The following is a 128328-nucleotide window of genomic DNA, read 5'->3' as shown; positions in this document are numbered from 1 at the left end:
ACTTCCCTAACTTGGTGAAGGAAACAGACATACAAGTTCAGGAAGCACAGAGAGTTCCAAACAAGATGAACCCAAAGAGGACCACACCAGGACGCATCATCATCAAAATGCCAAAGGTTAAATACAAAGAGAGAATCTTAAAAGTAGCAAGAGAAAAGCAGTTAGTTACCTACAAAGGAGTTCCCATAAGACTGTCAGCTGATTTCTCAAAAGAAACTTTGCAGACCAGAAAGGAGTGGCAAGAGATATTCAAGGTGATGTAAAGCAATGACTTAACAACCAAGATTACTCTATCCTGCAAAGCTATCATTTAGAATCGATGGACATATCAAGATTTTTCCCAGACAAGAAAAAGCTAAAGGAGTTCATTGCCACCAACCCAGTATTATATGAAACATTGAAGGGTCTTCTTGAAGGTGAAGAACAAAAATATGAACAATAAAATGGCAATTAATATATATCTATCAACAATTGAATCTACAAACAAAATGAGCAAGCAGAACAGAAACAGACTCATAGATACTGAGAACATTTTGTTGCTTGCCAGATGGGCAGGGGCTGTGGGGATGGGTGAAAAAGATGAAAGAATTAAGCCCTGGCCAGTTTGGCTCAGCGGTTAGAGCGTCAGTCTGCGGTCCGGAGGGACCCGGGTTCGGTTCCTGCTAGGGGCGCGTACTTCGGTTGCAGTTTGTCCCTGGCCCTGGTTGGTTGTGCAGATGGCAGCCACTCGATGTGTCCCTTCACGTCGATGTTTCTCTCTCTCTCTCCCTTCCTCTCTCTCCCTCCCACTCTATCTGTACAAAAAATGGAAAAATGTCCTCGGTTGAGGATAAAAAAAAAAAGAAAGATGAAAGAATTAAGAAGTAGAAATTGTTTGTTAGACTGGTGAACCTCAAAAGGAAGGGGGGAGGGAGGGCGGGATAAGATAAAACAAAGAACTTCTATGCATATATGCATAACCAATGGACACCGAGAATAGTGTGGGGAAGGCTGGAGGGGCGTGGGATTTGGGAGGAGGGGGTCAATGGGGAAAAAAGAAGGGACATTTGTAATACATTCACCAATATAGACGAGTTTTAAAATATTTTAAATTAATTTTTTTGTTAACCCTCACCCGAGGATACTTTTCATTGATTTTTGATAAAGTAGAAGGGAGGGAGGGGGAGAGAGAGATAGAGAAAAGCATCCATATGAAAGAGACAAATTGATTGTTTGCCTCTCACACAACCCTGACTAGGACGGGGGATTGAATTTGCAACCCAGGTACATGCCCCTGACCAGGAATCGAACCTGAGACCCTCTGGTCCACGGGCTGACACTCCAACCACTGAGTCAAACTGGCCAGGGTGATTAAGGTTTCTTTATTCCATTGTTTTTTTTTCTCATAGTTTGGAGGTTACCTATTCTCTTTCTATTTACCCATAGAATTTTACATGCATACTTTAATTAACAAAAAATAAAGTTTAGTGTCCCTCTGTCTTCCCAAACAGTACAGACTGGGGAGTGCTGTGGCGTGGACGGCTCTTCACCTGAGTGGTCGTACTCGCAGCTCTGGCTCTGAGTTGCTCTGTTCCCCGTGTTTTGCTGTCGCAGCAATGCTGCTGGGAGTGTCTCTCATCCCAGGTACATGAGCAGTTTCTTCAGGGTGCACCTGGGTGTGATCCTGTGGGTTTCAGGGTGGTGCGTTCTCAGCTGACCAGGGAGTGCTAAACTGTTTTTGAAAGTGGTTGTCCCAGTGCCCATCCCAGCGGTGGGGTGTGAACTCTCCTTGCACGTCTCCTTTGCTGAAGTAGGACGTGTGAACGGCAGCCGTCTGGGTGACGGGGACAGAATCTCACTGTGATTATAAACCTGCATTTCTCTGGCTGCTGTGGAGGGCTTGGCCATGTTTATATAGGGTGACTTTGGGTTTCCTCTCTTGTGCCTGCCTGCGCATTCTTGTTCATTTTTCTCTCAGGCAGTCTTTTACATGTGGATCTGTAGTTTTCTGTATGCTCTGGATTCTGCTCTTTTAAGAGTTAAAGCTATTGCCAGTATCTTTCCCCAGTTGGTGACTTCTCTTTTCACTCTTTGGTGTCTTGACAATGAGACCTTCTCAGCTTGAATACTGGAGAATGTAGCAACCCATTCCTTTGTGGTGAGTGCTCTTTTTCTTAATCCGTCCTTGCCCATGGTCACTGAAATATTCTCCCATATTATCATCTGAAAGATTTACGCTTTTTTCTTTAGATTTTGATGTTTTACTTGTTAACAGTCTTGTGTACACCTTGTTTTAATATGCCTCCAATTGGTCACTATTATTGTTTTCTGTAGCATTAATACTATTTGCTTCCCTGGTTACCAGTTTCTTTGCTTATTGCTGCTTCTGCCTCCTCCTCCCTCTGGGCTTCACTGCCTCTGCCTGAGCTCTTAGCACAGGTTGGTGGTCTCACTTTCTCACTTCACCCTCACTCTGGTGCTGTGGTTTAGCTGAGAGTGAAATGTAGTTTGACAGTAGTTGTTTCAGAAGTTTGAAGGAACCTTTGGTGGACTCTATCGTAGCTGTGAGAAGTCTGCTCCATAGGAGGTGATGTCTCTCCTCCCTGCTTTTCAGATGTCTCTCTTTGTTTTATTCAGTTTCTGTGTCTGGGGATAGATTTGTCATTACTTATGCTGTTCGGGACTTGTTTTTTTTGAATCTATGCATGGTACCCCTTTTCTAGTCTGGAAAATTAACAGCGTGTCTCTTAAAATATTGCTTCTCCCAGTTTTCTCTTTTCCTCCTAGAATTTATATAAGTCAAATTTGGGCGCTTTACATTCCATTCTCTACATCCCCTACATTTTCTCCTTAAACCCCTGCTGCATCGCTGGTCCACGTCCTCCGGGGTCCTCAAGCTTGTCTGCATTGACTGTGTGACCGAGCCTGTGAGACCGCATTTCATTCCCACGTTTCCATGTCTGCAAGTTCTGCTTTGTTCTTTGACCCAGATGTTCATGTTTCTTTCTTTCATTTTAATTATTTAATCTTTTATTTATTTATTTTAACTGATTTCTGATTTTTATTATAGCACAAAATACTTGTCTGACTCAATTTACAAGGCTTTTCCTCTACACTCTCTCACTGGACCATTTTCAGCCTCAGTAGATTTTTTTAAACTTATATTTATTGTTGAATGTATTACAGCTGTCCCTCCTTTTCCCCCTATTAATCCCCTCCTCCCCACTCCCACCTCCTCCTGCCTTCCCCCACACTATTGTCTGTGTCCATTGGTTATGCTTATACACATATAAGTTCTTTGGTTTATCTCTTCCTGCCCCCTCTTTCCCCTTCCCTTTGAGGTCTGTCAGTCTAACAACCAAGGCCGACTCTCTCAGCCTGCCCGGGGTCCTCTCAACACAATGAACTACAAGCAGACACAGCTTGGAGTGGGGGGGAGCATGGCAAGGGAGCAAATGCTCCAGATCTCTGGATGCAGCCCAATTTATCTGCAAAGTGGTTCCTTAGGTTTCGTGGTGTTTTAGGTAATTAAGTCCTTGAGATTGAGTCTCTGCTGACCTTACAGGTAAGCCCAGCATACTTTTCTGTTTCAGCTGTCTCTGGCTGTTTTTAGCAGAGGTACATAACAAATACATTCACACTTGGACGATAAGCCCGTTGGTGCTCTCAGGGCGGCTTTCCAAACCCAACGTGCGTCCTTATCTATTCTCACGCATGCTATACATTCAGGGTGGTGTTCCAGCCCTTCTCGTGCACACTTTGGTCCTTGGCTGGCCAGGCCACGAGAATGCATACCTCAAGGTTACATTTTGTTCATCCACCAAACCCCAGCCCTACAGACCAATTTGTACCTCTTAATCCCTTCATTTTTTTCACCTGTCCTCCCAGCCCCCTCCCATCTGGCAAGCAACAAAAAGTTCTCTGTATCTATGAGTCTATTCTGTTCTGCTTGTTCATTTTGGTTGTAGCAATTGTTGATAGATACGTATTTATTGCCATTTTATTATTCATATTTTTTATCTTCTTCTTCAAGAAGACCCTTCAATGTTTCATATAAACTTGTTTGCTGGTGATGAACTCCTTTAGCTTTTTCTTGTCTGGAAAACTCTTGATATGTCCATTGATTCTAAATGATAGCTTTGCAGGATAGAGTAATCTTGGTTGTAGGTCATTGCTTTTCATTACTTTGAATATTTCTTGCCACTCCCCTCTGGCCTGCAAAGTTTCTTTTGAGAAATCAGCTGACAGTCTTATGGGAACTCCCTTGTAGGTAGCTAACTGCTTTTCTCTTGCTGCTTTTATGATTCTCTTTTTGTCTTTAACCTTTTGTGTTTTGATGATGATGTGTTGGTGTGGACCTCTTTGGGTTCATCTTGTTTGGAACTCTTTGTGCTTCCTGGACTTGAGTGTGTTTCCTTGATTAAGTTAGGGAAGTTTTCTGTCATTATTTTTTCAAATAAATTTCCAATTTTTTTCTCTCTCTTCTCCTCTGGCACCCCCATGATGCAAATGTTGGCATGCTTGAACTTGTCCCAGAGGCTCCTTACACTATCTTCATTTTTTGGATTCTTTTTTCTTTTTACCATTCTGATTGAGTGTATTTTGCTTCCTTTATTTCAAGTCAATGGTTTGCTTCTTGGCTTTACCTACTCTGCTATTGCTTTCCTGTATATTATTCTTTATTTCAGTTCATGCATTCTTTATTTCTGACTGGTCCTTTTTTTTTTATGCTCTTGAAGCCCTCACTTAGTTCATAGAGCATCCTTATAAGCAGTGTTTTAAACTCTGCATCTGATTGATTGCTTATCCCCATTTTGTTTAATTATTTTTCTGGAGTTTTGTTCTGTTCTTTCATTTGGGTCATGTTTCTTTGTCTTCTCATTTTGGCTGCCTCCTAAATGAGAATTCATATACACTGGTTTGGTGGTGTATATGAACTCATTTGGCTGTTTGTACATATTAGGTAGCGCTCCTACATCTCCTAGGCTTGGTAAGGTGGTCTATTGTAGTAAGTGTCCTGTGGGGTCCAGTGGCACAGCCTCCCTGATCACCCCAGCTGGGCCCTTAAGGTGCACCCCTTATGTGGAATGTACACCCTTCTTTGTAATTGAGTCTTTCTTTTTTTTTTTTAATCCTCACCTGAGGATATTTTCTTTTCCATTTATCTTCAGACAGAGTGGGAGGGACAGAGAGTGAGAAAAAACCGATGTGAGAGAGACACATTGAATGGTTGCCTCCCTCATGACCCCGACCAGGGCTGGGGACCAAACTGCAACTGAAGTCGGTCCCTTTGGAATCGAACCTGCGACTTTTTGTTCCACAACTGATGCTCTAACCACTTAGGGAAACTGGCCAGGGCTATAATTGAGTCTTTATTGCTGTTGGCACATCAATGGGAGGGATTTACTCAGGCTGATTAGTTGCATGGACTGGCTGTGCGCACTGACCTCTGACTACCTTGGAGGATCAGCTGTGCAAGGCTCACTACGCAGAGCAAGACTTACTTCAGCAGGGCCCTGGTACTCACTGAGTTCACTCATTGAGTGTGTCACCCGTGGAGGTGGTTGGGTGGTGGTGTTTCAATGTGATGTGAAGCTGTCCACTGGGTGTGCTGGCTCTGGGGCAAGGTCAGCCACTGCCTGTGTTCTACCCAGGGCCACCAGGCATAAGCTACAGGGTGATCTACCTATGGCTGCTTCTTGTGCTTGGAGGAGCCCAGGAAAAGCCAAGTTGTGAACCAAGGCTGGCTGCTTCTAGTGCCAGGCCTGGGGCCACTTAACGAGAGGTACAGGGCTCACTGAAGTCAGATGCTGCTTTTTTGAGAGAATTTAGGAAAATCTGAAACAGGAGCCAAGACAGGCCATTCCTCTGGTAAAGCCACTGGAAACAGCTTGGGTGGGCCTGCAATTTGGGTGGCACAGGACCTCAGGGAATCACCAGGGCAGGACAATTGTTAACTGTTAATTATCCTGAGTAAAAGATGTGTGTCTTTCATGGTACTTTCCATCCAGCCCCAGAGGGTTACCCGCTCTGCTTTCTCCCACCTTCCTGATCCGTCACCAGTGGGTTTCATGTCACCCCCTAAGTCCCCTCCTTTGGTTGTAATGTATAAAATAGGCACAAAACTGCTATCTCTGGGGCGGTTTCTCCATCTGCTGAGATATGTTTCCCAGCAATAGTGTCACTTTGGCTCAAATAAACTCATAACAATCCCTACAGGTTTGAACATTGTTGTTGTTGTTAATCCTCTCTCAAGGATATTTTCCAAAGATTTTGAGGTAGAGTGACAGAGAGGGAGGGAGGGAGAGAGAGAAACATCAGTGTGAGAGAGACACATGGATTGGTTGCTTTTTGGGTGACTCAGGATCATCAACCATATATTTGATTCAAGACAAACAGTTCGAAACCACAACAAATCGCAATGCCTGCTCTAGCATGAGAGACTGATGCTTTTGAGGAACACAGAGCACTGATAACTCGACCTTCTTAGAAAAAGAGAGATCCGCCCCCTCGCCCCAGGTCTCACTTATTGGAGCACAAAGATATGAGGCCACTGCTTCCCAGGAGATCTGGAAAAAAGCATATGAAATTGGCCCCCAGTCCTCTGAGGAAGTGACACTCGACAGGAGCAGCGCGCCCTGCACGTCCTTAGACGGACAGCACCGGGAAGGCAGGAGTCGGCCCCAAGGTCTCGCAGTGAGAAGGGGTCCTGGATGCTCCTGGGCCCTGGGCACAGGGGACGGTTTTCCTAAGGTCAAAGTCTGGCTGAGAAAGGTCAGAATAGGAGGCCTCCACACTCCCAGGGCTGGGCGTCTTGATTGTTTACATCCACTGTCACCGACGCTGGTTCTCCGGGCGCAGCCTCCGGACTCCTGGGCACAGGCTGCCCGGGGGGGGGGGGGGGGCGCCGGCAGAGGCTGTGCTGCCGCCGCCAGGGTATTAGCTCTTGTGTGTTCTTTCTAAGGGGGGAGAGGGAAAGAATTTACAAAGAGAATATTCATTGGTTAGAGCTTCTAGTCATAAGTTAAAGTGAATCTACACAGCAGTTTTATTAGTTTAAATTTTTTTTTTTTTTTATCCTCACCCGAGGACATTTTTCCATTTTTTTTTGTTCAGGTAGAGTGGGAGGGAGAGAGAGGAACAAAGAGAGACAGAGAAACGTCGATGCGAAAGGAACACATCGAGTGGCTGCCACCCGCACCACCAACCAGGGCCGGGGACAAACTGCAACCGAGGCACATGCCCTTAGCGGGAACCGAACCCGGGTCTCTCAGGACCGCAGGCCGACGCTCTAACCGCTGAGCCAAACCGGCCAGGGCTAGTTTAATTTTTTAAAATACATTTTAAAAATATTTGTTACTCTGCTTCCCAAGCAATGAAGCTGCTCTTCTCTGAGTTCAGGGGACCCCCTGCCTCGAGATACTGGACAGCTGGCCGTGAGCAGAGGCCGAGGCTCTGCTTCCCACGGTGCTTCTGGTGTCCGCTCCGGGGCCTCGGGTCTTTGGCTGAGAGGGCTGGACTGTCAGTGTCAGAAAGGCTCAAACCTGTAAGAATTTTTATGAGTTTATTTGAGCCAAACTGATGACAATTGCTGGGAAGCAAAAATCTCAAGAAATTGAGAAAATGCTCTGGAAAATGGCAGTTTTTCACCTTATTTTATCTATTACAATCGAAGTAAGAGGTTTAAGGGGGTGACATGAAATCCACTGGTGACGGATTAGGGAGAAAACAAAGCAGGGAAACCTCTGGGTTTGGATTAAAAATGAAAGGAATAGACACACGCATCTTATACCTGGGTGAGCACAGAACAGTTAACAGTCGGCAAGGACCACAGTAATAATAACAATGAGGGTCCTGTACTGTCTGCTCTGGTGCAGTGCGGTAGGTACTGTAGATGCACAAAGACAACGGCCAGCCCTGGCCAGTGCAGCTCGGTGGGAACGCCGCCTGTGTACCAAAGGGTCGAGGGTTCGATTCCCCTCTGGGGCACATTGGAGAGGCAACTGATACACGTTTCTTTCTCATATTGATGTTTCTCTCTCTTTCCCTCTCCCTTTCTGTCATTATAAACCCAATTAGGAAACATACCTTTGGCTGAGACTTAATTTTTTTTAAAGACAATACACAGGCTCAGTTAAGGTAAAGTTTGACCCCTGTCAAGGAAGATACCAGCCTAGTTTTAATGTCAGACCATTTTATGTAGTTACTTTTGGTGTCTGAGTTTGTAAGTACCCCAGAGAGGCCTCCCCTGAGTGTGCCAGGTTTGGTATGTGTCCCCCTTTTTATCCACAGGACTTACCCTAAGTTTTCAACTTTGACCACAGACTTCTTTTTTTTAAAAATCCTCACCCAAGGATATTTTTCCATTTTTTTTTCAGATAGTGCAGGGAAGAGAGATAGAGAAAGAGAGAGAGAGAGAGAGACATCAATGTGAGAAAGACACATCAACTGATGCCTCCCGCATGACCTCAACTGGGGCTGGGGATGAACCTCAGCTGAGGTATGTGCCCTTGGCTAAAATTGGACCTGTGACTCTGGTCCTCAGGCTGACGCTCTAACCGCTGAGCCCAACCAGCCAGGGCAACCACAGACTTCTTGAGAAATGAGAAATACATGAGAGAAAGAATGGATAAGTGAGGATTTCCCCACTTCTAAATGGGTTCTGTTGATGCATATATAAGATTTATACCAGTTTCTTTTAAAAAAATTTTTCTTTATTGATTTGAGAGAGAGAGAGGAAGGGAGGGGAAGAGAGAGAGAGAGAAACATCAATGAGAGAGAACATTGATTGGCTGCCTCCTGCATGCCCCCACTGGGGATTTGACCCACAACCTGGGCATGTGCCCTGACCAGGAATTGAACCAGCAACCTCTTGGTGCATGGGTCAATGCTGAACCGCTGAGCCATACTGGCCAGGACCCAGTTTCTTTAAAAACTTTTTATTATTTATTGACTTTTAGAGATAGGAAAAGAAAGAGAGAGAGAGAGATCAATTTGCTGTTCCACTTATTTATGCATTGATTGATTGATTTCTGTAGGCGCCCTAACCAGAGATGGAACCTGCAATCAGGGTGATGCTCTAACCAGCTGAGCTGCTCGGTCAGGGCCTGTTCCAGTTTAACTCTGACTCTGCAGACTGGTTGTCTGAGACCTCAGTTATGGAGCCTGCTGCCAGGCCCTCATTCTAATTTTTAAAAATTAATTGAATGCATTGGGGTGACATTTGTTAGTAAAATTATACAGGTTTCAGGGAATTTCTCCCAATTCCATTACATTGTTACTGGTCCAAAGTCTGCGTGCCAGACGCTTCAAAAGGCCCAAACCGGAAACTTCAGAGTTTGGAGTAAAGAAAGTTTTCCTGATGGAGAAGACGCCAGCGGAGAGGACGGACACCCCAGCGGTTTCTCAGATCCGTGTTCTCCGAGTACAGACTTCTATTTTTGTAAAACTCAGGTCACAAGAGGAATTCCTCTCATGATTAGCATGTCTATATGCAAGGCTGAGCAGGAGCCTGAGCCTGAGGCCATGGCAGTGCTGCAGCTTGGACCAGAGGGGGAAGAGGCCGAGCACCCCACTCAACACCACGGCAGACAGCAACATCAACATTCACTAAGTGCCCAGCACTGTGCCAATCCAATATTGTGATTGACCAGCAATCTACATTAGGCCACTCAGATGACTGCATATATATTTCTCATGTATTTGGTTGGCACCCACAGTTTCTGGCTCGCAGGTCCCCAAATCCTTGGAATTGCCTGAGAGGTAAGAGTGGTGGGAGGATCTTTCGTTATATTTGGTCTCTAGTCCTCAGCTCCTGAAAATGCATCAGTGCCAAAAGGTGAGATGGGTGTCTGGTTAGTGAGGTCCCTTCTGGGAAGCACACAGGTTGGGGGCTGGTTGCCGGGAAAACCAACCATGAATATCCAGTGGACCTCCTAGTCCCACGCCCTGACTTCCAGGGAAGGAAGAGGGGCTAAAGGTTGCATCGATTGCCAGTGGCCAATGAGTTAATCAAACAACTGCACCTGTGTAAGGAAGCCTCCATGAAACCCAAAGGGGGAATTCTTCACTTCCAGGTTGGACTAGAAAACTCCCACCTACCACAGAGTCCGGCCCCAAACTCCATGAAGACAGAGCTCTTGTGTTCAAGCCCTCACCCTATGGATCTCTTCACCTGCTATTGATTTGTATCCTTTAATATCCTCGCTAATAAATCAGTAATCTAGTGAGTAAACGGGTTTCTTGAGTTCTGGGAGCCGCTGCAGGTAATTAGTCTACCTCAGGGAGAAGGCTGTAGCCAGTCAGTCAGAAGCGCAGGTGGCGACCTGGACCCTATCGGCCTCTGGAGAGAAGGGCAGCCGTCGAGGGCTGGGTCCTTAACCTGTGGCCTCTGCGGCGATCTCCAGGTAGACAGTGTCAGAACCGAGCTGAATTGTAGGACGCCCAGCTGGTGTCCAAAGAATTATCAGTGGTGGGGAAACAACATGCCCCGGCCCCACGTTGGAACTGGGTTCCAGAACTATATTACATGTATCAATCCATTTAAACATCACAACAACCCTGTAGAACAGGTTTTTTATCTCTTTTTCACATGAGACTAATTAAACATTAAGAATTCAATTATGACTGTTAGTCCAACATACAGTTTGACTTTCATCCTCCTGCCCCTTTTATTAGCCAATTAACAATTTGCTGAGTTTTCTAGGGCAGGTGTATCCTCATGATTTGTGGTTCTTGAATCATTTTGCCAGGCTGCTTCTCCGGTGTTCGGTCCTTTTTGCCACGTTTCTCATATTCACATGGACGGGTCGGGGGGACGCCGTGATTGCGTGAGACACACTCCTTCCTTCCAGACTTCTAAGTCTGCTTCCACTTTCTCTCCATATATTCAAACAGATAAACACTTTTTTCTGCTCCAGTATTGTTTGATTTTTGCTGAATTTGACTTTTGTATTCTCAGAAAATACTTTGGTATTCTAAACAGGTCATAGCTTGTGCAAAACAAACCAAACAAAATCTTCAAGTTCCAGACAGCTTGTTTAACAAAATAACATTGTACTTAATGAATGGTGTTCATTTGAATACTCTAAACTTGTCTAGGTTGAGAATTTGTACACACAGTAAGATTAAAATAGAAATCTGACATGCTTGTTCAGGTAGTTCAGCAGTAAGTATACAACAGAAAGAGAACAGCAAAGGTCGATGGCATTTCTTTAATCACAAGTTGCATATCCTGGGGTCAGTTTTAAAAAATTACATGTATCCTATTTTGATTGGGCAACCTATGCTTTAATGTTCAAGATTTTTAAGTAATGATACCCAGAAGTCTCCAGTATGAACAGCACCTACTGGTCTAGAAACGAAAGCTAATATAACTTGGTGCAGAGGTGGCAGGTGACTTGCCACTGGTGGGGCTGAGCTTGAGCCCTTACCAACCAAGGGGCGGGTGTGAGCTGTGCCAGGGGCTGTGCCACAGTGGTTGGCCCTGAAGCAGACATCTTATCAAGGGTCACCCCCCCACACACTGGCTGTGACTTGTAGGCTGGTACAGGTATCAGGACCCAGCCACCCAAAGCTTTCTTCGGAGTTTGGGGTTCGCGGGTGTCCTGGAGGAGCTAAGAGGTGGGAGTTCCGCCACGGAGCCTCCTCAGGTGCGCCCCAGCCGGGGCACTGGCTTCACCTGAGAGCTGTTTAGAAAAGCAAGACCTCGGGCTCCTCCCAGGCCTTCAGGGTCTGCCTCTGCATTTCATCCAGACTCTAGATGACTTGTCAACAATGGCGTTTGAGAAGCACTAAGGTGGATGGCGGCAGCCCAGCAAGGAAGGTCCCAGGTAAGTTAGAGCTGAATAAAACCATGCCGCGCTCCAACAGCAGATTATTAATAAACGACACAGCGTTACCGTCTGGTTTATCTCAGGCAATGACGGTTTAACATCAGAATATCCAACAGGAGTGACCACATCCATGGACAAACAGAAAAGATCACCATGACTATCTTGAGATAAGAAAAGAGTATATGATAAAGGTATTATTTGAAAAACTAAGAAAATTAGGAATTGAAAAGCAGTCTTCAACTTGATAAAGGCTTTCTACCAAAAAATCCACTACAATCATCATACTTAACCAAGAGACCACAGTGAACTCAAGTTTACATGAGAACAGACTGATGTGCTTCTGCCAGACTGTTTGGCACAGACCGAGGTCTTGCCCACACACAGTGGAGAAAAAGCAGTAAGAACAATAGGATCATAGAATAGAGTCAAAACCGTTACTTGCAGGTGATAAAATAATAAAAATTTTCTACACAGGTAACCCTACAAATCAGCAAACTATTAGAATTAATAAGTGTGGAAAAATTGCTGAATACAAGTTTATCTTATCAAAATCAACATTGTTTTTCTATACCAGCAATAACCAACTATAAATTATTTTTAAAAAATTTTTAAAAATTATTTAAAAAATAACTTTTCATAAAAGCAATACAAACCTTAGAAATATTATAGGTTCCTCAAAATGTACAAAGGTTATGAAGAGCAAGTTTTGCTTTGTCTTATAAAATATTTCAGATCTACAGACAAGTGCTCTAAGTTACTTAATGAATAATTGTATATTCACCACTCAACTCCATCAAACCCTTATTTTTGAATGAATATGACTTAGTTTTTCCTCTGGAAAATAAAACATCACAAGTACAGCTGCAAACCTCTGTGGCTCCCTTCCAATCCATTTCCCTCCCCTCTTCCTGGCCAGACGTCATCACTAGGGCTGAACTGGGTGTCTGACAGCCCATTGCTTTGTTTTATGAAATTACCACATATAGAAGTTTCCATAAACAACATAGAGGATCAATTGGCATTTTTCCAAACTTTAAAAAAATAGAGCTGTACAAATTTTTAACTTGCTTTTTTGGTTGTTCAACTGTGTGTTTTGAAATTTATCTATACTGACACGTGTGGCTATTGATGCATTCTTTCGAACTGCTGCATAGTCGTTTAGTATGTGAGCACACTACAAATGGCTCTTCACTCTGTAACTTAAACCATGCTGCACTGAACTATTTTGAGTATGTTTCATTGTTCCCATGTATGAACATTTCTCTAGAAGGAGAACTACTGGGTTGAAGGACCGACAGGCGTGTTACTAGACATTGCTAATTGTTTCCTGGAGAAGATGTTGCAATCTTACTAAAGGACATGAATATAAACAACCAGAGAAAGATAATATGTTTATGGATAGGAGGACAATGTCAATTTTCTTTAAACGAAATCCTCCGAACCCTCCCCAAATTCAACAAAATTTCAATCATTGCCAATTTAATTTCACTTAAAAGAGCATCAGTTTTTTAAAAGACTGACAAATTGATTCTAATTTATATGGAGGCATAAATTTCTCCAAACAGCTAAGATAAATTGAGAAAAGAAGCAAAGAGGGGAGAGTAGCTCTGTTAGATATTAAGGTGCACTACAAGGTCATAGAGATAAAAATCAGGTGTATCGGTTCAGGAAAAGACAAACAGATCAAGACAACAAGATAGAAAGCTCAGAAACGACTCTGGTGTTCATGGGAAAAGGGTGTGTCCGGGGGGCACCACCAGTTGGTGGCGATGAAATGGGTTATTTGAGTCGATAAAGTCTGGGAAACTGGCTCTCTTATGGAGAAGAGTAAAGTGGTTGTGTTCTTCACGCCAGAAATGGAAGATACTAATGTGAAAAGTATATTTATAAAACTAGTGGAAATAAAAAAATATATCAACATGTCATATATATGTTCTTGTGCTGGTAAAAAAATCTTAAAAACAGAAACCACAAAGGAAAAATTTATTAAATTTAGTACTAAAATTCAAGGTTTCTATCTAATGAATAACACCATTATCAAAGTTAATAAATGAGTGATATTTTAGTGTCTAAAATGAGCAAGATATTAAGATCTAGAATATGTAAGAAATTCCTGAAAGTCAATGAAAGAAATGCAGGAAATGGAAAAAATGGGCAAAAGAGCTAGAAAATTCCAGAAGAGATACACAACCTCATGGATCATCAGAAAAAGATAAAAATAAAACAATAGCAAGATATCCCTTTACAGTCATCAACTTTTCAGGAATTAAGAAACAATTATTGATTGATATTAGAGAGAGAAGATGGGAGAGAGGAAGAGAGAAACATCGATTTGCTGTTCCACTTATTGATGCATTCATTGGTTAATTCTTACATGTGCCCTGACCGGAGCTAGAACTTGCAACCGTGGGAATGATGCTCTAACCAACTGAGCCGCCCAGCCAGGGCAGAAATTGTTTGGTGTACCCATTATTGGTAGGGAGGTAGGGGAGCAGGGATCTCCATGCTCCTCCAGTGGAAATGAATAGCTGTTCTGGGGAGCAATTTGGGGACACTTAAGGAAATTTAATGGATGGCAAATTATAGCCTTGCAGTCCTGGGGTGTCTTAGGCTCTTACACAGGTTCCTAAGGACGAGCACCAGCTTGTTTGTCACAGCCTTGTGGTCACAGGCAGATGGCAATGCGGAGAGAAGCATTAATCAAGTGCAGTGGATGCGTGCTGCAGAGTCCAGCTCCGTGCTGCAGAATCCAGCTCCGTGCTGCAGAGTCCAGCTCCGGGGCTACAAGCCATAAACTAGATGCATATACAGCTACAAGACTAGATCTTTTTTTTAAAAAAAAAAATATATTTTTTATTGATTTTTTTAGAGAGAGAGAGGAAGGAAGAGAGAGATAGAAACATCCATGTGAGAGAGAAATCTACTGGCTGCCTCCTGCATGCCCCCCACTGGGGATGGAGCCAAAACCCGGGCCTGTGTCCTGACCGGGAATCGGACCAGGACCCCTGAGTCCATGGGAGGACACTCAATCCACCGAGCCACACTGGCCAGGCTACATGACTAGATCTTAAAACCATAGTGCTGGGTCTTAGAAAGTGAGAAACAGAACTGGCACTGTACTATTTGAATATTCAAGGAACCTCTGTGAGCAAGGACCGAGAAGATGTTAGTGCAGAGCTGCTGTGGGAGGAGAATGGTGACGGTGCTTGGAGATGAAGGAGAAAATAGAAATAAAACAAAAGACCTTGTATGGGCTGGTGGTGATTATGTACGGAGAACCGAGCATCATTGAGTCAACAACTTTCCCCCGGAAGTCGGGAAAGGGAAAGAACTGAAGTAAAGGGAAAAATAAAGGTCACAAGTAAAGCCAGCAAACCCACCCGTAGACAGAGTCCTACATGCAGAGCACACACGTGGGCTCCACTTCCCATCACATCCAGCCTCTGACCCCTCCTGACGCCCAGAGGCGGCCCTGCAGACCCCACCTGGTCCTCACAACAGCCCCTCTGGTTTTCTCAGCTGGGGCACACGAGTGCCCCTCACACAGCCCAGCAGCCTGCCAGGTCTCCGGCGCTCCTCACGCTCAGGTTCTCAGGAGTCAGCAGCACTGCAGTGTGGGCTGCGAAGGGTCCCGTCGAGGCCCCCCCCCCCCCAGTGCTGTCACGTGACAAGCCCTCTCCAGGGACCACCCTTCTCTGGACTACTCTTCTCTGCTTTTTCCCAGGCAGCTCCCAGTCCTCATCCTTGGGTCGCTGCGACTCCTAAACCTTCTTTCCTTTTCGGCTCCCACATTCTCTCTGTTTCTCATGCGGAGCAATTTAATTTTGGCCCAGAACCTCCAAGCGTGCCTACCCCACCCCTAAGCCCCCGGCCATCGTCAAGTGAGCGTAAGGAGCTGGGAAGTACAGTGTAAATTGTTCACTTGTTTTCTCGATTTCATACTCAACCGGAAAAGCCGTGCGTGTCTAAAACACTCGCTGAGTGCAGCGGAGTGAAGCAGCCCGGGCACCGTGGAGAGGTCACCGGCTGGAGGGACGAGGCAGGAGCGGTGGGCCCGCTTGCGGCAGATGGCGAGGCCAGCCAGGAAGCTGCTTAGACGCGGTCACCGGACTGCGCGTTTCCTCAAACAGAATGAGAGAAAGTGAGTCCGTTTTTCACAGGTCTCTTAAAAGGTTCACAGGAAGAGGTGTATTTTTGGCAAAAAACTTTTGACCCTGTAATGTAGGATAAGTGTTCCAGTGGACATATGTTCACATAGTTTCTCTTTTTGGGAGTTGCAAAGAGAATTTATGGAATAATCATTCGTGTAAAAAAAAAAAAAAGCCAATGACACTTGTATACAGAACTGTCAGGATACAGAAGTTGGACCCAGTCGTCCTGTGCGGGGTGGGGGGGAGGCACATGCTGAGTGAAGGGAGGGACTTCTCATCTATGCTCTGTAATATTTGAGTCTTTTTTTTGAAAACTATAAGCATATGCTTTTTAATATTACTACTAGGTTGGACTACCAAACAGCTTCATTTTTTTTTCTGGATTAGACACAGATAGGACCAAACAAAACCCAGATCCTCTGGCTTATTTTATTCAAGGATCTCTGTTTGCCCAGTTAGGGCACTTACCCTAATGATTCCTATTACAGTGATGAAATTCACATATGGTACAAGGGCTAAGTGTCTTTAAAACATCTGACCTCACACTTTAGGAGCAGGGCTCACATGATAAACTCAGCTTGTACATCCCCTTGCACCTGGACTGGGGATTGGGCTGGGAAGGGTGGGAATGTGTGTTAAACCTGAGGGAGAGCTAGAATCAGAAAGGGGGTGGCAATCATCTTTATGGTGGTTCGTACCTTGCTTTTTTTTTTTTTTTTTTTCCTGTCCTCACCTGAGGACACTTTTTGCATTCACAGAACGAGAGGGAGAGAGGGAGGGAGAGCGAGAGAAACATCTATGTGAGAGAGACACATCCAGTGGTTGCCACCCATACAATCCCAACCTGGGGGGGGGGGGCACAAACTGCAACCGAGGTATGTGCCCTCAGCGGGAACCAAACCCGGGACTTCCAGACCGCGGGCTGACGCTCTAACCGCTGAGCCAAACCGGCCAGGACCATACCTTGCTTTGTAAAGTTATTTTAATGTGTGGCCTGTTTCTGTGTCCAATGATAATAATGGTAATAATAATAAATATTTGAAAGGGTAGTCAGACCTGAACATAGACTCCTTTTATTGAGCAGTGGGGTCCGGTTCCCCTGCCATCAGACATCCTGGGTAAAACAAGGGACAGGACTGAGTCGTGGTCATAGAGGTTCCACTGGGTTCAGCCTTCCCTTCAGTCCCATCGGCGTCGATCAAACACGTGAAATGCAGGTGTCTGGCTGGGTCGCTCCCTTGTTAGGACATTCCCTACAGGAAAGAAAAGTGACCGAAGGGTGTCAGAGAGGAAGTGGAACTGGGGCTGGCTGAAGAGGCCTGATGCCCTGCGAAGGCAGAGGCATCCGCCCGTGTACGTCAACATGAAAAACTGTGTAAATTAGTTCGAGCCCAAAAAGCTTCTGTTTTTTCCCTTGATGATTATTTTGAAGTTTAAAACAGTGTTATTTTAGGTTTTTATTTTTCCCTAAACAGCCTAGCCTGCCCAGGCCCGAGCTCAGTGGGAGGGCCGGCGCGGAAGGACGCAGGGTGAAGGAAAAGCGTGGGCTGTGCTTCTGCCGCGCCCGCCCTTCTGCCGCGCCCTCCCTTCTGCCCTGCCGCGCCCGCCCTTCTGCCCGCGCCCGCCCTTCTGCCGCGCCCGCCCTTCTGCCCGCGCCCGCCCTTCTGCCCGCGCCCGCCCTTCTGCCCGCGCCCTCCCTTCTGCCCGCGCCCTCCCTTCTGCCCTGCCGCGCCCGCCCTTCTGCCCGCGCCCTCCCTTCTGCTGCGCCCTCCCTTCTGCCCTGCCGCGCCCGCCCTTCTGCCCGCGCCCTCCCTTCTGCCGCGCCCTCCCTTCTGCCTGCGCCCTCCCTTCTGCCGCGCCCGCCCTTCGCCCGCGCCCGCCCTTCTGCCCTGCCGCGCCCGCCCTTCTGCCGCGCCCTCCCTTCTGCCCGCGCCCTATTCTGCCCGCGCCCTCCCTTCCGCCGCGCCCGCCCTTCTGCCCGCGCCCGCCCTTCTGCCCGCGCCCGCCCTTCTGCCCTGCCGCGCCCGCCCTTCTGCCGCGCCCTCCCTTCTGCCGCGCCCTCCCTTCTGCCCGCGCCCTATTCTGCCCGCGCCCTCCCTTCCGCCGCGCCCGCCCTTCTGCCGCACCCGCCCTTCTGCCGCGCCCGCCCTTCTGCCCGCGCCCTCCCTTCTGCCCGCGCCCTATTCTGCCCGCGCCCTCCCTTCCGCCGCGCCCGCCCTTCTGCCGCACCCGCCCTTCTGCCGCGCCCGCCCTTCTGCCCGTGCCCGCCCTTCTGCCGCGCCCTCTTCTTCCCGCGCCCTCCCTTCTGCCGCGCCCGCCCTTCTGCCCGCGCCCTCCCTTCTGCCCGCGCCCTCCCTTCTGCCCGCGCCCGCCCTTCTGCCGCGCCCTCCCTTCTGCCCGCGCCCGCCCTTCTGCCCGCGCCCTCCCTTCTGCCGCGCCCTCCCTTCTGCCCGCGCCCTCCCTTCTGCCCGCGCCCGCCCTTCTGCCGCGCCCTCTTCTTCCCGCGCCCGCCCTTCTGCCCGCACCCGCCCTTCTGCCGCGCCCTCTTCTGCCGCGCCCGCCCTTCTGCCCGCGCCCGCCCTTCTGCCCGCGCCCTCCCTTCTGCTGCGCCCTCCCTTCTGCCCTGCCGCGCCCGCCCTTCTGCCCGCGCCCTCCCTTCTGCCGCGCCCTCCCTTCTGCCCGCGCCCGCCCTTCTGCCCGCGCCCGCCCTTCTGCCCGCGCCCGCCCTTCTGCCCGCGCCCGCCCTTCTGCCCGCGCCCGCCCTTCTGCCGCGCCCGCCCTTCTGCCCGCGCCCGCCCTTCTGCCGCGCCCTCTTCTGCCCGCGCCCGCCCTTCTGCCGTGCCCTCCCTTCTGCCCGCGCCCTCCCTTCTGCCGCGCCCGCCCTTCTGCCCGCGCCCTCCCTTCTGCCCCCACCCACCCTTCTGCCCTGCCGCGCCCGCCCTTCTGCCGCGCCCTCTTCTGCCCGCGCCCGCCCTTCTGCCGCGCCCTCCCTTCTGCCCCCACCCACCCTTCTGCCCGCGCCCGCCCTTCTGCCCTGCCGCGCCCGCCCTTCTGCCGCGCCCTCCCTTCTGCCCGCGCCCTATTCTGCCCGCGCCCTCCCTTCTGCCGCGCCCTCCCTTCTGCCCGCGCCCGCCCTTCTGCCCGTGCCCGCCCTTCTGCCGCGCCCGCCCTTCTGCCGCGCCCTCTTCTTCCCGCGCCCTCCCTTCTGCCCGCGCCCGCCCTTCTGCCGCGCCCGCCCTTCTGCCCGCGCCCGCCCTTCTGCCCGCGCCCTCCCTTCTGCCGCGCCCTCCCTTCTGCCCGCGCCCTCCCTTCTGCCGCGCCCGCCCTTCTGCCCGCGCCCGCCCTTCTGCCCGCGCCCGCCCTTCTGCCGCGCCCTCCCTTCTGCCCGCGCCCTCCCTTCTGCCCGCGCCCGCCCTTCTGCCCGCGCCCGCCCTTCTGCCCTGCCGCGCCCGCCCTTCTGCCGCGCCCTCCCTTCTGCCCGCGCCCTCCCTTCTGCCGCGCCCTCCCTTCTGCCGCGCCCTCCCTTCTGCCCGCGCCCTATTCTGCCCGCGCCCTCCCTTCCGCCGCGCCCTCCCTTCTGCCCGCGCCCTCCCTTTCGCCGCGCCCTCCCTTCTGCCGCGCCCGCCCTTCTGCCGCGTCCGCCCTTCTGCCCGCGCCCTCCCTTCTGCCCTGCCGCGCCCGCCCTTCTGCCCGCGCCCGCCCTTCTGCCGCGCCCGCCCTTCTGCCGCGCCCGCCCTTCTGCCCGCGCCCGCCCTTCTGCCCTGCCGCGCCCGCCCTTCTGCCGCGCCCTCCCTTCTGCCCGCGCCCTCCCTTCTGCCGCGCCCTCCCTTCTGCCGCGCCCTCCCTTCTGCCCGCGCCCTCCCTTCCGCCTTGCCCTCCCTTCTGCCGCGCCCGCCCTTCTGCCGCGCCCGCCCTTCTGCCGCGCCCTCTTCTGCCGCGCCCTCTTCTGCCGCGCCCGCCCTTCTGCCGCGCCCTCTTCTGCCGCGCCCGCCCTTCTGCCGCGCCCTCTTCTGCCGCGCCCGCCCTTCTGCCCGCGCCCGCCCTTCTGCCGCGCCCTCCCTTCTGCCCGCGCCCTCCCTTCTGCTGCGCCCTCCCTTCTGCCCTGCCGCGCCCGCCCTTCTGCCCGCGCCCTCCCTTCTGCCGCGCCCTCCCTTCTGCCCGCGCCCGCCCTTCTGCCCGCGCCCGCCCTTCTGCCGCGCCCGCCCTTCTGCCCGCGCCCACCCTTCTGCCGCGCCCACCGAGCGGCCCAGGGCAGGGGGGTGGGCAGCTGGGTCCGGGCGGCTTTCTCAGCTGCACGGCCCTGTGGACGCCCCAGCTCAGCCTTTCGAAGTAAGGCAGGAACCCTTTGTCCAGACAGCAAAGGAAAGAAAGACTCTGCCAGAGAAGGAGGCGGTGAAAGTGAAGATGGGCGCCTGGGTGTCGGCGTTGAGCAGGCTCACCCGCCCTGCCTCGAGGTCCAGGGCGACAGGACATGCTGCGCGGGACGTCGCCCAGCGGCAGGTCGGTGCCCAGGCAGGTACCGGCTCAGCACTTACGGTGCGAGATGACCACGGCCCAGACGCCCTGGGCACTGCCCAGGCCCTGCTCCCCACTCCTTTTCACCGCCTCCATCGCCACCCCCCCGCTCAGTGCAGCCCCCCAGCTGCACTGCCACCTGCCCGCGGTGGCGCCCTGAGGAGAAGCCGAGAGGCTCTGGGAGCGCGGGGGGGGGGGGGGGGGGTTGGGCAGGCTCTGCTTGTGCCGGGTGCACCTCACTGACTTCCTGTCCGCTGCGAACACCAGGCTCCGGCTGGCGGTCTGAGGGTCCAGAGTGACGATCCCTAGAGGGAGCAGAGCGCGACATGCACAGAGCTGCAGGCACCGAAAATGCCCAGGAGCAGAAAGAGCACCCGCCTGTGCAGCCTGCCGTTGGCCGGCTTCTCTGAACCTCAGTTTCCCCTTTCGGTCCATGAGGACATCCCTGATGCTCAAGGTTTTGCTACTCAATGTGCAGCCATGGACCAAAAGCCTCCCCTTTGCCTGGGGCTTGGTGGAAATGCAGAATCTTGAGCCCCATCACCGACCATCTGAGCCAGAATCTGTGTTTTCAAAAGATGCCCAGCTGAGTTTTCTGCACATTAAGCTTGAGAAGGAGAAGGAGGTGATGCTTGTGTAAGTAGTTTCTAAATTAAGTACCAAACATTTTTACAATATTTCCTCAAGTCAGCACAATGCTGGGCAAAAAAACAGGCTTGATAAATACTTTTGAATAAATAATATCTATAGAAGTAACTAACGTTAATTGAGCACTTACTATATGTCAGGCACTATACTAAGCTTTTTTTTTTTTTGGTACGTTCCCCTAGCGGGGACTGAACCCAGGACTCTCTGGTCTGCAGGCCGATGCTCCAACCGCTGAGCCAAACTGGCCAGGGCAATATACTAAGCTTTTTGCATAATTAATTTACCTCACAGCTACTTGGGGGGAGGGTATTACTATACTTTCCATTTTATAGATGAAGAAACTGGGACAAAGTGGTTAACCAAGGAGCAAGATCTGGAACAGCCGGGGCGGCAGGCTCCCGAGCTCCTGTTTGCTGCCTTGGCTGAGTGGATGAATGAGAAACCGCTCCCGAAGCCCCCGGCTGTTTACCTGAATCTGTTTCCAGGTGGCACACCAAGTTTTCTGAGGGAAGCAGAAACAAAAAGGTCTGTGACTTATTTCCCATAGGCACTCCAAAGGCAGTGTGTCCTGGGAGTCATGTGAGGACAGGGATGGTCTAATGAAAGAGAATCGGGCCTCACTTTCCTAGACTCGGGGACAGGAGATCTCTAGGGAATGGTTCCCCTGCGTAAAGTGGAGTCACCAAGGGAAGGTTTAAGGGAGGGAGGACCTCTGGAACCAGGGTTTGAGGTGAGGAAACATGGAGAAGGATGGAAGACACAAGGGCATCTACTGGGAATGAGGGACGCCGTTGCCCCTCCCCCACCTGAGAAGGTACTCATCAGCTCTGGGAGGGTGAGAATTTTCCTGTGCAGATCTCGGATCTTCTTGACAAGTTCAGGAGAAATGGCCTCTGGACTCACAAAAGTCTTTATCTCACACCTGAAGAAAATTGGACCAATTTTCAAAACAAATGTTTGGATGGTATACACCAGGTGAGGCTGAAATCAGACGAAAGAATGTTCGTGTCTATAGTATCTTCTCTTTGTCTTTGCTAGAAATGTATAGCTACTAAAGCAAGAGGCATTTCAGTTAGACCTGGAAGGCCTAATGGTATCCACTCAAGAATTATAGGTAGAACTTTTAAGAGAGTGTTTGGGCCTGTAGGGACAGAAACAAGAGAGATCATTACCCCTATTAGCACTTAGAGGTTGGTACTGTTTGAAAACCAGCCTTAAAGTATTTCTAATTTGTATGCTGCTCATTACAAGGAGAAAGGGATTGGGGAGGAGGTGGAGGAAAAACATACGTTACAGTTAAAAAGCCTCGTCGATTCTGATTTTAGCTCAGCCCTTGCTCATCGCTTGCTGTGTGACCTTGAGCGAGTGAGAACCTGGGTCTCAGCTTCTTCATCAGACTGGAAGACCTTGGAGGCCCTCCTCAATCTAAATCTCTAACACTCTTTGAAAAATATGTTTAGAGAAACTTCCTGATTCATAGACGCTTGGGACACAGCACATGAAAAGTTCCCTGGTCATCGTGTCTCTGCTCCCCCAGGCAGACTGCTCGTGCTCAGAGCCAAGAGGAAGGGAACACAGCGCATGTTTACAAGGCTGCTCAGCTCCCGGCGCCTATCCTTTGAGAGGAACCTTGAAATTCTGAAGACACAGGGATGGTGAATGGGAAAAATGACAGAAAGAACAGGCTGGTCTTCCTAGGTTGTGTGCGTATCATATTCTACACAAAATATTTCCCCTTAGGATTACATTTTAAATAGTGTTAAATACTGACTCAAGTACTAAGAATTTCAGGAATTAAATAGAAGTTCCCAGATCAGTCTTAAAATATGATTATTGAACTTACATGCATATGTGAATTGCCACAGACATAGACTGTAGGGTGGGAAGGGATGGGAACCGGGAGGAGGGGGGCAATGGAGGAGAAAATGGGGGAGACATCTGTAATACCCTTAACAATAAAGATGTAAAACAAAACAAAATAATATGATTATTATTTTTAACTTCACTTCTAGGGGAAATAATGTGTCTCCAATACAAGTCAGTTTAAAAAAGAAATTTTTCAAATGCACACCTTCAAGTCTTGCTGTCTGTGTGTGAGTGAATGAGACGCAGCCCCTGATGGCTTTGCTTGTGTGCCCCTCCCCTTCAGTCTCCAAGTTCACCCAAGTGAGGCAGGGAGTGGGCCTACCTGCTCTGGCTGACTCTGACGTCCTAGGAAAGAAGAAGAACATGCACTCAGTGTTCACACATCCTTCCCATCAGAGATTCTGCACAACCTTTCTTAGCACACTGGCTCCAAACTGTCCTCCTTGGAGCATCTGTTTAATTACCCACTCACGAGACTGCCCTTGCTCATCATGCCTCCCTGCTAACTGAACTGGTTTCTCTGTCTGAGCCTTATCCTGGGGGTGTGTCTTGCTTCCAGCATTCAAGGGATGGTGGAGAGCAGGAACCTGGCCTTGTGAGTTACCAGCCAGACCTGGTGTGAAACAGGAAAATAGAAGGATAATCACAACAGGCACCATTTACTGAGATTTTTCTGTGAGCCTGGGACCATGCTAAGCATTTTGCATGGATTATTTCTTATCTTTGCAGCAACCCTATGAGGGAGGTGCTAGTGTTATCTCCATGTTTATAGAGTTTACAAGACTTGCCAGGGTGGAGGGACCGACACTCAAACCTATGAACCTCTGACTCCAAAGCCCTTGACATGAGCACAGTGCATGGGCAAGGCGGCCACCCTTTTGGGGTCTGCATCTCGGTAACCCCTCTGGGAGAAGGGAACCTGATAACCACCAGTTCCTCCCGTTAGAAATAATCTCCACTTCCCTTCCCTGCCTCTCTCCAGCACCTTCCGGTCCTCAGCACAGTGTCCCCTCCTGTGGACCCTCTCCTATTCCATGAAGTGGTGGGTGTCCCTCACTTGTAGAAGCTCATTTGCTGGCCACTGACATTTCTCCTCCAGCTCCTTGACCTGGGTTCCAAGCCGGGCGACCTCCTCAGTGACCGTGGAGATGTACTTGTCCCTCTCCTCCCAGACTTGCTGCTGCAGCTCACTCAGCCTGGCCAGCAGGAAACACTGCTGCTCCCTCAGCCCCTGCTGCAGCCTCTCAAAAGCTGCTTCCACCTGCTGCTTCCTGCTTTCGATCTGGCTCTGCAAAGGGGTAGAGACAGAGCGGTCAGGTGAAGCTCGCAGAGCTGGCCTCCAGGCCCATCATCTGTGCGCTTACTGTTGATTAAGAGGAATAGAGCGTAACTAGTTCCAGATGCATTCTCCCAATAACCACTAGGTAGAAGTAGGTAGGTTTCAGGACAAACTTACCAACAATGAGGGCTATGCTCTTGTTTTACCTAGAGAGTCTAAAAATAATGCCAAAGCCCGGCTGGTGTGGGTCAGTGATTGAGTGTCGACCCTGCACCAAGTTACCGGTTCAATTCCCGGTCAGGGCACATGCCCAGATTGTGGGCCAGATTCCTAGTGCGGGGCATGCAGGAGGCAGTCATTCGATGTTCTCTCTCACTGATGTTTCTATCTCTCTCTCTTGAAAAAAAAATCAATAAAGAAAAAAAAATTAAAAATAATGCTGCATTATGCCCTCAGAGCTGTGTTCAACTTTTCAAAAATCCTTCCACATCTCTGATACCATTCTCACCCAACCATATGTTCCCTAGGGGCAGGTGGAGATGCATATAGTCATTTTTTAGGGAACAATTGAAGTGAGAGGAAGCTGTAACTAGAATCAACACAACTTATGGGAAGAGTATAAGGCACTGATCTTAGCCACTGAGGTCACCATCTACAGGGAATACTTTGCTGGGAGTTGAGGGGTTCTGGAGAGACCTTTCTGTCCCCGAACTCTTTCTCCATAGTAGGGGTACCAGAAATCTCACACTGCAGATTTCCTCCTGGATAAGTTCGTAGCACAAGGAGAGACGGGGAAGAAGCCCGACACAGCCACATCACTGCCCTGTCCTCAGGCGAGCCGGTGGTCAGGGCCAGGAGGCACACCTCCCGCCCTCAGCGCCTCGTTGGGAAGCACTGTGCTCAGGCAGGCAGACTGCCGTGGGAAGAGCAAGGTCTAGGGTCGAGACACCCGGGTGCTCGCTATTCCATCTTAAACGCAGGCTTTGCCATTCGGCCTCAGGGTTGGTCATCACTTTTCTGGACTTCAGTTTTCTGATTGTGAAGCTCTAATTGGTGAGATGGACCTTGGATTAGATGTCAAAGCCACTTCCAGCTCTGATGTTCTGGGGTTCCACACTTTTAACCCCAAAATGCCCTTGTGCGGAGGCAGGGGTGATGGGAACAGCTTCCCAGTTCTTTTCGGCCAGACAGCAGACAACGAGCGTCCACAGAGCCTGCTGGGAAACCCCAAGGAGCCAGTGGCTCTTTACCAGCAGCACGTGGAGCTTCTGGTCTGCCCGACCCTTCACGTCCTCCATCGCATCTCTCTCCCCGCGCAGAGCTTCCAGCCGGCTTCGGAGACGGTCCTTGGGGAGAAAAATGGGCAGAAGGAGGTGGCTTAATTTGTAATTCAACTCACAGCTATTATGAGTCCACCCTGTTCTTGGTACACCACGGAGTGCCGAGAAGATGAAGAGGCCAGTCCTTGTCCCTGCAGAGATCACCATCCAGGGAAGGGGTCAGTTACAGGGTTAAAATACAGGCAGGCAAATGCAACAGTTGCAGTGAGCACACAATTGAGATGAAGACACAGAGGAGGGGACATTCTGCCTGCAGGGACGCGGGCAGGGCTTTAGAAAGCAAACAGCATTCACAGTGGGCCTCAGAAGATACATTTCCAGTAGGATAAGAGAAGGGAAGGAGAGAGCTTAATGCCCCTAAATTGTACACTTAAAAATTGTGAAAATTGCCTGGCCAGTGTGGCTCCGTGGATGGAGCGTCGTCCCATGGACTGAGAGGTCCCTGTTGGATTCTCGGTCAGGGCACAGGCCTGGGCTGTGGGCCCGATCCCCAGTAGGGGGCGTGCAGGAGGCAGCCGATCCATGTTTCTCTCTCATGTGGATGTTTCTATGTTTCTTTCTCTCCCTAAAAAAAAAAAATCAATAAAAACGTAATTAAAAATGTGTGAAAATTGTAAAAAAAAAAAAAAAAGTGAGGCTAGAGAGAGGAGAGCATTCTAGGAGAAAGAAACTACATGTGAAAAGTATTAGAAGCAAGAAAGAGGAAAACAATTCAGAAGACAGCAGGTGCATACCGATCAGTCTGCTGGCCACACCGGGCCTTGGGAAGGGCAGCCATGGAAGACGTGGGCAGGAGCAGGCCCAGCTGCGAACGCCCGGGACGCTTGCTGCGGACACGGGCCTTGGGAACAGCACTGGGGATCCATGGAGGAATTGTGAGGAGGGGCGGCACAACTGGCTTTGTGTTTTAGGAAATCTGACGACAGATTTGGAGAGTGGTTGAAAAGAGGACCGTGAAGACAGGGAAAGCATTGGAGACCACACCAGGTCTGGTGACGGGTGGTGAGAGCTTGAATTTGGTGGTTGTGGGGATAATGCAGTGAGAGACCCGAGAGGTGCTTCTGAGGAAACTGCTTCTAGACCTGGTGACGGTGCTGAGAGGCCCGAGAGGCAGGCAGGAATGGGCAGTGTCCCCAGACCAGACGCGCTGCTGCCCTGCCGGCCTCCCTCAAATAGAAGAGCAGTGTTGGCCGGGCCCTCGCCCCTCTGAGCCCCCGGTCAGGGCCTTGGGGATCACTCGCATTCCCAGCCAGGCTCCCCCAGCCTCTAACCTGCAGGAGGTCCTGCCCTGCACTGAGGATCTTTTTCCTTCCACAGAGATGAAGCCATGGCTACAATTCTTTGTGCTCCATTACCATGGGGCCCACTGTGACTGACCACACACCCAGTGAGGCCAGGCCCTGCAGCCTGGGAATCCTCCAATGTCCAACAGCCTTGGGACCCTCTGATGTGGGCCATGCCCTCGCCCAGTTCCCCATTCCTTCCGCTGTGACACTCACCGCCCTGCCCTAGACAGGCCCAGGCCACCGTCAAGCTCCTTACCCGGTAGGGCTGGATGGCGCTGTCCAGGAAGCCCACCGCGTGGGCCTGGTGGGCCGGGCCTTCCCTGCACAGCACACAGAGGAACTCGGTGTCATTCTCACAGAAGAAGTAGATCTTCTCCCCATGCTCCGCGCAGTAAGTCTCCCCCAGAGGGCCCAGTGGCACAGGGGCCACAAAGGTCTCTGTCTTCTCTTCCTCCTTGCAGAGGGGACAGAGCAGGACCCGGCCAGAGTGCTGTGCCCCCATGTAGTAAGATGGGGGTAAGCACCGTGGGCAGAAGGTGTGTCCACAGCTGGGGGTCACTGCGTCCTTCAGTGGCCTCTGGCAGGCAGGACAGGCGGCCTCCGCGCGGGAGGAGGTTGAGGGCATTCCGGTGCGGTCCCCAGCCCATCCACGCAGGCCTCTGCCTCAGGCCACACAAAGTCCCTTTCAATGAAATTGAGCCACTTTGCATGAGTCACAGAGGAAAAGAATGTCTAGCAGGGAAGCCACCTGGTTCCACCTCTTGTACTTCCAGGAGCCCTGGCCACCACCCATCAGCAAAGCAGGTCCAAACTCCAAGGCATCTCAGGATTACCCAGCATTCCCAGCAGGGGCCTGGCCACCCTGTTCTCCACACCTTCTGGCCCCTCCAGTCCCTGGAGTGGGAACATAGCATGTCATGAGGTCATAGGGAGATAGGGTTTCCTGGAACCCCACCCTTGATCACAGTGGGGTGGGGAGAATTGGGGAGGAGACGCTGCTTCCTGCTCAACTGAGCAGGTGGGAGCCATGCACACCTGGCTCGCCCACAGCGTGCAAAGTCCAGCCCCAGCTGCAGGTGTCGACCTCCAGACTCGCCCTGTGCAGATGCCCAGGTCCGATGGGCGATTGCTCATGGGTTCCCTCCTCTGCCCTCCTTTCTTTGCCTTACTTCACCTGCAGGCTGGTCTCCCCTAAAGTCCTAATCCCCCGCCCCCCCAGCACCGGTTTCCCCAGGAGTTCTGGTGACACTGTACTTCACTGACTACAGGTGGGAGGAGGCAAGAAACCATAATACACATGATTCATGTTGATAAACGTTAGAAAACTCAATTAGTCAATGAGATAAACTTCCTCAACCATATTTACATAACACATTTCACATCATTATATCCAATCTGGTGACAACCCTTGGGGGAAGGTATGATTGCCTTCATTTTACAGAGAAGGAAACGTCACAGAGATAGACAGCCACAGAGATGGTGTCAATCTGAGTTTGCCTGTGACGGGAAAGGGGACCTGCCCTGAGCGGGTCTGCCTGGGGCCAGCTGGTAGCGTGTGGGTTCTTGACTTTGTGCAGGAAAAGTTTCACAACATGGGCCCAGGTGAATTTTGGAGCCTGCCCACAATGTCAAATGGTCCCGAAGGGGGAGTGAGGACTGAGAAAAGACAGACAACAAAGGATGGGATCGGGAGGGCTGACAGAGAGACTGTCGCCTCGAGTTTATTTTTAAGCCTACATTTATAGCATAAGATTTCATAAGCTGCAAAAGCATATATTGTTTAAATTCTTGGAATTTTTTCTCATGTCCTGATTACAAATCCTGGCTCCCTATTTTCCCAGCCAAGTTATCTTTGCTTTACATTCCTGCTTAATTTCAACTACTAACCTTGGGCTAGCTTCTCTTTTCTCCAGCTTCCTCTTGCAGGCGCTATAATATTTGCTTTAACCCCTAGATAACCAAACTCCCTGAAAAGGTAAGAGAGAGCTGCAGAGCCTTTCGCAAGTTACTTTGTAAACCTTGCTCTCGGACTTTGTCACACGAATTTCATTTTATGCAAATTTGCTCCTAATTCTACAAGCATTTTCACAATTTGATGTGCTAAAGAAGGAAAGACACAAAGTATTACAAGCACAATTCCAGCCAAAAAGAGCAACCCTATCAAAATATGTTGTAAGCTTGCAGTGGACGGCACTTGGGCTAGAAATTGATTCAAAAATGATTCAGCTGCTTTAGCAGCATCAAATTTTAATGGCTCAGCTTCAGCCATTGCCTGTATTTCTTGGTGAAGCTGGAGTATATCCATTGATTCATTAGCATTATGCCATATACCTTGCAAATGAGATTGTATCTTTTCCCAGGCAATCTGACTATCATGTATTGTTTAGGTAAAATACAAATCCAATGATACTTTGCATGACATTGTAGCTGCATTCTAATTTTCACAGCTTCTAACTCCTGTCCTATATATTGTATCACATCAAACAGAGCATTTATTTTTTCGGCTAATTTCTTATCTATATCCTCTTGAGCACCTAAAGCAGTTGTAACATTTTTGGACAGCTCATTATGTCCCGTCTGGATGGACTGACTTAAGGCCATCGCTGCCGTAGCTGCCGTGGCAACAATGGTGACTAGGGCCGCTGTACCCGCAATTAGTAGCCCAATAAAGTGGCGGGGTCTACTGAACCCTCCCCCCTTTTATTTTTCATTTTTTATTCAGATAGAGCGGGAGGGAGGGAGAGAGAAACATCGACGTGAAAGGGACACATCTAGTGGCTGCCACCAGCATGACCCAACTAGAGCTGGGGACAAACTGCAACCGAAGTACATGCTCCTAGCGGGAACTGAACCCGGGTCTCTCTGGACCGCAGGCCGACACTCTAACCGCTGAGTTAAACCGGCCAGGGCTGAACCCCCTTTTTATTTCTTCTAAAACCTGAAGTCCTTTTTCAGAATACCATGGTTCTGAAATATTTACTGGTAGCATTATGAATGAAGGTTGATGTGCCACCAGAACTTGGGTCCCTCTAGGGACATTATTTATACAGTTGGTTAGGTTGCAATTCAAACAAGTTACATTATATCGTGCCCCGTCAATAGTAATGTTAGTTTTCCCAATCACAAAAACCCAAGGTTCAGGTACACAAGCCGTTATATTTTCAGGTGCTGAGGTGCCTGCAGGATTCCGGAACCACGCCCCTTTCGAATTTCGCCATCAGGTGTCTCTGACCCAGAGAATCTCCCATGGAGGCAGCAAGTCGCCAAAGTCCGTCCTGCCATCGTCCAGAGGTAATTTTCCATGCCCCTTGAGCTAAACCTCAGGTCCAGGAGGTTTGATCGTCCTGTGACTAGTCCCAAATTGCTTTAGTAGTTCCTGAGACTTTATATACCACGGCCAGGAGTAAGTTCGTCAGAGTCAGAGGCTGCTGAGGCCTCCACCAGAGCTTCGCTTCAGGGGCCAGCTTCTTTGTCTGTCCCCAGGCAGGCGTGTGACACTTCTGGTGCTGAAGGCCTGTGGCTGCACCCCATCCTCACTCAGCCTCAACTGCCTCAGCCATTTTTCCAGGTATCCCGGCGGACCTGACAAGCCTCTCTGGTGGCCACCTCGGCATCCTGTGGAAAAACACAAACATGCCCTCGCCCCCCAATTAATACGGGATCTGGCCCCTGCCGTGCATTGGTGAGAGGGTCCTTCCATCGGACCTGGGCATATGTTTCCTGTGTCTGAGGGTGCCAGGGCCGGTCTGCAGTGGACTGACCATACCGATCCAAATTTTAAAAATTAATAATAAAGAGAGCATGATTGATAATATTCGATGGTGACCTAGGGTATAACTCCCCCTTTTTTATTTTTTCAATTTGAACCTTAAGGGTTCCATGAGCTCTCTCTACAATTCCTTGTCCTTGAGGATTATAAGGAATTCCAGTCTTATGTTGAATAGTAAATTTGGCACGGAATTTTTGAAATGTCTGACTAGTGTATCCCAAGCCGTTGTCAGTCTTAATGACTTTAGGTATTCCTAGAATTGAAAAGCATTTAAGGCAGTGGGCAATTACATGTTTAGTTGCCTCTCCTGTCTGTGGAGTGGCAACTATAAACCCTGAAAAAGTATCAATAATTACATGTATATACTTTTGTTTTCCAAATTCAGGAACGTGGGTAACATCCATTTGCCATATTTGATTCGGAATAAGGCCTCTTGGGTTTACTCCTAATGGAGGAGCAGGTTGAGTTAGAGGGCAGGTTGCACAATGTTTAACTATTTGTCTGGCAGCCTCCCAGCTGATTTTAAATTGCAGACAGAGGCCAGAGCTGTTTTGATGATGTATGGCATGAGATTGCTGAGCCAGCGTTCCCGAGTGAGGAAGACTTGCCTAGTCGCTGAATCTACTACTACATTACCTTCTGCCAGTGGCCTGGGAGTCCTGTATGAGCTCGTAGATGACCAGCATAACAAGGTTGACTGCGGTTTCTTAATTTTTGCTGAATAGATTGGAATAAAGCTTGAATTTCATTATTAACAGTTTCTATAGAGGCAACAGTTTCCAAAATTTGTAAGGTGTTCACAACATAATGACTGAATATAAATTAAATTTTTGCCCTGTGACTTTATTCAAAACCAAGTGAACTGCTTCAACAGTTTGAGCTGAGGCTGGGGGTGTGCTAACTGAATGTACTTGGCTTTCAATTGAATAGGCGGCTCGTCCATTGGAGGAGCCGTTGGTGAAAATTAACAACCCCTCAGGCAAAGGGTGAGCACCAACAATTTTAGGAAATATCAGTGAATGCCTCTGTGCGAACTGCAGCAATTTATGTCCAGGATAATGATTATCTACCTGACCTCTATAGTGTGCAAAGGCTCTCATCCATGAGTCTGAATTTTGAAAGAGCCAATTAACCTGCATACGGGTATACGGCTCTCATATTAATGGAGGTTCTTGCCCGAAATATTTTCGGGACTCTTATCTTATTAGCTGTATCACTTGAGCTATTGCATCATAGTAAGGAGTTAATATTCTATTAGGAGACACTGGAAGATGAATCCGAAGCAAAAGCCCTTCTTGCCAGAGAACAGCCGTGGGAGTGGGAGCTGTGCAAGCGCATAAGCAGCCCACGGTAGTTTGGAGTTGAAGTACTTTATTTGCTGACTGCTTATGGCAGATTCAACTAACTCCAGAGCCTGGTGCCCCTCTGCGGTAATTTCCCTTTTAGAAAGAGGGGAGGAATCTCCTTTTAATACATCAAAGAGAGGTTTTAACTGTCCCGTAGAGATTCCCAAAGAAGGTCTGAGCCAATTAATACCCCCAATAACTTCTGAAAGTCATTTAGAGTATGTAGGTGATCTTTTCCTAGCTGTACTTTCTGAGGGGTAATGGCTGCTGGTGCAGCAGGTGTCCCAAGTACGAGAGAGGCGGCGCTCGCTGTACCTTCTCTGGAGCAATGGCCAAGCCTACTCCTTAAGTGCCAACTGTAGCTGGCCATAAGCTGGTAACAACATTCCTTCATATTTATGCACGAGCAAAATGTCATCCATGTAGTGAATGATATACACCTCGGAAAATGTTTTCCGAACGTGGGAAACTGGCTGAGCAACAAGCTTTGGCAGAGAGTTGCACTGTTCGCCTGCCTTGAGGCAGGACGAGCCACTCGAATCTTTTCACAGTTTCCTTGAAATTGGTAGAGGGAACACTAAAAGCAAATCTCTTGGTATCACTGGCATCTAAAGGTATAGTATAGACAGTCTTCCAAGTCTATTGTAATCGTATAGGTGTCTACTGGTATGGCAGCTGGAAGAGGGAGTCCAGGTTGCAAAACTCCCATCAATTCCATAGTTTCATTAACTTTTCTCAAGTCTTGCAAGAGTCTACATTTCCCTGATTTCTTTTTTATTACAAAATAGGAGAGTTCCATGGGGAGTTAGAAGGTGCAATATGGCCGCGGTCTAGTTGCTCCTGCACCAGCTGTTCAGCGGCCAGTATCTTCTCGGCTGACAGGGGCCATTGGTCTACCCACACTGGCTCATCCTTTTCCAAGTAATGGCATCAGCATGGGGTACAGAAGGAGCAATGATCCCCCGCCCTAAAAATACCCCAGCCCAGCTCGTGACATACGCTGCTCAGTGACAATAGGCTGTTGTAACCCTTGACCATCCTTTCCCAACCCTTGAGTGGGCAACATTTCCTGATCAAACATTTGTTGGCTAACTACCTCATTGGGACTATAGTATAAACCCCCAACTTACTCACAATGTCCCTTCCCACGAGTTAGCTGGCAGGCCTGGAATTGCATAAGGCTGGAATCACCTGCATGCCCTTCACCATCTCTCCAGTGCAGTAGGTCACTGCTTGGCAAAGGGGATCGAGTTTGTCCAACTCCCTGAAGCTGAGTCATAGTCTCTCGCTTAGGCCAGCTCTCGGGCCAATGAGCTTTCGTGATTACCGAGACATCAGCTCCGGTATCAAGAATTCCTTTGAATTTTTGCCCATTAACCCATGAGTGTAATTCTGGTCGCTGTTCTTTGATTTCCTGTATCCAATATGCATCTGATGACCCAGATCCCTCATTCCCTGTAGTCTTCCCTTTGCTTTCCTGCTCTTGCTTAACACAAGGTAACAATATCGACTGTGCCACCCCTGGGAGTCCCGAATGACTGATACTGACGAAGGAGAGTGAATCATTATCTTAATTTCTCACGTATAATCCTCATCAATTACTCCCGGGGCTACATGAATTCCCTTCAAGGTAGCACTACTACACCCCAAAATAAATCCTATAGTAGCAGGGGGAGGGCCCGTAAACCCCGGTATGCAATGCTTGAACTCCCATTTCAGGGGTTGATACTGTGTAGGTGGAGGGACCGAGGTCCAACCCTGCGCTGCCTGGGGTGGCGCGGCAGGGGTCCCTGACATACCTCCTTGAGGCACAAGCGCCTGGAGGGCCCCATAACATTGCTGCGGGGCCTGGGGCTGCCCCCCTCCCGTTTCCCTGCAGCGGGGAAGAGGACTTCCCAGGACATCTTGTGTAGATCTGCACTCGTGGCCCAGTGCTGGCCCCGCTGCGTCGCGGACACAGCCCAGGCTGTCTCTCTCCAGTCCCTCCGTGTGGCTGTCTCGAGGGCATTGTTTACCAGGTGCCCAATCTGTCCGCATCCAAAACAGCTTTCTGGGGGTTTGCCTGAGCGACCTTTCCCTTTCTGTTGTTGGAATAAGATTTCCTTGACACTTTTTCCTTGTAAAGCAGCAGCGAGGGCAACCCCTTGCACATAAGAAGGCCCAATGTCTGCACATGATCGAATATAATCAGATAAGTCTCCTTTCTCTCGAAATGGTCTCAATGCTGCCTGACAAGCAGAGTTAGCATTTTCATATGCCAATTGTTTAACTCACATCATCCCTGCCTCTCCGTTTCCTATTAATCTTCCAGCTGCCTGGAGCAATTGATACAAAACCCTGAAATGGCCCACCTGGTCCTTGCCTAATCTTTGACAAATCTTCTGTGGTTCATCTAGCAGCCGGCAGCTTTCTCCACGCTCTTAAGGCTGCAGAACCAATCTGAGCATATACTCCTGGGTTATCATTCAATTGTTGATTCATTGCCTGATACTGCCCTTCTCCTGAAAGCATCTCATATGAAGCTGGGATACCTTGCTCTATTCATTTCTGCTGTCGCATGGCATTGCTCTGAGTATTCAGATTTCCACAACAAATAGTCACCTCCTGAGAGACGTGCCTTACACAATTGCTTCCAATCACTAGGTGGGAGTGCATCAGTAGCCACTGACTGCAGTAAGGCCAAGGGAAAGGGGGCAGTAGGGCCATGCTGTGCACAAGCCACCTTTAGTCCTTTTAACTGCTTGAACGGAATAGCCTGGTGCACTCTCTGCAAGTTCCCCTGCACATCTCTCTGCTCCATTACAGGAAAAGCCAAAGAGAAGCCTTGGGTGTCCTCTCCTATGCTGTTTGCATGTTCTATTGACCTTTGTCGTGGTGAGAGAGCCTCCAGGTCTGGCTTAAGGGGCCATGTGGGAGGCTTTTGTACCATAGCTATGACTGGAGTTGGCGGCCTAGGGGCAATCTCATCCCCGGATAGAGGGGCCCTTCTTTTTTCTTGAATTTGCATAGTCAGTTTACACACAGCCTGCAGGCCTTTCACTTCCCCTTCTAACCTTCCTGGCTCATTCTTGCCCCGACTGGCGGCTGTAGCTGCAAGGCCAGCAGCCCAGTCACCCTGGAGAGGCAGCCTCCTCTCACCCGCCGGCCTTCTGGACTCGGTCCCGCAAGAGGATCCTCATGCGTTGGCCCTTGGATTTCTCCTGCAGTATGTTTCACTGCCACAGAATACTGAGGAGGAAGTGTACCTTCCTCAGGAGGCGAACTAAGTTCAACCTTTTCCTTAGACTTGTCTTCTCTCTTAGCACCTACCCCCTCTCCCTCAGGACGGGGGTCCAAGCAGTCTCTAAGTAATGCCCACAAGAAAAAAGTATCGACTGGAATCCTAGCCGGACCGTGAGCAGTATAATGGTCTTGAAGTTTTTCTCTCACTCTCTCCCGAGTTACTAAATTTACAATACCTTCTTCTGGGAACCAGGGACAAACCTCTTCTATAGATCCCTCAAATTTTTCTCGTTGGTTCTTACCGACCCTGACTCCTCAAGCCTGTAGCATATTCTTAAGCATATGTACAAAAAGCATACGGCTACTGCCTTGTCCCAGGATTTCTTACTCCTGACTCTCTCTCTCCCTGCTTACCTCTTAACTTCTCGACGCGTCTTCTTCCAGCAGGGTCCTTCCCTTCGTCCCCGTGTCAGGTCCCTGTTCCCGCGCCACTTGTGGGGCCTGCGGACAAGATCGAATGGTCCCGAAGGGGGAGTGAGGACTGAGAAAAGACAGACAACAAAGAATGGGATCGGGAGGGCTGACAGAGAGACTGTCGCCCCGAGTTTATTTTTAAGCCTACATTTATAGCATAAGATTACATAAATTGCATAAGCACATATTGTTTAAGTTCTCGGAATTTTTGCTCGTGTCCTAATTACAAATCCTGGCTCCCTATTTTCCCAGCCAAGTTATCTTTGCCTTGCATTCCTGCTTAATCTTCTAACCTTGGGCTAGCTTCTCTTTCCTCCAGCTTCGTCTTGCAGGCACTATCATATTTGCTTTAACCCCTAGATAACCAGACTCCCTGAAAATAAAGAGAGCGCTCCAGAGCCTTTCACAGGTTACTCTGTAAACCTTGCTCTCAGACTTTGTCACATGAGCTGGCTTCCCACACACGTGTATGAAAGCTGGGGACAGTGAACCGAGGAAGGGCTGGGAAAGGAGCCCAGGCTGGGCTGCTTCGGCTCACTGAGGTCAGAGAAAAGGGGACCTTGGGGCCAGGCTCAGGGGGTTTGTCTGGGATGAACTGCTGCCCTGGTTGCAAGCATTGTGGGTCCCTCCGAGTCTAGGAGATGCTGCCCGTGGGGGACGATGGGGGTGGGGAAGGCACAGACTGCTCCCGGGAGGGGAGCTCCCACTGGGGCCTTTGTCTTGAGGATTTCATCCCTCTCTTGGGGGGGGGGGCGGGACCACAGGGGAGGGTTCAGCAGACTGTTCATTAGTTCTCCAGGTGTGTCCTTCAGGGTCGGTCCTCACTGATTGGTCAGTGTCAGGACAGGGGGTTGTTGGTCAGCGCAGCTGGTCCTGGTGCCCCCACATGGTTTTTCAGCTTTTCTGGGCCTGGGGCTGAAATACAGCTGAGGCCTCGCTGTTACCCTAGGGAGGGGCCGTCTGTGTCTGCTGTAATTGCTCTGCCAGTTTGTTCAGCCCTGCCTCAGTTTCCCTGTCCCACCTGTCCTGGCTCATTGGCCAACTTCCAGCCTGTACTCTTCCAAGACTCCCAGCAAGACAATGACCAAACAACCACAGTTCTTCAGCCACTCCCTGCACCTCTGACCAAAACCGAACACAACTCCTTCCATTCTGGGCGATGGTCAGCCCCAACCTGCTGCACTGCCTTTGTGGCAGCTGCTCGGGCACAGCCTTCCCTCCAGCCCCCGCCCGCCAGCCTGGAGGGCGGCCCTGGAGCCATCCTGCCCGGCCGGCCAGTCCAAGTGCGACAGCACCAGTCCTAATTTTTATAATGATTATAATACGATGATAATGTTTGACACCAAATAAGATATTAAAATTGTCTTCACTTTTTACATTTTAGATCATGCCTACGAGAACGGTTCCAACTGCACCTGCGGCTCGCATGGTCTTCACACCCCGCCCGGCCTGTCCGCCTTGGAAATTACCCGATGGAGCCCAGCTAACCCTGAAAGCACTGGTGTCACAGTGTGAGGACTGTAGTCATCATAAGTAAAGGCTGGCTGCTGCCGTTTTCCTTCTCCTCCCCCACCCAGGCACCTGTCTGGGAGCCTGGGGCAGGCCCCGGGCATCACTGGCGAAGTGGCCTGTGCATGTTCTGTGGGCACAGCCACCTTATCTTGGTCCCCACACCCCCCTGGGCTGGCTGATACCTCTCATCTCCGCAGAGACAGCAGGCAGGGAGGCTGGGCTGGGTCAGGCTCTCCCTCCTGCCCCCACAAGAAGAACGATCTCTGCCCACTGTGGACGGTGAGACAGCACCTATTCCCCCTGCCCAAGTGTCTGCCTGCACGGGTGAGAAACGGCAGGTCCCAGGCCACGGACGCCGGTGCAGAGAGAACTGAGGTCATCTCTGGAACGCTGTGACCCCGGCTTCCTCCCTCACCTCTGCTCCCTGTGCTCTCTGCTGTCCGAGGTGTGTGTCCGTTCCGGGGGAGGAGGACGGCAGAGCCCCGGCCAACAGGGGCAGAGGGCGCCCTGGCGTGAGTGCGACAGTCCTCACTGTTCTCCCAGCCCTTCCTCCTCAGCCAGCAGAGAGGGTGGCCTTGAGGGGCCCCGGGCGCAGCAGCACCATGGCCTCGGCCACCTTTGTGACCAGCCTGGAAGAGGAGGTCAACTGTCCCATCTGCCAGGGCTCCCTCAGGGAGCCGGTCACCATCGACTGCGGCCACAACTTCTGCCGTGGCTGCCTCACCCGGTACTGTGAGGTCCCGGGCCCGGCCCCGGAGGAGCTCCCCGCCTGCCCACTCTGCAAGGAGCCTTTCCGGCCCGGGGGCTTCCGGCCCAACTGGCAGCTGGCCAGCGTGGTGGAGAACATCCAGCGCCACAAGGCGCGCTCGGGGCCCGCCGAGGAGGACGCCTGCCCGCAGCACGGGGAGAAGGTCTACTTCTTCTGCGAGGACGACGAGGCGCAGCTGTGCGTGGTGTGCCGGGCGGCCGCCGAGCACCGCGCACACACCGTGCGCTTCCTGGAGGAGGCCGCCGGGCCCTACCGGGTAGGAGGCCGCCGGGCTGCCGGGCTGGGCCGGCCACTCGGCCGAGCGGGGCTGTGGATGATCTGGGTCCCTGAGGAGCCAGGCTCCATCTCCCGACTCCCGTCTCACCCAGGCGGCGGAGCCGGGCCTGCGAGGGTCGTATTGAAGCTGCTCTGTGCTGCTCACTTATGGGCAGTATAGGAGCGGAGCTTAGTGAATACTGTCGCCTGGATGAGTGACCAGAGGCGAGTGTGTGCGTCCAGGGCGTGTGTTTGCACTGAGGGGACGACGGCACGGATGTGCGTGTCCACGTGTGTTTCCTGCTTGAGTGTGTCGGTGTAACCGTTTGAGTGCTCCGGCTGTGAATCAGTTGGCATTTGTATATATGCAAGTTAAGTAACTATATGTGGTGTGTAACTGTATCTGTCATAAAGGAGTGTGTGCTGGGTTTTGTTGTTGGGTATTGTTTTTAGTATAAGGGAGTGTATGTGTCAGTTATTTAGTATTTGATGCTGAGAGTTTTATATGTACTTCCAGATTCACCTATATGAACATGTACGCGTGTATACCTGTTCCTATCTCTATTCTAGAGCAAGCAATTTTAAAACAGCTCACTGGTTGATTTGCATTATCCAAGTTTCTTCTCTGCTTCTGAATCATACTCGGAAAACTGATTCCATTCATATGAGAGGGTTGTTTGGGTGTGCTCCCTTGAGGCATTGGAGAAAGTTGGAATACTTTCAAAGACGGGCATACCAAGCTCAGGACAGATCCCAGATTCCACTTACCAACGGCAAAATAAATCAGGACAATTAAGGCCCAGGCACTGCCAGCTGAGGGACAGCTCCTTCCCCGGGGGGTCCCTTCCCGGAGGCAGGGGTTCGGATGAGATGAAAGCCTGTAGCAGACCTTGTTTCCGTCTCAAATGTCTTATGCTCCTTCTCTCCAGGAACAGATACAGAAGTGTCTTGAGTGTCTAAGAAAAGAGAGAGAGGAGATTCAAGAAATTCAGTCAAGGGAAAATCAAAGGATACAAGTCCTCCAGGTAGGATGTCCCCCACGAGCCACCCCCTCCTCAGGGACCAGGGCCTCCTTGAAACCCAGTACCACAGCCATGGGCTTTGCTGTCATTCTGAGTTTGCACCCTGACTCTGACACTAACTAGCTCTGACTTCTAGCAACTCTATTCTGTTTATATTTCTGTGGAGATTACCTTTTTGTACTACCTCCTGGAATTTCTGTGAAGACTGACACGAGACTGAGCCTGTACTGCAGCTCAGGGCCGTGCACATAGCGTGTCTAAGAAAGGCGGGAGGTAGCGTGTCCCCTGCGCCTCCCTCCATTCCTCTGCGGCAACACTGGCCAGTATCGCTTCCTGCAGCGGTGCGGCAGGTGGAAGGGAGTCTGCTGCCCTTCCATGTCTGGGGACCTGGGAGAGGGGAGGCAGGGGCTCTGATTTTACCACTGAACCTTGGAGGATGTGGATCTGGGCCAGAGGGAGATGGGAGAGAACTAAGGAAAAACAAGAAGGAAGAGGAAAAGGAGGAGGAGTAACCTCCTGCTGGCCTTTCTTCTGGTCCCCTCAGACTCAGGTGGCCACCAAGAGACAAAGAGTGATTTCTGAGTTTGCATCTCTGAGCCGGTTCTTGGAGGGGCAGCACAGCGTCCTTTTAGCCCAGTTGGAGAGGCTGGATGAGGACATCCTGAAGCAACGGGATGAGTTTGATGCCCTGGTCACTGGGGAGATGTGCCGGTTTAGCGCCCTGATCACAGAGCTGGAGGAGAAAAAGGAGAGACCGGCCAAGGAACTCCTGACGGTGAGACCTGCCCCGCGCCGCCGGCCTGGGCTTCCTCTTGCACCTTCACTTTGTCTGAGCCGTGTCTCCTCCACTCACACATCTGTGCATCCCCAGTGAAAGAGAGGCCACAGACCGGAAATTCTGAGTTCTAGTCCTTGCTTCCCTGGTCTCAGTCTCTCCATCAAGTAGGGAAGACACTCTCCTTCCCCACTTCACAGGGTTTTGTGATGGTGCAACAGTGAGTGCAAGTGAACGCATCAGGTGCTGTGCAAACAGGTGTCAGCTGTCTCTCCCAAGGCAAACTCTTCTCTGTGCTGTCCCTGTCGGGAAGTTCTTCCTGGCCTATTTCACCTCCTCCCACTGGAGCGGCGATATTGGGGTCCCCGCAAAGCATCAGAAGGCAGCATGATTCGGGGACACGCAGGACTGAGAACAGGAGGCCTTGGGTGGGACTTGCCTTTGCCTCTGGCAGCAGGGGCAGGTTACTTCCCCTTCTGGAGCTATAAACGAAAGGGGCTGGGCTCTGTGACCCCAGAAGCCTCATTGGTTGGCAATGCTGTGCCTCTGTGGATCTGGTATCCTTTCCCTGTATCCAGGCTAGGAATACGGTATTTTGTCTTTACTAGTTATCAGAAAGGGGGGAGAGGGGAGGTGGAAACTGAATCCCTGCTTCCTCTCTCTCTCCTCCTAGAATATCAGAAGCACTTTAATAAGGTAAGAGCTGTAGTTCCTCTCCTTTCCCACCTAATACACCACATGCACCACAAGCCCAGTTAGTGCCACACACATTTATGACATGCTCACATTTAGGATAAAATTTCACATGTACACTTTCGCTTACTCAAATGCATTCCCACATACGGCGGTAGAAAAACACACCTGCAGCACTGCCCAAGGGCGGGCAGTGAGGTCCGTCCTGTGGGAACTGGCTCCTCTGTGCCCCGGGAGAGGAAGGTGACTGGCCGAGCCTGCAGGGATCGTGAGAGGAGGATGCCCAAGGCCATCATTCTGTGCTCCTAGATGTGAAACCAGAAAGTGCCGAAAACCAGAGGCTGTGTCCCCTGAGCTGGGCCAGAGGATTCGGGACTTCCCCCAGCAGGCACTCCCGCTGCAGAGGGAGATGAAGATGTTCCTGGGTAAGCTTCCCCAGGCGTCACCCAGCACAGGTCACCCCTGGAGAGGCTCTCACCCCCCCAGTGCCTTGGTGTCCTCATTTGCAGAACTTTATGAGGATGTGATAGTAAAAAGAAATAATAAAGGTGAAGATGTCTGGAAAAAAAATTTAACTGAGTGAAAACCACAAATCTGGTCAATGGGCATTACGCAATTAGAACGATAATGATTAGGAAGAAACGTTTACCTTTTGTGACAGCATGACTGGACCTGGAGAACAAGCCAAGGGAAAGAAGCCAGTCAGAGAAAGACACGTACCATAGGATTTCACTCATAGCTGCAATTTAATGAACAGACTGAACTACCAAGCAAAACGGAGACAGACACATAGCTAGAGAGCAGGCAGGCAGCTCTGGTGGCAGTGGGGTGGGTTGTTGGGGGTGGGGCATTGAGCAAAAAATAGAGAACTCGACAGGGACAACAGTTATTTGTGGGGGGTGGAGCATGGATGTAGAAGAGGGTATAGAGGGGATAAATGGTGATGTCAAAATAAAAGTTTTTAAAATTAAATTGAAAAGAAAGATAATGATTAAGAAAATCTATTATTCTCAAGTACTTTCATACTATAGAAGCATTTGTAGTATGATAGGTTTTTGAAGATGAACACTTAGTTAATAACAGCAACAATCTCTCTCCGGCCTGTGGTAGCTGACTCCGTCCCTGGCTTCCCAGTCCGGCTGGTCCCGAGGCAGCCGCCCTGTGGGGACCGTGCCCCTTTCGGGGCGGGAGTGGGAGGAGAGGGTGTGGAGGGCTGGACAGTCAGGAATGTGGCTCTCTGTCAACACCTCCCCCACCTGGCAGCGTGAACGACGCCGCTGGTTTCAGGACACTAACCCACAGAAGTGTCACCGCTCTGCCTGCTCTGCTCCCAGTGGCCTGGCAGTGAAGCAGTTTTACTCTGATCAAAGACTGATCTTTGACAATCCCGAAAGTTTCCACGCAGAACAAGAAGTAAATTAGCCCACTTACCCATTCGGTAAGCCGGTATTTCTTGAGCATTTATTATATCCTCGGCTCTGCTCAGGGCGAGGGGAGCGGGCCTTGAAGTGGGCTCCCGACCAGCAGCAGCTCCTGTGAGCTCGTTAGACATGCAGATTCTCAGGGACCCGGCCCGCTGGGTCAGAACCAGTGTGCCCCAGCGAGTTCCAGGGACTCTGGCAAGCTCAAGTCCAGGTCACGGGTCTGGAGGGTTCCAGCCCTCGTTCTTCTCCGTCTCTTCCCTTCTTTGGGCCTCAGTTTCTCCATCATTAACTGGTCTATGGTTTTTATGAGACTAATGGAATCTCATCCTGCTTTCTTCCCTCTTTACAGAAAATCTCTGCTTTGAGTTGGACTATGAACCAGGTGAGCAGCCTGCATCTGGATGGGAGGGAGAGAGGAATCTAAAATTGAGAACGACTCAAATACACACACACACACACACACACACACACACACTACCTCTGCAGACTTGCCTGAGAACAAAGCACTGACTTACCACCTACCTGGCATTAAGTACCTGTTCTGATCTACACATGATTAGAGGGTAGAATGATTAAATAAAAATGAGACCAGGTGTATCAGGGAAGACGTCCTGGAGGAGGGGAACTTTGATCTGGGTTTAGAATCACACTCTTAGAACCGTGGGGGTTGCCCCTACTCCTTTGCAGTGTCTGAAGGAGGCAGCCAGTGGGGGAAGAAATGAACAGAGTGGACCCCACTGGAGGTGGTTGTTCACTCAGCGGAAGACCTGGAAAAGCCACAGAGTTGTTGAAGGGACTCTAACCCATGCACATATCTGAATTGATCACTTTGTTCCAATTTATGGTACTGAAGTCACAATGTGCAGGGGTCTACAGACACGTTTGTTGTTAGAAAGTAGTCCCTAGACTGACGGTTTTAGACTTACTGAGGCAGAATGACCGGAGCAGAGCCCGAATGACCGCAGGTGTGGGCGGAGAGGGGAGAGTCTGCGGCCCGGTCCTCCGGCCCCAGGTCCAGGAGGGGACCCGTGTGTCCAGCTGTGGGCGTCGACGCCTCCAGAGGCCCAGAGCACAGCCCGGGCAGCAGGACACCCTCTGGCGCAGGCCTCTGGGGCTCCACGTGCACGCACATCGCCTGCGGACCTTGTTAAAAAGAGATTCAGGTGTTCTGGGGTGAACCCTGAGCGCCTGTTGCTCACGGGTGCGCGGCCCCAGGTGCTGGTCCGCGGAGGTGGGTGCCGGGGCACTTTTGGGTCTTCCGCAAGAGACGACGTGTCTGCTGACATCTGTGTCCCTTCTGGTTTCTTTCCCACAGCGCGCATCTCTCTAGACCCGCAGACTTCCCACCCCAAGCTCCTCCTGTCTGAGGACCACCGGCAGGCTCGGTTCTCCTACAAATGGCAGAACTCGCCAGACAACCCCCAGCGTTTTGACCGGGCCACCTGTGTCCTGGCCCACGGTGGCTTCACCGGGGGAAGACACACCTGGGTGGTGAGTGTGGACTTGGCCCACGGGGGCAGCTGCCTCGTGGGCGTGGTTGGTGAGGACGTGCGGCGGAAAGGGGAGCTGCGGCTGCGGCCGGAGGACGGGGTGTGGGCCGTGAGGCTGGCGTGGGGCTTCGTCTCGGCCCTGGGCTCCTTCCCCGTGCGTCTAGCCCTGCAGGAGCCGCCGCGACAGGTGCGGGTGTCTCTGGATTACGAGGTGGGCTGGGTGACCTTTGTCAACGCTGTCACCCAGGAGCCCATCTACACCTTCACTGCCTCCTTCACCCAGAAGGTGTTCCCCTTCTTTGGGCTCTGGGGCCGAGGGTCCAGTTTCTCCCTGTGCTCCTGACGCGGTGAAGTTACCTTCCTCTGCCGCTCCAAGTGAAGGCCGCATGGCCCTGAGCCCTGGCTGGGCCCTGGAAGATCTGAGACAGAAACTACTGTTTTAGATGATATAATGGAGTCAAGACTTGGGCAAGGACAAGGAGGGATGATCTTCGATCTGCGATCAAGGCCTTTGCTCAGTGCCCAGTACACAGTCAGGGTGCCCTCACCAGCACCCCCGGCAGAAGTAGCTGTGCAGGAGGAGGACCGACGAGCAGCCGCAAGGCTTGGGTCTGCTCACTGCCTTGGACCAAGCAACTGGGCTGTCTGCGGCAGGGCGTCTCACCTCTCTTCATCTTGTTTTCTTCCGAAAATATTAGGGTTCATTTACTCCTAGTCTCAAGAAACATGTATTGTGTGTTAATTCTGAGCCCAGCAGAATGGTAGTCATTGGTGATATAAAAAAAGAAAAGAGCCCTGGCCGGTTTGGCTCAGCGGTTAGAGCGTCGGCCTGCGGTCCGGAGAGACCCGGGTTCGGTTCTCGCTAGGGCATGTACCTTGGTTGTAGTTTGTCCCCGGCCCTGGTCGGTCGTGTGGGTGGCAGCCACTCGATGTGTCTCTTTCACGTCGATGTTTCTCTCTCTCTCTCTTTTTCCCACTCTATCTGAACAACGACAAAAAAAAGAAAAACAAACAAACAAAACACATGACCCTTGTCTGAAGGAGTGTGTGGGAAAAGACAGACATGAAGAGGAAATTATAGCAACAGGTGATGGGTACTGTGTAGGGGTGTGACAAGGGTGTCAGGGGAGTTCAGAGGAGGGGCATCTCCATCCTGGAGATCAGGGGGTGAGGGGAGTATGGCCATAAACCATAGCTCAAGGAACATACTCAACTCTTGGGGGAACTCTTTTTCCTGATCCGTTGGTCCCCCCCTGAGATGGAGACATGAAAGGAACACGTGGGAAGAAATGCGCCAAGTAGCTGGGCTGGGGGGGGAGAACTAGCACCGTCTCAACCCTGTGCTGGGCTGCTGGGCGAGCATCCCAGGCGGAGGCAGGGCGTGGGGGTGACCTGTGACCTTTAATCCAAAGAAATGAGGCCGCTCCAGGGCTGGACAAACAGTGACAGCTGAGGGCTGAGAAGGAAGGAAGAAGAGACTGGGGGGTTGGAGATGTGTGGATGGGGAAGCCGGGGTGCTGTGAACATGTGTGACGGGAAGGAGCTGAATGAGCTGGTAGCTTGAGAATCTCCCTGCCTGGCGCTGACTCCGGGGCGGGACAACCCTAATACATGGCTGGGAGTGATTTCAGTTGTTCAGGGTGGAGTCTTAAATCTTATGCACAATAAAAATATTGTCTTAACGTATTTTATTTTCTAATTCTTGTTGGTATTGTCTTTTTTATTCTGCTTAAACATCTTCATGGACAATCTCTTTAACATTATCTGTTTATTCTGATCAGACATAAACTACAGTGTCTCTCACCTCCCATGGGGGCCCCTGGGAGGAGGAGTCCCCCAAGAGCAACCTCAAAGGGAGTGGGCACCGAGTTGGGAGGCCCAGACTCAGAGGGCATCGGGAAGTTTTATTCTTCATCCTCAGTTTGGCAGGTAGAAAAGGTGCGGAAATTGGGAGCCAGGGATTGGAAGGGGACTGAATTGCTTTCCCTGGGTGTGCTCAATATTTCATATAAAATGTTGTATATTAAAAAAAAAAAAGCTAGATACCTATAAGTTTCTAGGTAATGATAAAACATATTCAAAACCCCTAAATCTGGGATTTCACCAAAAAGTGGATTGTGTCTTTCTGCTTATTCTTATCGATTTCAGCTGGGCTCTTTACGAGCACCGTCACAGCCTCAAGGGCAGAAGTGCGCCGGCTGCCGGCTGGGGACTCACGCAGAGGCCAGCGCTCCCCCGGCACCGGCACCTCAAGAGAGGCTGCTGTCAGTATCCCTGCTTTAAAGTTGAGAAAATGGGGCCTAATGAGTTTGGTTTTTAGCTCAGCCAAGATCATGCAGCCAGGATTTTTTTAAATAGTACTTTTTTTAAAGATTTTTTTCTTTGACTTTAGAGAGAGTGGAAGGAAGAGGAAGAGAGAGAAACATCGCTCAGTGGCCTCCTGCTCGTCCCTCACGTGGGATCAAGTCTATAACCTGGGCATGTGCCCTGTCCGGGAATTGAACCGGCAACCTTTCAATGCATGGGATGACACCCAACCTACTGAGCCACTGGCCAGGGTGCAGGGTAGGACACTTCTGGTCAAATTCTCTGAGTGATGCTAACCCTACCTAGGTGCAGGAACTACTAGCGGTGACACCCAGGGCTGTTCTTTCCTCGGCTGTTGTCTCATTAGATCTGGGGTCTCATGTTTCCAGCTCCCTGCCTAGTAACTATACCTTTTTCTCTGATCTTCACTGGGCTCTTTCTCCTTCACCCTCTCCCAGCCCCCCACTCCTCATCCCCATCCACCTGCACCCAGAGTCCAGGCTGGTTTTCCTTCCACACCTCTCGCTCCCTGCCCTCCAGACCCAGAACCCAGGACGGGGTCTGCATCGGGGCTGCTCGCTCGGCACTCCGCTGGCTCTGGTCTCCCTGCTCCTCGATACTCCAGACCAAGCAGATCGGCCTCCTGTTCCTACCGCTGTGCCATGGCTTTTCCCATCCCCACTCTCACTCGTGGGGCTTCCCGGACCCGGATGCTCTCGTCTTTCCCAGGGTCTAGTCCCACCTCCCCCGCAAAGCCGAGCCTGACTTTCTCATCCTCTCAGGTCTGTCCTCTGAGTCCCCACAGCACGGAGCCCCTGGGACATTTCACCCATCCATCGACACGCTCCTGCTTGTCCGTAGGTGTCCGTCCTGGGAGAACAGAGTCAGAAGACACACTCACAACGTTTGAATGCTCACAGCATGTTAGGCACTGCAGCATACACACAACCGATTCTTCCAGCAATCCCAGGCCACAGGTGCCATTATCTTCGTTTAGAGAGGGTGGTGCTGAGGTTGGCCCATGGCTACAGAGCAGTTAGGTGTCAGGACGGGGTCACACTTCAGGTTCCACTCGCTGCACCACAGCCCTGAGGCCAGGCCTTGTTCTTCATACCCCTTGGTACCCGCACGGTGCTGACTGCTTCAGCAGGGGCTCAGTACATACTGTTCACTCATCATCCACTTAATACATTTCACTGGGCATCAACTCACCATGAGCCCGGCACTGGCTTAGACGCTGGGGACACACAGACAGAATTCTGTCCTTCCTCACCCAGAGAAGTGAATACATGAGCTGCCCACTGCTCCGTAAACATTACAAATTTAATGTCTCAAAACGACATACATTTACACATTGCCGTTTCTGCGGGCCGCACCCCGGGCCCTGTGCTCGGGCTGACTCCCCACCTGGAGGCTCAGCTGAGGGAATCCACGTCCACGTCACGCAGCTGTTGGCAGAACCCATTTTCTTGCGGCTGCACCAGGAGGCCCCTGCTTCTCGCTGGCTGAAGGCTGGGGGCTGCTCTCAGCTCCCAGGGGCAGCCTGCTGGCCACAGGGCCGCTGACTGTCAGTCCCGCACAGTCCGGGTGTCATGGCGAGGGCACCCCATTCCCTATGCCATCTGCCACGATAGGAGCAACGCACAGCCAAGGGGAGGGGTCACACCAAGGGCATGAACACCAGGAGGGGAGCAGCATGGGGGCCGCCCTCCATCTCCATCACAGACATGAGGAGCGCCAGGTGAGCGCTACAGACAGTGCTGCAGGGGCTCAGAATGTTCCTTCAACAGGCCTGCCGGCTCCACAGGTGCAGAGGCGGCCTCACCTCGCATGAGCCTGTGCACCCAGGGGCGGCTGGATAGAGCGAGGAGGATGAGGTGAGTCTCAGGGGGTAGCCAAGGAGGAACAGGTCAGGGTTGCTGAAGAAGTGGTTTGTTGACTCTTTTCTGTAACTTGGGATAAATAGCTTCTAACTTTTGTGGAGCGCTCCTAGAAACAAACAACCCTTCAGTGTGTGCTGGTGACTTTCCCACAGGTTATGTAATAAAAAGGCACAGGGTGAGCGGAGCAGGGACGTCCCTGACTGTGGTGAAGCCACGTTCACGCATGTGCTTCTGTGGGTCTGTGTGTGAGCACCTGTGGGGGAGGGGACGGCTCCTACCTGATCATTAAGTCACTGGCGTACTGGAAGAGAGATGGAGAGTGAGGATCACAATCGGTTCTCAAGTTTCTGTCACCTCCCAATTCCTTCCCAACCTACTATGGATGCCACCTTGAGACTGGAGAGAATGGCACCACCCCCTGCACCCCACTCTGCTGCAGCAGCATTGTGTGGCCACCCCATGTCCTGGACAAGCATCTGGCTGGTGGCCCTCGGGGTGCACCTTGAGTGTACTGGCGCCCAGGTCCCTGGCCGTCCTCTCTAGGTCAGAGACCAGGCTGCTGAGCTGCGCGGCTGCCCTGCACACCTCTCCCGGCACGTCCTCCGGGGGGGCGCCCAGCTGGCTCTCTGCCTGAAACAACAGAGAAGACGCTCCCTAGGGTTCACTTGTCAGGGAGCTCCCTCCTGGCCCTGCGGCCCCAGCATCTGAGGGAGAACGCTGAGTCCTCCATCCTGTCCCCTCGTAGCCCTGCCCTGCACGTCCCGGGTCCGGCGAGGCAGCTGGTCCCGCTCACCCGTGAGCATCACAGACAGGGTGCACGTGGCGGCGCACCCCACTCTCTCCACCCTCGCTGCCTGCCTTTGGTCAGGTCACAGGCCGAGGAGAGGCCCCAGAGCTAAGTGAGCAGCAGGCACAGAAAGGCGACTTCAGAGCCAGAGCCCTCTGTTTCGTGCGGTGATTTCCAGTTGTGGAGTCTCCTTTGACCCTCAACCAGGCAGCAGGCCGAACAGGCCGGCTTCCAGTGAGCACACAAACCACGCGAAGGTCTGAGAGCTTGACTCGCCCCGGGGGCCTCCACCCGCAAGGCCCGGCCGCTTCCCGCTTCCCAGCCTCTGGACCTCCCAGCGCATCAGGCTGGAGACAGGCAGGTGGCCAAGAACACGGCCGGTGACACTCGGAGGCCGTCCTTCCCGGGACTGTGACTCCCACCTGCACTGGCTCCTGGGCCCCGAGCCGCCGAAGTTCCTCTGCGTCCTTCCTGAGCTTCCTGCTTCTGCGGCCCAGTCGCTCCTAGAAACAGACCCGCTTGTCACACAAAGCATGGCTGCTGCCCTGATCCTGGGCTGAGGGAAAGTGAAATTCTGCCTGAAAACGGGCAGCCCTTGGAGTGTCCTGCTTGGGGTGAAGAGCATGAGTTTCTGTTTAATAAATAAAGATGGGAAAAGCAATGGGTAGTTTTTATGGTAACAGAACCTTTCTACTTCACTTAGGGGTTTTTCTCTCCTTCCACCACTGTAGGCGATCACTGCAACCTTACTGCTCCACACGAGAGCCACTGTGGGGAGACTCCCAGAGGAGGCGCCGCTGCGGGGGGGTGGGGGGGGCAGAGCCCTGTGGGAGAGCCTGCCGCCTCCCCTGAATCGTAAGGCAGTGTCTGGATGGCTCACCGGGTCCCTGAAGCTAAGAATCTGATGATTTAAGGATATATGGTTTAAGAATTTAATGGTTAGAATCAATGATTTCCACTTCTAGAAAAAATTGCTTTCAGGTTTTTGATAAACTATAAGGGAAGCACCTGGCAAGGGTGGCTCAGTGGTTGAGCGTCAACCCATGCACCAAAAGGTTGCCGGTTCGATTCCTGGGCAGGGCACATGCTCAGGCTGTGGGCCCGATCCCCAGTGGGGGGCGTGCAGGAGGTGAACAGTTGATGCTCTCTTGATGTTTCTATCTCTCTCTCCCTCTCCTTTCCTCTCTCTCTCTCAAATCAATAAAGAAACAAAAATTAAAAACAAAAACCTATGAGGGAAGCAAAGTAATCAGAGCCAGCACCGACGTCCACGCAGGCCTTCAGGGGGTCAGAGCGGGAGAGCGAGCGGCGGTGCGAGTGCAGAGGCCCGGTCCCCGCGCCCTCCGGCCCCCGCCGCCCGCAGGTCAGGAGCCAAAGAGCCGAGCAGAGGCTGCTCCGGAACAGACCGTTTCCAAAGGGATTTGAGAGAAAAGTAGTACCTAAATCCAGACAAGAAGGAACGAATCTGGAGAAGGTGGTGTTGAAAATAGAAAAATAAAGCGGATTCCCACCTGAAGCCACACATGAAGTAGGAGGTCTGGCGGGTTAAAGGCGTAAAAGGTGAAAACATGCAGCTAATGGAGAGTAATGTTAGAGAGCAAATGTGTGACCAGGAGGAAGAGAAAACTGTCTTAAATACACCTCCAACAGCACAAACTATGAAGGAATTATTTAATTTGATTACCTCAGAATGAAATATTCCTGGACAAAATTAACCAAAACATGACAGAGGAGCGGATATCTGTGGTGCCCAAGGCCAACAAGAGGCGTACATGTAGGTGAAAAGGAAAAGCCCACAAACCAGTGAAAAGGCAGGGACCCGAGAGAAAAATCTGTGAAGAATATGAACAGTCAGTTCACAGAGCAGGGAACACAAAGGCTGACGTGAGCCAAGGCTCAGGGTGATGACGGAGTTGGGAATTAGCACAATGAAATACTTTTTTTTAATCCTCACCCGAGGACATTTTTCCATATTTTGTTCAGACAGAGTGGGAGAGAGAGAGAGAGAAACATCGATGTGAAAGGGACACATCGAGTGGCTGCCACCCGCACCAGGGCCGGGGACAAACCGCAACCGAGGTACATGCCCTTAGTGGGAACCGAACCCGGGTCTCTCTGGACTGCAGGCTGATGCTCTCGCTGCTGAGCCAAACTGGCCAGAGCAACACAATGAAATACTTTGACATTCATCAGATTAATAAAATTAGGCACCCAGATAACCCCCGGGGCAGGGAGATGTACATGGTCATGAGAAGGATCCTGAGGGCTGGCAAGGGTCCCAGCTTTCTGTCATGATCTAGGAGTCCTGTTTCTGGGTACATGTCCCAGGAAATTCCTCACTTAGACACGGGAGGACGCGTCTGTGCTGCGGAGGAGCCCGAGCCCGTGGGCAGCACAGGCGGGGCTGCACGGTGTGGAGGGCGATGACCAGTCCTACGGGGATGCTGGCCACACGGTGGGCGGTGGGCGGTGGGCGGTGGGCGGGCATCCCCAGCCCTGCGCTGCTCAAGAGCCAACTGTACGTAGCACATGGAACGTGGACTGATCTCGAAAGCATGGGAGAGTAGAAAAGCTTAAAATGGAAGGAGGCTTATAATTTTGTTAATTCAATACACAGGCACACAATACAGCACATGCTTTACTAAAACTGTCCACAAGCAAAAATACGAGAACTTTAGACGGTTGCCCAGAAGGGGAAGAAATAGTGATCAAATGCAACCATTAATTGAAACAGAAAAAAGATTTCTGGACTAAAGATAAGGATGTGTTAACTAAAAAGTGTGTGTTTTATTAAATTCCACCTCAGGCCAAAAAAAATTCTAGGAGACTTTGCTGTCTGTGTGGGGCAATAGTTCTAGCTGTCCTTCTGCCTTGTTCCTTTCAGTCTGAGCAGCATGTGTGTCAGGGAAGGGAGCCCCTCGGCTGGGCACCGCCGAGGCTGGGCTTGGGAAGACTTCGAAAGTTCTGACCCTGAGATTCTGTGACAAAAACAAGAGGTCAAGTTTAGTTGGGTACAGTGTTGTCCCAGTACACCAAGACTGTGGGTTTGATCTCTGGTCAGGGCACATACAAGAATCAACCACAAACCAATCTCTCTCTCTCTCTAAAAATCAATTTAAAGTACTTTAAAATCAAGGTCAAGGAACTGTGAGTGAGAAGTCAGCAAGAACAATCAGGCAAACAAAGGCTTCAATAAGCAGAGGAGGCAATAATGTCTCCAGGAATTTATAAAAATGTGTCACATCACAGGATGTTGGGTCTGCAGGCATCTCCCAGCAGACAGGGCGCAAAGCCTCCAGGGAAAGGGAAGGGGGCGCTGTGGGCCCGGCCAGTGGCTCTGGGACCCTTCAGCCCTGCTGCCTGGGGAGGCGGGGTGGGCTGGGGACTGCTGTGTGAGCACAGAGTCCAAGCTTCACAAGGCTCCAAGAATCCTCACCTCATCAATCTACTCTCTCTCCCATCCTCAGGAATAAACTTGTCGAATGAGTCATCTTTTCTCCCCGAATCTGTGTCCTCATGGCCTCTGGCTCCTCAGCCATCTCTTGTTTCTCATCACTCTGTGGAAACCTCCCTCCAGCCTCCCCGTGAGCTCTAGCAGTGACAGCAAAGGTGCCTTCTTCTCAGGCCTCCTCTTCATTGACGGCACTCTCCTCTCATGCCCCACCCCGTCCTTCCTGGGCCTTTCTGCGGTGGTTTCCTTGGCCCTTTTCTATCTCTACACTGTGTCCTGATCATAATTACAAAACCAGATCTTCATCCTAACAGTCAGTCCCGTGTTTCCAGCTGAGAGCTAAGACTCTCCCACTGCCCTCCTGGCATCTCAAAATCAGTCTGGAGAAATCCAACTTATCACCCCTTCACCACGTCTTCTGCCATCCACTCCTCTTGCCCCCTTGCCCCTCCTGTCTGTCATCCAGCTTGAAACCTCCCCGTTTCACCCCGTTCCTCTGTCACTGCTCTCAAAGGTGAGCCCAAGCTGACCCAGCGCCCACGGCTCCTCGGGACCCCACCCCGCTTCACGTGCCCACGTCCGCTGTGACCGCTCCCCACGCCCTTGTACTCTCCGCACGAGTCAAACAGAATCGCGGGGGTTTCCTGACACGCCAGGCGCAGCTACACCTCCTCCAGGTATTAGAGTTATTAACAAGGACTTCAAAATAGCGATGATAATATGAGCGGGTGACCACGTGGCATTGTTCTACCCAGATCACGGGGACAACACGTGTAAACTGGGACTCTTGAGGACAAGCCCATGAGCTGTCACTCTAGAGTGGCTCACCTTCCACTTCGCTAGGCGGGAACACCACCGCTGTCTGTCTGTCAGAACCCCTAACGTCCAGCCCAAAGCCCCAGTCCTGTCTTCCAGTGCAGTTCAATGATTTTCAACCTTTTTCATCTCATGGCACACATTAACTAATTACTAAAATTCTATGACACTCCAAAAAATATATTTTTTGCTGATGTGACCAAAAAAACAAAAGGGTATAATTTTCATCATTTATACTGGACGGCTATTGTTGTGCTGACTGTTGTCATACGTGACTTGGCAGTCTCAGGGAAAAGAGGCCGGTGCTGACGAAACAGTCAGCTACACACGTTTGAAAATTTTTGGCAACACTGCCCTGGCCAGTTTGGCTCAGTGGTTACAGCATTGGCCCGCAGACCAGGGGGTTCTGGGTTCGATTGTGGCCAATGGCACGTACCTCAGTTGCGGTTCATCCCTGGTCCTGGTTGGGGTCGTGCGGGTGGCAGCCACTCGATGTGTCTCTCTCTCCCTCCCACTCTGTCTGAAGATAAATGTAAAATTGTCCTCGGGTGAGGATAAAATAAAAACATTTTTGCCACTCAGTGTGTGCCTGCCGCAGCACACCGATTGAAAATTGCTGGTGCAGTTTAAAATTTAATAAAGAGTTTAAAGTCCACTGCAAACACTGTCTAAATGAAAAAAGGAGGCAAAGATAACAATAAAGATAAATGGATAAAATAATCAAAGAAAATACAAAATATTATTTATAATATTTTAAATAAATAAGGTAAAGTTTTCTGTTTTTAAAACAATATTTACTCATGCATTTTTGCAATAAAATAATATTTAGCAGGTGTGTGTCATGTGACTAAGGCACTCATTAGACTAAAAATACAAAACTTTAAATACTTATTTTCCTAAAATGTTCCTCAAGAGAAAATAGACAGATCAAAACAGGGAATAGTTTTTTTGTTTTTTTTACTTTTTTTTTAAATCTTCACCTGAGGACATTTTTGTATTCATCTTCAGACAGACCGGAGGGAGAGAGGGAGGAAGAGAGAGAGAGAGAAACATTGACGTGAGAGAGACACATAGAGTGGTCGCCACCCAACCGAAGCTGGGGACAAACTGCAACCAAGGTACATGCCCTTAGCGGGAATCGAACCCATGGGCCGACACTCTAACCGCTGAGCCAAACGGCCAGGGTGGAATAGTTTTGTTTTAATGAATACTTTAAGTTTCTGATCCTATCAAACACCAGATAAAATATGATTTCACAGTAGAAAAAAATGGGCATTAAATTGTAAGGAAACATGAAAACCTAGCAACATTGAAATTCTGTCTCAAATGGCTAACAAAATGCATAAAAGAAAAAGTGAATAACAGACAAAAATGTACCTTTCTTTCCCTGATATAGTCACCAAAAGAAATTTACCAGCTTTTGCTGGTGTGGCTCTGTGGTTGACCACTGGCCCGTGGACCAAGAGGTCGCTGGTCCAAACCCTGGCCAGGGCACATGCCCAGTAGGGGACCTGCTGATCAATGATTCTCTCTCATCAATGTTTCTATCTCTCTCTTCCTCTCCCCAAACAATCAATAAAACATATATATTTTTAAAAATTACAAACTTTTAAAAAGAATGCTCCCCACAGAACCCCACATGACCCCAAATCTGGATAAGAATGCTAGGAGCAGCCACTGCTTGTCCGGAAGGAAAAGGATGCTGTGAGCCTGCACCTGGGTGTCCACATGAACATGCATCTAGAAAATGCCAGGAAACTAACAAGACGAACTCAGTAAAGACTCCCATTTGGATCTACAAGTACCCGCCAGCCAAAAAATGAACTTTATAAAATATTGCTACCCTCAACATGAAGTTTAAAATAAAGACAATTTAACATCTGATTCAGAAACAAAGGCACAATGCTTAGTGACATACTCTATTGGTTGAGAATAATGAGTAAGCCCCCAAATCACAATTCTTAATGGAATCAATAAATTTAATGCAATGGCCATTAATATTTGAGGGAATTTGCTATAGACCTTGGAAGTATTGCATAAGAAAATTCCTCTGGAAGACAGTCATTGAGAACATCAGGTTTTAAAAAATATTATATGGCAAAGATGCTGGTAGAATTTTTTTTTAACACATAAAGCAAAAGTATCAAAACTGCATAATAACTTTAGAACAAAAAATAATCAATGACTAGAGTAAAAAAATCTGCTGTTATAGACATTTAATTAATGTCAAAGTAGAAGCAATATATAGATGTGGAAAAGACTCAGAAATTTGGGGGGACAACTGGATGCGAGAATAAGGAAAAATTGATATGGAGACATTCTTCGCCACACAGAATATTAAATTCCAAATAAGCTAGGAACTAATTAATCTTTAACATAAAACAGAACAGTATAATCATTTAGATGAATTTCTGATGAAAAAGAACAGATTTAAATATAAATTTAAAATTTTTTCCCAACAACACAATAAAAAAGAGAAGAAATAATAGAATAGGAAAAATGGAGGTTATCCATAACTAATATACCTTATTATCCAAAAGATAGCTATTTTGTGCTGTCATGCAGGATTTATGCCCCAAGCCTGGGGAAATGTAGACAGTGAGCCTCCCTGGGAATAAAAGCCTCATCACCGTTGTTCAAAACCAAGCAAAGCAAACGGCTCCAGTCACTGTTGCTGAGGAACCCAGCACTAAGGTGCCGACTCCAACAGGGGCTGGGCAGTAGGGCAGCAGTGTGAATTTTTCAGTCTTTCTGGAGTGCAGTCAGGGATTAAGTAATTCCTTCAAAAAGGACAGAATTTCCAATACTTAATTTGCAAGATTTAGCTTACAGAAATAGAGACATGGTGAGAAATCATGAGAACTCTTTATTTAAAAACGGAACCATCAAGATCTGCGCGCACACACCGGGTCCACCCCGCAGCCACCGCCCAAAGACCAGCTCCTTGCCGCTCCTTCTGTCGCTTTGGGCCTTGGAGAAGCTCTGCCGTCATCTTCCCCTTGGCTGTCCCCGAGCAGCCTCGTGAAACTCACTGACCCTCCCGGCTGCACTCCAGTCCTGCTCAGCTTTCCTTATAGCGGCGCCTCCGGAACCGAACCTCGCCTTCTGCGCTCTCTTCACACCTTGCCGCTCAAGGCTACCCACAGGCTCTGCTCTTCCTCGCTGGAGCCAGCTCCCACCCTGCACACTGCTGGCACTTGAGACCTGGGGTTCGGAGGCACCCCTTCTCCCAGCCCGTCTAACTGGAGTGCTCACAGCTTTCTCGCACTCTGCAGGGGAACGCCAGCCCCTGGTGTTTCTCCTGCCTCGCTCGGTCTCACCGGCTGGGTCCTCCTCTACCTTACATCTAAACGATGGCCTTTGCAGGACCCTGGGACTTCTAGTCTCTCCAGACTCTCTCCTGGGGATACTGTGTCAACTCCCTTGGATTTAAACATCATCTTTGTTCTGACAGATCTGTTTTAGGTTTCGGGACTACTACCCCACCACGTCTTTGGAGATCCATGTCTGTATCCAATGCATACCTAAGGTCCAACTTGTGTTTCAACTTGGACTCAACTTGTTCTCAATGAGACTTGATGTCTCATTCAGATTTGTTCTCATCCGCATCTTCCCTTCATCCACCCGGTTTCTCACACCAGAAACTCATGGAGACATCTTTGCTTTCTTTCATTCCCTCATCCATTTCTCATTTGTAAGTATATCCTGTCAGTTCAAATTCTAGTGATAAATCCTTCAAATGTATCTGGACTTTTCTGGAATTGGGTCTCTGCATGTAGCCCCTTCTCTCTCGTCTTCCGTCGGCGGGCTTCTCCCAGGTCTCGGCTTTGCTGTCCCCTCTTCCGCGAAGCCCTCACTGACCACACTGACATGGGTCACCGATTACTCTCCATCTCAGACCCATGCTTATTTTCCTCCTAACTCATAAAAACTTGTAATTTGTTTTATTTCTTGTCTGTCTTACTAAACTGGCAACTCCCTGCCCGTGGGGATGAAATTGGTCTTACCCCTGTACTCCCAGCATGTATTGTATGTCATTCCTAACACACTGCAGGGACTAAGTTAAGTCTTTCTCTTAAGTGAACAAATATTGTTACTTTTTTATTTCTTAATCTTCAGACAGAGTGGGAGGGAGGGAAAGAGAAAGAGAGAGAGAGACATCGATTGGTTGCCACCCGACCCCAACTGGGGCTGGGGACTAACTGCAACTGAGGTAAGTGCTCTTGGTGGGAATCAAACCTGGGACTCCTTGGTCGGCAGGCCAACACTCTAACCACTGAGCAAACTGGCCAGGGCACAAATATTGTTATTAATTAATTAATTGATTGATTTTAGGTTTTGTGTCATAATTTAAAGGTAGACTTGAGGACAAGTATTATGAATCATCTTTCTACTTCCCACAACATATAGCACAACATTCTACACAAAGCACAGACCTGAATAACTCACTGAGTTTTCACCTCACACCTGGCTCATTAGGGCGCGGGAGGCCCCCCCCCCCCGAAGTAATGGGGTTAGAACCAGAGGACTCTGTGTGTTTGGCTTTCTGAATTATTTCTTTATGTCCCAATCTGGAGTCCCCAGTTTCTCATCCTGTATCAAACATCTCAGAAAGTCAGGTCTCTGAAAGAAGATGTTGGAAATTTGTCCTTCACCCCTAGTGAAAACTTGTCATCTCCATTCAATCAGATACTAATTGGATTGAGGTTGTGGGGGAGGCTTGTAAATCTAATGCTAAGGTTCATTGGTTAAATAAACACATGAATATCCACAAAAGTCCTGAAAAATATTGTGAGGGTTCTAAGACATATCTGACATTGAAACACATTGCAAAGGTACAATTTTACACATTGGTTTAAAATGGTTTGATATACAGGAAACAATAGACAGACTAGAGAGTCATAAACTATGCAAGTATATATGCTTATAGAGCATATTGTAAACTTGACATCCAAATCACTGGGGAGATTATGGATTATTTAATAAACAATGATAGGAAAATTGATGGTAACTTGGAAATTACCTTACTCATTCACCAAAATATATCTGGGATACTCCAAGTCCTCCGAAATACATGTTGAAGGATATTCATTGCAACATTCAATGTGATCTCAAAACAAAACAACAGCTGGAAATAACACAGAATCTGCCAGTTTATGATACGTTCACAGAATTGAATACCATGCAGTTGTTGAAAAGAATTCATAAGCCTGGCTGGTGTGGCTGATCGTCCTGTGCACCCGTCACCAGTTTTCCAGGCTGTAGGCTCCATCCCCAATAGGGGGCATGCAGGAGGCAACTGATTGATGTATTTTTTGGTTGTTTGTTTGGTAATCCTCACTTGAGGATATTTTTTCCATTGATTCCATTCATAGAGAGAGTGGAAGAGAGGGAGGGAAGGGGGGGGGAGAGAGAGAGAGATCGATATGAGGCAGACACATCGATCAGTAGCCTCCCACATGACCCCGACCAGGACCTGGGATTGAACCTGCAACGCCAGTACATGCCCTTGACCAGGAATGGAACCTGTGACCCTTTGGTGCATGGTTGACACTAACCACTGAGCAACAACTGCCAGAGCTGGTATCTTGATGTTTCTCTCTCATCAGTGTTTCTACCTCTCTCTCCTTGTCCCTTCCTCTCTCTGAAATCAATAAAAACATATTTTTAAAGTTTCACAAAATTTGCATGTACTGACAGAAAAGTGTGAAAATGTCCAAGATGTATTTTTAGATATTAAATGAATTATAGAAAAAATGATAAAGAGAATGCTTTTGTGTGTTTGGGTTAAGGAGTGCATTCACACACAGAATTCCCGTCAGGGTGGTACACAAAATCCAGCCACGGTCCCGTCTGGGAACAGGGATGCAGGACGCATGGAGACGGGTTTTTAGCTGTGACTTTATACCTTGCTGTGTTGTCTCAGTGAGTTACCAAGAGCATGTAACTTTTATAACAAAAAATTTAAGTAGAATAGGGTCCAAATAATCACTATAGGAAGAAAAGAAAAGACAAAGTAAGAGAAACATGCCCTAATTCCCAGGTCTCAATATATTTGCAGGAAAATTATTAGCATTAATTGTTAGATAATGATTAAATTTCTAGACAAATTTTAGTGCAATCAGCCAGGGGAGGTGCATGGTCTTGGTCTTCAGGGAGTTTTGCATCATCTAGTCCAACTCCGTCCTACAGTGAGCAGTGAGAGTGGCCACCACCGCGGCAGTGTCCTCGCTGAGACTTGTAGTTATACCTCGACATGTGACACCAGCAGCAAAATGAACACGGAAAAGCAAAGAGGGGTCCCAAAGGACGAACAGAAGAACCAAGGAAGAGTGCCAGTTACCAAGCCTCTGTGAAATGCCAGCACCCTGGACAGGGGGCAGAACGGAGTGACTCCGGAGGTGGCCACCCGGCCTTACCTTGTAGTGACTGATGGCGTTTTCAATGGCCAGCTCACAGTGAGACTTGTGTTCGGGGGACACCAGGCATTCCACACACAGAAGCAGCCTGCTCTCCTCACAGAACCAGCGCACCCTCTTCTGGTGGCTGTGGCAGATGTGGCCTGCTCCCAGGACCCCTTCAGAGCAGGGCTTCCTGCAGAGGGGGCAGCAGAAGACTCCGGAGGCGGAGGCCTTGTCCACGTGCTGGGCCAGGCACACTCGGCAGAAGACGTGTCCGCAGTCGGTGCTCACGGCCTCCGTGGGGCTCTCCTGGCAGATGGGGCAGATGCCCTCTTCCCAGCTGTTCTCCTGCAGAGAGACCATGGCCTCCACCCCGCACTGCCAGCCTCCTGTCCACAGCCCCGCCCCCCCCAGTCCAGAGAGGACGGCCCGCGGCAGGCAGTGCTGGAGCCGCCGCCCCCCGCTCCCTGCGCGCAGCACGAGCGCGCTGCCGAGTCACGCAGCAGCTTGGACGATGTCACGCACCCTCTGCTTTCCTTGTGTTTATGAAACTTGTGGTCACTCTTGGTTTTTCATGTCATACCCCTGGAAGAAGCAGGTGATTCGAACCAATTCTGCTTTCCTCTCCTGAGCTTCCTATGAATATTTCTGCAGCTCAAAGTTGAAAGGCCAGAGTGCTATGGCCAGAAGCCAGGGCATCACAAACAAAGGTCAAAAGTCTTCTCTGACTTTTCCTCAGTGGACAGAATTCGGCAGGAGTGTGGAGTGTCCTCTCCCACACTGGGGTGCTGGCTAGTGGCCCCGCGCGGAGGCTTTGCCAGGCTCCACCACCACCAGCAGCGTCTGTCAGCGGGTCATTTCAACCAGTGTCCTCCCCAGGGTTCTACAGATCCCACAACGGAAGAGAACAGGACTTAGAGCAGACCAGAGACCTGTAACATGCTTGAAGGCACTGTTTCCTTTCTTTCAAACTATCTCCAAAGATGACCCAAGAAGAGCTCCCCATCATCACTGCCTTAACCACTGCATTTGCTCCTATTTCCTCAGCCCAGCCTCTTGCCAAGCCCTCCTCGCGCAAAGCTTTCTTAGCAGCCCACCTCGCGTCCCTGCCACACCCGCAGGTCAGTCCCTCCGCTCCGGCTCTGCAGATGGCCAGTGGGTGACTGTTCTTCCAACCGTGTCAGTTACATACGCCCATGTGGCAGAGCGAAGAGGCCCGTCCTCTCCTGGAAACACCACTGAGTTACCAGGAAAATGAAACTCCCCAAGGCTGGGTGACCCACCTGGGGTAGCTGAAAGGTGAGGTGGACTTTGGCTGGTGTAAGGTGTGGCTTGTTTGCTCAGGGGAAGAGAGAAATCTTGGTGCTTTCAATGCGATGACGCAAACTGAGTCAGCTCACAGCGTGACTGCCCATCTCCCAGGGCCCACTCTGGCATCTCAGACCCAGAGTCACAGAGCGAGCCACGGCCTTGCGTCCTGACACTGGGGAGCTCGCGGGCTCTATTAATAAGGGCTGTGGCTTCGAAAGGTTTGAGGTTCTTGTTCAGACCTCACTCCATCGTCTCTTCCCTCAGCCCCACCTGGCCACTGTGGGGTTACTACTAAGGACTTACTTTCCCGGCAGTCACAGGCCTTCTTCTCCAATGAGATGCTCCCTTCAAACTGCAGGTCAAGGGTGGGGTTAGGGTGTTGTGCTCACCTCCTTGCACTATGTCCTGAGCATGATCTCCACAGAGCCAATGACAAGCCCTGGCTGCAGAGCTCTGGTGCCTGGTGCCTCCCTGCTGTTCCCTATAGACCCATTTCCCTGATTCATGGGGACCCGGCCCCTCCCTGCTGCTCTCCACAGACCCATTTCCCTGATTCATGGGACCCGGCCCCTCCCTGCTGCTCTCCACAGACCCATTTCCCTGATTCATGGGGACCCGGCCCCTCCCTGCTGCTCTCCACAGACCCATTTCCCTGATTCATGGGGACCCGGCCCCTCCCTGCTGCTCTCCACAGACCCATTTCCCTGATTCATGGGGACCCGGCCCCTCCCTGCTGCTCTCCACAGACCCATTTCCCTGATTCATGGGGACCCGGCCCCTCCCTGCTGCTCCCTACAGACCCATTTCCCTGATTCATGGGGACCCGGCCCCTCTCTGCTGCTCCCTACAGACCCATTTCCCTGATTCATGGGGACCCAGCGCCTCCCTGCTGCTCTCCACAGACCCATTTCCCTGATTCATGGGGACCCGGCCCCTCCCTGCTGCTCTCCACAGACCCATTTCCCTGATTCATGGGGACCCGGCCCCTCCCTGCTGCTCCCTACAGACCCATTTCCCTGATTCATGGGGACCCGGCCCCTCCCTGCTGCTCTCCACAGACCCATTTCCCTGATTCATGGGGACCCGGCCCCTCTCTGCTGCTCCCTACAGACCCATTTCCCTGATTCATGGGGACCCGGCCCCTCCCTGCTGCTCCCTACAGACCCATTTCCCTGATTCATGGGGACCCGGCCCCTCCCTGCTGCTCTCCACAGACCCATTTCCCTGATTCATGGGGACCCGGCCCCTCCCTGCTGCTCTCCACAGACCCATTTCCCTGATTCATGGGGACCCGGCCCCTCCCTGCTGCTCTCCACAGACCCATTTCCCTGATTCATGGGGACCCGGCCCCTCCCTGCTGCTCTCCACTGACCCATTTCCCTGATTCATGGGGACCCGGCCCCTCCCTGCTGCTCTCCACAGACCCATTTCCCTGATTCATGGGGACCCGGCCCCTCCCTGCTGCTCCCTACAGACCCATTTCCCTGATTCATGGGGACCCGGCCCCTCCCTGCTGCTCCCTACAGACCCATTTCCCTGATTCATGGGGACCCGGCCCCTCCCTGCTGCTCCCTACAGACCCATTTCCCTGATTCATGGGGACCCGGCCCCTCCCTGCTGCTCCCTACAGACCCATTTCCCTGATTCATGGGGACCCGGCCCCTCCCTGCTGCTCTCCACAGACCCATTTCCCTGATTCATGAGGACCCGGCCCCTCCCTGCTGCTCCCTACAGACCCATTTCCCTGATTCATGGGGACCCGGCCCCTCCCTGCTGCTCTCCACAGACCCATTTCCCTGATTCATGGGGACCCGGCCCCTCCCTGCTGCTCTCCACAGACCCATTTCCCTGATTCATGGGGACCCAGCGCCTCCCTGCTGCTCTCCACAGACCCATTTCCCTGATTCATGGGGACCCGGCCCCTCCCTGCTGCTCTCCACAGACCCATTTCCCTGATTCATGAGGACCCGGCCCCTCCCTGCTGCTCCCTACAGACCCATTTCCCTGATTCATGGGGACCCGGCCCCTCCCTGCTGCTCCCTACAGACCCATTTCCCTGATTCATGAGGACCCGGCCCCTCCCTGCTGCTCTCCACAGACCCATTTCCCTGATTCATGGGGACCCGGCCCCTCCCTGCTGCTCCCTACAGACCCATTTCCCTGATTCATGAGGACCCGGCCCCTCCCTGCTGCTCTCCACAGACCCATTTCCCTGATTCATGAGGACCCGGCCCCTCCCTGCTGCTCTCCACAGACCCATTTCCCTGATCATGAGGACCCGGCCCTCCCTGCTGCTCCCTACAGACCCATTCCCTGATTCATGGGGACCCGGCCCCTCCCTGCTGCTCTCCACAGACCCATTTCCCTGATTCATGGGGACCCGGCCCCTCCCTGCTGCTCTCCACAGACCCATTTCCCTGATTCATGGGGACCCGGCCCCTCCCTGCTGCTCTCCACAGACCCATTTCCCTGATTCATGGGGACCCGGCCCCTCCCTGCTGCTCTCCACAGACCCATTTCCCTGATTCATGGGGACCCGGCCCCTCCCTGCTGCTCTCCACAGACCCATTTCCCTGATTCATGGGGACCCGGCCCCTCCCTGCTGCTCTCCACAGACCCATTTCCCTGATTCATGGGGACCCGGCCCCTCCCTGCTGCTCTCCACAGACCCATTTCCCTGATTCATGGGGACCCGGCCCCTCCCTGCTGCTCTCCACAGACCCATTTCCCTGATTCATGGGGACCCGGCCCCTCCCTGCTGCTCTCCACAGACCCATTTCCCTGATTCATGAGGACCCGGCCCCTCCCTGCTGCTCTCCACAGACCCATTTCCCTGATTCATGAGGACCCGGCCCCTCCCTGCTGCTCCCTACAGACCCATTTCCCTGATTCATGGGGACCCGGCCCCTCCCTGCTGCTCTCCACAGACCCATTTCCCTGATTCATGGGGACCCGGCCCCTCCCTGCTGCTCTCCACAGACCCATTTCCCTGATTCATGGGGACCCGGCCCCTCCCTGCTGCTCTCCACAGGCCCATTTCCCTGATTCATGGGGACCCGGCCCCTCCCTGCTGCTCTCCACAGACCCATTTCCCTGAGTCATGAGGACCCGGCCCCTCCCTGCTGCTCTCCACAGACCCATTTCCCTGATTCATGGGGACCCGGCCCCTCCCTGCTGCTCTCCACAGACCCATTTCCCTGATTCATGGGGACCCGGCCCCTCCCTGCTGCTCTCCACAGACCCATTTCCCTGATTCATGGGGACCCGGCCCCTCCCTGCTGCTCTCCACAGGCCCATTTCCCTGAGTCATGAGGACCCGGCCCCTCCCTGCTGCTCCCTACAGGCCCATTTCCCTGATTCATGAGGACCCGGCCCCTCCCTGCTGCTCCCTACAGGCCCATTTCCCTGATTCACTGAGGACTTGTGAGCGAGGCCACAGGCTTGTCCCTACCCCATGTCCTGCCATCACCCTGGGTGATGACCATCCAACCCAGGGGCTCTTCAGCTCCTGGACTGGCTCCATCCATTCACCTTTACTTTTGCCACCGCTCTAGTGAATTCAGATTTCACCCCCTGAAACCCAGGTCCAGGCTTTGGACTGGCCTTACTTCCTCTCTAAGCCACACTCCCTCGTCCCCGTGCTTCAGTCCTGTCCGGGCCCTCCATACTCAACCTCTCTGTCATCATCATGAGACAGTATGAAAAACAAAACGTAGAGAGAAGTAACCTGCCAATGTCACAGCGGGGCGAGCAGAGAGCCGGAATTCAGCTCTGCACGTATGTCATCCTGGCCATGGGCCTCATCACCCACCGTGTCCTTCATGGAAAGAATTCAGTAAAGGCTTGATACTGTTAGCCCCCAAGCCTCTTAAATCTTTTACTTTCATATTGATGCCCCAAGCCTCTCATTCCAGGAAACCAAAACCCATCACTCCAGTCAGGCGGAACGGAATGACGGAACCACCCTAACCCACCCCAAACTGCAAAAGGTCGCTGGACCAGAACGAGTCTCAGGAGACCCCAGCCCCGACCAATCAATGACGACCATGACTCTTCAGCTGAACGACCACCCACCCCAGCCCTAATTTTAAAAATCCTTAGTCTGGACCAGCCGGTTGCTATGTTCTCCTTAGAGGTAGCCCGGCAGGTCTTTCCCTCAATAAACCTGCACTTCTGGTTACTCGGCACCGCCTCGTTCTTACAGATACATGGATGGGTAAGTGGACCAATAACTGAATTCTGGACAGATAGATGAAGAAATCACACTTTGTACCACCTTAAAGTACTGACCATGTGGTTACATACTACAATTTTAAGGCTTATTGAACAACTTGAAGGCAGAGGCCCACTGTATTTAATTTAACACTATCTTAAGATGATTTCAGCATAACCCTGGCCAGGTAGCTCTGTTGGTTGGAGCATCATTTGGTGCACCAAGATTTTAGGTTTGATGCCCGGTCTGTGTTCGGAGGCAGCCAATTGATGTTTCTCTCTCATGTGGATGTTTCTCTCTCTCTTTCTCTCTCCCTTCCTCTCTCTCTAAAAAATCAATTAGAGAAATATTTTTAAAAGTGTAGAAGTCATAAAAGGAAAGACAGATAAACTCGACCACATTGAAAAGCTCTGCATGGGGAAACACCACAACACAACGCCAGGAGACAACCGGCCAAATGAAAATGTTAAAAGAAAACATTTACAACTATCATCAAAACGAAAGGATTAATTTCCCAAATGCACAGGGAACTCTTACAAATAAATTATTAACTACCAAGTAGAAAAGTTGTCAGAGGAAACGAACAGACACTTCATAGAAAAGAAAATACCTCTAAAACACAAAAAGATGCTCAGTCTCACTCACACGAAGGAAATGCAAATGACGAAAACTGAACCGCGATGTCTGGATGGCTGGAGGACCGAGGTGGGGGAGAGACGTTCCCTGCGTCTTGCCAACTTCCCTGACTTTGGCTCATGCTTAGGTCCATAAGGGATGGGACTATGTCTTCCCATATTTGCATACCCTCTAGTGGGTAACCAAGTGCTGGGCATCTGAGCTACCCTTTCAAGACTCCTAAACTCAAATCTGACTGGTGTTTTCTAAGCCCACACCCATAATGACAACTCTATAACATTAGTTTATCAGTAGGCCCTTCCTTGAAATTCTCTTCTCTGCTAGCTCCTGGGTTCTTTCTTCTCTCTGACCCTCCATAGAAGGGAATCTACCCCCTCCTAATGCAAAGAGATGGAGCTATGTGGACTTCCAAGGCAGACCGGCCAGATTCCCATCTCCACTCTGCCACTTTGCCAATAGCCCTGTGCAGGTCCTACCTTCCAATTCAATGGGCCTTCTAAATGATTCTCACCTGAGTTACATGCCACCATGTCCAGAACAGGCAATGGAGAGGGTCCTCAAGCTTTGTGTTGGCAGCTGTCCCTCAGTGGACAGTAGGTGGCATTGTCTCCCAAGACAGGATGGCTTCATTTTTTTCACCACAGGAAGGAAGAACAGGACACTGGGACATTTCACTAATAAGTGGTGTCTTAAAAATGGCAATGTAATTCCTCAGCACAAGAAATATCTGGCTGTGGAAAGTTAGCACAAACATGTTTATTTTTATTTTTTTAACATGTAATTATAAAAGATTTAATATCCAACTTATATAAAAAAACTACGAATCAATCAGAAAAAGAATATAAATCACCCCAATTGAATAATATGCAAAATACATGTATAGGCAGTTCACAAAGAAAACTGTAAAAAACAAAATTTCAACCTCCCTCATAATCAAGGGAAAACAAATGAAAACAAGTCACTGTTTTATACCCACCAGGTTGGCAAAATTCCAAATTGTGGTAGTCCGAGTTTAGATTGGAATGTGAGGAGATGGATTTTGGAGGTTGCACTTTTTTGTTTTTTGTTTTTCTTTTTCATATTTATCTTTATTGTTGAATGTGTTACAGATGTTCCTCATTTTTCTCCCATTGACCCATTCCTCCCCACTCCCGCCCTCCTCCTGCCTTTTCCCACACGGTTGTCTGTGTCCATTGGTTATGCATATAAGTTCTTTGGTTTATTTCTTCCCATCCCGCCAACCCCCCAACCCCTTTCCCTTTAAGGTTTGTCAGTCTAGCAATGAATTTGTACTTCTTAATCCCTTCACCTTTTTCACCCATTCCCCAACCTCCCTCCCGTCTGGCAACCAACAAAATGTTCTTTGTATCTACGAGAATGTTTCTGTTCTGCCTGTTCATTTTGTTTGTAAATTCCATTGTTGATAGATATGTATTCATTGCCATTTTGTTTGTTCATATATTTTATCTTTTTCTTCAAAAAGACCCTTCATCATTTCACATAATAACAGTTTGGTGGTGATGAACTCCTTTAGCTTTTTCTTGTCTGGGAAACTCTTTATATTGCCATCGATTCTAAATGACAGCTTTGCAGGATAGAGTAATCTTAGTTGTAGGTTCTTACTTTTCATCACTCTGAATATTTCTTGCCACTCCCTTCTGGCCTGCAAAGTTTCTTTTGAGAAATCAGCTGACAGCCTTATGGGAACTCCCTTGTAGGTAACTAACTGCTTTTCTCTTGCTACTTTTAAGATTCTCTCTTTGTCTTGAATCTTTTGCATTTTGATGATGGTGTGTCTTGGTGTGGGCCTCTTGGGGTTCATCTTGTTTGGGACTCTCTGTGCTTCCTGGACTTGTATGTCTGTTTCCTTCACCAAGTTAGGAAAGTTTTCTGCCATTATTATTTCAAACCGGTTTTCAATTTCTTGTTCTCTCTCTTCTCCTTCTGGCACCCCCAAGATGTGAATATTGGCATGCTTGAAGTTGTCCAAGAGGCTCCTTACACTCTCCTCATTTTGGGGGGATTCTTTTTTCTTTTGCTGTTCTGATTGTTTTTTGCTTCCTTATATTCCAAATTGATGGTTTGCTTCTTGGATTTACATACTCTACTATTGAATCTGTGTAAATTATTCTTTATTTCAGTTAATGCCTCCTTCATTTCTGACTGTGCATGCATCATTTCTGACTGGTCCTTTTTTATGCTCTTGAGGCCCTCACTAAGTTCATTGAGCATCCTTATAAGCAGTATTTTAAACTCAGCATCTGCTAGGTTGCTTATCTCCATTTCGCTCAGTTCTTTTCTTGGGGTTCTGTTCTGTTCTTTCATTTGGGACCTGTTTCTTTGTCTCCTCATTTTGGCTGCCTCTCTGTGTTAGTTTCTATGTATTACTTAACGAGAGGTATGGAGCTATCTGAGACCAGATGCTGCTTGTTTGAAAGAATTCAGGAAAACCTGAAGCAGGATCCAAGACAGGCCAATCCTATGGTGAAGCAACTGGCAACAGCTTGGGTGGGCCTGAAAGTTGGGTGGGGCGGGGCCTCAGGGAATCATCAGGGCAGGGCTACCAGTGTGAGCCAGGTTGCTGGAGTCCCAGATATGGCAGCTGTCTGCCACCCCTGGGAAGGGCTCACCAAAGAAACAAAGGCCTCTGACAGCACGTTTGCCCCGAAGAAAGCCCCCTCTCCAGCCCTCACTCCAGTGCCAAACAGCTCAGTTCTTCCCTGTATGTCTCTGGCGACCCTCGAGCTGGCTCCCCTCCAAGCTTAGAGGGAGAGGGTTCGATAAGTCTGTGCGCGGGCCCTTTAGGGAGCTGCCTTGGGCTCCAGCGGCCTCAGCCTCCCTGAGCCTCAGTTCCCGCTGGTTTTCCAGCCAGAAGTGATGGGGATTCTCTTCCTGGCACTGGAACCCTGAACTGGATATCTGGTGTGGGACGGGGACCCCTCAGTCCTCAGGGAGGACCTTCCCAGCCGAGGTGTCCTCCTGATTTTTATCCACCACACGTGGGTGTGGGTCCAGCCCGTCCCCTCCGCCCTCCTACCGGTCTCAATGTGGTGGCTGCTGCTTTAATTCCGTAGTTGTAGGACTTCCATTCAGCTTGATGTCAGGCGGTTTCGAATGATGGTTGTTCTGTAGTTTAGTTGTAACTTTGATGTGGTTGTGGGAGGACGCGATACCGCGTTTACTTACCCGCCATCTTGACCGGAAGATCCTGTTATCAGCACAAACATGTTTAGATTTGGGAGGGGGAAGGGAGGAAGGAGGGGATAAACTGTGTTAGAGGAAGAGAGTATATATAGCCCAGTAGAGACAGGGCCTGCAGAGTAGCCATGGAAGAAAGTCTGCCAGTGAAAAATGCCGTGTGACTTTGTTTTCTTTATTGATTTTAGAGAGGGAGGGCGAGAGAGATAGAAACATCAGTGAGATAGAACCCAACCAGGGCTGCAGATGAACTGCAACTGAGGTATGTACCCTTGACTGGAATCAAACCAGTGACTCACTGGTCCACGGGCCGATGCTCTAACCACTGAGCCAAACTGGCCAGGGCTGCCCTGTTATATTTTAAAGAACAGAATACATAATATTGAACCTTAAGTAATCTGCTCTGCGATTGTGTACTCCGATGAAATCTGTCCTCTGCTCTGACATGCAACACCATCTATCTTTGATCTACAGAAAATAGTCAGTGTATTATGTGCAACTACTTGTGTAAGAAATTTTCAAGAGATTACAAGAAAGGTGCTATGCTCTGTTCGGTGATTTGATTCTGAGAAAAAGAGGTTGGGGGGAGCAGGGACTCAAGATTTGAGACTTGGAAGACCTGGAGAACTCAGCAGAGCTCCTAGGCTAGCAACACCAATAAGTTCTTGGTGACACTCCAGGAGCCCACCCAGCAGCATGGGGGAACAGCTTGAAATGTGTTGAGGCTGTCAGTGGTTCACCAGGCTGATAGAGATCCTCCTTCTGGGCCCTAAGAACAACTGCCCCTGAGAAGCACAGCGGATGACCTGTGTGGCTGTGCTGGCTGTAGAGGGTGTATGAAGGGTTGAATCCACCTTGAATGCAATATGTATGGGTGGCTGGCTTGCTGTCACTACTTGGTTGGACACACCTGTTTCAACAAAGGGTAGGGCTACACAATTAGCCACTTCCTTGTAATAGAGAAAATTATGAACTTCAATTCCAAACTCACTGAGGCATGGAGAAGAGTCAAGGACCCAGCATGTGTAGAGAGTGAGGCCAGCAGGAAGGGGGACCCTAGCCAGGAGAAAAGGTCAGAGACGATCTCATTGTAATAGTAGGGTACACAGAGAAGGGCGAGCCACGAAGACCCTTAGCTGCACTGTGCTGTCCAGGGCCCTTGAAAGGGCCCAGCAATGTATCCACATAGTCACACTCTTGTAAAAATTGCAATAGTAATATCTTTTCACCACAGTTAAGATCACTGTCTCTTCCCAATTGTCCCAGATGGCTGACAGACTCCCTCTGTCACTTTCCCTTGCATCACATGGCATCTTGGGGAGAGGCCTACCTAAGAAGGAATTAAATTGGGTTTACATTGTTTGGGTTTACTAGAATATGGGTTCATAAGTTACTGCTAGGTGTCCCGGTATAGTAATGTCTTGGAACAACACCTCTATCACCCACTGAAACAACTCCCCTGACATAGGGAAGTGTGGAGTCAGAGGTCATCCATGACAAGAACATGTCTTATGACATAAAGCACCAGACATCTATGGCCAGTGGAGCCAATAAATCCATCAACCCCCAGATGTAGAAAATTGTAGGTGTGTGGGATTCATCTTATCAATGTCTAGTCAAAGTGGAAGCTCTCTCTTCTTCAGGAATATAGTTAATGTTGCAACATATACAATTCTACATCATAAAATATTTTTTACATATTTTTATATGAAATAAAAAAGTGAATTGGAAGAAAAAATTTCAGATCAAATAAAAATCAATAATTGAGGGAAAGAGATACATTTTTTTTAAATCCTCATCTGAGGATACTTTTCCATCTATCTTCAGACAGAGTAGGAGGGAGGGAGAGAAAGAAATATCAATGTGAGGGGACACATTGATTGGTTGCCTTCTGCACAACCCCAACCAGGGCCGGGTACCAAACTTCAACTGAGGTACGTGCCCCTGACCGGAATCTAACCTTACTACCTTTAGGTCTTAGGGCCGACGCTCTAACTGCTGAGCCAAACTGGCCAGGGAAAGAGATAAATTATTATTATTATTATTGTTATTATTTCTAATTAATTAATTTTGTTACAGATGTTTCCCCTTTTCCCCCCATTGACATGCTCCTCCTGTTCCTGCGTCACCCTCACAACACTGTTGTCTATGTCCATTGGTTATGCTTATATACAGAAGTTCTTTGGTTTACCTCTTTCTTCCCTGCTGTCCCCCTCCCGAGGTTCATCATTCTGAACCCTGCTTCTATGTCTCTGGGTCTATTTTGTTCATCAGCTTATTTTGTTCAATATATTCCACAAATAAGTGAGATCATGTGATACTTGTCTTTCTCTGACTGGCTTATTTTAGTTAGCATAATACTCTCCAGGTCCCTCCAGGTCGTCTCAAAGGATACGAGACCTTTTCTTCTTACATCTGCATAGTATTCCATTGTGTAAATGTACCACAGCTTTTTTATCCACTCATCTATTGATGGACACTTGGGCTGTTTCCAGATATTAGTAATTGAAAATAGTGCTGCTATGAACACAGAGGTGTATATATTCTTTCTGGTTGGTGTTTCAGGCTTCTTAGGATATATTCTAGAAGTAGGATAACTGGGTCAAATGGCAGTTCAATTTTTATTTTTTGAGGAAATACCATATTGTTTTCCACAGTGGCTACACCAGTCTGCATTGCCACCAGCAGTGTACTAGAGCCCCCTCTTCTCCACACCCTCGCCAGCACTTGTTGTTTGATGACTTGTTGATGGCAGCCATTCTGGCAGGTGTGAGGTAATATCTCATCATTGTTTTAATTTGTATCTCTCTGATGATTAGTGACATTGAGCATTTTCTCATGTATTTCTTGGCCATCTGTATGGCTGCTTCTTGTCCTGGGCTTGGAGGTACCCAGGTGAAGCCAAGCTGTGAACCATGGCTGGCTGCTTCTAGTGCCAGGCCTGTGGCCACTTAGCAAGAGGTATGGAGCTGGCTGTGGCCAGATGCTGCTTGTTTGAGAGAATTTAGGAAAATCTGAAGCAGGAGCCAAAACAGGCCAATCCCATGGTAAAGCCACTGGAAACAGCTTGGGTGGGCCTGAAATTTAGGTGTGGCAGGACCTCAGGTAATTACCAGGGCAGGGAAAACAGTATAAGCTAGGTTGCTGGAGTCCCAGATATGGCCGCCCTCTGCCTGCCCTGTGGGGGAAGGGCTCACCAAAAGAACAATGGCCTCCACCAGCACGTCTGTCCAGGAGAAAGTTGCCTCTCCAGTCCTCGCCCTGATGCCAAGCAACTCAGTTCTTCCTTGTATGTCTCTGGTGCCTTTCAAACTGTCTTTCCTCTGTGCCGGAGCTCAAAGGGAATGGGTCTGAGTAAGTCTGTGCGTGGGCCCTTTAAGAGGAGCTGCCTTGGTCTCCAGAAGCCTCAGCCTCCCTCAGCCTCAGTTCCCACTGGTTTTTACAGCAAGAAGTGATGGGGAGCCCTGGCCAGTTTGGCTCAGCGGTTAGAGCGTCGGCCTGCGGTCCGGAGAGACCCGGGTTCAGTTCCCGCTAAGGGCACGTACTTCGGTTGCAGTTTGTCCCCGGCCCTGGTTGGTCGTGCGGGTGGCAGCCACTCGATGTGTCCCTTCACGTCGATGTTTCTCTCTCTCTCTCCTTCCTCTCTCTCCCTCCCACTCTATCTGTACAAAAAATGGAAAATATCCTCGGGTGAGGATTAAAAAAAAATAATAATAAAAAAAAAAAGAAGTGATGGGGATTCTCTTCCTGCCACTGGAACCCTGAGCAGGGTGCCTGGCGTGGGACAGGGACCCCTCACTCCTCAGGGAGGACCTTCCCAGCCAAGGTGTTCATCCTGATATTTATCTGCCACACATGGGTGTGGGACCAGCCCAGTTGCACCTCTGCCCCTCCTACCAGTCTCTGTGTGGCTGCTTCTTTAATTTTGTAGTTGTGGGACTTCCATTCAGCTCCATGTCAGGTGGTTCTGAATGATGGTTTTTCTGTAGTTTAGTTGTAATTTTGATATGGTTGTGGGAGTAAGCAAGCATCACATTTACCTATGCCACCATTTTGACTGGAAGTCCACAGAGAGATTTTAGCAGGCGCCAACCCTGATGAGGTGAATTGCACTTCATGTGATAAGCAACTGCACAGCAGACTGCTCACTGTGTTGGGGGTTGAGCATCACTGTCAGCTAGCCAGAGTGTAGAGCCTATGAATGAATGAGCCAATAGCAATCAAGACTCCATTATAACAGGAGGGCCCACACAAAATGCACAGGGACATTAGAGCATCCAGGTCTTGATCAAGTGATCAAGGAGACTGCACCACTGGGTCCCACAGGTCACCTATGACATAAGACACCCTACCCAGACTGGGAATCATGGCAGATCTATCTAATACATAGAAACAAACCCATACAGGCAGCCAAAATGGTGAAAAAAGGAAACAAGCCCCAAATGAAAGAATAAAAGAATTCTCCAGAAGAAGGACTAAATAAAATGGAAAAAAGCAAGCTATCAGATATACAATTCAGAGTAATGATTATAAGGATGCTCAACTGCATGAGAAAATATATAGAAACAATGAAAAACAACCAATTGGAAAGGAAGAAGGATAGCAAAAATAAAGAATACACTGGAAGGAATAAACAGCAGATTAGAGGAAGTCGAGAATCATATCAGCAAATTAGAAGACAGGGGTAAAAAAAATCACTCAATCAGAGAACCAAAAATAAATAAAATAATGAAAAAACAGGAGGACAGTTTAAGAGAGCTGTGGGACAATATGAAACATAACAGTATTCACATCATAGGAGTACCAGAAGAAGAAGAAAGTGAACAAGGGTTAGAGAACCTGTTTGAAGAAATAGTGACAAAAAACTTCCCTAACTTGGTGAAGAAAAAAAATCACCCAAGTTCAGGAAGCACAGAGAGTCACAAGCAAGATGAGTCCAAAGAGGCCCATGCCAAGATACATCATAATTAAATGACAAAAATTAAAGACAAAGAGAGAATTTTAAAAGCAGCAGGAGAGGTGGTCACATGGTAGCTGGTCACTACCACTACCCTTCCTGCCTTGTTCTCTTTCTGTTCAGGCCGGCAGGTTCCATGAATGCCTGGCAGAGACTGAGGGAGAGCGAGAGAAAGAGGAGGGGAGGAGGAGCAGGATTCAGGGGGTAGGAGTTGGGGAGCCCTTCTGCACAACAGAAAATTTCCAAAGACTTGTGAAGGAAGACTTTGTGGTGAAGAAGTCTTTCTGATAGGAAAACAATCAAAGGCTGAAGCACTATTATACTAAAAAAATATTAAAAAGAAGAAAGAAACCAAACCTGCTAACACCTTAGTCTTGGACTTCTAACTGCTGGAACTGTGAGAAAAAAAAATTGCTGTTGTTTAAGCCAAACATAACAAAATAAAAACTAGTTAAAAATAGACAAATAAAGAATTCCAAAATGGCAGCAGAGTGAATGGAAGCTACACAGACCATCTCCCAGGACCAAACTGGAATTACAACTAAAATAAAGACAAATTATCGGGAAAAAGCAACAGAAATGCAGCTTGTGAGGACCACATAAACAGGGACACTGACTCGATCCTGGTAGGATTGTGGAGGCACGAGAGGGGGCTTGGGAGCCCACAGACAGCAGTGGTCTTAGCTGTGAGCAGTGCCCTTGGGTTTAAACTCCCAAGTGGCTCCACAGCACAGAAGCGCTAAAATAGCCACAGCCACTCAACTTGGGCTCTGGCAGAGGGAGGGCAGACTGGACTGGAACTGTGTGGGGACACTCGAGATTAGGAGGGTGCTCAGAGCTTTTGCTGAGTTGCAGCCACGCAGGACAGTGGTCAACTTACTCCTTCCCAGGGCCCCTCCCTTGAAGATTTAACCCCACCCAATGGGCCACTGAAATGCAAATTGAGGCCCATTAACAACCAGCATCTGCCCCACCCTTAGGAAATCCCTTTACACTGAACACCTAAGGGATTTTTTCATTCAACTGAGAACCCAAGGCTCTTCAAGAAACCACAACTAACAACCTCCAGGCAAAAAGTTAGAGCCCATTCCTGGGCTTGCAACTCTACCCAGGAAAGTAGGACTTGACAGTGGTGTTTAACGTGGGTCCTCCCTTGCTCATCCAAACCCAGTAGAGGGAGCCACAAACAACAGAACACCAACACCCACACGGAAAATTTGGCAGGATCCAAAACCCACTGAGATAGCCAAGATGGTGAAACAAAGAAACAAATACCAAATGAAAGAACAAGAGACCTCTACTAAAGATGAGATAAATGAAATGCAAGTTAACAGAGCTAGAATCCAGAGCCATGATCTTGAGAAAGCTCAACAGCATGTGTAAGGACATCAACACCATAAGTAAAGATATAGAAACATTGAAAATCAACCAATTGGAAATTAAAAACCACCAAGAAGAAATGAAGAATGACATAGCAGAAATAAAGAACACATTGGAAGGACTAAACAGCAGAGTAGAGAAAGCTGAGGACCAGATCAGTGAATTAGAAGACAGGGTAGAAAAAAATCAACCAATCAGAAAACCAAAAGGAAAAAATTAAAAAACAGGAAGACAGCTTAAGAGAACTGTGGGACAACTGGAAATGTAATAATATTTGCATCATAGGTGTCCCTGAAGAAGAAGAAAATGAGCAAGGGTTAGAGAATATATTTAAAGAAATAGTGACAGAAAACTTCCCTAATTTGGTGAAGGAAGAAAGCATTCAAGTTCAAGAAGCACAGAGAGGCCCAAGTAAGAAGAACACAAAAAGGCCCACACCAAGACACATAGTAATTAAAATGCCAAAAATTAAAGACAAAGAGAGAATCCTAAAGGCAGCAAGAGATAAGCAACAGGTTACCTACAAAGAAACCCCCATAAGGCTATCATCTGACTTCTCAACAGGAACACTACAGGCGAGAAGGGAATGGCATGAGGTAATCAAGGTCATGAAAAACAAGGATCTGAATCCAAGACTACTCTACCCAGCAAGGCTATCATTAAAAATAGAAGGTTAAATAAAGAGCTTCCCAGACAAAAAAGGCTAAGGGAATACATTAGCACCAAACCAGCACAGCAAGAAATGTTAAAAGGACTACTGTAATTAGTGGAAGAAACAGGAAGACAAGTATAACCACACTAAACAAAAATGGCAATAAATAAGTACATATCAATAATCACCTTAAATGTGAATGGTTTGAATGCTCCAATAAAAAGACACAGAGTAGCTGACTGGATAAGAAAGTATGACTCACATATATGTTGTTTACAAGAGACCCATCTCACAACAAAAGACTCACATAGGTTGAAAGTGAAGGGATGAAAAAAATTTTTTCAAGCAAAAAGAAAGGAAAAAAAGCTGGGGTAGCAATACTCATATCTGATAAAATAGATTTCAAAATGAAGGCCATAACTAGAGACAAAGGAGGCCACTACATAATATTGAAAGGATCTATCCAACAGGAAGATATAACCTTGATAAATATATATGCATCCATGATAGTAGCACCAAAATATATTAAAAATCTTCTGGAGGACTTCAAAGGAGAAATTGACAGCAATACAATCATAGCAGGAGACTTCAGCACCCCACTGACATCACTGGATAGATCCTCTAGACAAAAAATTAGCAAGGAAACAGAGACTCTAAATGAAGCACTAGACCAAATGGATTTAATAGATATCTACAGAGAATTACACCCCCAAAATAGAGAATTCACATTCTTCTCAACTGCACGTGGGATATTCTCAAAGATAGACCACATGTTAGGACAAAAACGAAGTCTCTACAAGTTCAAGAAGATTGAAATCATAGCAAGCATCTTCTCAGATCACAATGGCATGAAACTAGAAATCAATTGCAACAAGAACATGCAAAGATATTGGAACACATGGAGGATAAACAGCATGTTATTAAACAATGAATGAGTTACCAAGGAGATCAAAGAAGAAATTAAAAATTTCCTGGAAACCCATCAAAATGAACACACAACAACGCAAAGTCTGTGGGATCCAGCGAAAGCAGTTCTGAGAGGGAAGTTCATGGTATTACAGGCCTACCTCAAGAAACAAGACAAATTTCTAATAGACTATCTGACCTCACAACTTAAAGAACTAGAAAGCAAACAAAAAGAAAACCCCAGAGCAAGTAGAAGGAAGGAAATAGTAAAGATCAGAGCAGAAATAAATGACATAGAAACAAAAAAAACCACCACCACCAACAACAACAACAACAAAAAAGACAATTCAAAGGATCAATGAAACAAAGAGCTGGTTTTTCAAAGAGATAAACAAGATTGATGAACCCTTAGCTAGACTCACCAAAAGACAAAGAGAGAGAACCCAAATATACAGAATCAGATAATGAAAGAGGAGAAGTCACAACTGACACCACAGAAATACAAGGGATCGTGAACAAATACTATAAACAATTATATGGCAACAAATTTGACAATCTAAGCAAAATGGACAAATTTCTAGAAACACATAGTCCCCCAAAACTGGACCGGAAAAAGATAAACAATTTGAAAAGACCAATAACAACTAAGGAAATTGAAGAGGTAATCAAGACTCTCCCAGCAAACAAAAGCCCAGGGCTGGATGGCTTCATGGGGGAATTTTACCGAACATGCAAAGAAGAACTAACACCCATTCTCCTCAAACTATTTCAAAAAATTCAAGAAGAAGGAAGACTTCCAAATTTGTTTTATGAGGCCAGCATAATTCTAATTCCAAAACCAGAAAAAGACACTACAAAGAAAGAAAACTACTGGCCAATATCCCTGATGAACATAGATGCCAAAATCCTGAACAAAATACTAGCAAATTGAATCCAGCAATACATCATAAAATTATTCACCATGACCAAGTGGGATTCATCCCAGGGATATCAAGGCTGGTACAATATTTGCAAATCAATAAATATGATACACCACATAAACAAAATGAAAGATAAAAACCATATGATCATAATAATAGATGCTGAACAAGCATTCTACAAAATCTAGCACCTATTTCTGATAATAATGCTCAGCAATCTGAGAATAGAGGGATCATATCTTGACATAATAAAGGCCATATATGAAAGACCTACAGCCAACATCATACTCAATGGGCAAAAACTAAAAGCATTTCCCTCAAGAAAGGAACAAGACAAGGATGCCCACTTTCACCACTCTTATTTAACATAGTACTGGAAGTCTTAGCCACAGCAATCAGACAGGAAGAAACAATAAGGGATCCAAATTGGAAAGGAGGAAGTGAAACTGTCATTATTTGCAGATGATGTGATATTATACACAGAAAACCCTAAAGACTCCACCAAAAATCTACTAGACTTAATAAATGAATTTGGCAAAGTAGCAGGATACAAAATTAACATCAAGAAATCAATGGCATTCTTATACACCAATGATGAACTCACAGAAAGAGAAACTAAAAAAACAGTCCCATTTACCATCACAGCAAAAAAAAAAAAAAAAAATTATGATACCTAGGAATAAACTTAACCAAAGAAGGAAAGGACTTATTTGCAGAAAACTACAGAACATTGGAAAAAGAAATAGTGGAAGATATAAAAAAGTGAAAGTACATACATTGTTCATGAATTGGAAGAATTAACATCATTAAAATGTCCATATTACCCAAAGCAATCTATAGATTTAATGCAATCCCCATCAAAATACCAACGACATACTTCACAGAACTAGAACAAATATTTCAAAAGTTCATATGGAACCAAAAAAGACCCCAAATAGCCACAGCAATCTTGAAAAAGAAGAACAAAGTAGGTGGGATCACAATACTGGATATCAGGTTATACTACAAAGCTACTGTAATCAAAACAGCCTGGTACTGGCACAAGAACAGGCATATAGACCAGTGGAACAGAACAGAGGACCCAGAAATGGACCCAAGACATTATGCTCAATTAATATTTGACAAAGGGGGCAAGAGCATACAGTGGTGTAAAGACAGCCTTTTTAATAAATGGTGTTGGGAAAATTGGACAGCTATATGCAAAAAAATGAAACTAGACCATCAACTTACACCATACATAAGAATAAACTCAAAATGGATAAAAGACTTAAATGAGACCTGTGAATTCATAAAAATCCTAGAAGAAAATATAGGCAACAAAATTTCGAACATCATACGTGGCAGAATTTTCACTGATACATCACCTAAAGCAACAGAAACAAAGGAAAAAATGAACACATGGGCCTACATCAAACTAAAAAGCTTTTGTACAGCAAAAGATACAATCATCAAAATAGAAAGGCAACACACTGTATGGGAGAGCATACAGTGGCGTAAAGACAGCCATGATATATCAGATAAGGGGTTAATTTTCCAAAATATATAGAGTACTCATACAACTCAACAAAAGGAAGACAAGGAACTCAATTAAAAAATGGGCAGAGAAGCTAAATAGACATCTCTCCAAACAGGACATACAAATGGCCAAGAGACATATGAAGTAATGCTCAATATCACTAATCATCAGAGAGATGCAAATTAAAACAACAATGAGTTATCACCTCACACGTGTCAAAATGGCCACCATCAACAAATCATCAAACAACAAGTGTTGGTGAGGGTGTGGAGAAAAGGGGACTCTGATACACTGCTGGTGGGAATGCAGACTGGTGCAGCCACTATGGAAAGCAATATGGTGTTTCCTCAAAAAGTTAAAAATTGAATTGCCATTTGATCCAGTGATCCCACTTCTAGGAATATACACTAAGAAGCCTGAAACACCAATCAAAAAGAATATATGTACCCCCATGTTCATAGCAACACTATTTACAATAGCTAAGATGTGGAAACAGCCCAAATGTCTATCAGTAGACAATTGGATAAAAAGCTGTGGTACATATACACAATGGAGTACTACGCAGTTGTAAGAAAGAAAGATCTCTTATCCTTTGAGACAACATGGGGAGACCTGGAAAGTATTATCCTAAGCGAAACAAGCCAAGCAGTGAAAGACAAATATCACATGATCTCATTTATTTGTGGAATATAATGAACATAACAGTCTGAGGAATTGGGTAGACCCAGAGACGTGGAAGTAGGGTACAGACTGACAACCCTCAGAATAGGGGGGGAGGGAAGAAATAAACCACATAACTTATACGCATGTACGTATAACTGATGAACATGGGTGACAAAGCTGGTTTTGTGGTGGTGGGGGGGATGGGGAGGAGGGTGTCAATAGGGAAAAAAAGGAGAAACATCTGTAACAAAAATAAATTAAGAAAACAAATTTTTTTAAATCAGCAAGAGAAAAGCAATGGGTTACCAATAAAGGAGCTCCTATAAGACTATCAGATGATTTCTCAACAGAAACACTGCAGGCCAGAAGGGAATGGCATAAAGTATTCAAGGTAATAAAAAACATGGATCTGAAAACAAGACTACTCTATCCAGTGAGGCTATCATTCAAAATAAAAGGTGGAATAAAGAGCTTCCCAGACCAAAAAAAAAAAAAAAAAAAAAAAAAAAAAAAGGCTAAGGGAATATATTAGCACCAAACCAGCATTTCAAGAAACGTTAAAGGGACTGCAGTTATAATAATAAGAAATATATAGAGAGAAATATAGGCATAATGAAGAAAATGGCAATTAATAAGTATTTATCAATAATAACCTTAAATGTAAATAGATTAAAGGCTACCATCAAAAGACACAGGGTAGCTGAATGGATAAGAAAACAAGACCCAGACTGGCCAGTGTGGCCCAGTTGGTTGAGCATTGTCCTGTGCACCAAGAGGTCACTCGTTCAATTTTCAGTCAGGGGACAGGCCTGGGTTGTTGGCTTGATCTCAAGTGAGGGGGTGCAGGAAGCAGCCAATCCATATTTCTTTCACATTGATGTTTCTATCTTTCTCCCTCTCTCTAAAAAAAATGAATAAAAACAATATATGTTGTCTGTAAGAGATACACCTCAGAATGAAAGACTCACATAGGATGAAAGTGAAAGGATGAAAAAAATTGTCCATGCAAGTGGAAATGAAAAAAAAAAGCTAGGGTAGCAATACCTATCTAATAAAATGGACCTCAAAATGAAGGACATAACAAGAGACAAATATTATTTACATAATATTAAAGGGATTGATTCAACAAGAGTATATAATCCTGGTAAACATATTTGCACCCAATATAGGAGCATCAAAATATATTTTAAAACTTCTGGAGGATTTTGAGGGAGACATCAACAGCAATACAATCATAGTAGAAGAATTAATACCCCACTGATATCACTGCATAGATCTTCTAGACAAAAAATTAACAAGGAAACAGATGCACACACTAGATCAGGTAGATTGAATTGATATTTACAGAGCATTTCACCCCAAAACTGCATAATATACATTCTTCTCAAGTGCACCTGGGACATTCTCAAAGATAGACCACATGTTAGGGCATAAACTAAGTTTCTACAAGTTCAATTAGAAATCATATTAAGCATCTTCTCAGATCACAATGGCATGAAGACAGATATAAATTACAATAAAAGCACTAAAATACATGGAGGATAATAGCATGTTATTAAACAATGAAAGGGTTACCAACAAGATCAAGGAAGAAATAAAAATCTTCCTGGAAACTAATGAAAATGAACACAGAACAACACAATATCTATGGGACATAGTGAAAGCAGTCCTGAGAGGGAAGTTCATAGCATTACAGGCCTATCTCGAATACAAGGAAGATTTCTAATAAACTACTTAACCCTAAAACTTAAAGAATTAGAAAGAAAACAAAAAAGAAAAACCCAGGTAAGTAGAATGAAAGAAATAATAAAGATTAGAGAAGCCTATTCTGATAATTAAACTTTGGGACATTGAAACACAGGCTAGGGGAGATGATTGGATAGAAAGCATCGCTCTATTTCTTTACCTCCCATGTCACATAAAGAGAAGAAGAAAAAATCAGAGCAAAAATCAATGACAGAGAGACTAAAAAATCAACACAGCTCTGGCCGGTTGGAGCACTGGCCTGCGGACCAGAGAGTCCTGGGTTCGGTTCCCACTAGGGGCACGTAACAAAAGAAAAAAGAAAAAAATCAACACAAAAGATCAGTGAAACCAAGAGTTGGTTCTTTGAAAAGATAAACAAGATTGATCAACCTTTAGCCATACTCTCCAAGAAACAAAGAGAGAGGACCCAAATAGTTAAAATCAGAAATAAAAGAGGTGAAGTAACAACTGACACTACAGAAATATAAAGACTCATAAGAAAATACTATGAACAATCATATGCCAACAAACTGTACTACCTAGGCAAAATGGACAAATTTCTAGAATCATATATCTTCCAAAACTCAACCAGGAAGAGTTAGAAAGCTTGAACAGACCAATAACAACTAAGGAAATTGAAGCAGTAATCAATAAACTCCCAGCAAACAAATGCCATGGTCTGGATGGCTTCACAGGGGAGTATTACCAAACATTCAAAGAAGAACTAATGCCTATTCTCCTCCAACTATTCCAAAAAATTTAAGAGGATGGAAGACTTCCAAGTTCTTTTTAGGAGGCCAGCATAATCTTTTTTTTTTTTTTTATTCTCACCTGAGGACATGTTTTCATTTTTTGTTCAGATAGAGAAGGAGGGAGAGAGAGGAAGAGAGAGAGAGAGAGAGAGAGAGAGAGAAACATCGACGTGAAAGGGACACACTGAGTGGCTGCCACCCACACAACCCAACCAGGGCCGGGGACAAACTGCAACCGAGGTACATGCCCTTAGTGGAAACTGAACCTGGGTCTCTCTGGACCGCAGGCCGATGCTCTAACCGCTGAGCAAAACTGGCCAAGGCAAGGCCAGCATAATCTTAATTACAAAACCAGATAAAGACACCACACAGAAAAAAATTTACAGGGCAATATCCTTGATGAACATAGATGCCAAAATTATCAACAAAATATTAGCAAATTGGGTCCAGCAATATATTTAAAAAATCATTCACCACAACCAAGTGGGATTTATCCAAGGAATGCAAAGCTGGTATAATATCTGCAAATCAATAAATGTGATACACCACATAAACAAAATAAAAGATAAAATCATATTATCAAATCAATAGATGCTTAAAAAGCATTTGACAAAATTCAGCACCCATTTATTATAAAAACTCTCAGCAAAGTGGGAATAGATGGATCATAGCTCAATGTAAAAAGCTCATATATGACAAGCCTACAGCCAACATCATACTCAATGGTCAAAACCTAAGAGCATTACCCTTAAAAACAGAAACAAGACAGGGATGTCTACTTTTGCTACTCTTATTCAACATAGCACTGAAAGTCAGCCACAGTAATCAGCAAAAAAGAAACAATAATAAAAGGCATTCAAACTGGAAAGGAGAAAGTGAAACTGTTGTTATTTGCAGATGACATGGTATTGTACATAGAAAACCCCAAGAATTCCACCAAAAAACTACTAGAGAACTTCCAGTCAAGGTGGCAGCGTAGGTAAACGTGGTATTACGTCCTCCCACAACCACATCAAAGTTACAACTAAACTACAGAACAACCATCATTCGAAACCGCCTGACATCAAGCTGAATGGAAGTCCTACAACTACGGAATTAAAGCAGCAGCCACCACATTGAGACTGGTAGGAGGGTGGAGGCAGACGGGCTGGTCCCACACCCACGTGTGGTGGATAAGAATCAAGAGGACACCTGAGCTGGGAAGGTTCTCCCTGAGGACTGAGGGGTCCCCGTCCCACACCAGGTGCCCTGCTCAGGGTTCCAGTGCCAGGAAGAGAATCCCCATCACTTCTGGCTGGAAAAACCAGCGGGAACTGAGGCTCAGGGAGGCTGAGGCGGCTGGAGCCCAAGGCAGCTCCTTAAATGGCCCGCGCACAGACTTATCGGACCCTCTCCCTCTAAGCTTGGAGGGGAGCCAGCTCGAGGGTCGCCAGAGACATACAGGGAAGAACTGAGCTGTTTGGCACTGGAGTGAGGGCTGGAGAGGGGGCTTTCTTTGGGACAAACGTGCTGTCAGAGGCCTTTGTTTCTTTGGTGAGCCCTTCCCTGGGGCAGCAGACAGCCACCATATCTGGGACTCCAGCAACCTGGCTCACACTGGTAGCCCTGCCTGATGATTCCCTGAGGCCCCGCCCCACCCAACTTTCAGGCCCACCCAAGCTGTTGCCAGTTGCTTCACCATAGAATTGGCCTGTCTTGGATCCTGCTTCAGGTTTTCCTGAATTCTTTCAAACAAGCAGCATCTGGTCTCAGAGAGCTCCATACCTCTCGTTAAGTATTACACAGAAACAAACACAGGAAGGCAGCCAAAATGAGGAGACAAAGAAATAGGTCCCAAATGAAAGAACAGAACAGAACCCCAAGAAAAGAACTGAGCGAAATGGAGATAAGCAACCTAACAGAGTTTAAAATACTGCTTATAAGGATGCTCAATGAACTTAGTGAGGGCCTCAAGAGCATAAAAAAGGACCAGTCAGAAATGATGCATGCACAGTCAGAAATGAAGGAGGCATTAACTGAAATAAAGAATAATTTACACAGATTCAATAGTAGAGTATGTAAATCCAAGAAGCAAACCATCAATTTGGAATATAAGGAAGCGAAAAACACTCAATCAGAACAGCAAAAAGAAAAAAGAATCCCCCCAAAATGAGGAGAGTGTAAGGAGCCTCTTGGACAACTTCAAGTGTGCCAACATTCGCATCTTGGGGGTGCCAGAAGGAGAAGAGAGAGAACAAGAAATTGAAAACCAGTTTAAAACAACAATGGCAGAAAACTTTCCTAACTTGGTGAAGGAAACAGACATACAAGTCCAGGAAGCACAGAGAGTCCCAAACAAGATGAACCCCAAGAGGCCCACACCAAGACACACCATCATCAAAATGCAAAAGGTTCAAGACAAAGAGAGAATCTTAAAAGTAGCAAGAGAAAAGCAGTTAGTTACCTACAAGGGAGTTCCCATAAGGCTGTCAGCTGATTTCTCAAAAGAAACTTTGCAGGCCAGAAGGGAGTGGCAAGAAATATTCAGAGTGATGAAAAGCAAGAACCTACAACCAAGATTACTCTATCCTGCAAAGCTGTCATTTAGAATCAATGGCAATATAAAGAGTTTCCCAGACAAGAAAAAGTTAAAGGAGTTCATCACCACCAAACTGTTATTATGTGAAATGGTGAAGGGTCTTTTTGAAGAAAAAGATAAAATATATGAACAAACAAAATGGCAATGAATACATATCTATCGACAATGGAATTTACAAACAAAATGAACAGGCAGAACAGAAACATTCTCATAGATACAGAGAGCATTTTGTTGGTTGCCAGTTGGGAGGAGGGTTGGGGGAATGGGTGAAAAAGGTGAAGAGATTAAGAAGCACAAACTCATTGCTAGACTGACAAACCTCAAAGGGAAAGGGGTTGGGGGGTGGGAAGAAATAAACCAAAGAACTTATACGCATAACCAATAGTGTGGGAAAAGGCGGGAGGGGGGCAGGAGTGGGGAGGAGGTGTATGGGGGAAAAATGAGGAACATCTGTAATATATTCAACAATAAAGATTTTAAAAACTACTAGATTTAATTAATAAATTTGTCAATGTAGCAGTATAAAAAATTAACATCCAGAAATTGATGGCATTTTTATACACCAATAATGAACACTCAGAAAGAGAAAATAAAAAAAAAATCCCATTGCAACAACAAAAAATAAGATACCTAGGAATACACTTAACCAAGGAGGTAAAAGACCTGTTTCTTAGAACACTACAGGACATTGAAAAAAGAAACAGAGAAAGATATGAAAAAGTGGAAGCAAATATCATGTTCATGGATTAGAAGAATAAATATCATTAAAATGTTCATACTACCCAAAGCAATTTATAGATTCAGTGCAACCCCTAATAAAATATGAAAAGCATAGTTCACAGATCTATAACAAATACTCCAAAAGATTATATGGAATAAAAAAAAAGACCACAAACAGCCACAGCAATCTTGAAAAGGAAGAACAAAGTTGGAGGAATCATAATACCAGATATCAGGTTATACTAAAAAGCTATTGTAATCAATAAAGCCTGGTACTGGCACAAAAATGGGCCTATAGATCAGTGAAACAGAACAAAAACCCCAGAAATTGACCCAATACATTGTGCTCAATTAATATTTGACAAAAGAGGTAAGAGTACACAGTGGAGAAAGGATAGTCACTTCAATAAATGGTGTTGGGAAAATTGGACAGGTACAGGAAAAATATGAAACTAGACCACCAGCTTACACCATACACAAGAATAAACTCAAAATGAATAAAAGACTTAAAAGTAAGTTGTGGAGACTTCCAGTCAAGGTGGCAGCATAGGTAAATATGGTACTCACCTTCTCCCACAACCACATCAAAATTACAACTAAACTACAGAACAAACATCTTCAGAACCACCTGAAATCAAGCTGAAGGGAAGTCCTACAATTATAAAATTAAAGAAGCAGCCACACCGAGACTGGTAGGAGGGGTGGAGGTGCAACCGGGCTGGTCCCACACCTACCTGTGGTAGATAAAAATCAGGAGGGATACCTCAGCTGTGAAGGTTCTCTCTGAGGAGTAAGGGGTCCCCTTTCCATACCAGGCACCCAGCTCAAAGTTCCAGTGCCAGGAAGAGAAGTCCCCATCACTTCTGGTTGGAAAAACCAGCGGGGTCTGAGGCTGAGAAAGACTGAGGCTCTGGAGCCCCAGGCAGCTCCTTTTAAAGGGCCCACGCATGAACTTAGGACTTACTCAGACCTACTCCCTCTGAGCTCTAGTGCAGAGGTGGGCAGCTTGAAAGGCACCAGAGACATATGGGCAAGGACTGGAGAGGCAGCTTTCTCCTGGACAGATGTGCTGGTGGAGGTCATTGTTACTTTGGTGAGCCCTTCCCCTACAGGGCAGACAGAGGACCACCATATCTGGGACTCCAGCAACCTGTCTCATGCTGTTAGCCCCACCCTGGTGATTACCTGAAGGCTGACCACACCCAACTTTCAGGCCCACCCAAACTGTTTCCAGTGGCTTTACCATGAGACTGGCCTGTTTTGGCTCCTGCTTTAGATTTTCCTAAAGTCTCTCAAACAAATAGCACCTGGTTTCAGTGAGCCCCGTACCTCTTGTTAAGTGGCCCCAGGCCTGGCACTAGAAGCAGCCAGCCTTGGTTCATAGCTTGGCTTTGCCTGAATATCCCCAAACCCAGCACAAGAAGCAAGCATTGGCAGATCTTTAGCTTATGCCTGGTGGCCCTGGGTAGAACAGAGGCAGTGGCTGACCTTGCCCCAGAGCCAGCACACCCAGTGGACAGCTTTAGACCATGGTGAAGCATGACCATTCAACCACCTCCACAGTGACACACTCAAGGAGTGGACTAAGTGGGTACCAGAGCCCTGCTGAAGTAAGTCTTGCTCTGTGTGGTGGGCCCTGCACAGCTGATCCTCCAAGGGAGTCAGAGGTCGGTGGTCAGTGGGCACAGCCAGTCCTTGCAGCTGATCAGCCTGAGTAAAACTCTCCCACTGATGTGCCAAGAGCAATCAAGACTCAATTACAAAAAAAGGGTGTAAAGTCCACACTAGGGGTGCACCTCGAGGGCCTAGCTGGGTGATCAGGGAGGCAGTGCCACTGGACCTTACAGAACACCTACTATAACAGGCCACCGTAGAAAGCCTAGGAGACATAGCAACTCTACCTAATACATAGAAACAAACACAGGGAGGCAGCCAAAATAAGGAGACAAAGAAACATGTCCCAAATGGAAGAACAGAACAAAACTCCAGGAAATGAACTAAATGAAACAGAGATAAGCAATCCAACAGATGCAGAGTTCAAAACATTGCTTGTAAGGACACTCAATGAACTTAGTGAGAATTTCAAGGAACTTTGTGAAGACCTCAAAAACATAAAAAAAAGGCCAGTCAGAAATGAAGGATGCACTAACTGAAATAAAGAAAGATTTACAGGAAATCAGTCGAGTAGGCGAAGCCAAGAAGCAGACCATCAATTTGGAATATAAGGAAGTAAAAACACCCAATCAGAATAGCAAAAAGAAAAAAGAATCCAAAAAAATGAGGATAGTATGGAGCCTGTGAGACAACTTCAAACACACCAACATTCACATCACAGGAGTGCCAGAAGGAGAAGAGAGAAGACAAGAAATTGAAAACCTATTCGAAAAAATAATTACAGAAAATTTCCCTAACTTGGTGAAGGAAACAGACATAGAAGTCCAGGTAGAACAGAGAGTCCCAAACAAGATGAACCAAAAAAGGTCCATACCAAGAAACATCATCATCAAAATGCAAAAGGTTCAAGACAAAGAGAGAATCTTAAAAGCAGCAAGAGAAAAGCAATTAGTTACCTACAAAGGAATTTCCATAAGACTGTTAGTTGATTTCCTAAAAGAAACTTTGCAGGCCAGAAGGGAGTGGCAAGAAATATTTAAAGTGATGAAAAGCAAAGACCTACAACCAAGATTTCTTTATTCTGCAAAGCTGTCATTTAGAATCGATGGCCATATAAAGAGTTTCCCAGACAAGAAAAAGCTAAATAAGTTCACCACCACCAAACCAGAATTATATGAGTCTTCTTGAAGAAGATAAAATATATGAACAATAAAATGGCAATAAATACATATTCATCAACAATTGAATCTACAAACAAAATGAGCAAGTAAAACAGAAACAGATTCATAGATATATAGAACTTTTTATTGGTTGCCAGATGGGAGGGGATTGGATGAAAAAGATGAAGGGATTAGGAAGTACAAACTGGTTGTTAGACTGATGAACCTCAAAGGGAAGGGGGAAGATAGGGTGGGTAGAGAGAAACCAAAGAACATATGCATATATGCATAACCAATAGACACAGACAATAGTGAGGGAAAAGCAGGAGGGGAGTGGGATTGGGGAAGAGAGGATCAATGAGGGGGAAAAGAAGGACATCTATAATACATTCAAGAATAAAGATAAGTGTTTTTTTTTTTAAAAAAGTAAGTTGTGAAACCATAAAAATTCTAAAAGAAAATGTAGGCAGCAAAATCTCAGACTTCACATATATCAGAATTTTCACTAATGCATCTCCTAGGGCAAGATAAACAAAGGAGAAATTAATAAATGGACTAAATCAAACTAAAAGTTTCTGCATAGCAAAAGAAACCAGCATCAAAATGAAAAGGGAACCCACTGTATCAGAGAACATGTTTGCTAATGATATATCAGCTAAGGGGTTAATATCCAAAATATATAAAGTTTTCATACAACTCAAGAAAAGGAAGATGATCCAACTAAAAAATGGGCAGAGGACCTGAATAGACATTTCTCCAAAGAGGACATATAAATGGCCAAGAGATCTATGAAAAAATGCTCAACATCACTAATCATCAGAGAGATGCAGATTAAAACAGCTATGAGGTATTGCCTCACACCTGCCAGAATGGCTGCCATCAACAAATCATCAAACAAGTGCTGGTGAGGGTGTGGAGAAAAGGGGACTCTAGTACACTGTTGATGAGAATGCAGAATGTTGCAGCCACTATGGCAAACAATATGGTGTTTCCTCAAAAAATTAGAAATGGAACTGCCATTTGACCCAGTGATCCCACTTCTAGGAATATACCCTAAGAAGCCTGAAACACCGATCAGAAGGAATATATGAACCCCTATGTTCGTAGCAGAACTATTTACAATCGCTAAGATCTGGAAACAGCCCAAGTGCCCATCAGTAGACGAATGGATTAAAAAGCTGTGGTACATATACGCAACGGAGTACTATGCAGCTGTAAGAAAGAAAGCTTTTACCCTTTGAGACGACATAGAGGGACCTGGAGAATATTATGCTAAGCGAAATATTCCAGTCCAGAAAAGACAAGTATCATATGATCTCACTTATTTGTGGAATATATTGAACAGAATATGCTTACCAACAAAATAGATCCAGAGACATGGAAGTAGGGAGCAGACTGACAAACCTCAGAGGAGGGGCACAGGAGGAAGGGAGGAGATAAACCTCACATCTGTAATGCTTTCACCAATAAAGATAAGATAAAAGAATAGATTCCTGGATTTTTTGATACTCAGTTGATGAAAAGAAATAAACCTATAAGCACAGTGAAACTTTTTAAAATTTCTTGTTGATTTGGCATGAAATACTAGCATCTACAAAGATGACTTAGAACTCATGATACACTTTTACAACACAGAATTATCAGTAAACACATCAGTAACCTTTGGCAGGTTAAAAAGTTATTTAAGGTTAGTAACTGCCCAAGGAAGCTTGAACCGCTTTGAAATGTGAGAGCTCACATGAGAAACTCGATAGATGGCTCCCCAAAGTTAAAATCCTGAGAATTGACATTATTAGCAATGATGGTTATGAAACTGAAATTAACTTTTCTGAATTGTCAATTTAAAAATTTTCTGTTAGCTATGCTAGATGAAATACCAAATTATTCCTTCTCACCAGAGAAAATGTATCACAAAACTGTTGTAAAGAGGAAATAAAAAGGTGTGAAGCTAAAACCATAGAAAAAATATCGCCATGGTCAGGAAGTTTCTGGATTTTTTTGAAATATCCTTTTTCTTAAAAAGGGCTCAACAATGTGAGCTTCAAGCCCCACGAGCCTGGACCATAGCTTCCGCAGCCCCCCCGGAGTTTGGGGCGGAGAGGGAGAGGCGCAGGGCCCAAGGGGGCCGGGTCTCATCAGGAAGCCCCACGGGAGAGCTGACAGGAGAAGAGGTTGCTTGGGAGCCCTGGCTGGTGAGGCTCAACGGATGGGGAGGGCGAGGGCGGCGTTCGGGCGGGCGAGGGCGGGGTTCGGGCGGGCCCGGGGTGCCCAGCGGCCGCTCGCGAGTCCCGGCCGAGCGCTGCGACCGCGCCGCGGGCTGTTTCCCTCCCTGTCTTTGCAGCGGCTCGGGACTGTCAGACGCGCGGTTTGCAGAAAAGCGTCACCAGCACAGTGGGGGCCCTCGGGTGTTTCCGACCCCACCTTCCCCAACTTTTTAAGAAAATACGTTTTTATCGATTTTTTAGAGAGAGAGAGAGAGGAAGGGAGCGAGAGGGAGAAACTTCTCTGTGAGAGAGACCGTGCCTGCCTGCTGCACGCCCCCTCCTGGGGATGGAGCCCGAAACCTGGGCCTGTGCCCTGACCCTAGTCACCGGGACCTCTCCGTCCGTGGGACAACGCTCAACCAACCCAGCCACACCGGCCCGGCTCCCCAAACTTGTTATGGCTTTCATGATAGAACATGTGCTTTGAAAACACACACAAAACAAAATTAAAAATACCACCTCAACTGAAAGTGAGGCGATACCATCAGGATTACCCCTCATCAGTTGCTTCTCAAACCTCGGACAGTCCCTCTGGCTTGGGGCGCGCGTGGCTCATTCCAGAGCGCGCTCCCGGCTCCCGGCGCTAGCCCCCAACGGTCCCCAACGGCCGCGGCCCTCAGCACCCCGGCCCAGGCCCTGAGGGGGGGGGCAGCTGCCCTCCGCCCACCACCAGCTGGTCCTGGAGAGTCCCGCCGCCTCCCTCTGGCCCTTCCTGACCCTGCGGACTTCAGGGCGCCGCCCCCACGTCGGCCCTGCGCGCTCCGACCTCAGGCAGAGTACCATCTCCCTGCTACAGACGGAGAAGCCGAGGCCCAAAGACCCCTGAGAATGGTCACCCAAAGCAAGAACCGTAAGTGACTCTGGGGGGATGAACACTTGATTTCCTACAGCACAGCAGCCGCAGAAATCCAGCCTGTGAACGTGATCCCTGCGGGACCCCAGTCCTTCAAGTCACCACCTAGGACCAGTTCATCCCAATCTAACGGAATGAAAAAGCTTTGTTTCCAAGTGGGGCCGTTGTTTGTTTTTTTTCTCGCTGGAACTGGCTGCAGCGCCGAGCTGCCAGTCCCATCCGGGTCTGCACAGAGACCCGCCAGGGCGCCGCCCGAAGCCTGATCCTGTGGGCAGCTGCTGGGCCTGCCCTGCGAAGGCCCAGCCCGCGCACAGGCCTCTCGTTTCTGAGCCTGGAGAGGACTGCGCGGGCTCCCTCTCTTCTGGGATAGTCAGTATGTAGAGTGCAAAATGTACCCCGGGCCTACCTGGGGGGGGGGGGGCAGTGTGTGCGCAAGCAAGACTCGTGTAGACTTTGCTGCTAAAGAAAAAAAAAAAAAAAAGGAAAAAATATTTTCTGAAGGCTGAGGTCCAGAGAAGAGATCATTGAAAACAGGAGGCTGGATGAAAAGGGTGCCTGCTCCCACCAAGTCTGAGTACTTCTGATCTCCTCCAAGTAAAAATGACTGAAAATGCTGGATAAAATATGTTTTTAAATATCTAAAATATTCAAAGGACTACTGAGGAATTCATTGTTAGGCCAAAATTTGGGGAAGGAAAGGAATCTGTAGAGGCGAGCCTGGCACGGGGGTTGCTCTGTCCCGGACCTTGCTGAGATCCTCCTGCAGGCTGCCGAGATTCCCAGTCGCATTTTTGGCAGCTTTTAAAGGCTTAAGGAACTAGAAAATTGGTCAGAGGCCCCCACATCTCACGTGTTGAACTTATTTAAGATGACTAGACTGCTAGTGTTGAAATGAATATCCTTTTACAAAGTAGCTAATAGCATCCTGGGCCCTGCATTATTTCTACAAAAACGTTTTCAAATACATCTAACATGCAGGCAGTCAGCAGGCATCGGAAAGAAGAGACCGCTGGTTAGGACAGTAGGATCAGCAGACAGCAGGATCAGAGCCACACATGCTAAGACGCTGGGGTTGTTGGACACTGTGCAACAACAATGTATATGTTGTCTTCAAGGAAGCAAAAGACAAGTTTGGACCATCTGACAGAGAACCAGAAATTATAACAAGTGGCATAGCAGATATTTTTAAATTATAACTTTTAGACTGAGTGACAGGTGCTAAAGTTATAAAGTCATGTAAATCAGGAAGTTTTGCAGCCACCTGCCAGCCTCACCTCCCCCACCCTGCAGCCAGCACTCGAAGTTCCTGTGTACATTCAGTCTTTGTGTAAGGAATGAAACAAGTGTGTGTGCATACTTCTCCCCCTTTGAAAGCAAAATGTTGCATGCTAATCAATGCTTTATTTTCACTTAACAATGTAGCCTAAAGATTTTTGTCACATCAATACCTATAGCCTCTATAAAATGGCTCAGTTTAATATGACAACACAAATTAGCAATTTTGCACCAGGTAAGTTCTGAGGACATCAAGAAAAACCTGGTCATTACAGCCTTACAGGGAATTTCCCCCCAGAACTTGGCTTTGGGAGGGGTTATACTGCTGCCCTGGCGTGCACCCCCTGCTGCTCCGCCCGCCGTGATGTGGACTCTGGGGCAGCGGCCGATGCTCGGAGCTCCACCTGCTGGACACGCTGCATGGAAGCCAGCAGCTCTGGGCGGGCTCGGGCCAGGGCACACTGCTGTCCGGGAGAAGGGGGGTATCAGCCTTGTCCCCGGAGGTTCAGAAGAAACTCAGAGTTGACCATGAGTCTGACACAGAGATCATCTGTAGGGTGCTCTGAGGTCCCGGAGGGGCTCATGAGCGGGTGGCAGACAGTGTGAAGCACAGGTGGTCAATCAAGTTCTGCACCCTTGTCTGGAACAAGGTTTCCATTTTCAAAGCCTTGTTAGTCAACGTCTAAAATAACCATAAAAATGTCATGTTTTTAATACTCATGGGTTAAAAAATGACTAAGAACATTTTACCTGAATTAAAATGGCTGGAAGGAATAAATGTCTTGTAAACTAAAGTAGTTTGTTTCTGGGGGAGAACATCAGAGCCTTTGGGCATTCACCTCTTTACCTGACTCCAGGGCCAGGGGCTTCTAATCCAAGGGTCATCCTCTGTGACCAGAAAGTCACAGCCACCAGCAGCCACCTGCACCTTACAGCGGCGGAGCGCAGCCGCTGGTCTTTCAGTCCCAACCCCTCCTCGCCTCCCACACTCTGCTTGAACCCGAAGATTTGGGAAGATGGAAAGAGAGATTATTCCAGCAGGTGGGGAAGAAATTTGTAGTATCGCCAGATAAAATATAGGCTGCTCAGTTAAACTTGAATTCTAGGTAAGTTTCTAGTGTATGGTCCAAATATTGCGTTATTCATTGTTTATCTGAAATTCAGACTTAACTGGGTGTCCTGTATTTTGATTTCCTAACTCTGGCAACCGTACTTAGAATATTTGGGTCACAGAGTCTCAGTGTGACTGGAAAAGACTGTCTTGAGGAACAGAAGATAAATTTAGGTAGACAGCAGGAGGCCCTTGGGTTAGACTTTACATATCAGCAGTTTAGACTCTGTCCCTTGGAAAATGAGGACTGCCTGAAGATTTCTAAAAATATTTATTGGGGATTTTTCTATATTGTAGAAGTAAGTGTATTAATTGTAATATATTTGGAAAGTACAGAAACGTGTAAAAGAAAACAATTAGCCATCATTCTATGAACCAGCAAAAGCAGCTGTTGACACTTTGCTATTAGCAGCCTTCAAGTTCTTGTCCAGTGATCTCCACCTTGGGCCCATTTTGACCACCCTGTTGAAAACTGGAGCCTGACCATCGCACCACATGGGAGTTAATTCATATCTGTTAGGACTGCAGACTGGGGGTGAAAACAACAAATATTTTCTCACAGTTCTGGAGGCTAAAAGTTTCAGGTAAGGTTATTTCTTTCGAGGCGTGTGTCCTTGGCCAGCTTCAGCCTCTCTGACGTCTCTGTGTGTCCTAATCTTTTCTAAGGGCATGGTGAGATTGTATCGGGTCCCACCCTAACATTCCTATCTTAACTTCTACTCACCTCTTTAAAGGCCTTATCTCGAAATACAGTCACATTCTGAGGTACCAGGAGTTAGGGCTTCAACATATGGATCTGGGGGGCACAATTCAGCCCATGACAATCTGCATGGACGTGTCAAGACCATAGGAGGGGTAGGCATGCACCGCAGATATAAGGTTCAGAAGGCAGCTGTCCTGTGCCCGAGTCTCAGGGCCAGCACCAGACCCCCACTGCAGCCTCCTGCAATGAGGTTTCCAAGCTCATTTCCCATCCTACAGCCCCCGGAAGGCACTGGGTGTCTATTAAAATGTGGCTCTGTGCTGGGCTCTGGGCACAGTGCTCTGTGAGGGGCTCTGTGCATGGGGCTCTGTGAGGGGCTCTGGGCACAGCGCTCTGTGCTGGGCTCTGTGCACGGGGCTCTGTGAGGGGCTCTGTGCATGGGGCTCTGTGAGGGGCTCTGGGCACAGCGCTCTGTGCGGGGCTCTGTGGCGGGGCTCTGTGCGCGGGGCATGGGCACAGTGCTCTGTGCGGGGCTCTGTGAGGAGCTCTGGGCACAGTGCTCTGTGCGGCGCTCTGTGCGCGGGGCATGGGCACCGTGCTCTGTGTCACACAGCGCCGCAGGGCAGATGTCTGCTGATGGGGTGTGTTTAGTCCTTTTTGCGACTGCGTTTGTGTTCTTGCCGATTCCTTTGATGTCAGTGCACACGCAGCATGGCTGGGAGGTGGACAGGCTGTGCTAGGGGCTCTGAGATGGACCAATAGGAATGCAGTACACGAGGGCTTTGAGAAGTTGGCTCAAGCGATTGTGGGGACCGGCAAGGCGGGGTTCTGCAGGGCAGCCGCAGGCGGAGACCAGGGGCAGTGCAGTGGAGGCAGAACTCCCTCTTTCCCAGGGAAACCTGAGGGAGGGGGAACTTTCCTCACAGTCACCGATTCACACAGTAATCTCATCCAAAACAACTTCGGCTTCCGGTCAAGATGAGACTGCATAGTGCTGAGCAGTGGAATACTAGAAAACAGTGAATGAATACAATGATTTTCAGCAGTGTCATTATTTTGCTTTTAGGAACTTGGAAAAATTTGTTTTCTTTGAGTTGCAAGTGTTCTGGTAAATCTAGTGGTTTCGTAGCTTCCTCAATATCACCTTGAATTGCTGAAATAAGTGGCTCTAGAGAATCAAAGTTTTTTGTGGTCCAAGCCAGCCAAGGATGGCCATGCTGAGCCGTCCGCACGAAGTCCCCTTCGAGAGCACGCGGAGGAGCTCTGCGGACTTGTTCGTGTTCTTGTCCTGTGGCTCCGCTCTGCGCACCAGCATCGTGTGGGCCTCTCACTTCCCACACGGCCCGGCATAAAGCCGCCGGCAGCATCAGCCAGAGGATCACCGACTACTTGTTCAGGAGAGTTAGTGGTGGGGACGCCAGCTGCCTGGAGCCCAGGCCTGCCACAGCGAGGCAGGTGCTTCAGGGGGGTCCTCTGGGCAGGGACCACCAGACCCAGCAGAAGCTGCTGGCGACCCAGCGGCCCCCAGAGGGCGCGTCTCCACCTCTTGAGCCTCCCGATTCCTACCTTTTATTGTTTTTTGGTTAATTCTTACCCAAGGATATTTTTCTGTTGATTTTTTTTAGATAGAGTGGAAGGGAAGGAGGAAGAAGTCCTTGACTTACCTTAAAGTCTGAAAACTTTTTAGAAAAACTGTTTACATTTTACTTTTTTTGTAATATGCTTTTTAGTCACTAGTTGATTGTGCTTCATGTCACTGGCTTTGATGCTTTCCAAAACCAGGGACTGTTCCCACTCCCACCCGCAGTGCATTTCCCCATATTCTCATCAGTTTCGGACACTTAAAAAATTGCTGGTGTGATGAGCACAAAGTTTCATCTCATTGTACAGTATTTGTGTCTCATTATTTGCATTTCCCTTAGTAGGGAGGCTGAACCTTTTTTTTAATTTATTTTAGAATTTAAGAATTGCTTTGAATATCCATATCCATTGTTCTTTTTAATATTTTCCTATTTTAACTAATTGTTTTATTTGGAAAAAATTAACATGGAAAATAATAGAACATAATATAACAAGCACCCTGGTAACCTAGAGTGAACAAATGTAAACATTTTGCCATATTTGCTTCAGATTAAAAAAAATAAAATGCTACAGATAAATTTGAGGTTCCTTCTATCCATTAGGCCTCTTTGTTTTACTCCTGCCCGTCTTTCCCAGAAGCAAAACTATTTAAACTTGTTGTGTGTCCTTCCAGGCCATGTGTCATTCTCTGTCACACGTACGGACCCACAAACTACATGGAGTGTCGTCTAGTGTGTTTTTATTTTTTAATTTTTATTTTTTTTCTTTATTGATTTTTTATTTTTTTATTTATTTTTATTTATTTTTTTTCAAATCTTTATTGTTGGATGTAAAATGTATTACAGATGTTCCACATTTTTCCCCCATTGACCCCCTCCTCCCCACTCCCGCCCCCCTCCCACCTTTTCCCACACTATTGTCTGTGTCCATTGGTTATGCATATAAGTTCTTTGGTTTATTTCTTCCCACCCCCCCCAACCCCTTTCCCTTTGAGGTTTGTCAGTCTAGCAATGAATTTGTGCTTCTTAATCCCTTCACCTTTTTCACCCATTCCCCCAACCCCCTTCCCAACTGGCAATCAACAAAATGTTCTCTGTATCTATGAGAATGTTTCTGTTCTTCCTGTTCATTTTGTTTGTAGATTCCATTGCTGATAGATATGTATTCATTGCCATTTTGTTTGTTCATATATTTTATCTTTTTCTTCAAAAAGACCCTTCATCATTTCGTATAATAACGGTTTGGTAGTGATGAACTCCTTTAACTTTTTCTTGTCTGGGAAAGTTTTTATATGTCCATCGATTCTAAATGACAGCTTTGCAGGATAGAGTAATTTTGGTTGTAGGTTCTTGGTTTTCATCACTCTGAATATTTCTTGCCACTACCTTCTGGCCTGCAAAGTTTCTTTTGAGAAATCACCTGACAGCCTAATGGGTACTCCCTTGTAGGTAACTAACTGCCTTTCTCTTGCTACTTTTAAGATTCTCTCTTTGTCTTGAACCTTTTGCATTTTGATGATGATGTGTCTTGGTGTGGGCCTCTTGGGGTTCATCTTGTTTGGGACTCTCTGTGCTTCCTGGACTTGTATGTCTGTTTCCTTCACCAAGTTAGGGAAGTTTTCTGCCATTATTGTTTCAAACAGGTTTTCGATTTCTTGTTCTCTCTCTTCACCTTCGGGCACCCCCAAGATGCAAATGTTGGCACGCTTGAAGTTGTCCCAGAGGCTCCTTACACTATCCTCATTTTTTTGGATTCTTTTTTCTTTTTGCTGTTCTGATTGGGGATCTTTTGCTTCCTTATATTCCAAATCGATGGTTTGCTCCTTGGATTTACATACTCTACTATTGAATCTGTGTGTAAATTATTCTTTATTTCAGTAATGCCTCCTTCAATTCTAACTGTGTATCCATGATTTCTAACTGGTCCTTTTTTATGCTCTTGAGGCCCTCCCTAAGTTCACTGAGGTTCTCACTAAGTTCATTGAGCATCCTTATAAGCAGTATTTTGAACTCAGTATCTGTTAGGTTGCTTATCTCCCTTTCGCTTAGTTCTTTTATTGGGGTTTTGTTCTTTTCTTTCATTTGGGACCTGTTTCTTTGTCTCCTCATTTTGGCTGCCTCCCTGTGTTTGTTTCAGTGTATTACTTAATGAGAGGTATGGGGCTCGCTGAGACCCGATGCTGCTCATTTGAAAGAATTTAGGAAAAACCTGAAGCAGGATCCAAGACCGGCCAATCCTATGGTTAAGCAAGTGGCAACAGCTTGGGTGGGCTTGAAAGTTGGGTGGGGCGGGGCGGGGCCTCAGGGAGTCAGCAGGGCGGGGCTACCAGTGTGAGTCAGGTTGCTGGAGTCCCAGATATGGCTTCTGTCTGCCGCCCCGGGAAGGGCTCACCAAAGGAACAAAGGCCTCTGACAGCACGTTTGTCCCCGAGGAAGCCCCCTCTCCAGCCCTCGCTCCAGTGCCAAACAGCTCAGTTCTTCCCTGTATGTCTCTGGCGACCCTCGAGCTGCCTCCCCTCCAAGCTTAGAGGGAGAGAGTCCGATAAGTCCGTGCGCGGGCCCTTTAAGGAGCTGCCTGGGGCTCCAGCCGCCTCAGCCTCCCTGAGCCTCAGTTCCCGCTGGTTTTTCCAGCCAGAAGTGATGGGGACTTCTCTTCCTGGCACTGGAACCCTGAACGGGGCACCTGGTGTGGGACGGGGACCCCTCAGTCCTCAGGAAGGACCTTCCCAGCCACGGGAGCCTCTTGATTTTTATCCACCACACGTGGGTGTGGGACCAGCCAGTCGCGTCGCCCGCCGCCGCTGCCTCCTCTTGGGCCGCCACCCCTCCTACCAGTCTGGATGTAGCTGCTTTTTTTTTTTTTTTTATTCCGTAGTTGTACGACTTCCATTCAGCTTGATTTCAGGCGGTTTTGAATAATGGTTGTTCTGTAGTTTAGTTGTAACTTTGATGTGGTTGTGGGAGGACGCGATACCGCGTTTACCTACCCGCCATCTTGACCGGAAGTCTTAGTGTGTTTTTAAATGTACATAAAGGACCTCACACTCATCATTTCGAGTCCTAGCCATGTGCACACACATAGATCCATGTTTCTCAACCAGAGGCTCTCAACCATGGACTTGGGTAACGACTGTCGACATTTTTGTTTATCACAACCCAGGGCAGGGATTCCTACTAGAATCAGGTGGCCAGGGATGGTGGTAAATGTACCACAATGTAGATTTTCTCTAGAGGGCAGAATTGTATAGGATGTAAGGAGGCTTGAATATACTGGGGTTCAAGTCCACATTCCACCATTTACTGAGTGATCTTGGGCAAATTACTTAGTCTCTCTTGACCTCAGTTGACTTGTCATAAAAACACGAATAATAATACTTTTCTACGTAAATGAGCTATAATGTATGCAAAATGCTTGAAACTCTTCAGTGCCCTGTAAGCATTCAATAAGTGTTGGTTTTTATTTACTATTATAAGTAGTAGTATTCCCAGTATCATTATCATCATTATTATATAAACTTGAAATGAAATTATACATTTTATTTATTTATTTTTCATTTTATTGATTTTAGAGCATGGAAAGGAGGGACAGAGAGAAACACTGATGTGAGAAAGAAACATGGATCCGTGGCCTCCCGCACTTGCCCGATCGGGGACGGAGCCCACAACCAGAGCATGTGCTCTGACCAGGAATTAAACTCACCACCGTTTGAGATGCAGGGCGATGCTCCAACAAACTGAACCACTCTATCCAGGGCTATATTTTAAATTCTACCAAATATTAACCAATTTCAGTAATTTATACTCTCACTAGCAGGGTATAGGAGTCCCCATTTCCCCATGTCCTTGGCCACATTTGATATTCCCAGACTTTTATTTATTTTTCTTGTTAATCCTCACCCAAGGATATTTTTTCATTGATTTTTTAGAGAGAGTGGACGTGGGGGGGGCGGGGGAGAGAGAGAGAGAGAGAGAGAGAGAGAGAGAGAAACATCAATGTAAGAGAGAGACATTGATTGGTTGCCTCCCACACAACCCCGACCGGGGCCAAGGATCAACGAAGGTACATGCCCTTGACCAGAATCGAAACCATGACCCTTCGGCCCAAGGGCTGATGCTCTAACTGCTGAGCCAAACTGGCCAGGGTGATATTCCCAGACTTTTAAATTTAAGGTATAAAATTATGTTCTAGTTTGCATTTTCAAAATTACTGTTTTCATATGTTTATTGTCAATTGATTTTTATTACCCTGTACATTTTCCAGTTCAGTCTCTGTTCATTTTTTGTATTATTCGGTTTCTGAAAACATAATGTATTTACAATGTTAAAAATTCACAGAATGTAAGAAAGTATACAATGACAGGTCTCTCTTCCACCCTGATTCCCCACTGCCAGGCCGCTCCCTAGAGGTAACCAGTGTTGTTACATCCAGTCCTTCCAGAGAGCTCACAGGCGTGTTCAAGAAAACACGTATCATTTTTATCCAAATGGTTGCATCATACATACGTTGTTCTGCATCACTGTGTTTTTTTTTCTGTCACGTAACAACATATCTTGGTGATATTTTCTATCTATAAATACAGAACTTCCTCACTCTTTTTTATTTCTATACCATTATAGAGCTGGACTATATTTAAACATTTCTCTACCAATGGACATTTAGGTTGTTTCCAACCTCTCGCTGATATAAACATTACCACAAAACCCAAAGTAACATTATGTGTGTGAGTATATCTGTAGGATTAATTCTTAGAGGAGGAATTTTTAGAGTAAAGGAAATGAGTGCTTATAATTTTGAAACATAGTATAATGTTGACCTCCATAGAAACTGTACTCATTTCCCGTGGCCCAGCCATGTGGAAACCTCACTGTGTTATCAGACTCCTGGATGTTTACAGGTAGAAAATTGTATTTCAATGTCATTTTAAAATGCTTTTCTTTCATTATAAATGAGGCTGGGAATTTTTCATGTGTTCAAAGGTCATTTGTATTTCATTTCCTGTGAACTGTCTATTCCTACCCTTTGACCATTTTTCTATGAGATTGTTGGTCTTACTGATTTGTAGCAGCTCTTTTATATCTTGAAGAAATTGGCCTTTTAATCTTTGATTAATCTATATTATAAATTGCTAATATTTCCCCCAGTTTTTGTTTTTGAATTTGTTTTTGTGAATTTTGTCATGCAGAAACATTTTTCTCTAGGCATATTTATCAATATTTTATGTTTTGTGTCATATTTATAAAGACCTTCTCTACTCTGAAGTTATATAATATTCTGTGGGTTTCTTACATTTTCATTTTTTACTTTTAAATATGTGCCTTGTTTAGCATGAATCCTAGATTAAGTTCTAGAGAATGAATTTAATTTATTTTTTTAACTGGCTGCCTGGTCCCAACACTATCTATGGACTCGTCATTGTGAGCTGGCATCCTTGTCGGTGTCTGTGTGGCTGTTTCTGGACTTTGTGCTCTGCTTATGACCTGTCTCTCTCATGTTCACGCCACACCACTTGGCTTTGGGTATTAATAATGAGGTCATTTTCCCCACACCTACCTCACCATGATACCTCTTTGTTCTGGCTATTTTTATTTTACCCTATTACCTTTATTATTATTATTTTTTATTTATTTATTTTTTTATCCTCTCCCGAGGATATTTTTCCATTTTTTGTACAGATAGAGTGGGAGGGAGAGAGAGGAAGAGAGAGAGAGAGAGAAACATCGACATGAAGGGACACATCGAGTGGCTGCCACCCGCACGACCAACCAGGGCCGGGGACAAACTGCAACTGAGGTACGTGCCCTCAGCGGGAACCGAACCCGGGTCTCTCCGGACCGCAGGCCGACGCTCTAACCGCTGAGCCAAACCAGCCAGGGCTACCCTATTACCTTTAAAAACTGCCTTTGAACTTCTTAAAAATATCCTGGGGTTTTTTTTTTCCAGGTCACATTAAATTTTTGGACTAATTTACAGGTTATTTGATTTTACTTATCAATTTATAGTTCACTATAAATTCTGGGTTTTAGCCCTTTTTTTGATGGCTATATAAAGAGTCATCAATCTATCTTTCTAGTCTGTAATTTAAAAATATTTTTCTGGGCCCTGGCTGGTTTGACTCAGCAGTTAGAGCATCAGCCTGTGGTCCAGAGAGACCCGGGTTCGGTTCCCACTAAGGGCACGTACCTCGGTTGCGGTTTGTCCCCGGCCCTGGTTGGGTGGTGCGGGTGGCAGCCACTCGATGTATCCCTTTCACGTCGATGTTTCTCTCTCTCTCTCTTCTCTCTCCCTCCCACTCTATCTGAACAAAAAATGGAAAAATGTCCTTGGGTGAGGATAAAAAAGAAGAAAATTCTGACACATTTTACAACACGGATGAACCTTGAGGACATTATGTTAAGTAAAATAAGCCAATCATAAAAAAACAAAATTTTTGGGATGGGGGTGGGATGAGGAGGAGAGTGTCTAGGGGGTAAAAAGGAAAAACATCTGTAACAAAAATAAATAAAAATTGGAAAAATACAAAAATAAAAATATTTTCCGATTTTAGTTTTTAAACATCTAGAATTTTGCACGTGGAGTAAGATATGGATCAAATTCTGGCTCCTCCTGTGCAGGAAATCGGTCAGACCAGGCGCACAGTGGGAACAAGGAGCTGGAGAGTTGTCCTACCAGCTACCGGGACTTATTACAAAGCTCTCGTAATAAAGACTGTGGCATCACCACAAAAGTAAGAGGACAAATAGGTCGATGGAACTGAACATAGAAGCCAGAGTGAATCAGCGGTGACAGGAGCATGGTCTCTCCTGGACATGGATCATCTCTATGTGGTTTTTAAAACTTTGTTAATTTCTACCCTTATTTTTGTGCCCTGCCTTTTAGTTTCTTAGAGTTTACCTTTTTTCTCTTTCTTTTTACAGCTTTTTATTTTGAAGTCCTAACTTATTTGTATTTAGTATTTTTTGTTTTTAAGCAATTGCATATTAAGCTATAAACTTATATCTCTGCACCACTTTAATGAACTCCACAAGTTTTAATAAATGGAGTATTTCTTTCATCAGTCACTTCTGAATATTTTATAATTTCAACATGTTATTTAAGAGCACATGTTTTAGTTTCTAAACATGAGTTTGAGGTTTTTTTATTATCATTTTTTATGCTGTTATTGCTAATTTTTATTTAAATTATAGTCAGAGAATATGATCTGCATGATAGAAATATTTTGAAATTTGCTGCGACTTCCTTCATGCTTTGGTGTGTATTGAATTTTTGTGAGCGATCAATTTATAAAATGGATGTTGGGTGCAGAATTTCATGTAAAAATATCAAGCTATGTTGCTCAAATCTTCTAGATCACTAAGAATTTTCTATCTGCTCAATCTTTCCATTTCTAAAAGAGATGCATTAAAATTTCTCATTACTGTGGGTTTTCTGTGTCATGTTCTCCTGGTTTTCCTTTATGCGTTTTGAGGCTGTGTTTCTAGGCAAGTACACAGAGTTCATGACTGTTCTATCTTCTTGAAGACTTGTTCTTTTTAGCATTCTACAGTGCCCCTCTCTCTGTTTCCTGATATTTTATCTTGAATTTTGTCTGATATTCATATTGCTATGTCACATGAGTCAATATTTGTCTATTTCTTTTTCCATTCCTTTATTTTCAGTCTTCCTATTGAATTTGTTTGTTTATTTAAAACTATTTTTATTAATTTTTAGAGAGAGAGGAAGGTAGGAGAAGAGAGAAAGAGAACGTCGATGTGAGAGTGAAACGTCGATCAGCTGCCTCCTGCACACCTGTGCCGCGGACCAGGCACGCGACCGGAATAGAACCAGCCACCTCGCACGCCCAGGACAATGCCCAAGCAACTGAGCCACACTTGCAGGGCGTTCCTATTTTATTATTTTCTAACTTTCTTTTATAAGCAACATATAGCTAACATATTAGTTTTTTTCCAATAGAACTCTCTTTACTACATTGAGGAAGATGTGTAAGGCTAATTGCATATTCAGAGAATTCATCACCAGAATGTTGGACTCATAAATTTCTGATACCACACATACAAGGCTCATGTTATCACATATTGCTTTGGAGACATAGTGGTTCAGTGTCCGATAATATATAATAGAATTTGTGTCTTTTAATGGATGGGTTTAATATATATACATTGGTAGTGATACACTGGACACAATTATTGCCACTACCTGTTTTTTCTGTTTTCCTCATTATTTATAACTTCCTCCAACTCTCTTGCCTTCTGTTTTATTGGTTAAATTTTCTTTTTTTTTTTTTTTTGCTGCTTTGGAAGTTATAAATATTATTTCTATTCCTTTAGTAATCTTAAAATTTTATCTTATGCCATTAACTTTATATTTTTGTAACAAAATGTAAAGTTATTAAGTATCTTTAAACCCCTAAAATTTAGGTCCCTTGGGTAGGTCTTTAGCTGTCTTCCAAACTGCCCCTGCTTCTAATTTCTGTATTATAGTTGTCTAAATTTTATCTCTAGCCCTGGCTGGTGTGACTCAGTTGGTTGGAGCATCATCTTGTACACCAAAAGGTGGTGGGTTCAATTCCTGATCAGGGCACATACCCAGGTTTCAGGTTCCATCCCCAGTCTGGGTAAGTGCAGGAGGCAACTGATTGATGTTTCTCTCTCACATTGATGTTCCTCTGTCTCTCTCAAATTGGTAGAAGTTAAATAAATAAATAAATAAATAAATAAATAAATAAATAAATGTTAGCTCTACTTTTTTGAAGACAAAACTTTTATTTCTAATCTTTTACAATCAAAGGTTTATTGTATTTACCAAAAAATATACTGAACTATTTTTTCTTTGATTCATTCATCACACATATTTATTTATTTATTTATCCTCACCCGAGGACATTTTTCCATTTTTTGTTCAGATAGAGTGGGAGGGAGAGAGAAGAAGAGAGAGAGAGAGAGAAACATTGACGTGAAAGGGACACATCGAATGGCTGCCACCCGCACGACCCAACCAGGGCCAGGGACAAACTGCAACTGGGTTACGTGCCCTTAGTGGGAACTAAACCTGGGTCTCTCTGGACCGCAGGCTGACACTCTAACCACTGAACCAAACTGGCCAGGGCTATTTATTTTATTTTATTTCATTTCATTTCAATCCTTAACCGAGGACATTTTTGCATTTATCTTCAGATAGAGTGGGAGGGTGAGAGGGGGGAAGAGAGAGAGAGAGAGAGAGAGAGAGAGAAACATCTAAGTGAGAAAGACATGCTGACTGGCTGCCACCCACATGACCCCAACTGGGGCCGGGGACAAACTGCAACTGAGGTACATGCCCCTAGTGGGAACCGAACCCGGGTCTCTCTGGTCCACCTGCCCACGATCTAACTGCTGAGCCAAACTGGCCAGGGCTTCCTTTTTTTTTTTTTTAATAAAGAATAGTTTGAGTTTTGCAGCAAGAATAAGGAATCCCTTTGTGGTAAATTATTTTACTCTTTTCATGTCCAAAAATATCCTTATTTTGCCCTCATTTATGACTCATAGTTTAACTGAATATAGACATCTTAGTTTGGCAATTTTCCCCAATCACGTAGAATATTAATCTCAGTTCTAAAGATTTCCTTGTTATCCTTGGTGGGTGCTCCACCATCTCTTTCTGACAGGTTTTAGGATTTCTCTTTATCTTCAATTTCCTTCAGTTCCATTCAGAGTGTTTTCAGTGTGAAATTATTTTTCAATTGTTCTGCTTGATATTGGGTGTATTTCCAGGGGACTCTTAAATTACAAAACAAACAACACACACAAAAAACCATAAACTTTTTCTCTTCCTATTTTGCTCCTCTGCTATTTCTTCTGTTCTCTACTTCTGAAGCTCAAATTGTGCATAATCCCTCACTTCCACTCAGTAATAGGAAACTGTCTTGCATTTTGAGGTCACACAATCTCATCCGGATGAAAAAGTTTTTTGGTAATCACTCAATTCCAAATGCAGCTGCCGATGGTTCTGCCTTTCTTGTCTTCATCCCTGAGTTGGATCCCTGAAGCAGATGAAGTGTATGTGATACTGTGGGACAGGGGTGGTGATGTCTAGTCAAGGTGCCACCTCTGGCCCCCACTGGTCTCTGATGAGGCGTCTCACCCCATTAGTGTTGGCAGAGCCCCTTCTGGATCTGAGCACCCAGTGCTGTTGGCTCCTAACTGTCCTCTGGTGCATGGTGACTACCTGGGAATCAGCTCTGCTTCATCTCCTCCCTGTGGTTCGTGTTTATAGATATGTGCTTGGAAGTCACAGTCCCCTTGAAACTAAACCAGTTTACCTCTCAACACTCCTACAAATTGAAGGTCTTTTGGTTTCAGACAACTGAGCCAGCTAATAGTTTAAAATATCCATTCATATCTTGGGTTGGATAACCCAAGATAACAGTAATAACTCTAAGAGACAGAACATCTTTGGAACACCATACATTCTCCTACTTTTTATCTTAAGTTTCCCCTCACATGAAGCTGTTGGTATACTTGATGATAATGGTTCTCATATGAGTACTTTCCCTCTCTCTGTTGGCTTGCCCAACCTCATTAAAATACCAATGTTCTTTAATGAATTTGCTCATTGTTTTTGAAAATTACTATTTATTTTTGATGTGCAGAAGAAAGAGCACTTAATATGGAATGAAAATCTGGCACTGAATCTCAGCTCTGTCATTTTTCAGTTGGATGACCTAGAGCAATTGCAGTGTGTCTAAATCAGTAATATTCACCTGGTGTGCTACAAGAATTTCTAAAACATGCAGTATTCGACTATTTAGTCAGGGGTGCTGGCCTCTTTCCCCTTGGGTTGTCAGATAAAAAAATGACAACAACTAACACAACAATAACAGTCTGGTGTGAATGAATAAATTTTATATCTTTTTTTTGTCAGGTTGACAAGAAATATATTTTTGGGGGTGCTGCAAAATTTTAGTAATTAGTTTCTGTGTGCTATGAGATGAAAAAGGTTGAAAATCACTGGTCTAAACCAGTGGTTCTCAATGTGTGGGCCCTTCAGCAGCATCAGTTGCACTAGAAAATTTTAATGTAAATTACCAGGCTCCACCCCGGTCACATTTTATAAAGATTTTTTAATTCTCACCCAAGAATATTTTTTCAATAATTTTTTTGAGATAGAGTGGAAAAGAAATAGATAGAGAGATAGGGAGGGAGGGGGGAGAGAGAGAGAGAGAGAGAGAGAGAAGCATCGATGTGAGAAAGACACATCGATTGGTTGCCTCCCGCATGACCTGGACTGGGGCTGGGAATCAAACCTGCAACCCTTTGGTTTGTGGGCCATTGTTCTAACCACTGAGCAAACCAGCCAGGGCCATGCTAGCCATATGTAAACAGAAAGTCCCTACTGAGGCCCAGTAAATTTGTATTTTCATAAGCTCTCCAGGTGATTCTGAAGCATACTTAGGTTTCTTGTTTGCAAATTGAAAGAGATAATTTTTTACAGATGAGACATAAAGGAGGTACCATAGGTAAAAGAAATCTGTAAATAAGGGTCATATGTTCAAATATGTTGACATCACCAAGATGGCAGAATAGAAGAGCCCAGCCTTGGCCCCTCTACAAAGATCAATAATTAGATTCTATAATGAATAAAACAGCTCTGAGATACCCTGCAGTCCACTTAGGAAACTTCAGCAATGCAGTAGGACAAAACGAGAATAACTGCACAGAAAGGGAAGGAAGAAGGGTTTCATTCTGCCTGCATCATCCAATCCTGCAAGCCGGCTTTGCTTGGTGCCAAAAGGGAACACCCATCTAGAGAAAGTTCCCCTAGCTGGGAAAGGGAGGACAAGGTGAGCAGCCAGCTACCCCAGCCTTTCAGGGCACTGCATAAAGGATCTTCTTTGGCTTCACTCCCCCAAGAGACCTGCGAAGCTGAGACACATGGAAACAGCTGGGCGAGAGGAAGAAAAGCAGGGTTCCCAGTATCAGCCACAAAGCAGGACTGATGATGGTTCCTGCTCTACAGACAACTCCAGCAGTTGTCACCATGGAACCAACAGCTAGTATAGCCGCTGTGGACCCCCTGCAGATTTCATCATCTTTCACCCCACAGGTATTCACGTTAGCTGACTCCCTGGTCACTGAATGGGTCCCCCAACCTCATGCTGAGCCCATCCTTGCACCAGCAGCCAGCCCAGGCCACTGTAGCTGCATAAGGATAAGATATCAGCATAGACCCCCCCACAGCTGACCCTCACTGCTGTGCACATGCTCAGGGATAGCTGGCCTGATGCCTCTCACCAGCTTCTGCTGTCATGTGCACATCTGTGGCAAGATCCTGCTGCCATGCAAGTGCACACCAATAGCTAAGGCCCCAGCTGCTGTTTGTGGGCTCATATTCAGCTTTATCTCTTGTCCCTGGCCTGCAACACTGGATCCATCTGTGGCTATACCCTCCAGCTGTGCACCTACATGCTGCTGGCCTGGCTTGACATTTCTGTGCCTCTATGGCAAGACCCAGCAGTTGGTTGGCAGTAATACATGTAATAAATGCCAACAACCAGGGCTCCTGCAGCAACCAGCATGCCCATAGTTGACCCCAGCACTGGCAGCTTTCCCTGGTCCCACTAGTGTGTTTGCTACCAGCCTCTGCAACTACACAGAGTTGTAGCTGGCCCCATACAACCAGCTCTGGCCATGACCACTGCCTGCCCTGATCTCAGTCTACTAAACCTAGAGGTGCTTCTGGGGACCCCAACTGCTCTTGTAGCCTGCCTCTGGAAACCCCCTACAACACTTGTCAAGGACCACACAGTTGTTGACAATACAAACCCCAGACAATGAGTTGTCATGTCTCCTGAACCCAGAACCACCACACACCCCCGCCCTCAATAGGCTACGTGCCTATTTTTTTTTTTGGTACATGCCCCCAGTGGGAACTGAACCCGGGACCCTCTGGTCCACAGGCTGATGCTCCAACCACTGAGTCAAATTGGCCAGGTCAATAGGCTACATCTTTAGACCCAGGGTGACAGCATGCTACAGCATGTCCCCACCTTCAGGGAAAGGTATTTTCTTACTGAATCAGTTCATAAAGTCTGGAGGAGGTGACTGCTTCTTCACAAGGCTACAGGGATCATGAAGATTCATAAAAACATGACACCACCAAAGGAACACAGTAACCTTCCAATAACTGACCCCAAGAAATGGAGATAGAGGAATTGTGCAACAAAGAATTCAAAATGCTCGGAGAGCTACAAGAGGACACAGATAAGCAATTTAACAAAATCAGAAGAACATTACAAGAACAAAATGAGGAGTTGAATGGAGAAAACATAAAAAAGAATCAAATAGAAATTTCAGAGCTAAATAATATGACTAAAGAATTCAGCAGAGGGTTTCAACAGCAGGCTGGACCAAGCAGAAGACAGAATCAATGAGCTCAAAGACAGATCATTTGAAATTATTCAGTAAGAGGAGCAAAAAGTAAAAGAATGAAAAGAAATAAAGAAAGCCTATAGGACTTATGGGACACCTTTAAGAGAAAAACAATTATTTATCATTGGAATCCCAAGAGGAGAAGAGAGGGAGAATGGGACAGAAACCTTATTTAAAGAAATTATGGTGAGAACTTCCCAAACCTGGGGAAAGATTAGGATATCTAACTTCACTAAGCTAACAGTTCACCCCAAAATTTCAATCCAAAATGATTTTCTCCAAGACATATTATAATGAAATTGTCTAAAATAAAAGTCAAAGAGAGAATTTTTAAAGCAGCAAGGTAAAAATGTTTCTCCCATACAAGAGATCCCCCACCTCCACCCCAGTAAGGATACAGCCAATTTCTCAGCAGAAACCTTGCAGGCCAGGAGAGAATGGGATGATATATTCAAAGTGCTGAAAGAAGAAAAACCTGCCAACCCAAAATACTTTATTCACCAAAGTTGTCCTTCAGAAATGGAGATAAAGACTTCCCCGAAGAATAAAAGCTGAGGGAGGTTATTACCACTAGATCTGTATTACAAGAAATGCTTAAGGGTGTTCTTCAAGCTGAAAGAAGAACTGGCATTATTCAATGGAATGCTACTAATTAGTAAAATGAAAACATATGAAAATATACCACATACTGGTAAAGGTAAATATATGGTCAGATTTTAAATTCTCTATGCTATAATACAATGGTGTGTTAACCATGTAACTCTAGTATAAAGGTTAAAGGACAAAGGTATTAAAATAGCTATAGCTACATTAATTTGTTAATGGGTACACAATATAAAAAGATGTAGCCTTTTGGCTCTCTCTGCAGCACCATGGCAGTGGGCAAGAACAAGCACCTTACGAAAGGTGGCAAAAAGGGAGTCAAGAAGAAAGTGGTTGATCCATTTTCTAAGAAAGATTGGTATGATGTGAAAGCACCACCTATGTTCAATATAAGAAATATTGGAAAAACACTGGTCACCAGAACTCAAGGAACCAAAATTGTGACTCATGAATCCATAAAAGCCCTAGAAAAAACTGTAGGCAACAAAATTTCAGACATCATACGCAGCAGAATTTTCACTGATACATCACCTAAGGCAATAGAAACAAAGGAGAAAATGAACACATGGGAATACATCAAACTCAAAAGCTTCTGCACAGCAAAAGATACTATCATCAAACCAAAAAGGATACCCACTGTGTGGGAGAGCGTAATTGCCAATGATATATCAGATAAGGGGTTAATTTCCAATATATATAGAGTACTCATACAGCTCAACAAAAGGAAGACAAAGAACCCAATTAAAAAATGAGCAGAGGAACTAAATAGACACCTCTCCAAACAGAACATACAAATGGCTAAGAGACATATGAAGAAATGCTAATCATCAGAGAGATGCAAATCAAAACAACAATGAGGTATCACCTCACATCTGTCAGAATGGCCGCCATCAACAAATCATCAAACAACAAGTGTTGGCGAGGGTGTGGAGAAAAGGGGACTCTAGTACACTGCTGGTGGGAATGCAGACTGGTGCAGCCACTATGGAAAACAATATGGTGTTACCTTAAAAAATTAAAAATTGAACTTCCATTTGACCCAGTGATCCCACTTCTAGGAATATACCCTAAGAAGCCTGAAACACCAATCAGAAAGAATATATGTACCCCCATGTTTGTAGCAGCACTGTTTACAATAGCTAAGATCTGGAAACAGCCCAAGTGTCCATCAGTAGACAAATGGATAAAAAAGCTGTGGTACATATACACAATGGAGTACTATGCAGCTGTAAGAAAGAAAGATCTCTTATCCTTTGAGACTACATGGAGGGACCTGGAAAGTATCATCCTAAGTGAAAGAAGCCAAACAGAGAAAGACAATATCATATGATCTCACTTATTTGTGGAATATAATGAACATAACAGTCTGGGGAATAGGGCAGTCCCAGAGACGTGGAAGTGGGGTACAGACTGACAATCCCCAGAAGAGGGGGTTAACCACAGAACTTATATGCATGTATGCATGAACAGTGGACATGGTCAACAAACCGGGGACAGGGCAGGGAGGGAGGGAGAGGGGGGTGGGGGGAAAAGGAGAAACATCTGTAACACAAATTAATTAATAAAATAAATAAAGTAAAAAAAAAGATGTAAATTGTGACATCAAAAACATAAAGAGGTAAGGGTAGAGCTTTGTATTTATTAGCTTAAAATAGACTGTTATATCTATACGGTCTTTCAAATAAGCCTCAGGATAACCCTAAAACAAAATCTATAGTAGACACACACAAGACAAGAGAAGGGAATCAGAGTATACCACTATAGAAAATCATTAATTCACAAAGAAGGCAACAAGAGAGGAAGTAAGGAACAAAAGAACTACCAAGTAGCCAGAAAACAATGAACAATATGGCAATAGTAAGTCCTAATATATTAAATTTACCAGTAAAAAGGCACAGAATAGCTGAATAGATATGTAAAGAAGACCCAACTATATGCTGCCTACAAGAGACTTCAGCTTCAAGGACACACACATAGGCTCAAAGTGAAAGAATAGAAAAGATATTCCACCCAATGGAAACCAGAAGAGGGCAGGGGTACCTCTGCTTAGACAAAATAGACTTTAGGCCAAAATTGGTAACTAGACATAAAGGCCATTATATAATATAAAAAGTTTAATTATCAAGAGGATATGAGAATCTCAGATTTATATGCAACCATCAGAGCTCCTAACTGTATTAAGCACTAAAAATATGAACAGAGTGATAGACAACAGTGCCGTAATAGTAAGAGACTTTAATGCTCCAGTTTCAACAATGGGTGGATCATCTAGGCAGAAAATGCCAGTTCTCAAACTCTTCCAAAAAAATTGAAGAGGATGGAACACCCCCAAACTTATTTTATGAGGCCAGCATTGCACTTATATCAAAGCCAGATAAAGATACCACAAGAGCCCTGGTCGGTTCGGCTCAGCGATTAGAGCGTCAGCCTGCAGACCAGAGAGTCCTGGATTCGGTTCCCACTAAGGGTACACACCTCGGTTTCAGTTTGTCCCTGGCCCCTGTTGGGGTTGTGTGGGTGGCAACCAGTCGATGTGTCTCTCTCACATCAATGTTTCTCTCATTCTCTTCCTCCCTCTCTCCCTCCCGCTCCATCTGAAGATAAATGCATATATATATATATATATATGCATTTATTTTCTTGGGTGAGGATTTAAAAAAAAAAGATACTAAAAGAGGTGGGTGGGAGGGGTGGGAAGAGATAAACCACAGAACTTATATGCATATATGCATAACCAATGGACACAGATATTAGCTTGGGGAAAGCAGGAGGGGGGTGGAAGCGGGAAGGAGGGGTCAATGGGGAAAAAAGGAGGACATCTGTAATACTTTCAACAATAAATAAAAAATACTAAAAGAGAAGAAAACTACAGGACAACATCCTTGATAGATATAGATGCAAAAATGCTCAACAACATACTAGCAAACCAAATTTAACAGCACATTAAAAGAATCATTTACCATAATCAAGTGGGATTTATCTCTGGGATACAGAGATGGATCAACACATGCAAATCAATAACTGTGATACACCACATTAATAGAATGAAAGACAAAAATCATATAATAATCTCAATAGATGCTGAAATAGCATTTGACAAAAGTCAACATCCTTCTATGATAAAAACTCTCAACAAGTTAGATATAGAAAGAACATATCTCAACATAATAAAGGCCATATGTAACAGACTCACAGTTAACAAATTCAATGGTGAAGGGTTGAAAGCTTTCCCTCTAAGATGCCCACTCTTACCACCTCTACTCAACATAGTATTAGAAGTTGTAGCCGGAGCAACTTATCTAGAAAAGAAAGAAAAGCCATGGAAGTCGAAAAGAAAGCAGTAAAATTGTCTGTTTGCTGATGATATAATCTTGTATGTAGAAAATTCTAAAGACTGCACTGAAAAAACTCTGTTAGCACTAATAAATGAATTTAGTAAAGTTTCAGGATACAAAACAACATACAAAAATCAGTTGCACTTTTATACACCAACAGTGAAGTATCTGAAAAAGAAATGAAACAATACCATGTATAATAGCATAAAAAACATAAAACAGGAATAAATTCACCCAAGGAAGTGAAAGCTTTATACACCAAAAACTGTAAGACATTGATGAAAAAAATTGAGACACAAATAAGTGGAAGGAATACCCCATGTTCATGGATCAGAATAGTTAATATTGTTAAAAATGTTCATATTACCCCAAAACAGGAAAAAAAAAGTCCTAAAATTTGTATGGAATTGCAAAAGACTCCAAATAGCCAAAGCAACTTGAGAAAAAACAAAGCTGGAGGCATCACGCTTCCTGATTTCAAACTATACTACAAGGGCATAGTAATCAAAACAGCATGGTACTGGCATAAAAGCAGACACATTGATCAATGGAACAGAATTGAGAGCCCAGAAATAAACCCATGTATATATAGCCAAGTAATATATGACAAGGAAGCCAAGAATATGCAACGAGAAAAGGATAGTCTCTCCAATTAACATTGTTGGGAAACCTGAATACCCACATGCAATAGAATGAAATTGGATTCTGTCTTTAACAGCTCACAAAAATTAACTCAAAACTGATTAAGAACTTAAATGTAAGACCTGAAATCATGAAACTCCTAAAATAAAACACAGGGAGAAAGCTCTTTGACCGTGTTCTTGGCAATAATTTATTTTGGATATGACACCAAAGCAAAGGCAACAAAAGCAAAAATCAAAACGTGAGGCTACATCAGAGAAAATGGTGTTTGCACAGCAAGAGGAACCATCAACAAAATGAAAAGGCAACCTATGGGCTGTGATCAAATTTTCACAAACTATATATCTGATAAGGAGTAAATATCCAAAATATATAAGGAATTTATACAACTCAACAGCAAAATATTGCAAATAATCTGATTAAAAGGTCTATTCAATAGACTAAATAGACATTTTTCCAAAGAAGACATATAAATGCCCAGCAGGTATATGAAAAGATGTTCAACGTCATTAAACATCAGAGAAATGCCCATCAAAACCACAATAAGATATCCCCTCACACCTATTAGAAAAACTATAATAAAAAAGACAAGTGATACCTGCTGACGGGATGTGGAGAAGAAGTAACCCGGGTGCACCCCTGGGGAAATACAAATTGGTATGGCCATGTGGAAAACAGTATGGGAGATCCTCAGATAATTAAAAATAGACCTACAGTCCCACTTATGGGTATATATCTGGAAAAGGTGAAAGAAGTATTTCAAAGAGATACCTACCCTGGCCGGTTTGGCTCAGCAGTTAGAGCATCAGCCTGTGGACCAGAGAGTCCCAGGTTCAGTTCCTGCTAAGGGCAGGGACCTTGGTTGCAGTTTGTCCCCGGCCCTGGTTGGGGTTGTGTGGGTGGCAACCAGTTGATGTGTCTTTCTCACATCGATGTTTCTTCCCCCTACCCTGCACTCTATCTGAAGATAAATGCAAAAATGTCCTCAGGTAAGGATAAAAAAAGAGAGAGAAAGATACCTGCATTTCCATATTTATTGCAACATTATTCACCATGTTGGGAATATATTCCAAGACCTTCAGTAGATGCCTAAAACCACAGATAGTACTAACCTTGTATATACTATGTTTTGTACATACTATGATAAAGTTTAATTTATAAATTAGGCAGAGTAAGAGATTAAGAATGATAACTAATGATACTGTCATGAAAGTTAGTGAATGTGGTCTCTCTCTCTCAAAACATCTCACTGTGCCGCCCTCCTCTTGTTGCGATGTGTTGAGATGAAGAGAGGTGAAGGAGGGGCACTGTGATGTCGCGTTAGGGTGCTGTTGAGGTTCTGATGATAAGTCAGAAGGAGGGTCAAAACTAGCACAAAATTATTTTTCCTTCTTTATAATTTCACTGTAAATTCATTGTTACCATAGATCTTTGCAACCTCCGCATGTGATTTTTTCCTTTCCTTATTAAGTTGAGAATGTTCACTTTTTCACTTAACGGAAGCAATTCATGGCTTCTCTTTGGCATATCCAAATTGCCAGCATCATTACGCTTGCACTTTGGGGCCATTATTAAGTAAAGTGAGGGTGACTTGACCACAGGCAGTGCCATCCTGACAGCCAATCTGATAACTAGAGTACCAGTTAGTGACTCATCGTGGGTAGCTACACAGACTGGGTATGATAGACAAAGGGGTAGCTCATGTCCAAGGTGGGATGGAGCAGGACAGCAAGAGATTTTATCACATGACCCAGAACGGAGTACAATGTAAAACTTATAACTTGTTTATTTCTGGAATTTTCCATTTAATATTTTATGACCTCTGGTAATAGAAAGCGAAACCATGGGTACTACTGTAGCTAAGACATGAAAACAACCTATGTGCACATTGATAGGTGAGTGGATAGAGAATATATCCCATAAAAAAAGAGAGAAAATCCTGCCCTTCCAACAACATGGATGGACCTTGAGGGTGTTATGCTAATGAAATGTCAGGCAGAAAAAGACAAGTGCTATATGATCTCATTTATATGTGGAATCTAAAAACATCAAACGTAGAAACAGAGAGCAGAGTGGCGGCCAGAGGCGGAGGGCTCAGGGAGAGGGGCGCTGGTGGTCAGAGGTACACGTTTCCAGGTGTGAGTCAGGAGTTCCAGGGCCTGTGCACAGAGTGGAGGCTGTGGTTGGCAACAACACTGTATGGTATACTTGGAAGTTGCTATGAGAATACATCTTTAATGTTTTTACCATAACAAAACAACAGAAATGTAGTTTGGTGAATGATGTGTTATCTAACAATTGTGGAACGAAAGGAAGTTCCACAGAATGTAACCTCACAAGGTGATCTGATCATAAATTCCCAACTGGGCAGGTCGTGGTGTGGTCACACCCAGCATGTAACTTCTTCAGTGAGTTTATCTTTGCCTCAAGCAAGCCCGGCCTATTGTTTCTAGGTTAACATACCTTTGAAATGCCTCTTTCAGACTTTTCCTTCTAACACCTCACCACCTTGCAAACCCCTCTTTGTAATGTGTGAGAGCTCATAATCTTAAGTGTCCTGGGACACAATGCCCCTCCTGCTCTCCCCCACCCTCACGTGGGCTTCCTTAGTCCCCTCCTTAATTAAAAATGCATAAAAGAAGATGCAACCTGCCATTCTAGGAAGCACCTTTCTCAGTCTGCTGAGATCTTGCTTCAGACATATCCTGTATTTGGCTTAAATAAATTTTTATGAAAATTCTCTACAGGTGTGGATGTTTTGACCTCGACATAAAGAATGGGCAGGGAGACACCAGAGTGTTGCAGACAAGGAAAAAACGGAAGGCCTGATGGGCAGGTGCAGGTGCTGTGGGGAGAAGAATCTCCACCAGCGTCAAGAACAAGGACAGAAACGGAGAATGACGCTCAGCACAGCAGATCCTTGCTTCCCCCACTAGTCTAGGAATCCTCCCTAGGAAGAACCATCGCTTCTTATATGTCACTGAAGGTTCTCTGAGGTGGGTGATCACAGCTGCCACCTTTTCACAAAACTCTCCCAAGTGTGAAGCAGAGTATGAAAGGGAGAGGATTACTCCCTTCCTAACTTTTCATGCGCGTTTCCAAGTTTCGGGCTCTGCGCGCAAGAGATACTCAAAGCACTGAAAGGGGTGGGCGAGAATACGGAGAACTGGTCACACTGGAATGTCAGCCATAGTTATAAGAAATGTTAAACAGCCTTGCTCTGTTCATCGTGGTTGCTTTGTTCTGATTAGAGAAAGCCCACTCTGACCTGGCTGGGAGCTGTAGCCCTGGGAGTCTACCTCGGGAGTGCTGTCCATTGTCCTTATCTGAGAACAAGGGAAGGCTGCTCAGCACCACAGAGAATTTAACAGCCTTGGAGCCCTGCATGCGGTGCATTGGAGACCACCCTTCAGAGCCCTCAGCCCACATTCCCCAGCCCCCATTGCTTCTCCATGCCTGTGATCTGTAAACATTTACCCATTGTTATTCCTCTTTGCCTGCCTGCCCTTCCCCAAGTAGCTACACAATAAAAGCAACCGGCTATTGAGGGAGTTCAGAGCAGATTTTCCAGGGATGACCTGCTGCTCTCCCACACTGCCGGCAATATTGGAATAAACGCTCAGCCTTGTCTCTGCTTAATGAGCTCAAGAAGTGACAGGCAGGCTGGACCCATTTGTTGTCCGGTTTAAGCATCATTAAGGAATTAGCTGTGACCTTTTGGGAAGTGTCTTCTAGCTCCTCCACCCCCTACCTGAACCTCTGTGAGTGGACTTGGGTGCTCTGGCCCTTCTAATCTCATTAAATGCCTTATATATGTAGCCTTACTTCGTCCAAGGTTCAGGACTATTGCCTCTTGTTATAAGCAGCATGTATACATTTGTTCTCAAGAGGCAGTGAGCTAGGACTGCCCATCTGTTTTCCTCTGTTTATAATATTCCCTACATTCTAATTTTTACTCTATTATTCTTTTTTTTTTTTCTTTTCATCCCTCCCTACTTCTCGAATTGGTAGAATCTTTGACTTCTATCTCCTCTGTTTCCTTCTCCCTTTCTAGAACCCGTGTCCATAGCAGACTTCTAGACTCGAAGCAGCCCTCTACCTGGTGATGGCCGGTCAGCAGTCTACCAGCAACCTGCAGGAAGAAGTGTACCCCTCTCCTTGGGTATTTTGCAGGGCTCTGCCACCACTGACTGCGGAGTCTGTGCCTCAGATGCACTGCTCACCGTGGGGAGCATCAGACAGTATTCTCGGATGTCCCCCTGCACAAACCTGTGAGGCCCAACTGGCTGTTGGTGATTCTGACAGAGAAAATCCAACATGTAGTCCCTCTGAAATGCAGCCAGAAAGGAGCGAGCTGTGTTGTGTAAGGCACGGGGAGAAGTTCGGTCACTTCTGTAGCATGCTGGGAGCTCCCGTTTGGTGTGCCAGGGGTCAGAAGAACACACATTCCACAATGGATGTGTGGCACCTGAAAAATGTCACCTCCTCCCTCTGAGTCTGCTGCCCATTGCCCAGCCTGGCACTGGGTGCTGCTTGCAGGCACGTACAGAGAGTTGAATGTCCACGCCTGAGAACTGCTGCCTGCTGAAATCAAGGCTCAGTGAAAACAGAAAGAATGTGGGATTTTGAGTCAGACGGTCTGGGCTCAAGTTCAGAAGCCTGAATTTACTGTACGACCTTCAAGGAATCGCTTACCTCTCTGAGCTTTAGATGCCTCATCTTTCAAATGGGGCCAATAAAACATACCCCTTAGGAGAAGTTAGTTAGTGGCATGAAGAGGGCAAAGGGGGGTCAAGGGAGGTGGAAAGAGACTTTAATTGGGGTGATGGGCACATGATGCAGGTGCAGATGATATTTTGTTGAATTGTACACTTGAAACCTGTATTGTTTTGTGAATCATTGTCACCCCGATAAATCCAATAAAAAAGAAATACAAGAGTGTGGGTAAGAAAAATGAGGGACAGTTTGTGGGTGTTCTTTGAGAATCCCAAAGCACCATCCAAACCTTCAGCATGTGTGTTAGTTGTAATCTATGACCGTTCCCTCCTGTAGGCCACTCAGGCTCCAGATCTCTCCCTCCCCATCCTACCTCTTCCCCTCCTCCCCCACCTGAACAGCAAGGGGACCCTGCTGACCATTGCAGGAGGTTTACCCTGGGGAGTCCCACCCACCATCCTGACAGACCAGGCTGCGAGAACTCCCGGTACAGCTTCCCAAAACAACTTGCTCCCCACAGGGGCACAACAATGGCAGGTCAAAGCCTTGCAGCAAAAGAAGGCCGATAGCACAAGTGAAGGCCCAGGGCAAGCAGAGGACCAACGTGTTTGTGGTAAGAAAAAATTCAACTCATGTGCGGATGTCCCTGTCCCGCGAGCTCTGAAACAGAAATGCTGCGCCGGCCCGGGGGCTGCCCCGCACTGGCCCTCGCGGGCAGGAGGGACCACGCGCTGTGGGGGGTGCGCTCGGACCCCTTCCCCAGCCCGGGGCTCACCATGCGGGGCACCGTCCACGTTCAGCCTTGTCATATTGGCCTGGGCCGGCTGCTTTGGTTTCCTCCACCTGGCGACAGTTAGTGGAAGGAAAACCAGCGCGGTCTGAGAATGAGAAATACCAGTTTCAAGATCCTGCGCTGTCCCCCACAGCCCCTTACTAACTGGAGATTGCTTCCCCAGTTAGAAAATGAGGCCATGGTGCCCTGGCCGGTTTTGTTCAGCGGTTAGAGCATCAGCCCACGGTCCACAGAGTCCCGGGTTCAGTTCCCGCTAAGGGCATGTACCTCAGTTGCAGTTTGTCCCCAGCCCTGGTGAGGGTCCCGTGGGTGGCAACCAGTTGATGTGTCTCTCTCACATCGATGTTTCTCTCCCTCCCACTCTATCTGAAGATACATGCAAAAAAAAAAAAAATGTCCTTGGGTGAGGATTAAAAAAAAATGAAGCCATGATAAGCCCACCCAACATCTTTACCTGTGTGAGTGTGAGTGTGTGTGTGTGTGTGTGTGTGTAAGGAAAAACGTATGTGAAAGCAGATTGTAAACAGAAAAGCCTTTTGGAAATGTGAGGATACTCTGATACTTAGGTAGTATCTTAACTACTTACTTAGTCCTCAAAGGCAAAAAGTGATAAAGCATAAAGAAGTAACCTGAAGGTAAAACTGAGCGCAGAGGCGATGCTTTATGAAGCTCACGCCTGGTTCTTCATGGGACTCAGCACAAATGGGAAAAACTGAAAACGGAAATGAATGGGCTAGAAAGACCTTCCGGCCATTGTCTCCTCTCCTAAGCATCCTGGCTGCTGGCTCCCAGGCACAGGTGGGCTTGAGAAGCAAAGGATCCTCACAGGATTCAAGCAGCCTATCAGGTCATAGGGGGAGGAAGATTTTCCTGCTGTCCGGCGCAAACTGGCTGGGCCAGGAGCAAGCGAGGGGGGAAGAAACTCACTCCGCCGCGACTGTCAGGAACCCCCACCCTCCCCTCGCCAGGGCCGGCCAACAGAAACACGGTGTGAACGCGTGTGTAATTCAGAGTCTAATGCATGTCACAGGTGCAATTTAGAAATATAATGTGAGCACCCAATGTAATTTAGAACTATATTGCAAGCCACATATGTCATTAAATTTTTTTCTAGCAGTCACATTAAAAAGGTAAAAAGAAACAGATAAAATTGATTTTAATAAAACATTTTCTTTAATTCAATATATCCAACATGTTATTTCAATCTGTTAACCAAATCTGAAAAGTATTAAAGCCCTGGCCGGGTAGTTCAACTGGTTAGAGCATTGTCCTGATACTCTAGGGTTGTGGGTCAAAGCAACCAATGAATATATCAATAAGTGGAACAACAAATCAAATTTTTTCCCTCTTTCTCACTTCCTCTTTCTCTAAAATCAATGTTTAAAAGGTATTAATTAAATATTTTATAATCTCATTTTTTTTTGTACTGAGTCTTTGACATCTGGTGTATATCTTACCTGTCCATCAGCAGATCTCAACTTGGACACTAAATTTTCTTCTTCTTTTTAAATGTTTTTATTGATTTTTTAGAGAGAGAGAGGAAGGGAGAGAGAGAGAGAAACATGGATGTGAGAGAGCAACATCGGGCGGCTGCCTCCTGCAGCCCTCGGTCCGGGACGACCCCCGACCGGAGCCACGCCAGTCGGGCTGCACACTACATTTTCAATGGCTGAGGTAAAATATAGTCCTACCAAGTCTATGTTTAGTGGACAAAACATGTTCAGTGGACAACTGCTTCAGTTTTTACATTTAAATTTGGATTAGTGAAAATTCAGTAAAATTAAAAATTCTGTTCTCGTCATGCTAGCCACATTTGGAGTGTTCGGTAGCTACGTGTGCTACCCTATCAGACAGTGCGGATCTGGCTGATGATCGAAGTAAGCTGAGACCCATCTGGGATCCATTCGCACCAGCTCAGGAATCCATTTCCTTCTTTCAAGATATACCTGGCGAAGCCACTCCAGCCCCTCTCCTGTCTCTGGTTTAATCTCAGAGACAAAATTCTTCCTACTTTCCCAAAATCTCCTCCTACTTTCCCTCCTCTTCACTCAGTTCCTTTCGAGGTCTAACGATTTGCCTGCCTACTGGCATATCAGACACTTCTTAGAGGAGCCCTTCCCGGCAAGTGGGAAGAGAGAAGGGTCTGGAGGGTTCTCCCTGCGCTGCAGGCCGCGCCCAGCAGGGTGTGCACTTCCGCGCTGGCTCCCCTGACCCAGCCAGACGCTGAGACTGTTTCCCTTGCTCTTCTGGGACTTCGAAGTTGTCTTGTGCAGGTATGATGGGTCATCCCAAATGCATTTGCCTACTGATTTGCTCATCCAACAATGCTCAGCATAAACACACCGTTTCTCCCTCCCGAATTCCTGTACACTCTGTTGAACTTTGCCATCGAATACTTAGGCTGCAGACAGGAAAGCATAGTAGCAAGTAGTTTGTTTGCTAAACAGGATAACTGTTTTCTTCAGTACAGATTCTTCTATTTCCTTGCACCTACTGCAAGCCCCTTGATGAAATGGATGACTCTTGGGGCCCCTACTGTTTCCCTGCCCCCTTCCTCACACCCTCCTGATCTTCTCTCCTCTCTAGCTTCATCTCCCATATTTATTTCCATGTCCTACTCTGCCCCACCTGCCCGGGCCTCACATCCCTAGCCCTGCTCTTGATTGGCTGCCAGCTCACCACCCCAACATCTTCCCCCACCCCCAGGACTCCACCACCTCACCCCATCTTCTTGCTGTAGCTCCTTCTTCCCTAAACCCCAACCCCTGATCTCACCACCCAGCTTAGCCATACTTTGTAGTGTTAAAGGGTTTCACTTTCTCAGTCTGACTGCTGTTTCTCTGGACCTGGAGGGAAAAACTCCATGAAGCAAAATCAAGACATGACTCCATCATAGAACCTGAAGAAATCCAAAGGTAAGGAAAAGAATGGGTCCTCAATTCATCTACTTCTAGGGGATTCTTCTCCTGTCACCCTCTGGAAACGACTGTAACTCCTGATGCCAGTAATAACCCCTGGGCCTTTCAAATGCCAGGCTCTGCAGAGCACACGCCATGCAGCCTGGTGCATGCTTTCTGGCACCTCTTAACACTGTCCTCATCATGTGCTTTCCGGCACCTCTTACACTGTCTTCATCATACCTAGCAGTTTGCCAGCCTGACCCCGTGGGGCCCTGCCTAGTGCGGTGGCTGTCAGGGTGTGGGACTCAGGGCCCCGCCTAGTGCGGTGGCTGTCAGGGTGTGGGACTCAGGGCCCTGCCTAGAGAACGTGCAGCCTACTGTACGAGGCTTTGACTTCTCTGATGCCCACTGGCACTCTGTCTTTTCCTGACTACAGAAGAAAAGAAAGTGGATTCAAAGTCAATTCTGGGGAAATTATTCTGCCACTTTTACAGGGAGACAGAAATCGAGAACAGAAGTGATGACTTGGTATTTATTTATTTAATTGAGAGAGAGAGACACACACACTGATTTGTTGTTGCACTTTTTTTTTCTATTTAAACTTATTTTTATTGTTGAATGTATTATAGATGTCTCTTCTTTTTTTTCCCTTGAACCCCTCCTTTCCACTCCCACCCCCCTCCTGCTTTCCCCACACTATTGTCTGTGTCTGTTGGTTATGTATATGAATATAAGTTCTTTAGTTTCTCTCTTCCCGCCCCACCTCCCACCTTCCCTTTGAAGTTCATTCTAACAACCAATTTGTGCTTCTTAATTCCTTCACCTTTTCCCCCCATCCCCCCAACCCCCCTCCCATCTGGCAACCAACAGAAACTTCTCTGTATCTATGAGTCTGTTTCTGTTCTGCTTGCTCATTTTTTTTATAGATTCAATTGTTGTTGTTTTTTTTCCGGTGGTACGTGCCCCTCGTGGGAACCGAATCCGGGACTCTCTGGTCCGCAGGCCGACGCTCAACCACTGAGCCAAACTGGCCAGGGCTGTAGATTCAATTGTTGATAGATATGTATTTATTGCCATTTTATTGTTCATATTTTTTCCTCTGCTGCTGCTGCTTCTTCTTCTTCCTCTACTTCTTCTTCTTCAAGAAAACCTGCCAACATTTTATATAATACTGATTTGGTGGTGATGAACCCCTTTAGCTTTTTATTTAAAATTTTTTTTTCCTTTGTTGATTTTAGAGAGAGAGGAAGAGAGAGGCTGAGAGAGATAGAAACATCAATGAGAGAGAACATTGATTGGCCACCTCCTGCATGTCCCACACTGGGGATCTGGCCCACAACCTGGGCATGTGTCCTGACTGGAAATTGAACCAGCGACCTCTTGGTGTATGGGTCGACACTCAACCACTGAGCCACACCAGCCAGACTCCTTTAGCTTTTTCTTGTCTGGGAAACTCTTTATATGTCCATTGATTCTAAATAGTAGCTTTACAGGATAGAGTGATCTTAGTTGTAGGTCTCTGCTTTCCATCACTTTAAATATTTCTTGATACTCCCTTCTGGCCTACAAGGTTTCTTTTGAGAAAATGGCTGATAGCCTTATGGGAGCTCCATTATAGGTAACTAACTGCTTTTTTCTTTCTGCTTTTAAGATTCTCTCTTTGTCTTTAATCTTTTGCATTTTGATGATGATGTCTCTTGGTGTGGATGTCTTTGGGTTCATCTTGTTTGGGACTCTCTGTGCTTCCTGGACTTGTATGTTTGTTTCTTTTGCCAAGTTCAGGAAGTTTTTGTCATTATTTTTTCAAGTAGGTTTTTCAGTTTCTTGCCCTCTCTCTTCTCTTTCTGGCACTCCCATGAAGAGAATGTTGGTATGCTTAAAGTTGTCCCACAATCTCCTTATGCTATTCTCATTTGGGGAGTTCTTTTTTATTTTTGCTGTTCAATTGGGTGTGTTTTGCTTCCTTATATTTCGAATTGATGGTTTGCTTCTTGGCTTCAACTACTCTACTATTGATTCCTTGTAAATTATTCTTTATTCTTTCAGTTAGTGCATTCTTCATTTGTGACTGGTCCTTTATTATGCTCTTGAGGCCCTCACTAAGTTCATTGAGCATCTTTATAAACAGTGTTTTGAACTCTGCATTTCTTAGATTGCTTATCTTCATTTCCTTTAGTTCTTTTCCTGGAGTTTTGTTCTATTCTTTTATTTGGGCCATGTTTCTTTGTCTCCTCATCTTGGCTGCTTCCCTGTGTTTGTTTCTATGTATTAGGTAGAGTTGCTATGTTTTCTAGTCTTCCTAGGGTGGCCTGTTGTAGTAGGTGGCCTGTAGGGTCCAGTGCACAGCCTCCCTGGTCACCCACTGGGCCCTGGAGGTGCACCTTCATGTGGACTTTACACCCCTCTGGTGTAATTGAGTCTTGATTGCTGTTTGCACATCAACTGGGAAGGATTTACTCAGGCTGATCAGCTGCAAGGACCGGCTGACCACTGACCTCCGACTACCTTGGTTGATCAGCTGTGTTCCACTTATTTTTGCATTTACTGGTTGATTAACCTACAACCATGGCATATTGGGACAAAGCTCTAACCAACTGAGCTATCCAGTCAGGGCCTCAGGGCAAGAACTTTAGCAGGGCCCTGGGTTTGTTTTCCTTTGAAGCACCCAGCACTCCCAGGCTTTGTAGTCTATATTTTCTGTTTGTGTATTGCTTGTGTTTGGACTTGAATGTGAGTTGCAGGGGGACCTGAATGTGAGCTGCAGGAGGACTAGAATGTGAGCTGCAGGGGTGTTTGAATGTGAGCTGCAGGACTTGATGTGAGCTTCTGGAAGGCTTTAAAATGAGCTGCAGGAGGGATTAAATTAGAGCTGCAGGGGCTTCTTGAATGTGAACTGCAGGAGGACTAGAATGTGAGCTGCAGGTGGGTTTGAATGTGAGCTGCAGGAAGGTTTGAATGTGAGCTGCAGGTGGGTTTGATTGTGAGCTGCAGGAAGGTTTGAATGTGAGCTGCAGGTGGGTTTGATTGTGAGCTGCAGGAAGGTTTGAATGTGAGCTGCAGGTGGGTTTGATTGTGAGCTGCAGGAAGGTTTGAATGTGAGCTGCAGGAGGGTTTGATTGTGAGCTGCAGGAGGGTTTGATTGTGAGCTGCAGGTGGGTTTGATTGTGAGCTGCAGGAGGGTTTGATTGTGAGCTGCAGGTGGGTTTGATTGTGAGCTGCAGGAGGGTTTGATTGTGAGCTGCAGGAGGGTTTGATTGTGAGCTGCAGGAAGGTTTGATTGTGAGCTGCAGGAGGGTTTGATTGTGAGCTGCAGGTGGGTTTGATTGTGAGCTGCAGGTGGGTTTGAATGTGAGCTGCAGGTGGGTTTGATTGTGAGCTGCAGGTGGGTTTGAATGTGAGCTGCAGAAGCACTAGAATATGAGCAGCAGGAGGACTTAAATGTGAGCTGCAGGTGGGTTTTCGTTATTATTTATTTATTTTTGTTAAACATGTTTCTCCTTATTCTCCCACGGAAACCCTCCTTCTGATCCGCCCCACCCCCAAGCATTGTTGTCTATGTCCAATAGCTATGCATACATGCATATAAGTTCTTTATTTCATTCTTCCTTCGCCCCGTCCCCAACCCCCGCTCCACCCTCCTTGGAGGTTTGTCAGTCTGAACCATATTCCTTTCTATGTCTCTAGGTCTGTTTTATACATCAGCTTTTTCTGTTCATTATATTTTACAAATAAATGAGATCATGTGGTATTTGTCTTTCTCTGATTAGCTTATTTCTCTTAGCATAGTAACTTCAGGACCCTCCATGATGTCTCAAAGATAAGATCTTTCTTACATACAGTACAGTATTCCATTGTGTACATGTACCACAGCATTTTATTCACTCATCTATTGATGGACACTTGGGCTGTTTCCAGATCTTAGCAACTGTAAATAGTGCTGCTATGAACATGGGGGTACATATATTCTTTCTGATTGGTGTTTCAAGCTTCTTAGGATATATTCCTAGAAGTGGGATCACTGGGTCAAATGGCAGTTCTATTTTTAATTGTTTGAGGAAACACCATATTGTTTTCCATAGTGGCTGCACCAGTCTGCATTCCCACCAACAGTGTACTAGAGTGCCCTTTTTTACACACCCTCGCCAGCACTTGTTTGATGATTTGTTGATGGCAGCCATTCTGGCAGGTGTGAGGTGATACCTCATAGTCATTTTAATTTTTATCTCTTTGATGATTGGTGATGTTGAGCATTTTTCTCATATGTCTTGGCCATTTGTATGTTCTGTTTGGAGAGGTGTCTATTTAGGTCCTCAGCCCATTCTTTAATTGGGTTCTTTGTCTTCTTTTTATTGAGTTGTATGAGTACTCTATATATTTTGTAGATTAACCCCTTATCTGATGTATCATTGGCAATTATGCTCTTCCATACAGTGGGTTCCCTTTCCATTTTGATCCTTGTTTCTTTTGCAGTGCAGAAGCTTTTTAGTTTGATGTAGTCCTATGTATTATTTTTTTCCTTTGTTTCTCTTGCTTTAGGTGTTGTATCAGTAAAAATTCTGCTGCGTGTGAAGTCTGAAATTTTGTTGCCTACATTTTCTTCTAGGATTTTTATGGATTCACGAGTCACATTTAAGTCCTTTATCCATTTTGAGTTTGTTCTTGTGTATAGTGTAAGTTGATTGATGGTCTAGTTTCATTTTTTTTTTTTTTTGCATGTAGCTGTCCAATTTTCCTGACACCATTTATTAAAGAGGCCGTCTTTACTCCATTGTATGCTCTTTCCACCTTTGTCAGATATTAATTGAGCATAGTGTCTTGGGTCAATTTCTTTTATTTTATTTATTTTTTTTATCCTCACCCGAGGACATTTTTCCATTTTTTTTTTTTGTTGTTGTTGTTGTTCAGGTAGAGTGGGAGGGAGAGAGAGGAACAGAGAGAGAGAGAAAAACATCGACGTGAAAGGGACACATCGAGTGGCTGCCACCCACATGACCAACCAGGGCCGGGGACAAACTGCAACCGAGGTACATGCCCTTAGCGGGAACCGAACCCGGGTCCCTCTGGACCGCAGGCTGACGCTCTAACCGCTGAGCCAAACTGGCCAGGGCTTGGGTCAATTTCTAGGTTCTCTGTTCTGTTCCATTGATCTATATACCTGTTCTTGTGCAAGTACCAGGCTGTTTTTATCACAAGGGCTTTGCAGTATAACCTGATATACAGTATTGTGATCCTTCCTACTTTGTTCTTCTTTTTCAAGATTGCTGTAGCTATTCGGGGTCTTTTTTGGTTCCATATGAACTCTTAGAGTGTTTGATCTAGTTCTGTGAAATATATCGCTGGTATTTTGATGGGAATTGCATTGAATCTATAGATTGCTTTGGGTAATATGGACATTTTAATGATGTTAATTCTTCCAATCCATAAACAAGGTTTATGCTTCCACTTTTTTATATCATCCTCTATTTCTTTTTTCAATGTCCTATAGTTTTCTGTAAATAGGTCCTTTACTTTTTCGGTTAAGTTTATTCCTAGGTTTCTTAATTTTTTTGGCACAATGGTAAATGGGATTGTTTTTTTAGTTTCTCTTTCTGTGAGTTCATTATTGGTGTACAAGAATTCCATCAATTTTTATGTTAATTTTGTATCCTGTTACTTTGCCAAATTTGTTCATTAAATCTAGGTGATTTTTTATGGCATTTTTAGGGATTTCTATGTACAATATCATGTCATCTTCAAATAATGACAGTTTTACTTCTTCCTTTCCAATTTGGATCCCTTTTATTTTTTTCTTCATGTCTAATTGCTGTTGCTAAGACTTCCAGTACTATGTTAAATAAGAGTGGTGAAAGTGGGCATCCCTGTCTTACTTCTGTTCTTAAGGGAAATGCTTTTAGTTTTTGCCCACTGAGAATGATATTGGCTGTAGGTTTTTC

The 128328-nt window shown here is 46.7% G+C and overlaps 4 protein-coding genes, 2 long non-coding RNA genes and 1 pseudogene across 9 annotated transcripts; 4 read left to right on the top strand and 3 right to left on the bottom strand.

Annotated features, from left to right (window-relative positions):
* Window positions 1-20280: 20280 nt before the first annotated feature.
* TRIM15 (tripartite motif containing 15) lies at window positions 20281-27523 on the bottom strand. Its single transcript, XM_036247907.1, is given in 10 exon segments — window positions 20281-20430; window positions 20432-20587; window positions 20589-20677; window positions 20680-20784; window positions 21597-21629; window positions 21934-22049; window positions 23316-23338; window positions 24051-24281; window positions 25523-25618; window positions 27155-27523. Coding segments are annotated over 10 exon segments (1368 nt in total).
* Window positions 20416-21626, top strand: LOC118620876. Its single transcript, XR_004957560.1, has 3 exons — window positions 20416-20464; window positions 20747-21115; window positions 21460-21626. It is a non-coding gene; the product is annotated as an uncharacterized LOC118620876 (long non-coding RNA).
* A 2218-nt stretch (window positions 27524-29741) lies between the features above and the next one.
* On the bottom strand, window positions 29742-37314 carry LOC118620875. Of its 2 annotated transcripts, none has more exons than XR_004957558.1 (4): window positions 37125-37314; window positions 35650-35736; window positions 31304-31384; window positions 29742-30536 (listed from the first exon to the last, which is right to left on the bottom strand). It is a non-coding gene; the product is annotated as an uncharacterized LOC118620875 (long non-coding RNA). The 2 variants fall into 2 exon arrangements; XR_004957559.1 differs by having other exon boundaries at window positions 29742-30513.
* Window positions 37289-44520, top strand: TRIM10 (tripartite motif containing 10). Of its 3 annotated transcripts, XM_036247905.1 has the most exons (8): window positions 37289-37666; window positions 37765-38246; window positions 39175-39270; window positions 39812-40042; window positions 40716-40738; window positions 41045-41160; window positions 42509-42541; window positions 43475-44520. In XM_036247905.1, the coding sequence occupies exons 2-8, from the start codon at window positions 37824-37826 to the stop codon at window positions 43990-43992; spliced, it is 1440 nt and encodes a 479-aa protein (XP_036103798.1). In that variant the 5' UTR covers window positions 37289-37666; window positions 37765-37823; the 3' UTR covers window positions 43993-44520. The 3 variants fall into 3 exon arrangements, with proteins under 3 accessions (XP_036103798.1, XP_036103797.1, XP_036103799.1); XM_036247904.1 differs by having other exon boundaries at window positions 37289-38246; XM_036247906.1 differs by lacking the exon at window positions 39812-40042 and having other exon boundaries at window positions 37289-38246.
* A 3184-nt stretch (window positions 44521-47704) lies between these two features.
* Window positions 47705-59657, bottom strand: TRIM40 (tripartite motif containing 40). The gene is made up of 4 exons (XM_036248618.1): window positions 59313-59657; window positions 48341-48469; window positions 48118-48140; window positions 47705-47810 (listed from the first exon to the last, which is right to left on the bottom strand). Exons 1-4 carry the CDS (start codon window positions 59655-59657, stop codon window positions 47705-47707), a joined length of 603 nt encoding a protein of 200 aa, XP_036104511.1.
* Window positions 59658-81443: 21786 nt separating this feature from the next.
* On the top strand, window positions 81444-81568 carry LOC118622115 (annotated as a pseudogene).
* A 28710-nt stretch (window positions 81569-110278) lies between these two features.
* On the top strand, window positions 110279-119366 carry LOC118621289 (40S ribosomal protein S3a-like). Its single transcript, XM_036248617.1, has 2 exons — window positions 110279-110449; window positions 119223-119366. The coding sequence occupies exons 1-2, from the start codon at window positions 110279-110281 to the stop codon at window positions 119364-119366; spliced, it is 315 nt and encodes a 104-aa protein (XP_036104510.1).
* The last annotated feature ends 8962 nt before the right edge of the window (window positions 119367-128328 follow it).

Source organism: Molossus molossus, unplaced genomic scaffold (assembly GCF_014108415.1).
Source record: "Molossus molossus isolate mMolMol1 unplaced genomic scaffold, mMolMol1.p scaffold_m16_p_8, whole genome shotgun sequence".
NCBI lineage: Eukaryota > Metazoa > Chordata > Mammalia > Chiroptera > Molossidae > Molossus > Molossus molossus.
The sequence above is the reverse complement of the archived record's forward strand: the minus strand, read 5'-3'. Positions and strand labels throughout refer to the sequence as shown.

Excerpts from the sequence above, each read along its gene's own strand:
- LOC118621289 (XM_036248617.1), top strand. The coding sequence starts at position 110,279 with ATGGCAGTGGGCAAGAACAAGCACCTTACGAAAGGTGGCAAAAAGGGA. Across the intron at positions 110,450-119,222 it reads GAACTCAAGGAACCAAAATT|GGGCACAACAATGGCAGGTC; the intron begins GTGACTCATGAA and ends TGCTCCCCACAG.
- TRIM40 (XM_036248618.1), bottom strand. The coding sequence starts at position 59,657 with ATGGTCTCTCTGCAGGAGAACAGCTGGGAAGAGGGCATCTGCCCCATC. Across the intron at positions 48,470-59,312 it reads ACGCCATCAGTCACTACAAG|GCAGAGAGCCAGCTGGGCGC; the intron begins GTAAGGCCGGGT and ends CTGTTGTTTCAG. Across the intron at positions 47,811-48,117 it reads GCCAGTGACTTAATGATCAG|CCGCCCCTGGGTGCACAGGC; the intron begins GTAGGAGCCGTC and ends CGCTCTATCCAG.
- TRIM10 (XM_036247905.1), top strand. The coding sequence starts at position 37,824 with ATGGCCTCGGCCACCTTTGTGACCAGCCTGGAAGAGGAGGTCAACTGT. Across the intron at positions 39,271-39,811 it reads AAAGGATACAAGTCCTCCAG|ACTCAGGTGGCCACCAAGAG; the intron begins GTAGGATGTCCC and ends TGGTCCCCTCAG. Across the intron at positions 42,542-43,474 it reads TGAGTTGGACTATGAACCAG|CGCGCATCTCTCTAGACCCG; the intron begins GTGAGCAGCCTG and ends TCTTTCCCACAG.